This window comes from Poecile atricapillus, chromosome 1 (assembly GCF_030490865.1).
Source record: "Poecile atricapillus isolate bPoeAtr1 chromosome 1, bPoeAtr1.hap1, whole genome shotgun sequence".
Classification (NCBI taxonomy): domain Eukaryota; kingdom Metazoa; phylum Chordata; class Aves; order Passeriformes; family Paridae; genus Poecile; species Poecile atricapillus.
The window spans coordinates 56,050,414-56,194,592 of record NC_081249.1 but is presented as its reverse complement, the minus strand read 5'-3'; the positions used below and the strand labels follow the sequence as shown (position 1 = coordinate 56,194,592).

The 144,179-nt window shown below is 37.2% G+C and overlaps 1 protein-coding gene across 6 annotated transcripts; it reads left to right on the top strand.

The window, feature by feature from the left end:
• Positions 1-24,668: 24,668 nt before the first annotated feature.
• On the top strand, positions 24,669-123,101 carry TDRD3 (tudor domain containing 3). 6 transcript variants are annotated; one of them, XM_058856338.1, is made up of 14 exons: positions 24,669-24,874; positions 71,346-71,430; positions 75,141-75,206; positions 78,458-78,618; positions 80,734-80,875; positions 86,071-86,142; positions 86,605-86,754; positions 87,447-87,587; positions 88,524-88,680; positions 89,303-89,428; positions 97,520-98,358; positions 100,294-100,419; positions 119,330-119,466; positions 122,851-123,101. In XM_058856338.1, the coding sequence occupies exons 1-13, from the start codon at positions 24,834-24,836 to the stop codon at positions 119,447-119,449; spliced, it is 2,226 nt and encodes a 741-aa protein (XP_058712321.1). In that variant the 5' UTR covers positions 24,669-24,833; the 3' UTR covers positions 119,450-119,466; positions 122,851-123,101. The 6 variants fall into 6 exon arrangements, with proteins under 6 accessions (XP_058712321.1, XP_058712405.1, XP_058712583.1 ...); XM_058856422.1 differs by having other exon boundaries at positions 122,837-123,101; XM_058856600.1 differs by having other exon boundaries at positions 119,330-119,477.
• The last annotated feature ends 21,078 nt before the right edge of the window (positions 123,102-144,179 follow it).

Here is a 144,179-nt window from a genome sequence, read left to right as displayed (position 1 = left end):
TTAAACCAAGTTGTATGGAAAACACAGACGTAGAAATGGACTTTTCCCAACAGCTAGTATGAGTTTCCTATTCTTTTTCTCGTTACTATACTTTACTATACTTTACTATACTTTTCTAGTTAATGAGTGTATCATTAACTTAGGCAAGTGAGTATTAATGACAGTTAGGGTACATATTACTGACTGGCAGGGGATATCTCTGAGAAATGTGCCTTTATGTATTGTGTGCAAGCTGTGGCACATGTGTGATTCCTTGCAGTTAGTGCCAGCTGACCAACAGCTCTGTGCATGCTGGGGCCATCAGGAATTATCTCTCATGATCTGGATAATAAAATGGGTTTTACAGAATTGCCCCTAGGCTTCTCAGTGACAGTCCTTATAACTAACAAGTGAACATAACACAAGAGAATCAGCTGTTAGCCAAGCTTTGCCAGTTTGGACAACAATGGGTCTGACAGTGCTGCTCGGTGCTCACTGGCACCTCCCACAGCCCTGCCATCAGTCATGGAGCAGCCCACACAGAAGTCATGGAAATGGTGGAAACATGTTGTAGAGTTGCCACAAGTCCTCATGATGATGGGTTCCCTCCAAAACTAACTCCTGTTTCCTTCAACAATGGCCCTTTGCTTTTATTTTGGGTTTTGTTGTTGTTTTTTGCGTAGTTGGTTCAGTTTTTTTGGTTTTTTTTTGGTGAAGGGGTGGGGGGTGGAGTGGGATGGTTTTTGTACTTTAGGCATTGTTGGACCTAAAAAAATAAAATCCAGCACTGTCCAATATTGGAGAGCATGAAATATATCTCAGCATAGGCTATTTGAGTAGGCTGAAGATTGATTTAAAAAGGAAAATATCTAAGTGAAGGGAAAGTCAGAAGAAGGTTGTTCAAGGAATGACCACAAGGAAACCTCTTACCTTTTCTGAAGATGTGTTTCTAAAACCGGTTTTTCTGGTAGTTGGGTGTTCTCATCTGTTTTCCCTTGGCAGGGCTAAATCATTTGATGATCTCTGCAGAAGCTTTACCTGTCTTCATCTTCCACTAAACCCAGACTATTGAAATAATGTATCTGATAGTAGTTTCTTTGTATACAGAAGTGGTTAGTCAGTTGTTATTACAGACCAAATAAGCATAATTAAAATCAAAGTGAAAACAATGGAAAAGCTGAAAATTGAGTGCTGTGTTAACCCACCTTGCTAGCCCAGATCCTGAATGAAATCTTAAAATTAAAAAGTATCATTTGTCTGGCTGTAATTATATTTGACTAATAGCAGAAATTTATTCTTGGTCTCATTCATTTTGGATTATCCTTATTTGTAAAATGAGCAATTGAAAGGACCTTGATCAAGGAGTGTTTTTAAATTGTTTGCTTTTTAATGAGAGAAGAGAGATCAAACGGTAAGCTAGCTATACCTCAGAGAAATGAATATGTTAAGGGAGTGCAATGATTAGGGAGATTTTTATCTGTGGAGAGGAGAGAAATCTGAAACTGCTCATTCAGATTCCATTCTACTTCACCTGTGCCACTTAGTGAGGAAAAAGCTTGAATTTGTACACAGGAGAAAAACTTAAATTTGTACACAGGAGAAAATCTGCATTAATATAAGCTGACTAAAAGTTCACTGTGAGGAAATTTTCTGTGTTCTTTATTGTATATTATAAATTTTTGATTGGGTTAGATCTAATAAATTGCATCTGTGCAAACAAACAGTACATACATTCAGATAAAAAGTGCAGAATATTCTCAGTGTTTCACTGGTGTGCAGTTAGGTGGCCCATTAACACTTTTATCATGTGAGTGGCTGCCCCATAGGAGCATCAAATGGTGAAATCTGCATTTTGGCCTAACAGGGCTCTGAGTCACTCACCCAAAGAGGGCTGCATATTCCCCTCAACCACTCTTACACATATCTTTAATATCAGTCCTTTCCATAGCACACTCATACTGTATATTTTATGACTAAATCTTCCAGCCACGGGAATTTACAATTAAAATAATCTTCACATTTAGGGCATTTCTGGTACTAACTCTGTCCCTCATTATCTTGGCTCTGTTTATGCCACTTAGATGTGAAACTGAAATGGTTAGTTGTATGTGGTAAAACAAGGAACACCTATTTTTATTTTCAAATGGTGAAACTTTCTGGTGCTTTGGCTGGGACTGAACTTGAGGGTGGTAAATTTTCAGCATGGTATGTAGGGAGTTAGCTACACGACTCATTAACATTAATTCCCATCTGTAAATAATTTTAAAATACTTTAACCAGCAGGGGAGCTATTTCATCTTTTTACTTAGCTGATTGTAAAAATGTATGCTGAAACCATCTGGCCTTAGTGCTTTGTTGGACTTCAGGCTTTTAATAACCAGTCTGATTTCCTTCGCTGAATTGGGGTTTTCTAATCCCTGGCTCAATTCTCCATCCAAACTAGGCAATACCGTGTTGCTATTTGTTTGTCAATCAATCCCTATCTCACCAATTGAGATGAATAACAGAGTTGTTATAAAAACTTAGGAAGGCTTTGGGCCTAATTCTCATTCATGCTAAAGTTACTTTACACTACTCCGGTTGCTCATTTACTGGGTGTAAATGCAATTTACTGCCTGAGCAATATAAAGCGACTGTAACATAAATGAAAATCAGGTCCCCTATGTTCAGAGCAGCTAACAAGTTCAAATTGCTGAGTACTATTTTCCCACAGGAGCTAGTGTACTAGAATTTCAATGCATATAAAGAATGCAACAAGCCAATTAAAAATGAAGATATTAAACGAGAAATTGAATGGTTATTTCTAAGCTCTGTTTAGAGACAGTTGATCCAAACAATGAGACTGGCTTAGGCTGGCTGTTGCAAATATGCCAGCTTCATCTAAAGTTCAGCCCTGTGTGGTGCTTGGAGATTTGCCATGGTACATGGAACAGACTATTCTTATTACTTAAAGAAGGAGGACTACATTTCAGAGGTGCATGCAGGGCTTCCTGTCTTACCTGATAGCATTTCCTTCCAAGGGACTGTCACTGAGATTCAACAGTTTTTAATTACTGATGCACAACAGTGTGTTTTGGTAATGGTTGAATGAGGAGATAATGGCAGAAGTATCTTGAAACTATACCCACCACAGATGCCAAAGCAGACACTGTTACCTCACTGCTTTTCCCATTTCTGAAGTCATGGGTTTTATTGCCTAAAATCTTCTAAAAATGGATCTGAGCCAATGCAGTCTATAGGAAGGAAGATATTTGATGGCAAGTAGAGTGTGGAGCAGGCCATTTCAGTTTAGACAGAGGTTAGTTATTCCCATGCTCTCCTTATACCTCTTACCCCTCTCTTACACCTGCATATGGATATCAGCAACTTCACTTTGATGTGAAGTTCACATTCCTGTCCCTCTCCTCCTTTTCTCTTGTTCTGCTGAAGACACTTCAATAATCCACACAGTAGTAAGGAGTTGTTATATTGCGGAAATCACAGGCACAAGAACACTAATTTGTGGTTTGCTAATACATGAATCCATATATGCCATAATTGTCCTTTTTTTTCTGTTCACTACTTCAGACCTATAAATCTGTGCCTATTCTTCTCCCACCAGCTGCTAATCAGCTGATTTCAATCCCACCTTTGCCTTGCTGAAGAGCACAGGGAATGTATTGATATAACATCTTATACAAAGATTAATAGTGTTCTGGGGTTGCTTAATAACAGCCTGGTTGTCTAATGAGGGACTGTGTTAAGGTGTGCACACCACAGCCCAGACTCTTCCTTTGATTCAGCAGCATTCTCAGATACCACGCTGTCTTTGAAGTACTCCTCATGATGAGCAGCTCCTTCGGCTTGATTCTGTGAAGGAAAACCCATGTGGTTCCTGTCCTGAAGTAGCAGGTGTGTTCCTGTTGCATAAATAAACATCAACAAGCTTTGTCCATTTAAAAGTGACTTTTGTACTTTTCTAAGGAAGACCTGTGCCTAAAATTACTTCACTGATTTTTAAATGAAACGTAAAATTCAGCCTATTGCTCCTATAAGTAGGCAACAGGCTTTGTGCTTATGGTTGCTAATAAACAGAAACCTCTTATTCTTTGACACTGAGCATTGTGACTTACACCACTGTAATCGATAGTGGAACATTTTCCTAGTTCTCAGTTCAGATAAATCTGTAAGTAGTAAAATATTTTTGAGATGTTGTTCCTTCTATTGTAACTACATTTTGCTGTGAGAAAAAAAAAATCTATGTAATGTTTTAGAGCTAAGTTGATCATCATATATTACTTAAGCAGTTATGATTAGTTTCGCAAATGTTAAAATGCTATAACATCATTTAATGTTGTGGTGAACATAGGAATTTGTTGTGCCATCTATTGTTGGAAGATGTAGACTTGTAAAAGTTGATTTGCATATTCTATGGTAAAGAAGCATTAAAAATTTAATGTTTTACTGAGTTTTATTGCAAAATGAAATAGTTTATGTAATTGTGTATTTGGAATGTTTGTACTTTGCATTCTTTGAAATTTGTCAGTCTTCACAAAGAATATCTCTGGGTTTTATTTTCATTACTATCTTGCATTTGAAACAAAACTCTATTTCAGTTTTAGACACTGAGTAAAAGCTTGTAATGATTTACTGTACAATAGGAAAGAAACCAAAGTTTTGCTTGTTGGATACATTTAAATTTTGATTAGAAGGTTCTTCAAAAGTGCACAGTACTTTGAGCCTGAGTGTTGTCATTCCTAAGCAGTGCTGTGACCTCTTCCACTGATCAAGAAACAGAGGTCCACTCTCAGGCTCCTTCCTTCACCTCTTTGTGGTGCTTGAAAAGTAGAGTCCCAGCCTTTACTTACAGCAGAGTGCTGTGAGGTGTGCAAGGTGTCTGTGCTGGAGGGGGTGACGGGCTCCACATAGACCTCAGAACATCTGGATGTCATTCCTACCTTTCACCATTGATGCAAAAGGAAACCTCTGAGCAAAGCTGAAAGAGCAGATATAAAGAGACTGGGATTTTCTCACTCTCAGCATGCTTGGGAGCTGTTGCCTTGGGAGTTGCAGTGGCAATCTTTTTCCTGAGGGAAAGGTAAGAGCTATTTTCTACCACTGTCAGAAGCCCTGAAGAATTGCTACAGCGTATCTAGACTGCTGTGGTCTCTGGCTGCCACAACAGGGGACATTTGTCTTGGTGACATTTGAACGATGATTTCTCAGTGTTATTTTCCTGTATTGCCATTGTTTGCTGTATTGCCACAATCCGTAGGAAAAATCCTTGTCAAAACTGGCCCAGTTTTAATCCAGGAGTGTTAATCTGCCTTGGAAATGCCTCTAAGCCACACACTTCATCACCTGGCTTTTGGGGCCACTCCTGCTTTATAGCTGCTGTTACTGTACAACAAATAGTAAAAAGATTTTATCTGTGGGAAGAAGGCAGTAACAATCTACATCAATAGCTACATTTGCAGGATGCTGATGTGATCAGAAAGAATGCAGTCTAGCTAAACCCTTTTTAAATGAGGCTAAAATTCAGTTATGTTGCCCACAGCCATCCATTCCAACTTGGTCTAATCCCTCATTCACTCTAATTTGATGGTGGTGCACTCCTGCCTGTCAGTTGATCCTCCACTGCAGTCCCCACATAGGCAGGCATTCATTTGACTCAACCCAAATCCCCTCAATATACTCTTGATTTTCATGACTTATGCACCATTGTGTAGCTCAGCATACAAGGACCATGTAGAAAAGCAGAGAAGCAAAGACTAAATAAAGGTTTGTGGATAAAGGATAAAGGAATCACTCAAGAGGGAAAAGTGCACAAATTTCCAGACAAGGCTTCCTGAACAGGAATTATTGAAAGGAATCTTTTACATTAAACTGTATTTGTTTAAAAATACCAGCAACCTTCAGAGCAAGGACCAAAGCTTCCTTCCCATATTCTAGCAGAATTCACAGAACACTTCCTATTTTAGCATAAGGAGATTGGGCAGTTTGTGTTTTTTCTTTTTGAATGTTGTCTTCATAATAGCAGAAATGTAAACTTTGAAAAATTGTTCTATTCCTTTACCACTAGCAGGATTATTTTTAACAGTTAAAAATAATAATGTAAGAAGAAATAGCTATATCACAGAATGATCAAAATAACTCTAACTGAAAAATATTCCATTTCTGTATGGCAAAACAGCTTTCTTATGACAAATCAGCATTGCTGTTTTGCTTGGGTAAGTCACTTCATAAGAAAAATATAACATTTAAATATAGAATGATTTACTATTAAATTACAAACTATATGTTTTAGCTTTAAATGAGTGTGCAATAATCCTTCATTGCCTCACAAATATAGTTCTGTTTTCCCTTCAGTTTGTAACTCACAAACTATAACATTTTGGAAATAACACCCTTCTTTTCTCTTACAGGTCTATAATAAGAAGAATAGCAAGACACAATTCCACAGAGATATAGCTTGAGAAGTTAAGCAGTTTGAGACCTTTCAGATTGTTTTATTCTCCCCTGAAATTGATTTTGCAATCAGAAATGTCTTTGTTGTAATCTTGTTTACTCTTGAAAAATGTACATGGAATCCTATTTTCCTGAATATGGTGGCAAATAAGAAATAGGAGACACATCTTTCATCTGATAACATTTTACTCTAAATTCTCTCGTTTGGGTTGCTCTCTGACTTAATTCTCTTGCTGTTTCCTGTGTTTTCCTTCTGGTGTACACACATGCACTCTTAGTAATTTCAACTCTGGTCATCTATTAACAATCTGGATTTATAACACAAGTCCTGTGAGGAGCAGCTGAGGACTTTGCGTTTGTCTGGTTTGGAGTGAAGGAGGCTGAGAGGTGACTTCATTGCTCTCTGGAGGAGCTTCCTGAGGAGGGGTAGTGGAGAGGGATGTTCTGATTGCTTCTCCCTCCAACCCAGTGATAGGACAGAAAGGACTTTCAACCTGCACCACAGGAGATTCAGACTGGATTAGGAAGCATTTTTTCATGATAGGGTGGTCAAACACTGGAGCAGGCTTCCTAGAGAAGTGGTCAATGTCCCAAACCTGTCAGCATTTAAGAGGCATTAGGACAATGCCCTTAATAGTGTGCTTTAACTTTTGGTCAGTCCTGAACTGGTCAGTCAGCTGGACTGGATGATTGTCTTAGATCCCTTCCAACCAAACTGTCCTATTCTAAGGTTCCATTGCACTCTGCCATTAGTAAAATAGTCAGAAATTGTACTGTGTCCTTGTTTGGCTTAAATGAATAAATGATGTGGCCTTGCTAGCCACATCAGCTTCCTAAAATCAGTGGTCCTATATCAGGTAAAGACCTAAGAATTATAAGCCATTCAGCTTCCTGCATAACAGCTGAATTGTGACAAAACATTAAATTTAAGCTTTTCAATTGAGATATTTGCCTTCCTTACATTTTTATGGCACCTGGGGCAGCTGACAAGATCAAGACTTGAGTGTGTAAAAATGACATTATGTCATGCCAAGTTTCAGAAAGAAAGGACTCTCACAGGCAAAAATGAGTTATTAAACATGAAATAAAAATACATGAGAGCATTCTAACCCCAAATTCAGAACCTCTTTGAAGAAGCTCAGCTACAAACTTTAACTTCATTTTCAGCATTATGTTGAAATTTTTTGCTTTGATTTGTAGCAATAGATGAGCTACTGCCATAAATATAGAAGAATTGTGGTTTTTTAAAAAAAATCTTATAAGCAGCCACAGGCAATTTAAGAAGTATAATTCCCAACTGTTTTGATAAAAAACATCTTAGCAGATTTTCAGTTGCCAAATGTTTTTAATGCTGTTCTGAAATTGGGTAGAAGTTTGGCTGAGTTGATTCTTCACTCAGGATAAAATTACAAATCTATTAAGCACATTTTAGATCTAATAGTTCAAATTATTAGGTGTCACAAGGCAAAACACAAGTCAATGAGGAAGCTGAGTTTTATGGATCAGATGTGTTCATAATCTCTATGAGGACAATCCACTTGACTAAACACTGCATGTACATAAGATCCATTAGAAACACTTCCAGATACTGTAAATATATTTTGGAATGTTTAAAGGTGCATAATATAAATATTGAAATGTCTAATACCACTTGCAGTATTCCTTGCATTACATGGATACAGCTTATATTGGTTCCAAAATTCAACCATACCACCTCTTAGATATTGATTTCCAAATTTAAGAGCGCTGTTTATATTTGTCACTATCTCATGTCTTGAATTGCCAGAATGCCAGCTGAAGCCATGTATGTAATTATGCTTGATTGGAGGAGGTAATGGCAGAGAGCCTGAACTGTAGAAAGCAACTGGAAGGTACAGAAGACTGCCTTGGCTTTGTTTGGCAAGTGTGATGCTCCAGCAGTGTTTATCCAGCAGGGACTCCTGGATAAGACATTAATGTCATTATGGTTATGTTGTCACATCTTGACAAACATTACTTTGTGCATACATCTTACAGATTGAACATGTAGGAAGAATAGGAATTAGTTTTCAAAAGGTATTTGGGGTAATTTGAATTAATTTCCACCCCTTCTCTGTAATTAAAAATGAGAAATGAGGAAAATTACTAAGACTCACTTTTGAGAAATTAAAAAAATTTAAGACCTATATACATGTCTTTTGCTGGAATGTCCACTTTTACCCACAAAGAGGCAAGCAAAATCTTTCATGTGCTTAGTTTCAGAACATGAAGTTACATTCATATATTTTTCTAGAATTGTGACTTTTTGAATATTCTCATTTGATACAGATCAAATTAAAGATGCTACAAAGATGATACATTGGTATGGTAGATTAACTGTGGCTAACAATGTCCTACCCAGCTGTTCTCTCCCTGCATCTCCTCAGTGGGACAGGATGAAAAAAAAGAACCCACAAATAAACAATTATTCAAAGTCTCTGAAGATGACCAAAGTCAGAGGTCTGGAAACATATGTTGTTCATTGGAAGAGGATGTTTCTGTGAGATCAGCAATGGCCATTTGTTCAGTGTGGGATGGTTATGATTATGGTGCTATTTTGTCTATTATCTTAGAAAAAGTCAGTTTGGAAAAGTATTTTAACCTGTAATATGGTGGGACATAAGTGCCTAAGGATCAGAATCAGACTGAGATTTATTTAGCTACAAGGAGAGATTGTCTTTGTTGCTTGTCCATTCATTTATTTTAATATGTGTTAGTGCTTCATGAAATCATGCAATGGCCCTTGTAGAAAATAAGTGTTAGTCTCCCTTTCCTGTTTCAGAGTATGCAGCCATAATGTTGTCCTCACTGGGCACGTGGCAAGGAATATCTGCTGTAGTTATATTCTACAAAAGAGAGGATAAGATGATTTTGTAAGCTGCCAGGTTGTAGAATTTAATTTGCAAGACCAAACTTCCACAATATTGTGTTTATGTTGTAGTGCCATTTTCTGTTTAATAGAAACATTCAGAATGCTCTAGTTCCATCTGTTATAAATAGTGAAAGCTGATAAACACTCTGCAAACACAAGATGCAGCTTTGCGGCAAATTATGTTTAGTACAACCCCCAAACATAAAGCAAGATTTATAATTTTTGCGTCGCTCTTTTTTTTTTTTTTTAATTTACTCTACAGTAATTACTCCAGAGCCTTAAGTAGATACATAAATAACACTCAAAATTTTACATTAAGTTATGGTGTGAGAAGACAGGGACAAGTATATGCACACAGACATACACACATCTCACACGTTCAGCTGTAATGCAGTTACAAGTCTTGTTATGGCTGCAGAATCTTTGCTAAAACTATATGCAAATACATTTTTTACCATATCAATAGATTTGAAAGGCAAGCCCACATACTGTTACGAATTGTATGGAAAAAAAATAAAATCTCAGTTTTCAATTAAGAAAATGGAGACGAACCAGATGAGTAGGAATAGAATTGCAAAGGGCTCTGAGTCAAATAGCCCAAGATGAAACTATTGCTGTTCCTTGCTCTCAGAAGAAAGGGAGAAATTGTGTAGCAACAGAGTGAGTGAGTCACTGAACAAGACTGTTAGAAGGTGTGGGTGAGCTGTCCTAGCAAAAGAAGGTTCTGGTAATGCTATTTGGGTGTGATCACCTTATCACATGCCAAGAATGAAAACCAAACTATTATACACAGTTAAAGAAAAACTAACTTACAGTGTGAAACTCCTCACACAGTCTACAAAGACACTTTACAGAGTTTAAGTAAGTTTATGTCTTCCTTTGCTCAGGCTGGATTCCAGCAGGTGACTGATGCTTCCAAAAGTGGAAGAAAGATTTTTTTTTTGTTTGTTTTATTTTTGAAGCCAATATATTTCAAAGAAGTTAACTGGACAAACTCACTGCAGCCACTACAGGTCATTAAGACCAGTGAATATTTCATCTGTTGCAGAAAATGTTTGTTTTTTTAGTCAAGTTGCCCAACTTTGACTTAGCTCCCCTTTCCAGGACATATTCACACCACTTAAAACTTCTGGCTGTGTGAGCAGATGATCCTACAGACTGGACCTTTTGACAGCTGAGGTGAAACTGTTGCTTTTGGAAAGACCAGTTAGAAGTTCTGAGATTAGTTTTACACATTCATCTCCTCAATTACAATTGATCTTGGAGTAATTAGCAGGAGACATATTCCTTAAGGCAAAAAGTATATTTCAGAAAACAACTTTTTCCCAGGCTGTCATCCTTGTGCAAGACATTTCTTCCATATCTACAGCCTTAGCTGAGCAACCCACACTGCACATACATTCACATATTCTGTTTTCCCCATTGTTTGAAGTATTGACTTTTCCAGTCAATACAGGGACACAGCTTTGATGTGAACCTCAAACTAGAGAGGAAAACAACAAAGAAAATGTGTATTTTTACAACCTACTAGTCAATGTAGCTCTTGTTTAAACCATTAACACATTTGTTGCTCACTTTTTACTGCAATAGAGCATGTTTGGTTTCTGCAATAAAAGTGCAGCATTTCAGGAGTCACATGAAAAGGGGAGATTTTCTTAACCCTTAGTGTTTGATTTGTCTGTCAGAGTCCCAAGAAAGCCAAGACCCTCATGTCCAACCAGTCTGTCAGTGTCCTGTTATAGGGACCCTTCACTGCAGGAGCAATCCTGCTGGGTGGGAGGGTGATTTGACTTATTTAGGGACACACACAGACACCATAACAGAGACTCCTCAGTGAGTTTTCCACTCTATTCCACTATTTCCACTCTGCTGGTGATTGCCAGCGCCCATGAAGGGCTCACACCAAGAGTTTACAGTGTAACACTCTTTGTTAATATAAAATTGTGACAGGTTAAGGTTTGAGGGTTGCCTGTGTTGGTATTTGACTGAAGAAACATATTCAAAGCAATGCACAGGCAAATGCTAATCCCCAGTAAAAGTGCTCAGTACACACAGTGTGGTTCTTACCTGTCCCTATGAGTGAGAGGACAGGTTCAGCCCATCGACTGATCCCAGCAGTTACTATGGAGTCTTCCCTAACTTTTCCCCATCCTTAACATATTTTTAGAGTATTTCTTTCTGTTTTGGTGGAGCTTGAATGACTCCAGTCATACAGATGTTTGTTACTGATTAGTGTAAATATTAAAGGTATAGTCAATAAAATATAGACACTTGCTCAGTGAGAGGTGGTCATACCTTGGGGGCAGTAACTTTGGGATGGAGGTGTGTGCTGTATTATAATTAGGCTGTAGCAAACCAAGTTCATCTGAGGAGAGCGATTTTGCCAGAGTTGCTGGCTGGGCAGCAAGACACCTTCTCCTGCCTCCCCTGAGTGGCAGCTGCTATGGGGTTTATCAGCTGTAAAGTATCATTAAGGTCACTTCTCTGCAAGGCTTTCAATAGAGCCTTGGGTTGGGTTTTCACACAGGGTTTTCACTCTGCTCCATCCTCCTTTCCATCCCCTCAGCAGGTGCTTATGGTTGCAAACTCTGTGTGTGGGGAATCCTCGTGGAATAGGTTTTGGGCATACCAATCACATTCCATCCAAGGAGTACCAGCTGCATTTTATCATATAATTTCTGTACTGTTATAATTTCTGTTAGGATGCAAATGTAACTTCTCTGTTGCCTCTAATTTAACCCCCAGTCATCTTTCCACATAAGGCATATCAAATCAGAACATATAATCAGAAAGTGTCCTTAATCTGGAATACAGCAAAGTGTCAAGGAAAAAGATTTCTTTCAAACAGAGACCTACAAAAAAGGCAGGCCACTTATCCCTCTGGCTATTATTTCTTTAAATTCTGGTTTTAAGTGTGCATTCTTCTTATTCTTTCTTTGTGACCTTTCTCATAAGGACAGGCATTTTCTTATCTTTCTCTTCCTAGAGTCAAGTTAATTTAATTTACTGATCATATCAAAGGCCTTATGTATGTGTATTTCACTGGATTAGTTTAACTGGGTGTAAAAGACTGTTAAGTAAAGATAATAGGATGATTCTTTTGAACACAACAGGTACAAATGAAGTTGTTAACTATATTATATACCTTGCATTGCTTATCATGTCTGATAAGCAAGCTCAATAACATTTAGCTTTGGCACAGCATGTAGCCTCATCAAGAACATAACTCTTAGGACCAATTTTTAGTTTCAATGAAAGCAAAAAAGAAGGCTGCTGATTCAGAAATTGGTTTTGCCCATAGTTCTACTTTTACTTAATCATCTGCTCTCCACCTGCCTTGGGGGAAAGTCAGTGTTTTATTCAGGAGCTACTACTACATTGCTGGAAATTATGGCATAGTCTACCATGAGGAATTAAAACTTGTCTATTGTGTAGAACTGGAATTTATGCTAGTTTATCATATCAGGTTGTGGTGTTAAGTGAAGTAGTTTAGTTCATGCGGGAAAGACAGGGATGGCCAAGACAAACACAAGGGATGGTTGGATAAGGTAGACATTCAGCTGCAGCCTGTTGTTTATATGAACCAGCACCCTGACAAAAAAATCCCTGTTCCTGTCAAATATCATGTAAGGTCTTGTGCAAAGAAAAGTCTGCATTTCAAGCCTTAATTACAGTATAGATTCAGTTATATCACTGAGTTAGGCCAGCAGACCTAATTAATTAGTCATGGTGTAAGAGCCATGTAAACTAGAAAGAACTTTCCTCTGGAACAGGTCTGCTCTGATTCACCCTTCAGAGCAGGTCTGGTAGGCTGATCAGATCACTTAGTTGAGCTTTGAGTATTTCTAAGGGTGGTGGTTCCTAATGGTGGAGATACCTGTGGTTGCCTACCCTCAGTAAAAGTAATATTTCTTTTCCTCTTCATATTTTACCAGAAATTCCTTTGTAGCAGTTAGCTCTCACTCTGCCTCACACTTTCACTCTGTACCCTCAAGGAGAGTTCAGCTTCATCTTCCCTACACCCCTCAATGGGCATTTGTAGACAACTTCCCAAGCCCATTTCAGGCTAAACAAACTCAGTTCTTTTAAGCTTCTCATAAGTCATATACTTCACGTTTTGATTACTCAGAGTAGATAAATGGTTTATCTAAACTTGTGCACTGAACACTGTATAGAGTTCAGCTCTTAGAATTCACATCCTAGACATACAGCAAATTTATCTTTGCATTCAGGAGACAGAGGAGCCAAAACAAATTACAAGATTTATCTTAGATGCATGTAAATTGACAGAATAACCTAATATCCAAAGTGTCTGAATTAATTGCTGTGATCCTTAGATAAATTAACAAAGGCACATTTCTATTCTTATATATGGCATTACTTTAGAGAAAAGTAAGGAATAACATTATTTCCTTCTGTCTAGTCTTTAAAAGTATACACCAAATACTTTTAGTTTCTTTGGAATATTTTTCAATTTGGTAAGGTTTGGCCATGCATACCTTAAAGCCAGAAGAAGTTAATGAGTTTCATTTAATAAGTTTAGGAAACAGGAAAGTCGGGGTTATTTGATTTGTCTGTACAGATCAGAGAATTGTGGAATCAGTACGACAACATAAAAAAGTTCTGTAGTTGGAAGACAAATAAATCAATTCAAGCTAAGATAATTTACATCATTTTAGCATGATGGCAATTTACAATCAAAACAACTCACCATGGGAATTACGGAATTTATCACAATGTGAAACCTTTAAATTATGACTGTGTGTCATTCCAAGAGATATCCTCCAGCCCAGTCAGAAATCATGGGTCAAAAATTACCAGAAGAAGTATTGTGACCTCTTTATGCAAAAGCTCAGAGTAAACTGTCTGCATAGTTATTTCAAGTTTTAAGTCTATGGTCCTATAAAATGGAAAATCAAAATGATGTGTTACAAGGTTAATCTCCAATGGCTTCCTAGACTGGAAGATACACTTTCCTTCTGTGTTAGATACTGCCATCTTCTCACTTCTGCAAATTTCTTATCACTGCATTCTTTATTGCAACATCTGTTCCAAATGGTAATTTGGAAGAAAATCAGTAAATTGGTATTTCAACTTGGGTTGTATCTCCTATTGCAGTTAACTAGATTTATTTTAGGGCAGTTTCTGACCACTAAGCATAATGAAAATGAAACCCATTAAATAATCTAGGCAGATTAGAATCCTTAATAACATTTCACTTTCATATCTTTTGAACTTACATGTTCTTACGTGTTATTTCTTGAATCTACTGTATATGAAAATCTACAAAACAAACAAAAACAATGCATATAACGTCAGAAGAGAACAGTGTTCCAAATCTAGGAAATAATTTGTCTCTCTATTTTTGGAGACTTGTGGAAGCAGAGAAACATTTAAATCACCCATAGAAAGCTCTAAGGGCAATTATGAGTTAAAACTTCGGCACTTCATCTTTCAGTTCATAATCAGAAAAGCATTAGGTTTCAATTTGCCATGGTTTTCTCGAGAAAGCCCTCTCTTCTCCAATGGAACTCCCCTTGTTTTGTAGGCCTGGGCTCTTTGTTCCTGGAGCTGTTCCTTCCCTGCTGGAAGGAACCAGTACCATGTGCATTACACAACAGGTTGCAGTAAATCTCTGATCTATTGTCCTAAACCCCTATTTTTTATGAAGCATAGAAATAAGCTTTCCTTCAGTAAGTGATCCTTCCTCAGCTTTCCAAAAGCCACAACTAAGTTGAGAAACCTAAAATAAATTGTATGCATGTTCTGTAGAAATCCTCTGAACAAATAAAATTGAGAGACACTTTATAGCAGCAATAATTTCTTCCTTGCAAGTGTTTCAGAAGACTCCCACAGCAGCAGGTGTTAAGGAAGTATCCATCTGCTCTTGTTTCTCTGCACAGAAGTACATTGAATAGATAAGAGTTTCTAAATGTTCAGGGTTGTCATTAAAATGGGTTAGCTGTGATCGTCACTTAAGGCATTCCTGATATTGAAATTAAAATGAAGACAATCTCTGGCTCTGTTGCAATTTGAAAATGTGATCAATGGTTCCCTGAAGAAACATCCTGTCAACTGAGTGCTTTTTAAATTATCTTCTGAAAACCACTTCAGTATTCCTGCGACTGAACTGGAAATGCTGTATCAGCAACATTACTGTTCTCTGAAAATATGGATCAAACCCCAGCTGTTGCAGATATGTTAATTGATGAATAAAGTTAAGAGATCTGAAGCCTTTATACTACACTTGAAACTTATGCTTCTATTTAAATATTGAAAGCTTTTCAGCTTTCTCCTCCAAATGCGAAAAATTACTTGAGTCACTTCTAAGGAAGGCTTCAGAAACTCTAAACTTGAATGCTACAGTAAAAAGACCAGAGGACTGGAGCTTCATCAACACAGCAGTGCAATCAGCATGAGAAAGGGGAGATGGCAAACAAGCTGTGAAAAACAACACGTCAGTTTTTTTAGAGGTGAGACAGAAAATATGCTGGGAAATAGTATGAATGAATCTATGAAACAGCTATAAAACTTCTACACACTCCAAGGTACTTTTATACCTTAAGTATTATATAAGCTACTACACTGTCCTATATTGAGATCAGAAAGCGGATCTTGGCAAGCAGTGTGAAAGTGTTAAGAATGAAAACTCTCTCTCTGCTCTTTTAGCCCTGTACCCCACACAACAGAAGGAAACAAAAGGAAGTTTTTGCATGTAGCACATGTAATAATTATAATATCTTTATAATTAAAGCTAAAATCTTTTTAAAATCACACCAACTGAGGTATTAAGGCTTTGTATTAGTTTGCAATTTGCAAAGTCTAGTAGGTTCTGCCTAAGAAAATGCTAGCAGTACCTTGCTTCCCAAAGTTTGATCTGTTCATTCATTTTCACTTTCTATATTTCTCTGATACCTTCTCCTCTCAAGAAGGCACATTGCTTTAAGTCATCTTGCTATTTGTATGTTAATTACTTGGTCTGGATACTTGGTAGGCAAATATTCTCATACCTTGATGAAGCAGTTCTGGTAGTGTCAACTGCAACTGAACTGCTGAATCTACCTCTAATGCTTCTGGATCTCAGCTTTGAAATCAACACTTAAAAAAAAAATAAAAAAAAATACAGACATTTGCATCTCCCAGAGAATCCCCTCAGATAAGTAGTAACTGGCCAGCCTTCAGCTGGTATGGGATCTTTCCAGATTTTTAGTCCAACCCTAAATGTAGTTAAAAACCATAAACTTCACATTGAATTTTTGTGGTTCATGCAATCTTTTTTTATTCCTTGGTTGTTATCTTTACCGAGACTGTTTAATCTACAAAACTGTGAGTAGAGGAATCAGGGTGTTTCTTTTAGAAAACAGTTTGTTTGCAATGTTATAGCTGAAAAGTGGTAAAATTTTGAGAACAGCCTTGTTATCCAGTAAAAAAAAACAAATGGCAAAAAAGAAACAACCCACCCTATCATCATATGGACAACAGAGCATGTGATATACTAATTTGTTTGATGGAAAAGTATAGATTGCATGCTAGGATTGCTTTGGCACTCAGCATTTTGCTAAGCCACCTGCCAGGTTAAGCCACTCTAATCGTGTAACCATGGCAATACTGCTGGCGTCAGCATGAAGAACTGATTTGTGCAGCCAGTAAGGACTGGGCACCTTAATACACTAACTGGAGCTGTTAGGAACTGTTTGGAAATAAATATGTAAAATAGGAATAAAAGGTTCTTTTAGATTGTTTAGTGTTTTGCTTCAGGCAATATTTGTTAACAGCAGGCCACCCTGTTTATCAGGCTAAGAGAACATGGTTGTGAGCACTGAAATAGATAACAAACTGCTGGTAAATAACTGCTGGTGGATTCTCCTCTGCTGCTTTGCTTTTTGTGCTTTGATGGGAAACAACATGTTTCATTTTCAGCAGGAAGTGTTAGCCCATACTTACGCTCTGCTGAGGTAAACTGGCAACTTACAGCAGTAATTGCAGAAAAACTGAAAATAAGAGAAACCAAACAAAATTAGAAAGTTTTAATTAGGTTCTATAAAGATGGTCAGAGAGTTGGTCAAAATGTTGCTACCATATATTATACCTCTTCTTCCTATCCCTCAGTTGTTTTCCAAATGCTTTTCCTACACACACATTTCCTGTCCCTCTCACATTTGCCTTTCATATACCCCTCAGTTACCTTTAATTTGCAGCTACATTGCTCCACAAGTAATGGGTTTGTTTTTTTCCAGAGAGACAATGATCAGATGATATACTGTCTCCAGCATCAGTGCTGACTTAATTAATTTCTACCCCTATGTCAACAAGGTACAAGACTGTAATGTGAGTCAGACCTGAAAAGAGATCCTTTACTTTACCTCAAAGTAAAAACTTCAGCATCCCTTCTCTCCAATTTCCCTTTTTTCAGCCAGGTGCCTGGTTCACACAACAGCCCCACAAGCATAAGCATATGTAAACATCATTAAAGGAATGCCTCAGTGTATTTTATAGAGGGTTGAACAGAGTACTGATTATTTCTGATTTTGTGGCCAGATGAGGGAAAAAGATAAACTCATAAAATCTGTATTCACTCTTCAAGCCAAAAGCCTCATTTGCATGAAAAGAAAAAGGGACCTTTCTATACATTTTTATACTGGGTCTACTTTGGTTTGCTTACTAGCAGCATTACTTGATGTGTTATTTCCATGATAAATTATTTTCATTCATGGCATCTTATTTTACTGGTCTGAACCATAGTTGACACAGGTAGCCCAAATTGTTGCTCTGTGCTGTGGCCCAGTTGTTGCCAATTTTTCTTTATTCTCTCAATTTTTTATGGCTTTCCTCTACAACTTTTTCTTCTAATCTCCCATTCCTCCATTTTTTCCCCTTTTGGTAATTTTTCATGGTGAGTGCCAGTGCCATAACTTGATTGTTAGAAGCACTGATTTTGCTGCTTCTTGAAAGTTCTTAATAAATTTAGTTATTTTTCCAAACAGGACTGCTTTGGGCCTGCAGACTACACAGGAAGAGCAGTGGTAGGCAAAAGCTGCCACACCTGAATAGGAAAGATGCCTAACACAGTATATTTTCACTGCCAGGAAATAACAAAGAAGCATTCTTGCCTGTTTAGTGGGTATTAAATCACGGATAGAAAGTCAACTGCTTATCTGGAGCCTGGCATAGATTTCCAATAACTTGCTTTTCCTCAAGCACAAACATATGACAGCAAGCACTTGAGGAAAACCACAGAGTGAATCTTTCATAATCCAAAAATAATCTTTTTAGATTTCCATGAGAAAACAGCACTTATTTATTCAGTCTTTTTCTCTCACCTTGCAATTAAGTCAAGTGCCGACACAGATTACTTGGTCATTTATGCCCCAAACTGTTCAACAGAGAGGATGTCTTCTAGTATTGTGGATATACAAAATACAACCTTTATGACTTTTAACAGTAATAATAGCAAAAAAAAAAAAAAAAAACCAAACCCAGAATTCCTACACAGCCACATACACGTGGTATATAGGTAATAGGCAGTACGTGTAATAGGTGGTCACTGTAGCCACTGTTTTGCTGCTGCACAGCTGTGCTCTCCAATCTCATCTGTGTTTATAGTTAAGGATGTACCTTGTTTGTGTACTGTGCAGGATGATGGTGGCTGTGCCTGTGTGGCTCTGACAGGCTGATCTACAGTCTTCTATTACCTTGGTGTTTGGGGTGTTGCTGTCCTACCTTAGAGAATTTGGCTTAGCTTTAATAGGGATGTCTATGTGGCTGGACAGGCAACCCTACAATGTTCCATCCATCCCCACCCTGCAGCTTCCTTATATCCCGCTGAAAGCTCCCTGACACTGTGTGAGGTGCCCTCTTGCATGGCACTTGCTCCACAAGGCCTTTAGCCTCCACAGTAAAAGTGATGTCCCTAACTTGTCTGCTCATATACAGGCCACATTTCTCAGCATGCAGCCAGCCCTTCATGAGCTGCTCTGACCAGTAGTGCTCATAAGTATTGACCTTAATTTTACTGAGACACGCTTTCAACTTGAAAGCTGGGGAAGCATGAGCCTGCAGAGAGGACCAGGCATTCCCTACCTGCTCTCCACCTGCTTGAGGGCACTGTTCTGGCCTGTACACTGAGGGACTGAATGGCCAGCAGCTGGCCTCCTGCAGTGTCACCACTGTCACTGAGCTTTGTTCAGTTGCAGCATGTGTACTGATTTCAGACACCAGGTGATAGCCAATGGACCACTAACTTTTTCATGTAACACCAGGTTCATGGCTCTGGGATAGCTCTCAGGAAGCGGCAAGCATGGGCTAACCCACAAGAGAAGGAAGCCAGGAGCTGAGGGCAATAGCAAGGCAGGTAGGGTAATGATCCCCCCCAGGAGGGCACAATCCCACAGTACCTGAGCAGGTGCCATACTGGGGAGCACAGTGAGGCAGTATTCAAGGTTACCAGGCATGTCTGAAGCGATGAATCAGGTGCGGGGTCAAGTCAGCAATCAAACCAGTGGTTCAGGATCAGCAAGGCACATGGACAGGCACAGGCAGACCTAAGACAAGTCTTAAGGATGGAAACCTGAGCTTCAATGCAGCTCCCAAGCAAAGAGCAGGAGGCTCCCATGAGGCTTCCCATAGCTCTTCCTCACACAGCTCTGTCCCCAGCCCCCTGATCCAAGGCTACAGCTGCGCCATATCAGAGCTGCAATGGAGGATGGGCAACCAAGCCCCAGGGAGTGGGGAAGAGGTCCTTGGTGCACTCAAAGCCTTGACAACAACATGCTTATTTCCAGATTTTCATCCAGTCCAGAAGGTACCAGTCTCTTAAAAGTAATCTTGTTAGAGACAAGGCACAGCTGTTCAGGGCTGGGATGTTTACTGCAGCCCAGTAAAGTCTGCAAAGCCATATGCTGTTTGATCCTCTGCTCCCTGGCTATTTACCAAGTCAGCGTCCAGAGGGGCAATAGGTTGAGCTGTGCCAGAATAGCTGACAAACACTAGCCCTTCTGCCAGCCCACGAGGGGCCCTAAAAGCATCATAATTATATGGAATTACATTCTGCAGTACTTTGTGATCCATAGTACCCTAGTGATCATTGCAGTGGTTCATCCGCACTTTCAGGTCTGAACTGCTGAGATTTTGATAAGCAGCCATGCACAGAGATGACAACGGCATCATTGTGCCATATATAAATGCCCTCATCCTGACAGCCACGGTACCTTGCTGAGTGTGATGCTGTCTTTTTGACTAATAGAGTGCCAGTGTGAACTATACCTTTAAGATGCCCGTGGCCTGACATACACATAATGATTTGCAGGGGAAAGTGGGGAGTGTGATCAAACTGAAGGTTCCAGAAGGGGACAGTCAGGTAACACGATCAGTCAGAGCAGCCTGACAAATATGCTAGCTTTGGTGTTAGCTTTGGTCTTTAGTGGAAATTATCTTTCCTTGCAACACCACCTTAACTACAGTCTGTGGCTATAGGTGGTGGTACTATGTCCAAGACTTTAAAATCCTTTACATTCTCATGTAGGATATGTACTTGCTGTTTGTATTTCCTTTATCTTGCTCCTTTCTGAGCCTCTCCCCCATGAAGAAAATCTTTACTTCTGTAATTTTCCCTTCTTCTCTTTAGCCTGTGAAAAGGCAATCCCTTCTCCAGCTGCCATATAAGAAAGACAGAGTGCTGAGTCCTGTCCTTCTCTTTCAGATAAAACATACACAACATTTTGGCTGGCATGCAACAATATATGTAGAAAAGCTAATCCTTCTAACTCCAGTCAAATAATTTCAGGACCTAGTCCACCACAGGACATGAAGAGATAACCATTTTTGTTGAAACTCCAGCACACTCCTAGAAATTAAATGGCCAGAAGGGAAGGACCTTTCCATTCCGTGCCCAGTAACTTTCAGCTGTGGATCCAGGATAAGGATCATCTACTTTTATGTTCAGTAAGCTAGACCTGTTCCCTTCAGATAAATTAATGAAGAAAGCATATTCTATGGAAGACAAAATAAAAATTGAGACCAAAACAGCATTTCTGATGTTGTGAGGACCTCCTATTGGAGCTGGTGTTCAGGGTCTTGTTGTTGCTTTCAGGACATCAGTTTGGGGTGAACAATGCCATAACTATCAGTGTTAAAGGTTTCTGGAAAGTGTGATCAAAAGTCTCAGCTCCCCAGTTTTGTGAGCCTACTGCTAACCAAGAGGATTGGGCCTGGAACTGGCAGGAAATAAAGGGAGTAAGGATGAACCAATCCAATGAATCAAGGAGCCTGCAGGGCTGCTTCAAAAACTGGCTCTTGCTGTCTTGTGCTGTATGTTAGCTCTGTCTGTTAAGCTCTGTCTCACCAGAGATGCTTGAGTAGACCAGCCCTTTCAGGTATTTAAAATTATAGAACATTGTGAAATAACCCCAGGGCACATGGACAGCAGTCAAACAGAACTGCATTTTAGGCAGTTTGGACAGAAGTCCATGTGAATTTTGTGGACAGTGATGCCCAGATTCATCTGGGGCAACAAGCATTTTTCAGAGAAAGCTCTGGAGGCACAGAGCCCCTTATAGGCATGTGGGGGTTTAGGTCAGTCCCTGTACAGCCCCAGGTACTCTGGTGCTCATTACCTTCAGCAGTATCACATATTCTAAAGGTGATCGATACAGAGAATATGCTCTAAGAATGTTTTATCACAAACAGTTGGTACAGAGGGTCTTATCTGCAGGTTTCTGACTGCCTGGCAGGCACTGTATCACCTTCTGTTTTACAGTGGAGCTAATTGTTCACCTCAGTGCAGCACAGCCAACAGCAGCTACAAACTGCAAAGCTCAGGCAGTGCCCTTTGTGAGCAGAGAAACACCCACTAATGGGGACTTCTCCTGTACACATGAATATATATATACACACATCTCAGCTTGCATGTAATGAATTTGTTAGAGCAGATGCCTGCAGACCTTTAAGAAAGATGGCACCTATATTTTCTTTATAATAGATGATGCTTAGTGCCATGAGGTGCAACAGCTAGCCCTCTGCTGGCATAAACTGCTGGTATAATTGCCTGGTGATTTCAATGAAGATGTAAGTAAGCAAAACCTTCCATGTCTTAAACTAACACAAGGCAATGCATAAAGTCTGTAATTCTCATTATCTTCTCATAGGTCATACTCCATCCCTTACTAATTGGCTCTACGGGCATCCCATTTTGAATTACAATGTTTACAACCTTTACTTGATAACGTGCAGACAGGTCAAACTCCAAATACAAGGTGTTTTTATTCCCATTTCTTTTCCATAGTAAGTTCTGAACTGGAACCACACTTCCACCTATCTGCTAGTGCTTTTCCCATGTCAGTGGCTGCTACTGTTGCAACATGGGTGCAACTTGGCCACTGACATTTCAGTGTGACTCTTCTGCTTTACAGTATTTCTCATCACTAATTCAAGAATTTCTTCGGTACAGACATACAGTAGGTCTCTTTCAAGGCTCTTGGGTTAGTTGTCTCTCTTGACATTACTACTTTGGCAGCTCATGTTCACCTGGAGGTCTTGTCGTGACATAGGACCGCACAACCTCTGAAAATCCACTTTCCCAATTAATGCTCCCTCTGCTAATTTTTGGTTGTTTAACGACCACCACAAGGATTAACACTTTCCTATGGCTATAGTCATTATTTTGAGATCTTGTAGGCAGAAATCATGTCAGTCTTCCGTTTTAAAGCTGCCTTTTTTAAAATGTTTTTTTTTTAAGGTTTATGTTAAGGCTCATTAGCAGGAAAACTTCAAGGATATGTGTAGCATTATACATTCTTCAGTTGAACCTGAATAATATAGGTTTTGTTTCCTTCATCTGTGTCAAGCTTTTAATAATTATCAGCTTAAAGATATATGTACCTTCTTAACAGCAGCCATGCAAGACACCATACCTACTTGAGACAAAACCTCTGTCCTAGAGTACATAACCCATAGACACAAAAGAAAATACCATGGATGAGCAGCACAATGTTGTGTGCAAAAATCCTGAGTGATTTGTATCCAGTATAGCAGAGAGGTTTTCAGGTGGATGAAAATAACCAACCAAAAAAAAATCCCACAAAAAACCAAAACCCCCCAAAAAACCCACCTCAACAAAAGCAAAATTGTAAGCTTTGACTTGAAGACGATGCATAAAAACTGAAACATCTTAAAGATAAAAATGACCCATGAAGAAAAGACCATCTTTAATAGACAAACATACCAGGTAGACAAATTTCAAAACCTCAGTGCTGAAAAAAAAGCATTAATTGGTTACAGAAGTAGCTGGACACGATGCACTAATGCAAATGGTCAGTATTTTCTTGCAGAGCAGCTAACCTCACCTGCAAGCAGAAACCCTGAGCCCCAAGGCCTTGATAAGCATTTTCTTAACTCCTAATCTGCTCATGTTCACCTTCTGGCCATTTCTCTGAATACTGGAACAGAGTAAACAGGGGGACAGTGTTCCCACTGCACCCGTGGGCACTTGTAACAGCAATAATGAAATAGTGCTATTCTGTTAAGGTATAAAACATTCCTATCATTGCCCAGCATTTTAGAGAAAATCATTAAAGGAAAAAACCCGAACAACAAACCGCCAAACATAAAAGAAACACAGGAACAATCTTTCACAAAGAATTGTTAATGTTGTGAAAGACCATTAACAATGAACCCAACCATTAACCGAGCACTGCCAAGTCTGTCACTAAACCATGCCCATAAGCACGACATTACAGCTTTTCTGAGCGCTTGCAGGGACAGTGATTCCACCATTTCCCTGGACAGCATATTCCAACGCTCCACCCTTTCTGTGAACAAGTTTTTCCGGGTATCCTATCTAAACCTCCTGTGGCACAACTTGAGGCCGTTTCCTGGCCATTTGCACTTATCCTACCATTTGTTACTTGGGAGATGAGGCGGACCCCCACCCGGCTACGAGCTCCTTACAGGGCGTCGAGGGCGGGAAGGTCCCTCCCGAGCCTCCTCCAGGCTAAACAGCTCCCGCAGCTGCTCCTCATGTGACGTGCGCTCCAGAGCCTTCCAAGAGCCCCTTCTCACCCGCAACACGCGTTTTGAGGGCAGGGAGGAGAGCCTTGCCCAGAACAACGCTACTACTGATAATATTATTTATAGAGGTTCAAACCCGTTTAAGCAAACCCTTCCTGACACTGCACGGCAGCAGGCTCCGAGCCGCAGGAGCAGAGCCGGAGCTCCCCGGCTGCGCTGCCCTCACTCCTGCCCTTCCCCGCCATGGCGGCAGCAGCTTCCAGGCAGCCGCCTGTCGCGGGCTTTGTTCGTCTCTGTCTGCGCCGCCTCCGCCCCTTCCTTCCTCCTTCCTTCCCTCCGCTCCCTCCCTCCCCCCTTCCCTCCCTCCCCCCGGCCGGCCCGAGCGCCCGGAGAGGCCCGCGGGGCAGGGGAACGAGCGGGCCCCGCGTCCCTCTTCCCCCTCCGAGCGAGTGCCGGGGGTCCCCGCAGCGCCCGCCGGCCCCGAGTGCTGCGGGTGAGCGGCGGGGGAGGCGCCATGGCCGACCGGGCGCGGGCGGCGCTCTCCGAGTCGGGCTGGTAAGTGGGGCCGAGCTCGGCCGCACCGCCGCCTCCGCCTCCGGGGTGACTCCGAGCGGCGGGGCGGGGTGGGCAGTGCGCCGTGTTTGAGCGTGCGGTGCGGGGGTCGTCCCCGCCCCAGCTCCGCTCGGAGCCTGTCGGCGGCGGGCAGGGGGTTGTGCCGCCCCCGATGTGCTCGGGGCCTGGCGCTGGCTCGCCCTGGAGAGGAGCTCCCGGCCCGTCCCGCCGGCCCTGCGGGGACGGCCGGCACCCCTATCCCGGGGCCATCTCCCGCCCTCGGGATCGGCGGCGGCCTCCCTCCCTGCCCCGGGACAGGCCTCGCTCGGAGGCCTGGTGCCTGCCCGTGGTGCTGGGGATGTTAATTGCACTGTGCGCCCATTCAGTAAGGAAAGCAAGATGAAAAAAGTGGGGTTAAGGTAGGGTAAATGAGGAACACATGAGGCTTGAACTCGGGTACTTGTGTTTTCTATCTAGTCCCAGTCGCTGGGCTCACAATATCCATTTTGGAACAACGTGTTTTAATGAATTGGGCTTTTTAAATACCTACTTCAAGTGCTTATTTGGTACCCTAGAGGTGAGTTTACATTGTAGAAAGTTTTTGTTTTGGGGCTTGTTTATTTGATTGTTTTGTTGAACTGATTCACTTATTAGTCAACACTGACTTTTTTCCAGAACTAGTTGGAAAGTCTTTCACCAGTAAAGTTCAGTGCTAACTGCTAAAGCACAAAGTGTCACATGCAAAGTTATTTCCAATGGTGTTTTGGGGATATTTCTGTTTTACTGTTTACCTTAGTGGTTGTCCTGGATTGTGGCTTCATGGAAAAGGTTAAAATGGGTGTCATGTGATTTAGAATAAAACAGGATAATTTACTTGGAAGGGACCTATGACAATCATCTAGTCAAGTCACTTGATGACTTCAGGGCTGATCAAATCTTGGTATGTTGTTAAGGGCACTGGCCAAATGCCTCTTAAACACTTGACTGGCTTGAGACATTGCCCACTGCCTTAGGAAACATCTTCAAGTGTTTGACTATGCCCTCAGTAAAGAAATACTTCCTTATGTCCAGTTTGTACCCTCCCTGACACAGCTTTGAACCATCCCTGTTCATCCTATCTCTGGCTCCCTGGTAGAAAAGATGAGCCACCTCCCTCTCCACTTCCCCTACTCAGGAGGCTGTAGAAAGAGAGCAGTGAGGTTTGTCCCTCAGCCTCCTATTCTCCAGTGGAGACAAGCCAAAGTCTTCAGCTGCTCCTCACAGGACATACTATCAGCTTTGTTGCACTCCTCCATATTTAAGGACCTTCTCATAGTTTTCCAGTTGTGTGCAAAGTAGTCCAGGTAAGGCCACGAGAGTGCAGACTAAAGTGGGATAATCACTTCCGTTAACCCCCTGGTGATGCAGGGTTTGGGCCAGCTGTTGCAGGGAGTGCTACATTGTGGTAATAGTAGCCAAGTAGAGTAATTAGGTGTCCTTTGGTATGCTTGTTGGATAACTGTATCAAGATCCATAAAAACTGTTGAGGTGTCTCTAGAGTGCATAATCCTGTGCTTCCTGGCTATTGCTGAATTGAAATAATCGTAGCTATTTTTGCTAGTTTTCATAACGTTAGCTTATTTAACAGGAGTTTTGGACTGTGACTTGACACTTGCCCCTCTTTTCTTCTGTACTTAGACCTCTCTGAAAATGAAAAAGCTCTCCATAAAAGTAGTTCTGTTTTCTTAGTTTGCTTTTCTTGCTTTCAATTGCCTATTTAATTTTTTTTTCACAGTTTTCAGCTCTTGGGTTGTTTTACTGCCTTTTCAGCTGAACGAATGCCATCGGTAAATGGCTTTCAGGTTTTGGCAGTACAAATATGAGGTGCCTCTGAAACAATCTTTCCCTCTGCAGTGTTTGCTGCCCTCCTTGGGAGTGTAGACTCTTGAATAGCTGTATACACTTGTTATTCCTGCAGTCCTGTAGGATGGGAGCCAGAGGCTCAAAGTTGATCGGGCAAGAAATGGGCTGATTATCAGTTCCACTGGAATTATGCCTTGACCTATTTGCATTGAGAAGGGTAGCATAAAAGAGAGAGGAATTAAATGCATATACTTTTGAGGAATGTGAGGTGGAGTGGAAAAAGAAATAATGATTTGGAAATTTTGCTTAGCTGTGTTTATGCACTTTAAAAAAGAAAAGTACCCTGAACATCCATGCTTCTAACTGGTTTGCTGTTGCTCTTACGATTTTTCTCATATTATTAGATCTTAGTGTTATTTAAGACTTCTGTGAGTGAGCCTTCAGTGGTGTTTAATGTAGTATTATGTGTCTGGCTATACTGGTGATTAAATAATGTTTAGTACTAAATTGGTCGTTACTGTTGCTGTCACCTGATGTCAAAATGGTAAGTTTTCTGGTACGAAACCAAAACTGCGTTTATATGTTAAAGTCTGTCCCCACTGCAGAAGCACTGCATGGCATGTCAAATTAAAAAAAAAAAAGTTGTCCTTGCTTAGCTGAAAATCTGCTGGCTAGTAAAATACTGTCTGTACTGATTGGATTTTAGAGTAAGTTTCTTAAATCTTACAAAGTCAGAAGAGTTAAGATAGACACTTGTTTATGTGAGTTTCTGCAACTAGTGTTTACCTTTTATGATTCTGAATGAAAAATAAAGTTATTTTTCAAGTAAGACAGTAATTAAGTGTAGATAATACTGAACAGTAATTATATATCTATTTCCCTCCCCCAACCAGGTATTGTCAGAGTAATCTGTTATAAAATTGTTGGGGAATTTGTCATGTTTGTCTTCAGTATATTGTCATGTTTGTCTTCAGTATATCAATTACATTTTTATCAGCTTCTGAAAGGTAAAGTAGCCCTACCTTAGTAAATGTAATAGTGGTAGGTAAAGCTGGGAGCTTTTTTTTTTTTTTTTTTTTTTGGTGATGCTGGTGTTTTATGACAATGAGTAAAAGGCCCCTGTAGCTTGTGTGCAGAATTGTAGTTTTTCTGAAGACAGATCCCTGCAGCTCTCGTTGAAAGCCTACATTTTTTGGTCCTAGTTCTTTTTGTTACACACTAGACTGTTCCTTGGAATGAGATATTGGCTGCAGCTAGGGGAGAGATAAGGTGTTTGTATTACATGTCAGTGAAAAAGATATTCTATCTTGGAACAGAAGTTTTGTATTTTTATTTAATTATCTAAAAGGAAGAAGGCCAAGTGGCAGAATTAGCTTTTTGTGATGTTACAGTTACATTAATGAATTTCAGAACCAGTTTTCCAGTGTGCTTATTAAAATATGGATCTTAACGGAGCACAGGTTAGTGAATCCAGTTTTGTTACTAGAAGTGAAGTCCAGAAGAGCTGCAGAATACATCCCCTTATGTAAACAATGAGTCGCAAAGCACTTATTACTGGCTTGCAACAGAAATTTTTGTGGTGTGTTTTTTGTTTTCATTTGTTTGTTTTTTAAAATTTCCTGGGTGGCATTTCACAAGAGAATATGACAAGACAGGACCTCTGCATTGTTCCTAGATCTTTGCAGAACTTGGGAATTTATTACATAGGAATGCCAACATGTTGTCATAAATGAACAATATTCCATGGCCTACAGCAGGCCTGTGGTTCTCTGATCTTGGGTCTGGTGATTGATCTCTGTGGGAAAGCAAGAGGTGCTAACTGGATAAGGAAAGATTTTTTTTTTAGTACTGCTAAATGTATTTACGAGTTCTTTGTCAAGTAGTACAGATATTTTTTATTGCAGTATGTGTGGCATAAAAATTAGTAACTCAATGGCAAAAAAAATACAGTCTTGTAAAACATAATGTATTTTGAAGATTATGTTGTGACAATGTTGTGACTATGAAAAGTTACTCCCAATGATGAAGAGGAAATGGAATTTTACTGGTTGTCTGGAAACCAAAGAATACTGCTTAACAGTTCCTGGGAAAACCTTTATATTAAAGTCATCGTGGTTATATATTCTTTGTAAGTGAAAAATATCGTTGATGTACAACAAACTTTTAGACTGAGCTTTTGGTATTTCAGCAAGTGATGTGCTGCATACTGGGTAACTCTGGGTTTAAGATTGGTTTGTTTGCATGTGACCTCTTGTAGGATGAATCATCTGATATGATCCAAACTCTAAAGCAAAAGTAGGTGTATGCCTGGAAACACAAGGAAGTTCTCAAAGGGATGAATCTAACACCACTTTCTAAGAGCACAGCAGGCATTTGGCAAAGCAGTCAGTTTCAGAATTCTGCAAGGTGATCCGGTTTTTCCTAATTTTTTTTTGCTATTCCTATAAAACCTTTTTGGAAATCACAGCTGAAATTGGTTCCTGCATATTCTCAAGCAGGAGAAAAAAAATTCCTTAGACACAAGCATAACACACTTCTTGTGTTTCACAGGAGAGATGCATCTGTTTTGAGATTCTTGACACTTCTTTTGTGATGTGCAAAATCTTGTGAAGTTTGGTTGGTACCGTGAAATCTCAAAATGCCAGTACAAAGCAAAATCTCATATCATCACATCAATCTCATAGCATTTTTCATTTGTTCAGGTGTATCTCTTACTGGCTGATCTGCTCAGTTTGCATTCCTGCTGGGTCACAAGTAATGGGTAGTTAGAACCTGAATTCTTCATGTCATTTTCACTCTGCAAAAGGTCCAGCATTTTTCAGTCTGTTAAGGGAAGCAGTCCCAAGAAACTAATTCATATGCCATTTTTTCCCTTCTTTTAAAAGAAGATATTAGGTGCTTGAAAAAGAACTGTTACTAGCTGGAATTGTTACAACTACAAGAAACAAATTTAGGGCTATAATCAAAGGTGAAAAAAAGGATGGGTAAAATAAGGAGGTGGAAGAAGGTAGCAGACTAACATGTTTGGAACACCTCAGTTTGCAGAAGAGAAAATGGAAGGGGGTGAACTTGGTGAGGTTTATATAATCTGCAGGCAGGACATAAAATGAAAGTAGATGTCTTACTCACCAAATCCTACACAGTTATCACTCACTGAATGCCACAACTCTAGAATTGGAAAGCACTTACTGAAGATAGTAGCAGATTGGTTTAAAAGTGGGTAAATTTTTTCAGTAAAGACCTCAACCAAAGCTTATTTGCTGAAGACAAATGGTTATCCTGTCTGTTAATATGGTTGGTTAAAAGATGAGAGACTAGATAGATAAACGATTGCTTTATGTTGGAACAATGTTAGCAGTAGGTTTCTGCTAGGATTGAAGGGTTCATTATATTAAAAAATATTCTTAAGGAGTGACATTACTGTGGCACCATAGCAGTTGTTGATCTTTGGGGATTGGTAAAATCTGAACTAATTGGGTACTTGCAGCAAACTCTTCCAAAGCTGTTTTCCAGTTCTTTCACATGCAAGTGTAGTTCAGTTCTGGTGAATGCCAAATGATGGTCATACAGGGAAAATCATGCAAACCTATCTACACAGTCATGAGCTCTAAATTTGCTCCTGTTACATACATACACGAGAAGGGCAGTAGTCAGACAGTTGTTGGGAATTGTTCACAAAGAATTTAATCGTTGTTAGGTTGTTATGTTCATCAGCGGTGTGTCAAAATCATTGAAATTGTGCATTAATGTAATCATCTCAGCACAGCAAGGGTTTCATAGACACTGAAAAAGTAGATTAGAGGTGTTGAAGGTAGTCTGTGCTGGGAAGATGAAGATCTTTGCTCTGAGAAACAGAACAATAGGGGGAGAGATGACAGAGATCTATAAAATCCATAGATCATAAAGAAATTATGAATAAAAAGCAAGAGTAGCTGTTTTTCTTAGGACACGAATTAGGCCACATGGTGAATTAAACTTGTTACCTGATGAAAATTAAAGTAGCTTGTCAAGCAATGTGTAATTAAATTGTGGAACTTATTTGCCGCCGCATGATATTGTGGAGCAGAAAAAGTGTGAGCGAGTTAAAATTGTAATTAGGCAAAGCCAGGTAGGGATAGATGCACTGAATACTGAACTCTACAGTTAAGTTGGACTACCAGCTCTAAAATGGCTGATAGCCAGGAATTACTCTGGACACTTACGTCTAGATATTTGCTGTGGTTTGCATTCTTGACATGGATCATCTGCCTCTGGCCACCCTTGTCAAAAATGGAACCGTGTTAGACAGCCTTAGACTGCATAAGTTAGAACACCATTTATGTTCTTATTTTTATATTGTTAGGTAAGTGTCCTCACACCGTAGTTCTGAGGAAAGTATTTTCTCCCCTTGATTGGAGATGAGGGAAGAGGGAGTGAAGATTTGGAGAGAAATGAACCGAACTGTTGAAAACAGAGAGAAAAGGCAAAGCAAGTGTGACAGTCCCCTATGCACTCCAGCTCAGCTGTGATTTCCACTGCCTTGCTGCAGCTCACCCTTCTGGTTTTCATCAGTTGCTGGGAAAGAATCTCCCTGCATCTTTTTATGTGAGAACTCTGATCGATTTATGCACTGTCTTGGGGGATGCAGACTTCACCTACTGGTTTCTCTGCTAGGAAGCTAAAGCATTAATATAGGATGTCCGTGATTTATAGAATTATTGCAACTTAGAACAAAGTTGTTGCTACAGTGAAAAAAAAGAAAAAAAGGAGGAAAGAAAAAAGCTTACTCTACTTGCAGCACATCTAAAGTTAAAGACCTTTAAATCGCTGCAGACCTCTTTCTAACTCCCACCTTTCCAGTGTCCTGACTTTTCTTGGTATAGTATGTCTCATGTTGATTCTTTCCAATCAATGAGTTCCCTGGAAATGTGTAGGTTTCCATAGCTAGTCTCCTTTTCAGAGTTCTTGGAATTTGTAATGTATTGAGTCTTGTCTCAAAAGTTATTTAGTTAGCATTGTAATTCTTAGGCTTAGCCTTCTTTATGGAATGCAAATACTTCATTAGGACAAGTGTTACTTAATGGGTTTGACTCAGTGACGTACTAGTTTCCTTCTTTCTACCTCTTTTTGTGACATTATCTCCTGTCCTCTGAGTTTCATAAAACTTTCTATCAATTTTTCTGTTGTTAAACTAATTTATATCATCACATAAGCAAGGTGATGTGCAACAGTGATGAGGTGGAGCTTGTTACACAATTGAGGTTTGATTTACCTCTTCCATCAGAGAAATTTTGTAGTGTAGTGTAAATGGAATTTTGGTAGGGATTTGAGGGAAGGGTAGAATAGCAGCATGCTTGATTATTATTTCCCTTTTCCAACAAACCCAAATGAACTTCCCAATGGAAGGGTGAAATAATAAAAGCAACAGTGTGTTTAAGAAGTCTAAAGTTGTCTGAAGGTCAGTATCTTACCATTTGAGCAAAAGTAGGTTCTTTTAAACTTACATGTTCCTGTAATTTAAATTACTAGTCAGAAAGCCTGTGTCATCTACAATGTGGAAGTTTGAGGCATTTGGAGTAGATGTTGCATATAGATAAACCAGGTCTCAGGAGAAAGACCTTTGCAAAGACTTTGCATTCTGAAATCATGTTATAGGACTCTTGAGACAGTTCTTTAAAATCTCTTCAATTTCTGTGTACTCACACTCCCCAGGCAGTGAGTACTTGAGCAGCAAGCTGGTGGGAAGGTAGCTGATGATTTTGGAGTAAGGTACTGTTATCATTCATACTGATAACAGAGTGATATTTACTGGGATTTTCTATGTGTATATTTTGTGTGCTACTTCTGGTTAAAATACAACTTTATGTAAGTAATACATGTAGGAGTACATAGGAGTAATAAGCTGTCCTGAAGTTTTAGTTAGAGAGAATTACACTTGGGAACATTGGATATTAAATATCCTATACATTGGGTTGTTTTTTTTTCCCTGTGATTGTCATAGTAATAAAATTAAAATAAATTTAAGACTAATTCTCCAAGCTGTGCAAATTGTTCATACTTTCAGGAATAGTACATTTTCTACTTCTTTAGAGCAAAACCAGCATTTTTAATTCCAGTAAGAGTAATTCTAGTAGAGCAGGCAGGAAGAAGGAAAGGCTCTCTAGGGGATGAATAGTATATGCATGTTCCTAATCACTTTTTATGTACTTAATGTAATGCATAGTCATGAGGTGTCAGATTTTAGGAGGACTGGACAGCTCTTGGACTGATGTGCAACCTTTGAGCTTTTTTGCACATTTAAGGAAAGTGGTTTAAATAATCTTGGTACCACTAGTAAGTAATCAAAGCATGGCAAGGCATTCTTGTGTTGGCATAATTTTGAACCCTTCACTTTGGGAAATGTAGCTTAGGTTTTGGAAATGGGAATGATAGCATTAACTGACAGCAAGCAAAGATTTAGTGGAGTACAGACTGCTGAACTCGCTTCTGTGTGAGGGAGTGCTGTCTGGGGGCAGTGGTCAAGACTGGCTTTTTCTTTCATGTTGTTTGTCTCCTAGTGCTCCAAAAGCAGCTCGAGCTTCTAGTGCTGTGTCATATCCGAAAAAAAGCTGTTGAAGAAAGCCAGAGGAGAAAAAGCCATGTGTGTTAAGACAGCTTCAAGATAGTCTCAGTGGCGTGGCAGCTGTGTCTTTGGCACAGCCCCAGAGTTACTGTATTTGTGTTCAATTTAATGCTTTAGGGTGGCTGCCAGCATTTTCTTGAGAAAGTGAGTGAGAGTGTTCACAGCTTGTATCTGAGAAGACAAAAAAAAGGAAAGAATTTTAAGAATTTTGTTACATGAACAAAGTAAACCCTCCACAGTGTTGTGACTTTCGTATGTCAAATTGCTGTGGCCTGTTGGCCTGTTATGAGTCATAGAGTAGCAAATCTTCTCAAAGAGCAGAAAGCTTGCAAGAGCTCCTGTCCAGCAGTTTCTGACTGCAGGGGCTGTTTCTAGCATCTGCTGTTTTACAACAGTGCTGCTTGCTAGAAGCTTATCTTATCAAGGTTTGGAGTTAGTGAGGTTATCTTGGGCAGTTCTCTGTGTGTTACCTGGAAAAGTTTGACATTTTTGCATCACAGCTATTACTGTTAGATAACAGTGTGTGTCTGTTATCACTAGATCTCTTCTATTAAGTAGTTGTTAGAGATTAATGTTCACTTGTTTATTTCAGTCTGCTGAAGTTTCACTGTGTTATATTCTACTGTTGTAAAATATAATATGTGTGATCTCAGTGTTTAAATACAGATGTAAATCGGGATACAGCATTAAATCATGGGCTAGAAGTGTGCACTATCCAGTACCCTTATGAAAGGCATTAGTAATATTGTTCTCCTATTTAATGAGCTCAGCTTCTGAGCTTGCTAACATAGTTTTCCCAGGACAGTAACTGTAAACATAGATATGTGTACATTCTTTCTGTTACACGTCTTGTGATGGGCATCTCTCATGGCCAGTGCAGTGAGAAAGTGTTATCCTGACCATCCAATCCCTGGCTGTGGTCAGAAGCCTATAAATCCTGGGAGGAAAAATAAACTTTCTCTTCTTTTCACCACACCTCGACCTGTGTCCGTGTGATCTATTCATCCTCAGCGGCAACAAATGAGAATTTGAAATCACTTAGCTCTGATATTGATGGCAATGTACTGAATAGGTAAAATAAATCTTTCAACAGCTGGATCATCTTGTTTCATGGTATTGCTTGTTAGAATGATAGAAATGGAAATTACCATTTATTATGGAAGCAAATTTCCACTTCTTTTGGTTGATGTTGCCATAATTTCTGTTAGGTTCATTGTACAGTGGGAATGCGGAAGACTTTAAAAGGCATCAGGGCAGTTAAGTTTACTCCGAGTTTCCAAGTACATACTGTTCTTTTTACCTTTGTAACTGTGATACCATGTCCAAGCACAGTTTTAAATACAAAGCAGAGGTGAACTTTAAACTACTTTTCAGAATTGTAATGCTAATGAATATTACATTTTTAATCTTAGCACACTTTCTGTTATACAGTTGGAAGTATTACTGAGTGTGAAGTTTTCCATTTAACTGTTATTTGGAGAAAAACATGAGGGGAGAAAACATCAGTGAAGGAGATGGAGAAGGTGGGTGATTTTCAAGGGTCTGGTTCTGACTGTGCAGAGTAGTGATTTCTGAATGAGGCACACTTTGTGTTGAAGTAATGAGCTGCTAAGGAATGCTGAAAGTATCCTTATGTAAAAATATGATCCATCAAGCTGCTTTTCATTGAGAACAGAATATATAATGAGCACAGTCATGATTCTTGGTGTTAAAAACTTATTTAAAGTTGCATTTTTAAATTCAGATGGAAGGTACTATACACAGTTGTGTAGGTTTTGATAGATTAGAGAATTGCAGTTCACCTAGTGTAAGAAAAGGCCTGGAATTCTGCCTTTTGGCAAATACTTGCCAAATACCTCTGCAACTTTTCACTTGAGTGCTAGCTAGAATTTTTGATAAAAAATAACATCAGATTTTGTAACTATGAAAAAAGTGAAGGAAATGGATGCATCATTGCTTATACTTAATATTTTAAGATCAGGATGTTTGGGTTTGTTTAATAGGTAAATCATTCTTGAATATGTAGTGTAAAATTATTTCAATCAATTTTTGTGTCATTAAATAGTAAATAACAGTTTGTGGTAATCTTCTTAATGGCCAAAGAAATCTCTCATTCTGAGTTTGGTCTGAAAAATTTCTGGTATACATTTCAGAATTTCATTTTGAAGAATTGTCTAAAAGAGAGAATTGCTATGGAAGAAGCAAATGAGGAAATAAGAACTTGAAGGTGTTTTTATGCTTGAGGTGTTAAGTTTTGTAAATCTACTGAGTTTTCAGCCTTGATCAAATAACTATTGCAGAAATTTGCAGTTGATGCTCATTTACAATTTTGGACACTTAGGCAAAAAGATTCTCTGTTCATGGTTTTGAGATGGAAAAGATTTCCTTCGAGGATGCTGCTGAGGGTTTACCAGTGTGTAATTTTCTCTAGGTTTGGGAATGGGGAAGAGAGTGTCTTTCTGAACACTACACTAGTCTATGTTTTGTGTTCATAATTTATACTTTAGTTCCTAACTAAACCATGCCACAATATGATAATAACATGATGAAAAGTAAAAAGCCTAATTTAGTCTAGAAGAGTAATTGCTGTTATGCTTTAGCTGTGGTCATATTTTCCTCATGCTGTTGCACTAGAGATGAACTTAGTGCTTTGTAACTGCATAATTCTACTCTTAAATGTCTTCCAGTATTTTTTCTCTGTTCAGAATAATTACTGTGTGTCTATGTTGTTTGATTCTTAAAATAATAACATAATTTTTATCTTTTAATAACAGAACACAAAATAATTATCTGTCAGCTGAAACATTTCTGTGACTGACTTGAGAAGGAAATGAAGTAAAAGCTTGAATTAGAGGTTCATTCAAAAAAAGCAAGAGAATAAAGAACACATGTTGTTCTCTGATTATGTATGATCTGCTGGGAGGTTAGATGAATCTTGAGTGTTAGAACCCTTAATTTAAATAATTTCTCTTCTTGAGCCTGCAGTGCCAAAATACTTAATTGAAATTATTAATTAAACCAAAGAATATGAAAATAAATCTTAACAGTGAGCTACTTCAGCACCTGATTTTTACCTGTTATTTCAAAGAACACTAACGTAAACAGTATCAAAAGGAACATCATTTGGTGTCTTACCATTGCAGATTTTTTTACACTTTATTTATAGCAGTAGTAGTGACGGGTAATGCATATTTTCTCTTGTGCAAAGTGGTCTTTAAATTTTTACTGACTTTGAAAAAATATTTTCTCTGTTACAACTCTGTGGGTATAACTATAAACATTTTAATGAAAGAATACTGCCAGTTAGGAAAAGTATGCTCCTGATAGCATCTTTAGACTGCACTTATGGGTGCTTAATTTGGTTTTGCGGTAGTTTGGATGATCACCTTCACATTTTTTACAGACCTGTACTTGGATTTAGGATGAGAATACTGTTGATAACATGCTGATGTTTTAGTTGTTGCCAAGCAGTGTTTATATTGTCAAGGATTTTTCAGCTTCTCACTCCACCCTACCTGCAAGGAGGCTGGTGGTCACAAGGAGTTGGGATGGGACACAGCCAGGCCAACTCACCCCAATTGTCCCAAGGAATATTCCATACCATATGGCATGATGGTCAATGTATGTACTAGGGGGAAAGCTGATCAGGGTCTGCTGCTTGGTAACTGGCTGGGCTGCAGCCTGTAAGTGTTGAGTAACTGCATTGTGCATCACTTATGTATATATTATTTCATTATGATTGTAATTTCCATTCTTTTCTCTTCCTTTTGTGTCATATTAATCTATCTTTATTTCAACCCACAAATTTTACTTTTTTTTACCTCCAGCTCTTTTTCCCATTCCACTGTGGATGAAGGAATGAGCGAGTGGCTATGTGGTGTTTAGCTACCTGCTAGTCAAATCATGACAGTCCTTTTTTGACACCCAAAAAGGGGACATTAAGTATGGCACATAAAGGTTTGAAATAGTGTAAGATCTGACGGGATCATGTTGAAACAAATGTGTTGTAATTGTAGAGTTATAGAATGGCTTGGGTTGGAAGGGACCTTAATGATTACCTAGTTCCATCCAACCCCCTTACCATGGACAGGGACACAGTCCACTAGACTGGATTGCTCAAAACCACATCCAGCCTGGCCTTGAACACTTCCAAGGATGAAGCATCCACAGCTTCTCTGCATTATCTCTTCCAGTGCCTCACCACAGTAAAATATTTTTTCTAATATTTCATCTTCATCTACCCTCTTTTAGTTTACAGTATTGATTTGTGTGTGCAGAGCTGTATTGTATATCGACAGTACTTGCTTTAAATGTCGAAGTGTATATATATTGTATAAGTAACAATACTTGCTGTATATGTTCCGTGCCGTGCTGTTCATCACCTCTGGGGGCTGGGTTGAGGTTTTCATTGTGTTGAATTTTGTAGCGCTGGCTCCCGGTAACATTGTAGTTGTGAGATTGCTGTGGTGGTTGTGCTCGCACTGCCTCCATCTCCGAGCTTCGGGAGCCATCTACGGGAACCAGTAATAATTGCACTGTGCACCCTTCCTCCCTAGACAGTCTTGGCTGCAGGGGAGACACACCTCCACCTTCCACCTTCCTCCAGGCTAATTGCAGTAGCTCTGGAGGAACTTTCAATATCCTCGGCATGTCCAAACCAGCATGTTCCTATTGCTGTGTCTCCTGAATGTGTTTCAGGTCTTGTTCAGGGTGAAACAACTATTTAAGAATATGGCACACACATTTGCCCCCAGGTCCGGATAGCTATGAGTGGTTGCAGTGTGTGTGGGATGGTACAGCCAGGTGCCTGGTCATGTGGTCACCTCTACGTTTTGCAATTTTGCCCCAAACAAGGGCAGGGAGTGAATGTTTGGTTTTTTGGTGAGCGTGGTGTTTATTCACCTGCTGGATTAAATCACAACACTGATGAACTGCAGCTTGGATATAATCACTGGAAGCCCTTTGGAATGCCACATAGATGCAGTAGTATTTTTTATAGTTTTAGGAATATATGAATCTCTGTTGCTGTAGAGCTTTTCAAATTGATTGCAGACAAGTCTTCGTGTGTGTTCTTTTACATTGCAGGAGTGCATGCCTTCATGCATATTGAGTCATATTTTGTAAATATGCTATAAATCTAGTTTAAAAGGTCTGTAGAAATGGTTACTTTAGCACAAAGTAGAAGAAAAGTAAACAGGACACTTTTGCAGGGTTGAAAGTAACTGTTCTGTATCCAGAAAAATTTTCTGTGCTGAGTTAAAATTATACAGTAATAGTAATAGGGATGTGTGTGTTTTAAGCATTGATGACCACAGCTGTAAAAGAAATTACTTTCTGCCTGCTGTTTCAGTTTTAATGTACTTCATTGTTTCAGTAGAATCCTCATCTTTCATCCCTGTCTTCTGAGCAGATTGTAACTTCTTTTTTTGTTTGTGCCAATTTTGATATGTAGAAGGGATGGATGTGCCTTGGGTGTCTTGAACAGCTAATTTTTTTTACTTACAGCACTTGAATCGATTCTCTAAGACAAGTACCCACTATAGCAGCTATCCTTGGCATCTTTGTGTTGGTCATGAAATTCTGTTTTCAATGTAACAAATAAAACTGAAGGTATTTTCTTAGCATCTTGCTTTTTGAGTCAGCAAACACTGGGCATTTTAAGCTTTTATTATTTTTAAAATTAATATGAAGTGTCTTGAAGCAGAAGTAGTCCAGGTCTTTGACACTGGTATGGAAGACATGCTTTAATAGCAAAATTGCAATTAATAATGTTTCCAAGTTTCATTTTATAGTTTTATGGTTCAGTGCTGCTTTTGTGTGGTAATAAAGTAAGATTTTACAGCTTGAATTGAGAAATATTAATAGCCTCCATCATGAGTACAGTTGATAAGCTAAATAAAGTGATTAAAAATGATCAAATTTATACTTGGTCTATTAATTATTGAGCCTTTTGTTATTTATATGTAAGAATATTATGTTGCTTATTCCAGTCTCAATAAGCCAACTTTTAAGTATCCTTGCTGGGAAAAGATGTCAAAAAGGTTCCTCTGAGTAAGTATTTTTGGGAATTAATTATTATAAAGATGCCAGGTTTTGCTTTTCTTGCTCAACATGTAATTTAAAAAAATAAGTTTACTTGGCCACATTCTGAAGAAGCCATCCTAGTCTCAGCCCTTGCTCAGAGCAGGGCTAACTCAAGCTAGGTCACTTTGCTCAAGGTCTTGACTAATTGAGCTTTGAATATCTCCAAGGTGGCCTGCTCTAGTGCTTAGCCACTTTTTGGGAAGACTTTTCTATGTCCATTTGAGATTTCCGATGTTTCAGCATGTGTTTCTTGCACTTTCTCATTTCACCTCACAGCACTCAGAACTGGCTTTGTCTCCTTAAGCCATGTTCAGATGGTGGGCAGCGCAACAACTTCCTTCTTTCGTCTGCTCTTCTTTGAGATGAACTATGGTGCTCTCAGTGTCTTCTCCTAAGAACATAGGCTGCAGACTCCAAAACACCTCAGTGGCCTGTCTTCAGTTTGGGGATGTTCTCTCATAATGGGCACTTCTGAAACTGAACACAATACATTAGACATGGCTTTGTGCTATGGGGAGAGAAATAATGATATTTTTTGATTTGCTGACTAGAGTCTTGCTATTGCAGCCCAGCATGTTCTTAGGCTTTACCGCTGTACAGGGACACTGGTTTGTGTTCAAATTATTCAATACCATGAACCCACAGAGCTGATTTCTGTTCAGCTACTTCCTAGTCTCAGTGGTTGGAAGGAGGAGCATGGCTTGCCTCTTATTGAGCTCTGTGATGTTCTTTTTGGCCAAGGAATTGCTATGGTGGTACATCTTGCAGTGAAATTTAGTAGCATGTTATCCTCTACATTCTTCCCCCACACCCCCCAAAAAAATAAAAAAATTCTCTTACTTTTTTCTTTTTTTTTGATGAAAAGTTGTGCATCTATTTTAAACTTTAATGTTAATAAAGTTAAAAAAGTTAATAAAATTTTGACATGCGTATACCAGCACAAGCTATGGTGATATGTAGAAAAAAATGTAATGTATGTCTACATTATTGAATATGTATTAAACGGAAAGTAAGTAATTTATAATAACCTTTTATTATAATAGCTAAAATGACTTTTTTTTTTTTTTGTTCTGGCTGCTACCGAAACTTCTGATATCTCTAATTTCTGAACTGGAGTGTGTGGAGACCAGCACAAATGATCTCTTCATTTTAAGTGGAAGTAGTATTTTGAGTTGACTTTGCTACAGGTCCAAGAAGCTTAAATCGTTCTGTTCATGCACATCTTTCCTTGTTTAGTCTCTACAGGTGATGATCTTCAGCTGTCATTTACTGTGTTGATCAAAGTTTCTGTCCCAGAACTGTCTCTGATCAAGTGCAGTAACTTATGTTTGTAGAGAAGCCTGAGAGTGTGACAAATGTGCAGAGATTGTTCTCATTCTCAGAATGTTTCCCCAGCTTTCAACTGTTGGGTTTTTTTCATCAATTTCCTCAGCTAGATGTTTTCTTTCTAGTAAACTTTCTATGAACTTCTTTTGCATGGATCTATGCAGTTCTTTCTTGAACCTGTTTTAAATTTTAGCAGCCACAGAATAGTGAGTATCACCTTCATATGTTGTATGAAACACCCTTTTCCTTAGTTTGCTCAATTTCCCACCTGCTGACTTAGGGATGGTGAGTGGCCAATCCCTTTTTATCTTTGTAATGTCACTTGCAACCATATGGACATGTTAAATACCCTCTTTGGTCTTTTTGATGGTGAAGAAACCTGGTCTTTCTAGTTAGTCTTCAAAAGAAAGATGTTCTGTAATTTTCATCTGCTTTGTTACTGTCAAGTAGAGAAGGGCAGACAGGAGGGAGAGTTTAGGAAAAGCAGAAAAGGAAAAAGAGAAAGAAGAAGATGAAGGGAGATACGTATATATCCTCTTGTCATTATGGAGGACAGCACCACATGACAGAAAATGTGATGTGATACAATTATGGTATTATTCAATTTACTTACTACCCCTCAAAAAAGTTAATTACCAGCTTATTAAGCGAAATATAGTGCATGATAAATTACATGAAAGTTCAAAATTGCAAGTGTGTTGCCTTTGCATGGTGCCTTTTATGTCTTTTATGCCTGTCATGTACTTGTGATTTTGGGTAGAAGAGTTGCGTGTAGGAATGACAACAGTCATTTGCAGTTACAAGAGGTAGGACTTGGCTTGCACAGTTCTGTGAGAATTGGTGGCTGGATGTGGGTATGTTCCTATGCAGAATGAAAAAGTTTAGCATTATCATGCCATCTCTGTGTGATGATATACCTGTTTTACCATTTGACAGATGGAGGGTGTCATCAGTTCCTCCTTCTCAGCTGAGAGGTGGTTATTGCTAGAAATGTCTTGTCTCTTCTGGTTTTTGCTTGCCTGCCTGCTCCCATCATATCCTGGGAATTTATTTTTCTTCAGGATGCAGATGTATATTTCATTATGTACTTTTTTGCTTAATGTTGCTTCCTAAATATTGTGGCATAGATTGAGTTCATTATTTCTTAATCATAATATTAGAGTATAAACTTTACAACTCTTGTATTAAAGAAAGTAAATAGTCCAGTTTTGAGTCATAGCATCATCTTACTTGGCTCCATTGTTGAAATGAAAAACAAGTTGAACATAAGCTTTTCAGAGTTATGGAAATCTGAAAGTGTGGTTGTCTTCAAGCTTCAAATACTTAACTGATTATTGCAAACTTTCCCCATTGACTCCCAAGATGAGGCTGCTGCAGTGCCCTTGGTACTCCCCAGCACCTGTGTATTATCATGCCTTCATTTCCTTCATGCCTATCCTACCCCAGAACACATTTGGCTTCCTCTCACGTCCCTCTGCATTTGGCAAGCACCAGCCTGTGTTATGGCTGGTTTGGAGCTAGGCGAGTGCTTCAATTGACCAGTTGATTGCTCCTGCTTGAGATGGATGACAGCCAAGTTCTGTTTCCTTTTTCCACAATGCAACTGCTAATTTGTATGTCTTACTCCTACCAGGCAGCTGATTTCTGGGAAACTTAGGGGAAACTTAGGTGTCTTTGAGACCTCTGTTTCTTTGTCAAATTTGGCTAAAATTGGCTTGCGTGATTAGAATTCATCTGTATGACATGGCTGCTGGACAAACTGCGTAATATATAATCATTGTTTTTCTAAGACTAATTGAACTGCATTTTAAAAACTTTTGGATTTGGTGACTAAAACAAAAATGAATAAACTAGACTTCATGTGAAATGGTTTATCTATTTAATCTCTGAGATGTTTGCTTTTTCCAAATACTGAATACAAAAGGAGGGGAGAGAAATTTGGCAAAAGTGCCTGTCTCTGCCTTATGCTCATTAGTTTAGCAGCTGGAGTGTTTCAGTCTAGGTAAAATGGATACCAGCTCAGGCCCTGGGGATTTGAGACGTGTATTCTGCCTCCTCTGCTTTGTGGATCTATAATACACACTTTTGTGAATAGTCATTCTTCTTTGATGCCATTCCCCAATTTATATATAATCAAACTTCAGAGTTGCCTCAGGATCTCAGGCAAATTACCCCTTAGGCTTAGTGCATCAGTCTGTGGGTTTGTTTGATTGTTTTGGGGTTTTTTTTCCCATTTGTGTGTTCTTTGCTAGGACACCATGCAGCTGTGGTAAAATGTTTTTTAATCCCTTCATGCATGCTTTCAAAAGCAGAAGCTAAGCTCTTCAAGACAGGTTGAAAGTGACCATTTTTTGAAATATCGAGGTAGATAAAATTTCTGCAGGTGCAGGAAGGATTTTATCAGCATTTGTCCAAAATGAAAATGACTGAGAGGAATGGTGTTCTCTTATGATTTATTTTATAGGATGTATATGATTATTGGCAGATAATTATCCTGCAGAACAGGAGAGAATAGTTTTTGAAGGGGACTGTCTTCATAGATTCAGCTGAACTTATCTTGATTTCTTCAAAATAAGGGAGATGATGGTCCTGAGCATTATTTTTAAAATTTTACTTCTTCCTAACTCTAATGATGAGGTACCATAACTTGTCCTAACTCTAAGTTAGTTGTATTCTGTTCTCCCTGGAAATCAGAATGCAGCAGCTGTGAATTTAACTTCTCTATTTATTCTGATGCATTACTTTTGCTCTCTAATATTTCCCTCAGCTGTCTGAGATCAAGAGCAGGTGTGTACTAAGGTGTTGAGCTCTTAATACTTCAGATGAAAATAGACTGGAATTTAACTACCTGTAAAACTTGTAAGGATAACAGAATCTGAAGTAGTTTAGCAGGGGTGGGTGTGTATTAATGAAAGATGGCAGAATTGCTGGTAATTAGGACTTTTGGTTAATCAGCAGTACACTGAACAGATAACAAGAACATGAGTATCATCTTATAATGTTTTCACATGTGCAAACATATTAGATCCAGTCAAATAACCCTAAAACAAAAAGAGAAAAAGGAAAAGCATTCTAAAAAGGCAGATAGTTATCTGACAAAATGGCTGTCATACTAGTTACCTGTTCGTGACAGTAAAGACATGCCTCATGTTGCTCCATTTTTTCTTCCTATCCTTTCTGAATTCTGCTGGAAGAACATCAGAGTGCAGAAAAAATAATGGTCTTAGTTGAAGTAAGTTGTTAAAAAAAAAAAAAAGCAAAGACAAGTTTACTTATTTTGTCTTTTTCTTCTACCTTTGTTCTTCACTCTTATTCCTCCTCTGTCACAATTTTTTATCAGTGTCCTTTGCATTTCTGTGTACCAAAGCTTGCAGTTTGCAGTTTTGTGAGCTTAAACAGATGTTTTTGGTCAAGGGAAAGTTGGAGTGTGTAAACGCTTTTCATGGCTAGAGGTGAACATCTCAAGCCTTAATGCTTGTAGAACACCACTCTATATCCCAAGGCTTACTCACAAATTACCCCATCTCACCTCGCTGATAAAATAGGTGGAGCTATGAATACACTTGTAGTTATTTACATAAGTTTTGATGATATATTGTCATTTACCTATAGAAGGTGGAGCTGGAGTTAATTCAGACCCATTAAAATTACTGGAATTAGGAGCAGAATGTATTAATTTAATTCATGTCAAGAATACTTGGATGTGTGCTGTTATGCAGTTTTGTGAGGTGGGACTCTTCACGGTGAATTTTGCAATTGCAGTTGTTAGCACAGAGATCAGGAATTATGTCTACCCATTGACCAAACTTCAGAGGAGATACAGGTGTATGTGCAGATATGCAAAATGCATAGCAAAGGCTTGTGAAGAACCACATGGTGTCTGGTTGAGGAAGAAGTCTGTGAGTAAAGAGGGAGTTCTCTGATCAAGTTTGTATGGGCAAAGCAACTTTATGAGATCAGCACTGTGACTCATGACTATTTGACCAGTCTGCATGAAAGCCAAATCTTCGGTTGTCAAACCATTAACTTCTCCTAACTTCTCAGTAGTAAACAGAGTAATAGTCTTGCCAAAGTGTAGGCAGTGACTTGATCTTTGAAAGAGTTATGAGTAATATCAAAGAAAAGGGAACAAATCATGTTTGTGGAGAGGGATATGAAAATGGTCTCATGAGAAGCATTTTTAAAAATTTTATTTTTGAGGAGACAATGTCTAGATCCTTAAATCAGTAAATACAAAATAAATAGTTGGCCATAAAGAGTAAGCCTAGACTGAATGTACAGCAAGACACAAGCACGTACTGAGTTGTTTAGTTAGGCATTCACAATTTGTCAGTGGAATATAGAGAGGGGAGTGTGGGATGCCTTCTCTTGAATCTCTTTGTGAAGTATATTAAAAGTGTTTTCCTGTGTTCAGTGTGAATTAAAGAGCTCTGGTGTATGAAAAATATTTCTGATGTTTTAAGGTCATAAACAAATTTTGTAGCATGCATATCCAACTTCATGCCATTAATAAAATAATTGAATAGTTTTGGTCAGAAGGGATCTTTAAAGAACATCTGGTCAACCCCCCCTGCCCTGGGCAGGGACATCTTTGACTAGATCAGGTTGCTCAGAGCCTCATTCATGACCCTGAATGTTTCCAGGAATGGGGCATCTACCAACCACCTGAGCAACCCGTTCCAGTGTTTCCTCACCCTCATTGTAAAAAAAATTGCTTCCTCATATCTAGTTGTAATCCCACCCTCTTTTTGGTTAAAACCGTTGCCCCTTGTCCTGTCACAATAGGGCCTGCTTAAAAGTTTGTCCCCATCCTTTTTATAAGCCATTTCACAAATTGAAGGGCTGCAACAAGGTGACCCTGGAGCCTTCTCTTCTCCGTTCTGAATAACCCTAGCTCTCTCAGCCTTTCCTCACAGGTGAGGTTCCATCCCTCTGATGATTTTTGTGTCCCTCCTCTGGAATTGCTCCAGCAGGTCCACATCCTTCCAGTGCTTGGGATCGCATAGTTGGATGCAGCTCTCATTGCACTGCTGCACTGGATGCAGCTGGGTGGGGTCTCACCAGAGCAGAGGGACACAATCACCTCCTTCAACCTGCTGGTCCTGCTTCATTTGCTGCAGCCTGGGATACCATTGGCTTTCTGGGCTCTGAACACGTGTTGTCAGCTCACATCCAGCTTTTTACCCAGCGGCATCCCCAAGTCCTTCTCATCAGGGTTGCTCTCGATCCCTTCAACCCCCAGCCTGTATTGATAGTGGGTGTTGTTCCAACCCAGGTGCAGGACCTTTCACTAGGCTTTGTTGAACCTCATGAGGTTCCCACAGGCTCATGTCTTAAGCTGGTCCCTCTGGATGGCATCCTGTCCCTCAGGTGTGCTGACTGCACTGCTCTGTTTGGTGTTGCCAGAAGAGGAAAATGGTAAATCAGATGCCAAGGTGCTTTGCCTGAGCACACTCAGTGAAGTGCAGGTAGTCTGCCTCCCTGTATGTGTTACTAAGTATCTCTGTAACAGTTCACTGTCACTCTCCTCATTTTCATACAGTGTCTGAGAAAAGACTGTTTTCTATCAGATAGGGAAGGTTGAGAAGTGAAAGGGTGGGAATTCTGACTGGGAATTAAAGCAGAGCATTGGAGAAAGCTGGAGTCAGGATTTTCAAAAGCGTGGGTTGCACATTCAGTGCACATCTCTAAATTTTTATCAGAATAACTACTCAGGCCAGAAACACTGAAGTTATTTCAAGCACGGCATTCAAAGTCAAAGCTTGTCTTTTTGATACTTTAAACTAAAATCTGTGTGTAATTCCATTTTGAGAAAGGTAATGCCATCTCAGCTTATGGAAGCCCTTTAAGGCATGTTTAATTATTTCATATTGTTCACTTGGATTCTGTGATCACAATATCCTTACGAAAAAAAGTGAAAAAAAAAAAGAGCAAAAAAAAAAAAAGTCTTAAAGGTGGTATAATATTGTCTCTAGTGTGGACTGAAAATAGTAGGTATTGAAGATGAGAGTTATACCATATTATGGTATTGCCTATACCTGAAGTGGTATGAATAAATACACATTAAAATACTGTTTATGAAACCTGTCTGACATTTAATGTTCATATATTCTCCCTCTTCTGGTATTGTTTGTGTCTTTAATGTAATTTTTGTGTAGTAAAAGACATCGGTTTTGAAAACAACATGTTCTTTTTCAGTCTAACCTGTTAGAGAAATTACTGAGAGCTTTATTTTCCTATTTCTGAATTTTCTATCTCCATGTGAAACTACAGTTATAAAATCAACTTCAGAAACTTCTAGAGGCTGTGCAAGATGGAAGAATTTTTGTGGCGCACATAGGATGAAACAGAGTAGAAATTGTAAGATGTCACATTATTGCTGTTGTGAACTGTCTGCATGCCATTTGTTGTAAGTTGGAGTCACAGGGGTGTCTGTTCAATGAAGAAATTAAAAGCAATTTTTTTTTAAAGCAGATACCTGAATTTGCAGACTTCTAGTGTTTTACAGTTATGTACATTATTTGCTTGTCAGGGGTTTCTTTAATGTTGAGGCAGTAATTTACTTTTTGGTGTAAAAATGTTCTGTGCTGGACTGTGCAAGCAGTTTATGGCTATTGTTGTGCTGTTGGCTTTTGTGGTGCTGCATGTGCTCCGAGATGGTGACTTATAGAAGTGTAGTAATGCATCTGAGCAGCTTGGGCCATGATGCGCTCCAGCCAAACCATATTTAGAGCTTATTATCAGACCCTCTGAAATTTCTCAAGGTTGCAGAGACATAAGCTATTCTAAAAATAAGAAAGAAGAGGCTGAAAAACAAGAAAACAGGACCCCAAGAGCCAGGTAACAGAGGGCAGTTGAACACCTGAACTGCGACCAACTCTGTGCCCCGAGAGATGCGTGCAGAATGCGTGGACAGGACAGGGGCACCAATGAAAAGATGTGTGTTCATGTGAACAGTAGCTTTATAATGTATAAATAAATGTATAATGTAAACAATAAATGGCTTCTGCCAAATCATATTGGTTCGTTGTTCAGAGGTCTTGGGCTCCTGCATAGAAGGACGTAATTTAGTCATCCCAATAAACACTTTCTCCTTTCGGCATATTTCTGCAATCTGTGGCAGCCACTGGTGCTCTAGGCATAAAAGTAATTTAGGGTTGGAACTAGCTGTTTCCCTGAAATCATCCAGATCAATTTGTGTCATATTCCCAAGTCAAGAAATTCAGACATTGGTGAAAGGTGGTAAAATGATGGATTAACTTCTTGGACAAGTCCTCTACACGACTGACTGTAGTAGCTGTTTCTATCCTCCTATTAGGAGAAAGGGGAGGAAGCACAAGTTTAGTTCCTTCTAAGAAGGACTTTGATATTTAGGAAACTAGGGGATTTCTTAGGATTCTCAGAAGAGTTTGAATGTGTTTATACATATTTTTAATTGCTGTTTATAAGGACACAATTTTGTTTTCCCTAATGTTATGATTCTGTCTATTTTGCAGAAGCTTTCTTTTCTGACAATACTGAAAGGTCTTCTTGCAGTTGCATTCAAAAAGTAGGTAAATACGAGCCTGTCAATTTCAAAATGTACCTCTTGTGCTCTTGTCTTGACGCCTGTTGTCAGGAATATGTAGTCTTGGAGTTATGGTCCAACAGCAGACACAAGTTTAATTCTCTGTCCAGATTTAATTGCCTAAAATTTAGATGCCTGTGTTGAGCTGGTTACTCTTATATCTCCATTAAATTTACAGAAATAATTACCTCCAGAAGGCCATTCATCTCTTTCTAAGCTAGGTGTCCAGGATAAGAAAGATAAATTGCTGTGGTGTTTGCAAATGGGGCAGTGACTCATTCAGATTCAAATATCCAGCCTACCCTCTGTAGTGAGGGTCACTGAATCTCATCAGAACTGTTCAGATGGCACTGGTTAGTTGCAGATTGCTTTTTCCTGTTTTTAACTGTGTAGAATTTATTTTTCTCTGTATGTATTTTTTATATATTTACATATTTATGTAATTATGCTGGAGGTGTCCAAAGAAGAGGAATGAGTCTGGTGAAGGATCTGGGGTAAAAGTATTAAGAGTGATTGAGAGAGCTGGGATTATTTAGCCTGAAGAAGGGGAGGCTCAGGGGAGAACTTGTCTCTCTCTACAACTTCCTGAAAGGAGGTTGTAGCAAGGTGGGGGTCAGTCTCTTCTCCCAAATAATGAATTGTCGGACAAGAGGAAAAACCTCAGTTTGTTCCCAGGGGAGGTTTAGGATATTAGGAAAACTTTATTCACGGAAAGTTTGATAAAGACTTGGAGTAGGCTGCCCAGGAAAGAGGTTGAGTCTCCACTTCTGGAGGTTTTTTAAAGATGTGGTACTCAGGGATATGTTTTAGTAGCGAACTTAGCAGTATTTCATTAATAGCGGGACTCAATCTTAAAAGTCTCTTCCAACTGAAATGATTGTATAAATTTTTATTTGTTTTCGGAGTGTAAGGCCCCTGTTTGTATGTTAGAAGCTCTGGAGTTCTGGATGAGTTCCTGTTATGTGCTTCACCTTTAGTTCTAGAGACCCAGTTCAGAAGAGCAGTGGTAGTTCATAAAATGTTCCTTTTCAACTGAACCGTTTTTAAAGTAGTATTTGTTTTCTAGGTTGGTTTGCCATAGTTAAGATGGATGTATGACACAGTCCAGTGATTTAATTTTTTTTTACCATAGTGGACAATATTAATTGGTTTTGCTTTTTAATTATGTTTTTAATTATATCATCACATGCAGTATATCACTGTATATAAAATAAATGTGCTTTTCTGTGTGGCATTTCCTTGGAGGATATGGAAGAAGATAAAAGAGGAAGGACTGTAGTTTTGTGTATGTGATCCTTGCAGTGTTTTTGAATGCAAGGTATAATAACTATGTTGCTTCAAATGTTTAGTTGTTGATTAAAAAGACTCCAAATGTGCTCATAAAAATATCTGCTTTTTGTCTCTGAATGCTTCCCACCTCAAATTCAATTTTCCCTGCAGTACTTTTGTGAGACAGAGGTGTTGTTATCACTGTTTTATGGATGGCAGCTGTGGCAGGGGCTTTGCTTTTCCATTGTGAGTGGAGTGGGCAGCGTGCCCGTGTGAGCCAAGTTGCCAGGTCCTTCTGGCGCGAGGGCTCTGCCGTGCTACCTGACAGGCAGGTGCCTAATGCTGGATGAGGCTGAGGGCTGCCAGATGTCACACAGCACCCTGGCCTGCTGGAAGCTGGTGCTGTCTCATATGCCACTACTAGGTACCTCCATAGACAGCTCTTTAACTTGAGCACATGAGGATTTCAAGGTCCTTGTTCCTGGAGTACCTTACTTGTTGGCATGTTTCTGTAATTTCTGAATACTCCAGTTCCCTGGGGAAGCTAAAATCTTCACTTTGAACTGCAATTTTTTGTGTGACTTGTTGATTACTACGAGCTGGCAAATAAATTTCTTTCTGAAGTAGAAAACTCTGAAAACTACAGCTATTTATAGAAAGAAAACATTTTTTACAAACATAGGCTCTTTTCATTTGTAAAAAGCATGTTAGCATTCTTTTGTGTTTAGACTTAAAGCATGACAGTTTGCTTATGGTGCTTCTGTGGCAAGGTTTTGGTAGCAGGGGGCTACAGGGGTGGCTGTCAGAATATTCCCCCATGTGCCAGAGCCAATGCTAGCTGGCAGCAGGAGACACTGCTGCTGGCCAAGGCCAAGTCCATCAGTGACAGTGGCAGCACCAGCATTATCAGAGTTAAGTAGGGGGGGAAATTACTGTGCCAGAGCAAATACCAACCAGAGAGAGGATTGAGAATGTGTGACAGAAGCAGCTCTCTAGGGTAGATGCACATCAACACAGATGCAATTATTCTTGATCAGCAGCTAAATTTTTAAACTTAATATCTATTGGGTGGGGGAGTGAGAGGTTTTGGGAAAGGGAATTCAGCATCCAGTACGCAAAGGGAGGAAGAGGTAGAAGCAGGGACACGCTTTCCTTGGAGATTGTGACTGAGATTTTTAAGGTGTATTATTTGATATATATAAAAAAGGTTTTTCTTGGTGTCTGGGAGTTTTGCTTATTTATTGTTTGAATTCCTTCTGTACTAGCTTACTTTTGTCTAGGAAGTTTTTCTCTGTATGTTGAGCCTCTCAGATATGACTACTCCTATGCTTAGTGTGGCTTGGCTTTATGGATTGATAAATGAATTCATGAATGCTGCATCTGTGGGTAAAATTGGGATACTCTGCTTTGCCATAACATGATGTTATCTTTTACTCACCAGAAGGAGAAGAATATTGGTGTACAGCTGCATATCTCCAGCAATGCAAAGTTGTTGAAGTATGCTGAAAATGAATTTGTGTTTATTTTATACCCTTGCTGTTTTAGTAGGGGAATCCAAACAGACCTTTGCCCTAACACAGCTTGGACTAACAAGTGAACATTTTTCTTCATGGGTTGCAGTGGGGCGGGTTAGAACTAGCATATTTCATAAATATTGATTAAAAAGTGTGACAAATGTATTTAAGAAGGTTGTGAAGCCCCTGTATTCCAGTTAAAAGCAGTCAATTCCTGGTAGCTTGCAGGGACTAGGATTGGGGAAATGGTACTGAATTGCCTAACAAGTTTAGTGTTTGTACAAGCTAAGTATTTTTATTGCAGAAGTATGTTGCTTTGTTCAATGAAGGAAAGGAATGGATTTACCTTTTGTAGCTAAAGGTGGTTGTAGATGCTTGAACTACCTGCAAGCTGCTCTTTTGATGGCAAAAGCATACCATGTCTCTATAGAAAGGATTGTGACTGCCACTGAGAGGTTCCAGATAATCTTTGCCCTGAATTTCCCTACTACAGATAGACAGTTTCCCTTTTTTTCCCTGGGAAAGATATATTCATTCTTCTCTATTGTACTGTTACAGTCACCTGAATTAGTCATAGCAAAAATTTTGCTGTAAGATGCTGCCAGCAGCTACTTGGCTGCCATCCCACAACAAGAACAGACTGCATCCAAATTCTGATGCCAAATCATGTGTAAGTTAACCTTTGTAACCCATCTCAAATCAACACGTGCTGTCTCTGGGGAATAAATCTGGTCTATTTATAGGAATACTCTGCCTGTATTCGATAGCTTGCATGCAAACTATGTAATTAAGGCCTTTAGCAGTTGTTGCTGAGAGGCTTCCCTACTGTGAGGCAATGTCTGTGAGAAACTACCCTTGTAGAAAGTAAATCCTTTTTTCACCTTAAGATTCCACATGATTGAGTCATTGAATATGGAAGTATCAGTAAGGTGTCTCTTTCTGAAATAGTGTCATGTGTAGGAACAAGTTATGGTTCCTGTCTGTTCACTTCCATCTGGCATGTGACATGAGTGGTAACACGTAAGTGAAAGATGTCCTGACCTGTGATCTGGGACGTCGTGCGAGGAGAGGATTATAAACACTGGCACTGTAAGCTGACATCAGATGCCATACTTGAGTGCCAGCACTTAACACAGAGTAAAGCTCCAGCCGTTAACAATTAGCACAGAGGGAAAGTTTAAATTACTGGTGTTCTTCAAAATCTTGAACAGTAGAACAAATGTTTTGAGGCAAAGCTTGGTGGATGTTTTGTGTTGTGATTTTAGTTTTTTCCTTTCTCTAAACTTATATTAATTGGGGTTAAGAAATATGCTTTTCTTTCCAGAAGATAATTCTTTATGTCCCCTTGTATTAAAGAAGCATGACAGGGAACAGGTTAAGACAAGGGTCTTAGTCTGTGAAGTACTTTTCCTTTCTCATTTTGTGTCTTTGATCTATTCATCTGCATAATCTCCATCCAGGATAAGGTTAAAATTATATGCCTGTAGTTGGGTAACAAGATTACTTCCAAAATGCCTGCTTTTTCCTTCATGTAAAATTGAATGATTCACACTTCACACTTCTGTAAATGTGGCAGCAGAAGAATGCTGTGAGAAAAGATTAGTGGGCTTCCACTATTGTTACTGCTCCTTTAGTTTTTTTTCCCCTGTAAAAATGAGAATCTTAAAACACTCAGACTAACATGGTGTTCTGTAAACAGTTTAATAATTTTCAGTGTTTTCATAGACAAACATAATAGGATGACAAGCAACCCCAAACAGAAATTTAAGAAACAAGGCATGACAAGTTTTGACAAGGAAAAAAGCAGTGCTGTCTTGTTTATTTAATGAAGCTTTGGGGTTTTTTTTAGGTACTTACGAGAAAATGTAGTTTATATACAGCAGACACAGTTGCTTGTGAGATGGGGGATTACTTACAGTATGAGACAATGTCTAACCTGAAGGGTTGCAAGCACTTCAGCAGCAAGTCTTTGGAATATAAAATTAACTTTGAAAAGGATCTAGAATAGAAGAGAAACAAATGTATTTCAGTAGGCTTAATGCAGATTTTTTTGTGGGTGTAGGTCGGAGTAGTCACCAGCATATCATGAGGGTTCATGAGAAGCAGTTCTGCAGGAAAACATTTTGAGGGTTCCTTTTTTATATTTTGATGTATAAGATGTATATAAGAAAGTATGATGCAGTATCCTGCTGTTGAATGGGGTATAAAAAGCAACTATCTTGGTTGTTAATTATGGTGTTTGTAAGGTACCTCAAAAGGTTCTTTAAGCTTGGTCAGTGCTGTAAGGCATTAGCAGGAGAGTTGGTGTCCAATTTGAGTACAGCACTGCATGAAAGCTATGTGGGTGGGGAGAAGGGGAGAAAAAGTCTACGTAGAAAACAGCATGACCTTCTAGGGAAAAGCTAAAAGATATTGGTAGTTTAGTTGAAAAAGAGAAGCCTAAGAAATGCAAGTCTTCTAATATTTAAAACTATAATCTCTTCTCATAGATGTTGTAATATTTGAAGGGCAATAATGCTTGATGTGTGGCCCAGGAATGTACGCCTGATTTCTGCATCTAATTCTGCATCATCATCTACAAAGTACCTTTGGATAATTTTTCTTGTATGATTAATGTGTGTTCAATTCTGAAAATAAGAATAGCATTGAGTAGATCAATTGCTATACGACTTAAAGGCTAGAACATGAGTTCTGTATCTAAGAGTGTAATAATACTGCAGTGACATGGAGAGTGGTCTACTTTCGCGGAAATGCATTTACGTTGTGGATCTTCTCTCTCAGAATATTGTGAACTACCCACTTGAAAGCTGTCAGGTCATATCTTGGTCATAAAGCCCTGGTATCTCGCATGCCTTCTTGCATATTATTACATAAGACCAGCTTCTTTTTTTTCTGCAGTTTAAGGATAAGAACTGTGTAGACCCATGGGGAGGAGGAAGATAGAAAAGGGAAAGAAATAGAAATGAGAAACAGTTATTGATGTGTTTATGTTGGAGCTGCTTTTCCTTTGTCTGAATTTTGATTTGGTTAGTGGAATTTACTCTTTCCTGCCATGCTTTTATGTTTCAAATTTTTAAATGCTTCCTTCTGTTTTGGCAGAGAACTAATTGTTGTCTTATGGTAGACTTTGCTTTTCTATGCACTGGAATGCCAGAAGCATCACAGCCTCACTTTGTACCTTGTAATAATAATTTAGCATAAACACTATAATTGTTGTATTTACCTTCATTTTATAAGCTGGAAAAACATAGCTATAAATTACATGAATTTAGGAGGCAGTAACATCAGCTTGAGTACAGGAGGAAAAGCGAAACATACTAAATCCATTAAAAAATTAAGTCACCAAGGTGGTTCTGGAACTATGTATCGACAAATTTGTGCTTAGGAAGATGCAACCCAGAATCTGACAGTAAGATAATGACTTAATTGTATGGTTTTATGCCCAATCAAGAGGGATTTTTAGTAATTTTTATGTCATCAGGCTGCTGCTGGTAATAATTAATTACTTGATTGCCTTACTACCATGTTTCTCTTCATCCTAATTCTAATATTGCCTTTGTTTCTGTGCCTGTCTTGAGTAAGAAAATGATTTCTGTGGATGACGGGCTTGTATCTGGTCAAGTTTTTCAGTGCTGACATCTAATTTGAGATATCAGAGATGGTGATGTTCAGTGTGCTGTGTGTCATCCAACTGCAGACTGCTATCATTTGGTTAATTAATTGGTAGTGGGAACTTGGGATGACTGATGGTGTTCGTAGACTACAATGAATTGCTGTGTTCCTGCCAGGGACTGAGCAAAGTCACCTTAAAAGATCCAACCAACCAAAATCTCCAAATATCAATTGCAAAATTGCATTCAGATTCTTAAAAGTGGTTTTTATAACACTTAGAACTTGTAATTAGGACTCTTGGAGGAGAAGAGAACAAATCAATATTGGTAACAGAAAGACTCAGTTTCCTGCATTTATCTATGTGATAGTTTCTTACAGATCTGGTTTAGCATTGGAGGCATTACTGATTCTCAACGCCTTCCCAATTCATTCATTAGTTGATCAAAATACATGCTAAGTTGCTGTACAGTAAATCGCCATTGTTTCTGTTGTGTATGCTGAGAGCTGGTCTTAGTTAAATCTCTGGCTTTTTGTAAGAAGCTGAGGACTCTAATCTGTTGTATAATCAGCTTGGTTACACAGAGGCCACACAGGTATCAGTTGTTTGCTGTATGTCTTATAAAGGTTAGTGAGCTGGGACATTACAGTAGAAAAGAATTGTAGCATTTCAAAGCATATGCATTGAACCTATGCTGAAGCAGCAGTGCAAACAATAACACTTCATGCCCTCAGAAGGATGGAAAGCCTACCACACAGAGTGTTAAATGTATTTTAAACTGGGATTTGGTATCTTTCTCTCTCTTTACTGGTATTAGCAACAGACTTTACATTTCTCTTGTAATTAAATGTCGAATGTATATGTTAATTAGGTTATTTGCTAAAGGATCACAATTCAATTTAGAGAAGCTAAAGGTATCTAATATGATCTAAGGTATGAAAAAGCATACAAACAAAACACTGAACGGCCAATAATAATCTATGGAATTGTGCCATAATTCCAGTTAATTTTAAACCAGTGGAAATAAAAATAAATGTACATATATAAAACGAGCATGGAAGTAAGAATAAAGTGTGTTAACCAATGGCAGAGTAACTTAAGGATTTTTAAAACTAAGCCTATTTTTTTTTATCTTAAAATGTAATATGTTAATATGTAATATGTTCAAGAGTTGCAAATTGCATTAAGTTCTTGAAATACCAGAAAAGTTGATTCTCAGAAATCTCTGAAAGTTGTCCTAATTAAAACTTGTGCTCCAAGAAGGACTCTTGATTAGATCAGCTGTAGCTTTGCTTAGTTGTATCTTGGAAGAAGTTTGTGGTTGGAGGTTCTGGAACTAGTCAGGAGAATCTGTGCTACACAGTGTGACCTTTGGTGAAAATCTGCATTAAAAATTAAGCAAATTGAAATTTTATAGTAGAAAGTTACATACACAACAGCAATACTGTTACTTAGAAATTTTTTATTGCTTTGTTTTATAATGTTTCTTGTAATATTCTCAAAACAGATCTTAGTATTTCTGATTTGGACTGCTACTAAGCCACGACTTACTGTCCAGAATGACTACATATTTTTAATTAATGATAACTAAATTAGAGCTCAGGACTGTGCACATTGCATGAGGTTTTTTTTCTTCTGAAGCAATTTTCTTCTGAAGTGCTTTTTGTTTATTAATGTTGAAGTTCACCTGATGGCTTATTCTATGGTCACAGAGACCAATAAGCTATAGATTTTGGTGTCATCTAGAACTGTAAAATTGTGGGAAATAGTAAAGTTAAGAAGACTTTGAGAAGCTATGAAAATAAGCCTCAAGAAAAAGCAGTGAACTTAGTTAGCTGCAGCTGCAAGGCCTGAAGGTAAAGAAGATACAATAATACAATATGCAAAGACGTGGAACAATAGTTGAGATTTTAAGATTGGCCAAAATAGACCTTAAGACTTCAGAAAAATATGCTTACCAAGATAGTAGAAGGTTTTAAGCTTAATAGCAGAGTATTGTGTATTGTTAATAGAAAGCAAACAAGCAAGCATGTTTGAAGAAGGTGTATGTGTGTTTCTAGTGATAGAACAATTGTCTGCAAGCTTTAGCAATATGATATTGGCTGAAAAACTTATAAAATGTTCTGTAACAAAGAGATTTTGAGCTGCTTGTGGTAGACATGAGCTTGTGCCATGTCCCGTGTCTGTACCTGAGACTGCTGCCTGAAATATAAGCTTGTGACGTGTCACCCGGCAGTGCGATCCCATTTGTGAAAAAATAACCTCCAACATCCTTAAATATTTTTTTATTATTATCAAAGTTTCTGATTTGTCCTGGGCTTTTGATGATTTTTTTGAACTTGTTTAACCAACTCATTCACTCAAAGATTCTGTATATGGATATGTGGTGAAGTGAGAGCTATATACCTTTTTAATCTTCACTGCAGAAAGAGTGTAAAGCCACTGAAGCAGCATAGCAATCTGTTTGACTCAGGTGCTTCTGGTCTTACATATATGGTGGTGAAATAAGTAACTCCCTGTGCCTGCATTGTGATGTGATTGATGATTATGGCTGCATTATGCAACTTGGTTGGTTACTTCCAGTAAAGAAAGTTATGCTCTGTGTCTGCTGTGTTAATGCAGGGTTTAAGAAGTGGAAATAAAGTAATGAGTGTGATGGGCACTTCTAGGCTGATGCTAAGCAGCAGTGATTCCGTCTTTTGTTTGGGAGGGAGTTCTATTTGCTCTCTTCCTTTCAATCTCCTTCATTCCCCACTTCCTAACTAGTGCTTTGGATTTTGCCATCTTTAATATGAAAAATTTGTACTTTATTGGATACATTTTGAATGTAAATTACCTGTCAAAGTATTTATGAGTGGCTTTTGCAGTTGTTTTAAGGTGGAAACTTTAATGGCTCTTTACTTATATAGTAGTTACGTTTGCATATACTCACAGTGCTGTTAGTGCAATTTAAAACTATATCACAAATAAGACCTAAATTTGCAGCAGTATAGTTTTTAAAAACCTACCACATGTAGATTTGAGATTTTAATTTGTAGTTTTTTCCCTGATTTTCAGTGATTTCAAGATCAGATTCTAGTAATTAAAAAGAGAAGAGTGGTGTGTGGGTCTAGAGAGGTGTGAGAATGACTGACATGCTAACCCAATAATACTTAGAGTTCTCCTTGCATGTCAAACATATTAAAGATTAATTCTAAAACTATCACTGTTTACTCCAGCTTTTGTATGACAATAATCCTCATCCTTTGGAATGGATAAGAGGCTGGTTTGATAAAGGTGACTAAAACATCATAATAGAAATAAGACTTGGAAGCCCTTGATGGATTGCTGGGGTGCCCTCTGCCTCTGACACCAAGCAGAAACCTCTTTACCATTAAATCCTGTCTCAGGGCTTTCTGATCCAGGGATAAGGCACACTGGAGAAGGTAACTCTCCTGTGTTACTGTAGGAGAAACTGAAAAAGTTTCTTGTACGGAGAGCAGTTCCATCTGGGCTCTTTGTCTCTCTAGTTTTGGTAGGAGGGCAAGGAAGTGATTCCACATCAAGATGGGGTAGGCTGCCCAGGAGCAGGAGGCTCCTGAAGGGGAAGCACAGTGGGTGCTTGCATTGGGCCTCACTTTCAGCTGCTGGACCACTCTTGCTAATACAGTGAAATAATATTTGTAGTGCTTGATACTGCATGTGTTTAGAATTGTAGTGCTCCTAAATTATTTGCCTTTATCCCAAAATTTCAGGTAGAAGTAGGCCAGGAAGAAGCTAATGCATTTGTGTTGTTTAAGTACTGCACTTTTGGGTTTTGTTTTCATTTTGGTTTTTCTCCTTTTCCTTGGCACTGAGCATTTGCCATCCTTAGGTCAGGATTTTACTGTCAAAATTGATCTTTGTGCTAATTAACTTGGATTTGCTTTCTCAGATTAAAAGAAAGGTGGGGGTAGTAATGACAATCATTCTGATTTTATTATGTAATGTAAAAAAACCCCAACCTTCTTTTTTTTGTTCTAAAAATACATTGACTTTCTTATTTCATATTTTTATTGAAAGTCAAGTGTCATAGACATCTGAGGGAGGTTTAGGCCTTAAGTTTTGTCAGCTAAACATCTGAGAACATGAGCTTGCGAATGTATATTTTATGAATTCCTTTCTGGGATTTCAGCTTGGCTTGGGTTGGAGACTGCACTTAAGGAAGTGGTGTATTCCCAGGAGTGAAGAACTAGGTAGCTGAGATGCAAGTTTAACTGCCTGGGGAACCAAGATGGCTGTGCACCAGTTTTAGAAATGTCAGTAATATTTTAAATGTAGACTTAAATACCTTGGTGTCTCTTCATCTAAATGCTTACTAAGCTGTACCCAAAATTCTGTATTTCTCAGTGTGCTTTCTGGATGATTCAAATTGTCTTTTGCTTGCGTAAGTGCACTTAAAACTTAGTGGATTTTTAGTAGTGATACAATAGAGTCCATTCTGTTATTTTAACGTTTTGGGTTTGCATCTTTAAGGAGTAAAATAGAGAAACAGTTTAGATTAAGTTTCTGTAGGGTTATTATAACAGTAGTTTGACTGTGCTAGGAAGAACGGCTACAGACGATTCACTGTCAAAACCTGAGGCTACATGAAAACATCTTCTAGATCATGCTTGATTTGACACTATCATTAAACTACCTGGGAGAAGTACTAAGCACAATCATGAGATAAAGCTCCTTAAAACTGCAAAGCTGTGAGTGCTTAGGTCAGAGTTCAGAGTGTTGTTAACAAATTGAAAAAGTGATAGGAAAAGAGTACAGCTCGTAGCAATAAGCTATATTGTGTACACTGGTATATGTGCAAAATACAGATGAAGATGTACCAAATGTACAAGACAAGAACAAGATGTAGGAAGTAAATCTTTAAATGCAATTGCAAAACGAAAAGGCATTTCTCTCTTGGTTTGAGAGTATTAATAGTGAAATTGCCAAGAGTGCCACTTGAATCTATGTCTGTCATCCCTCGCAGATGTTTGCCTTGTGAATAAAGGAGCAATTGACCCTAATTTTTCCCATTTAGTTCTTTAAACTAAAAGCTCAGAAGCTGAAGAGAAGAACAGTGTCAGTTGCTTCCCGGTAATAGTTATACAGGTTAAAGGATATGGAAAAACTTTCTTGGAAATCTGGTTTTCATATGTGGATAATAACGTCTTAATATGTAGTTTGTTTTTCTTTTTTAAACAGCTGTAGTGGATAGCTCCTCAGTGAAATTTCTAACATTCTTTGTAATTCTTTTACACAACTGAAGTTCAGCAAAACATTTTGAAACCCTATTAAGAGAATCCAAAGTTTTTAAAATAGCTGGCATATAGTTTTTCTGTTATGGAACAACACTGACACCCAGTGGTGGTCTTGTACTGCTGCGGTCTTTTAAGATTACTTAATTGCTTCAAGTGTTTCCTATTGAGATGTTATCAAGTAAGAAAAATTTGGAAGCTTTCTGTAATTTTTTTTTTCCTTTGAAAACCCTACTGTTTTATGCCACGATTGTATTAATCTGCTTCTGTAGCAAAGGTATGTAAGGAACATGTGGATTTTTGCATAAACAGTGAAATTATCTATATAAAATTTACTGTGAAACTCAAATGTTGATTTGTGTGGCTGGCACTGAATTAGAAATGGTAGTACAGTTTGTGTCTGATGCTAATATCACAGCGATTCTGGATGAGTTTGGAATCTGAAATGGATAAATTTTATAGAATGTATTCATTAATATTAATTGTCCTTATTCTTTCCTTAAAGGAAACTTCTACTTAATAAGATATTAATTCTAGAGATCGTAGAAGAAAATTTCAGAGGATTTGTAGCAAATGATTTGATAGAAAAAGGATGGAAGATTACAGATTTGTGTTCGTGCATGAACTGTTAATTACAAAGAGAGAAAACATGCTTTTCAAGAAAGCTGCTCATGAAAAATAAATATTATTAGGAGAGTTGTTTACCTGGTGGATTTAATTATAGAATAAGGCTCTCATTTAAAACCTTTTTGTGTGTGTATACATGTGTGTGTTTGTCTGCAGATGAAGTGTTTGATCTAGTTGTATAGAGCAGACAAAAAATGCCTCTTGCTTTGATACCACCAATTTCTTCACTGTTTCTGACATAGGCAATAGCGTAGCAGTACAGAAATCTGTCTATTCAGGCCACATCAGGTGTAATTTGTTCTTTATGAGGTAAAGCAGAACATAAAGCAAGATAAGTAGAGGCATAGGCAAGATTGGTACCGTGGTTATATCCCATAGCAGTGGGAAATACTGAAAAGGAGAATGCACACCTACAATGTACAAAAGTGGGTTATTAAATTGATGTTATACTTGATATGAAGGAGCAGTGGGAAAACAGCTCTGCCTGTCACTGATGTAATATATTTTCTTGTGTATTACAAAGGAAGAATTACTGAAATCTGTTTTTCATAGAAGCTTGTTGAGAACATTTTGACAGAAAAATTGCAGATTTGTGGATTTATATGTGAATGGTTCATGTAGAAAATGCTGATTCATTACTAATGGTCTTATTTTAATGTCTCATTTGAAGGTGGGAATGCAGGTACTTTCTAGGAGATGTTTTTTCTTACAAAAGCTGTTGCTAAGAGGATTGTACTGCTTCATGTTTCAGATGAATGGAGCTGGAGTAGGAGGTATAGGTGAGATATCCCTCAGGTTGCAGCAAGCGTAATGCAAAAGAATTGCAGTAGACACATTTATTTTCCTTTCTCTTCTGATCTCCTTTCTCTTGAGAATGCTTCACAAATAACCATCTCAACCATTTGAGGAAGCTTTATGCCCATTTGGTTGTAAACTGTGATTTTCTTTTTCTTCTAATTTGTATTAATGTTCCAAGGCCACATAATCCCTGTGTGACTCCTGCAGCACTACTTACTAAAATTCCCTTGAAATCAATGTAATTGTTTTTATAACTTCAATATGTAACTTCTAAGATTGTTTTATAATGTGTGAGAAAGAAGTGTAGTGAGTACTTTATTTCTTGGAAAGTAAAGGTACTTTCAGTGTATCTTAGTCTGGTTGCTAATCCTCATAGTGGGAAGTTATGTTGTGGGTGTGTGTTGTTGGTTTTTTTTTGGTGTCATTGTAAGGTACCAGTGGTCAGCCACTGGCTTGCTCAGGACTCCTTGGAGAGCTTTGTGGAGCTTGGCTGCTGCTCACTCTATGCTTCTCACCCATTTTGCCTTTTATCTATTTGCTGCTTCACATTAAGCAAATTCTAAAATGTTTGTTTACAGAAGGAAAAAAGGGAAGCTTGTTGATTGTGGCAGTGGCATTTCTGTTCCAGGTATTCCCAGTTTCCTTTTTTTATAAAGGAAAATTGGGGTAGACAGTTTGGAATGGAGGTGTGGAGACCAAGAATTGACAGGCACTGCTTGTATAGCAAAGCCAGGTGGATCTTGGGAATTGGGGGACTTATCTGCACTTCCAGCAGCGTGGTCTGGTTCATGGGTGGTTAGGGCTTGCTTCCTACCACTTGGCAATAGGAAATGTGTTGGATTAATGTAATAGGATCACCCTGTAGGTCACCTTTAGTTATCTAACGTCATGGTATTTTGCAAAATGGGCAGAACAGGTAATGCAAATGATGTGAGGTAGAGTGAATATAATAGAGACACAGAGCTGCAGGGCTGTTCTCTTTTACTCCAGAGCAGGTTTTTACTGTCTTTGGTTTTGTTCAGGGTCAGATTTTTTCTTTTCTTCCTTGATCTAATACAGAGAACAAAGACTTGAGTGGCCTTATGCTGTAAAGGTCCTACCTTCTGCATATCCCATGCCCTCATTAAGAACATATAGAAAAAAGGACTCGATTCCTTCAGAATCTGGAAAAAGCTCAGACTTAATAATCCTCATGTTGTGGGAGGAAGGATTATGCCATCTGAAGAAGTAGCTTTGTCTATTGTAACTCCCTTTTCATACTTGGGAAAGGTAGATGTATTTTTTTCTGTATAAATACATTTACTTTAAAATAAATTTAATAAAAATACTTTAAAATTTTTTTTAAAATAATTGTGGGCCAGGCCTGTAGCAGGAAATACTCAAAGCTAAAACTTAGATAGTTCTTATAGGAGACCACAAAAACAGGAAAAATAAAATAATTTATTTAAAATAAGTTTCTGTAAGTTGTCTGTTTAGGGGACTTTTAGATTTGGGTTCTTTTTCCCTTTGAACTGAAGATTGATGAGAGGGAGGCGGTTTTTTTTTCTCTCGTTCGGTCTCAGTTGTTTATTTTTTCTTATCAGCATTACAAGGTACAAGGAGCTATGTGCACTATGATAGAAAAGGGGTAAAATGGCTAACAAAGATCTTCTTCAAGGTCCTTTATATGTCCATTTACCCAATTAACAGATGCCAACTAAGCTATTTTTCTTAGTGACCCAATGACTCAACACCTGTGTGCTGCACTGTGACATTTTCTACCCAATCACTTACTACTACCCAAAAACCCCTAGGAGAGGAACATGAAGGAGAAAGAAGAAGGACAAGAGACAACACCCTAAATCCTCCATCTTGTCTCCTGTTCTCTAAACTACTTTTTCACCCAGTGATTTAAGAAACTTTCTAATCTACACATTTACACATTTCCTATTTAACTTTAACATTTGTTTTCATGTATCACCATGAAAACATGCACATGAATTTCATATTATATGAAATTCAGTGTTTCTTTGAATCCTGGAACTAAATATTAAAAGCAAGGGCACACAGTCTGTATCTCAGACTCCAACATCTGCCCCTCTCTTTTTTAAAAAAAAATTTAAAAAAAATCAACCTAAATCTTTTCTTGGATTACTTTTCAAGAAAGGTTATTTTTCTTTCACTCCTGTTTTAACAAATGAGGCTTTACAATATTAATTTTCCCACTTTTTCACTTGAAACCCAAAGTCTATTGTTCTTGCATGTGGGATCCAAGCCGTTCTGCTGTCAACTGTGGTCTCGATACAGTTCATATCAGCATGCTCGCTCTTCTGCTCTTTGGGCTGTCTGCTTGTCTCTGCAGCTGATGAGTTTCTACGTTCTTTTCTAGGAAGTTACTTCTGCTTTGAACCTGTGAATACACAAACATAGACTTTCCTCCAAATTATTAATTGAAATAGATTTTTAATCTTCTTGCTTCTGAACTTTTGACTAGAATCAAAGAATTCTCTCTTAACTTTGCTTGAGTACTTGTTAGAACAATACCTGGTAATTGATGGAATTGGCTTCGTAAAAGACTTGTCTAAAAAGGACTGTTCAAGAATTATTTGCAATAGATGGAAGATCTTTACGCTTTTTCTAAAAATTTAAGATATATAAGGTTTTTATACTTCCGAGGCATAGCCTTGGTTCCCCCCTTTTTCTTTATATAATTAAGTAAGGTATCTGTGTTTTTTTGTTATGAAAATGAAAAACTATCAAATTAAAACACTTGCACATGTATACACATAGGAAATAACACTTTTACAGAAATCAAAACTTATTAAGAAGATGCATAATTAATATTATGCGAGATTAAATTTATCTAAATAATTTATAGTATGAATTGCTGAATGTACTAAATATATACTCTCATCCCAGAGTCTGCCACAGCTGATAAATCAGTGGAAGATTGGAAAATCATGTCCGGATAACAATTTTCCAAGCTCACTGTAAAATCCAGCTGCTATATTAAGTCACTAATTGCTAAGTCAAATTGACCTGAATATTGTTTTGATGCAGAAAACTTCTGGGTTTATTGGTAAATTCTCCATCCAGGTAAAGTCAAGGCTTGGCCAGAGCCTTAGGCTTCATCTGGAAAGATGTCTCCTAACTCATTTTCAAAGCAAGGGGTTTAAAAATAACAACTATAAGATGCTTAAAACACAGCAAACTTTTAAAAAGCATTTGTATAAAACAATGATCAGATGTCTTAGGCAATTGACTAATTAAACCATTCAGTAGTCAATTCAATCTGAAGTTTCTTTCTTAACCCTTGACTTTCAACCATGATACATTTTCTTAGAATTTTGGAAACTAAAATAATAAAGATACATTGGATTAGGCAAATGCAAATCTTTTTAAACAAGGAAAAGAGTAAAAACCAAGACAAAAAAACTCTGTATAGAGCAGCTGCATAACTTATTTACCAAGATGCATCTGTAGTGAGAAAACAAAAAAATCTCAAATGACACGTGTTTAAAAGGTAATTACACAAAGACACATCAAAATATGCACAACGCCGGCTGCAAACACAATGACACTCCATAGATAATGCTCATCATAGAAATCTATAAATTTACATTATAGAATGAATATGTCATCAGTGAATGTCTGAGGAAATCAGGATAATAAATTAAAAATATTTGTAATTATCTTCATCTTTATAGGAAAATAACTATGTAGTTTAAACAAATGTCTTCAATAAGACATGAAGCAATTTAAATTTAAACCTGTTAGAAATTAATTATGATAAAAGGAAGTAATAAAACCTAAAATTAAAAAGTACTAAAGTTATAACTTAAGTAAAAAACACTTAAACTTAAACATAGTGAAATTTAACTTTGATTAATCTTATTAACACAATCTATATTAGATGAAAATACAACTTAATCTTACTCTGTTACTATAAAAAAAGGCAATTAAAAGTTTGGTATACACTTCTTTGAACACAATATAACGGGAATATTGATTCACTATAGAGATTATAGGGATGCAACAAATTTATCACCATTCTATGCTATCTGGTTTTGAGAATAACTTATAATAACTGTAGATGTTATTAAAAATACCATTTGTAACAAGAATTTGCTTGGTATATGCTTAAATTTGTTAGGATTTTTAGAATGCAGTTTTACTAGAGAAAAAATACAACACTACAGATTTGATAATTTGCAACTTAGCTTTTGCAGTATTTTTCAGAAACATTAACTTTTTTAACTAAAATCTAAATTGGTATATATGCTGTTATACAGGTTTTTTATTATAACAAAAAGACTCACATTAAAATTTCTTTATTAAAACTGTAAAAAAAAAATACCAAGCAAATGGGTATTGTATGGTTAATATGACTTTCAGATTACTGAAAACTGTATTGAACTAAATCTACAATACACTTATTCAAATGAAATGTTAAAAATGAAAGAAACCTGTCATTAAATTCTTTTTCTGTAGGATTAATCATATGATTTTTCAACTTAATTTTAAAGAAATGCATCTTGCAGAAATTAACTGTAATTTCAGTAATACTGCTTGATCACTCTATATCATACAATACTACATTATCAGTAGATATATAGAGAAGATAACATTTTCAAAACCTTCATGTATTGAGAATACTGAATTTGAAGAAAAATCTTTTAAATTTCTTGGGATGCATAAATATCATGTTTTTCTACGTTATTCTGTAAAAACAAAATCAACAGATATCATTAGAAATACAACATCCATATGCATTCTATTATGCAACATTTTTAAACTTTTTGATCCATTTTTGAAGGCACTTTAATAAGGGCTTCTTTCTGAAGCTTGTGACTGCTCTAATTTGCAGACCAGCTAGCAATGCATCTTACAATGCTTTTGATTTTTGCTTTTCGGCTATTTTTCTGAAACCATTCCAGAGATGCTGGACTTTGTATTGACATGTCCTGTAACCCTGTGTCCATGTCTGTGGGAGGATTTGTAGATTGACAGAACTGTGCATTACCACGGCTATGCTCAAAAGACTCTTGGCTTTGTGTGGTGTCCAGTAAATCTATCTGCGGTGGTGAAGCCGTTGTTTTTTCAGGCTGTTGTTGCTCTGCCGCAGCTTTATTGTAAAGCGGATTCAATTTTAAAAGTGCCGCCGCAGTGCTCGGTGCAGGCCAAGGCTCGGTTTCTCCCCCCGCCTGTCCCCTGGCTCCGGGCTGGGCATGGAGGGACGGGACCACGCCTCCCTGTGACGTCACGGGCGCCCCTGATGAGGGCTGGCCTGGGGGCGGTGCCGCAGGCGGGGTCTGGAGCTGCGGCTGTGGTTGCGTCACTGCTGACGTCACGTTGACTGACAGCTGTGGCTCCAAGCCCACCCCTGGAAGGCGGGGCGCAGGGACCGCCGTGCCCGTGGAGGTCCCGGACCGCTCTGGGTCGGGCTGAACCCCCCCGTACCCTCCCAGGGGGGACAGGGCTGTTCCCTCCACCCCCCTAGGGCCGGAAAGGGACTCGGCTGCCGGCACGCAGGCGGCCAAGGAAGTTTCCCCTCCCTCTTCTGCCGGCACCAGCATACCGGCTGCTGGAACAGCTTCAGGAGAACCCAGACACTCTTGCGAAAGCTCTAAGACCCCTTTTTGCAAATTCTGCCCGCATTTTTGAATCTCCTCCTCGTCTCTGTATAGTTGTTTCTCTGGGCTTTCAACAGGCTTAGACATTCCTGAGGTAGATTTCAGGAAGTCTAATACAGACTTTTCAGCGTGCAGTAATAAGCATTCCGGATCTGGCTGAAACAAACCCTTCTGTTTTTCTGGACCCATAGTGTCCTTTGCCTGAGTTTCAAACTCCCATTTACAGGCGATGACTTCATAAGTCACTGCAGAAGCTGTTAGAAGTTCAGCTGCTACCTTGTCTCCAAGAGTGGTTTTTTCATATACTGTTACGTTTATCTTCTCCCACAGGCTTGGGGTAAAAATATTCTCTGAATTCACATTAGGGAATTCTACTCGTACCCAGGATATAAGGCTTTTAAACTCATCCGTGGATACAGAGAGTGGGTGCTCTTTTACCATAGCTTCCAAGGTAGCCAAAACCTCCCCCTCAGGTTTGGACATGTTTTTCATATTTTTGCTCCCTTTTGACGGCTTACCTGACCTCAGGGTCAGCTTTGTCTCAGCTCCTCTATCCGTGATCCGTTCCACAGCTCACAGACGTCTGGCTTGGCTTGTCCGCTCTCACCAGCACCGGGATTACTGAGATCTTCTTTTTCCCCTTTCCAGGGAGTTTTCCAGCTTTCCGCTGTCTTCTCCTTTTTTCCAGCTTTTCGCTGTCTTCTCTTCTTCTCTCTTTTTTTTTCTTTTTTTACTGGAGCCTTCAGTTCAAAGAGCCCCAAGTTTGGGAGCCATTTGTCTGTTTAGGGGACTTTTAGATTTGGGTTCTTTTTCCCTTTGAACTGAAGATTGATGAGAGGGAGGCGGTTTTTTTTTCTCTCGTTCGGTCTCAGTTGTTTATTTTTTCTTATCAGCATTACAAGGTACAAGGAGCTATGTGCACTATGATAGAAAAGGGGTAAAATGGCTAACAAAGATCTTCTTCAAGGTCCTTTATATGTCCATTTACCCAATTAACAGATGCCAACTAAGCTATTTTTCTTAGTGACCCAATGACTCAACACCTGTGTGCTGCACTGTGACATTTTCTACCCAATCACTTACTACTACCCAAAAACCCCTAGGAGAGGAACATGAAGGAGAAAGAAGAAGGACAAGAGACAACACCCTAAATCCTCCATCTTGTCTCCTGTTCTCTAAACTACTTTTTCACCCAGTGATTTAAGAAACTTTCTAATCTACACATTTACACATTTCCTATTTAACTTTAACATTTGTTTTCATGTATCACCATGAAAACATGCACATGAATTTCATATTATATGAAATTCAGTGTTTCTTTGAATCCTGGAACTAAATATTAAAAGCAAGGGCACACAGTCTGTATCTCAGACTCCAACAGTAAGTTTGTTAAGAAAATATAAACATGTTTGGAGTACTCATTGCTGTATGAAGTAGTCTGTATAACAAGATTATTGTGGTAAAATGGAAAAGACTAACTTGATACACACTGGATTCAAGTTTCTGTTAAAGCAGGAGAAATCTGTGCTTTGGCTAAGTCTTGTGTACAATGTCTCCTGGCTGCAATTTGCTTTCTGGTCAATTTCTGACCATTTTTTACTAAATCTATTGTTGTGTATCCTGTTGCACAGAAGCAGCACCTGGCACATTACTGGAAAGCTCTTTTTTTCTCTGTTGAACTTCTTTAGCAAAAATTCTGCTGACGGAATTGTTGATTTGATCTTTTTTCTTAAAAGTAGCTTTGATCCTGATCTTTTGCATTTACCTAATTTGTGCTTTCATGTAATAAGGATCTATAAAAACCAAACCAACCAACCCTAAACTATAAAATATCCCCCCTACATTGATATTCACAGATTCTGGGTTTTTGAAAACTATTGAAATAACCAAGTCAATCAGGTTTTTGCTAAAAAGCTTTGATGTTTGCTTAAATCAACTTAACAGATGTCCCCAGTGATATTTCATGATTGGTGTCTCTGTGAAGTTGGCAGATATTTTGGTCAGATAGGCAATGTTTTTGCTAAATGCTGTTGCTTAAATTAGCCCAAGTCAAAAATTTGTGGTCTTCTCCAGTGAGTTTCTCTTTATCCTTCTATCTCAAAATATTTACTAAATAACGAGAGAAACGAAACTGAAAATTCATATATATATTTATATGTAAAAAGTTATAAACTAAAAATTTTGACTAAACCAGAGTGCTATTATGAGAGCTGTGATTCAGTCTCCACTTTGAGGTGTGAAAGTAAAACATGACTCAGCAGTGAATTTTGTAATAGCAGAGTTAATCTTGTCCTGTATAAAGTTTAACAGTAGGTCAGATTCTTGTTTACTCTTTAAAAATGTTTTTTTCTTGCTGGAAAATGGTAGTGCTTATGGTGAAGTACTCAGCTTAAATAACTCTGTAAGAGAACTGCAGTCCCTCTAGCTTTAGTAGAATGAAGAATGACTTCATTTGCATTTGTAGCAGAAAATGAAGATTCTTTCCATGACTTAGCCAACAGTCTAAAACTCAGCTTATGGATTTTGTACTCCCCCAGCCCCTGCTGTTCAACTTATGTTCGGTTTTATGCTGAAGACAGCAGAAGGTAAACTTGTAGAGTTTTTGATATTGCTCTTTCTAGGAAGTCTGTTGGTGTAATTAAGCCACAGTTGAAGCCTCAAGAGCAGGATAGTCTGTTGGATGTATCTGTTTCCCCTGGCACAGAGTGGGAATGCTGTTCTGCTTTACCTTCTGACTCCAGCTAATGAGATCTGGTAATGCACAGGAGTTGCATAAATCTTCACATATCATAGTACTGAAGCTTAGAGTTACTCAGCTGGGAAATCCTGTATTCCCATGCAAGCCAGCATGTCTTGCTACCTTCATCTTCTCAAGCATCTGTCTTTTGTTAAAAACATAGGATTGTTTCTTCATATGCTTCTACATATATATATATATATATATACGCATTTTTTTGCTGTCTAAATTGTTTCATTATTGGCTTTTCTTCTTTTTTGGTGATGGTGGGCTAGAGACTTGGGATTTGCTAGATCCCAGTGTCTGACATGAACATATAAATCCCATCAATGTCTGGGTTAGAGCACAGCTGGGACCAGTAATTAGTCTGGGAGCACTGGTGGGACTGGAAAAGGCAATGTTAAAATTACCAGGACTGGAATCAAAAAGGTCTGTCAAATGTACTTCCCTTCAGGTATTTAGCCTTTTTTTGTATGTTACACTGTGCGTGTTATTTTCTTCAAAAGGAAGTATTTCTTGAAGCACCCAAGAATATTTATTTTTAGTATTATTTAGTGTATATTACTCTTTGTTTCTTAAATCATTCTTTCATTATTTGGGAAATGGTTTCTTGGTGGGTAGTTATTTAAATGTTGAGGAAGAACTGTGTTTCAGACGGGGTGTCTATCAATTATTTAATGGTTGCTATGATGTATTTAAATAAAATGAAGAGCTGTGCAGAAGAAGGCAGGTTGCCAGCTACGTAAAATTGAAAACAAACTGCAAATGGGTTAGAGTATGCAAAATGAGCAACAAATGTCACAATTTCTGATCACTCAAGTTAAAATTGTCCCTTTTTAAAGTGTTTTTTGAAGGTTAGGATAGGGCAGCCCTTTAAAATGGATTCAGATATTCAATTAAAAACTTAGTGTTCACACTAACAAATTTATTGTATACAAACAGAATTTTTGCGGCAATATACTGATCTTGCACTACGACCATCAGTGTCAAATACTTTTTCCAAATGTGGTTGTGGAGGAGAATTTTTATTCTTATTTAAGACTTCACCAGATCTGACTATTCCTACTTTGTAGAACCAGTTTCTTTGTAGCCCAGGCAACCAAAATACATTTTATAGGATGGGAGTGTTGTGTGCCCCAGCCCTTGAGGGAGTAACTGTACAGACTTGCTCTTTACAAATAGATGTGGTTGTGCTTTGAGCAGGGTGGGAGTTGGTTGTTTTGGTTTGATTTGGTCTTTTCCTTGCAAATGCATGAGTGAAGATGTGCTTCTTCCATCAAGTAAAAGTCAAGGGTTGATTTTGAAATCAGGTTCCTGTAATTTGGGGGGGTGGGCACGAGGAGCACAGTGTTACCCTGTTTGTGATGGCTCTGATTACTTTGTAAGTGCAACGTTTTCCTTGTTTGCATTTTTAAAAGTTTTCTTCTGTTTAGAAATTATGAAAGAAATATTTTTCTTAACCTCATCTCAGTGTAAGGAATCTGATTACATTAAATAATTTTTCAAGTATTTTTGCACCTGTGCTTCACTGCTACAAAAGATAGGAACTAAAGACAATCTCATTGACAGAAGAAATGTTTGTCTCATTGATACATCATGTGATATTCTAATTTATTTTTTTTTCTTTAACAGGTATCTTTCAGATGAAGGGATTGAAGCTTGCTTAACTTCATCTGAAAAAGTTAATACGAATGATATTATCCTAGTTGCCCTTAATGTAAGTTATGGTAGTGAAAATGTTTTTTCTGAGAAATCATGCTAAAAATGATAGATCTAATGGCTCAAGTATCGGTTTGTGTGTGTAATTCAGTGTACTATTGTCTGTGTGTTTTATGTAAAGGACAGATTATTTACCTCCATCCTTGCCTGTATGAATTGTGAGTTTTATTTGGAAAAAACGTCTGTTCCAAACTACTAAACCTGTAGGAGAAAAAATGAACAGAGTTAGAAGTAGGAAAATATGTTTTTGTTTTTGAAATGTAAAACTAAAGTCAAACTACAAGCAGTAATACAATCAGAAGTGCTGTGTAATGACATGAGTGAAGTTTTAGTACAAGTTTGTACGGATGAATAAAACACCCTTACTTTGACTTCTGGTCGTGATACGCCTTAAAGCATACTCAGACTACATATCCATTGTTGTTTACGTATTTATGTAACTAAAACCTCTTTTTTTCTTTACTCTAGAAATCTGGATTAATAGTCATAATTTTGACAAAAAATTAACAAGGAATATACAAGATGGAGCAACATCTTTGAAGCAATAAACCATAATATTTTTAAGGATATGAGAAAAGTGTGCATGTGAATCCCTGTATTTTAGAATTCTAGTGTATACATTGTTGGTAAACATTAATAAGTCTGCTGCCTTTCTTAATTCATGTATTAGTTATTTTTTTTAACATATTTTATCAAATTCATACTCAGATGTTTAAAATGATTTAATATAATAGTTTGTAATAACTATATGTAGTTTGAAAGGAAAAAACAATGTAGTCAAGTGCTTAAGAGAAAAGTATTCTTCCATGATGAAATTAGAAATAATAAAATAATGAAATTATGTGAGAATTGTTGGGGATTATTTTGTCCACCCTCAGGATTCAACCACTAGAGGTTTTTGATGATACCCTGGAAGAGTGTCCCCTCTGCTCCTTTCACTTATTCTTTAAAGCATGTGTTCAATCACTCATGTATGCAGGTGTCAGTTCATGTACGGAATATGAAAAAAATTAAATTGTGATGCAAAAAATGTAATACAAAACACTCAGAAGTCAGGCATTGGATTTCTGGACCAGAGAAGCAAGTCCATATATTTGAGAATGCATTGCTGCTTTATACAAAGCCCAAATAAAATACTTGTGAGTTGCTGGGTATTACCCTGCATGTAATCATGTGCTGGAAGAAGTACTGACATGATCATTTGTGCCTGTGTTGTTGTTTCAGGTTTGTTTGATAGATAATAAAAATAAACCAGAAATATTGCACAAGTACTCCAAAGCCAGAATTAATGGCTTATCACTTTTTATTATTAAGTCAGTTGTTTTTGTGCCCAGAAGATTAACTTGTCTGTTGGGTAAGTAGAGAGTTGCAGTGGTAAGATAACAGTGAATTTATATTCCACTTCTTAAAAATTCTTTCTTGACTGCTAGAGGCACGTTTCAGGCAGAAGAAATCAAGGAATCAGCTGACCCTTTTTACCTTTTGTGTGTGTGCGTGTGTGTGAATTGCTTAAATAAGTATAAAGTACGCATAAATAGATCTTCAGTCCTTCATAAAAAAATAAATGTTTTTATTTTGTCTGAGAACTTAAAAAGAATTTGTAAAAGTTATGTCCCATTCCTGCTGCTCTGATTGCAAAGCTGGAGACTTCAGCAAGGGCAAGTCCTGCCTGACCAATGCAGTGACCTCCTGTGATGGGGTGGCTGCATTGGTGGATGAGTGAAAGGCTACAGATGCCATTTATCTGGTCTTCTGTAAAGCATTTGACACAGTCCCTGAGAATATCCTTCTTTCTGAACTGGAGAAAGATGGATATAATGAATGGACTGTTAGAGGCATGAGAAAGTAGTTGGGCAGTCCCATCCAGAGGGTAATGGTCAATGGCTGAGTCCCAGTGGACATCAGTAGGGAGTGGTGTCCCTCAGGGATATGTACTGGGACCAGTGTCACTAAATATCTTCATTAATGACACAGATGAAGGGACCAAGTGCACCCTCCGCAGATTTTCAGATAACAGCAAGCTGTGCAGAGATGTTGACACCCGAAGGACAGGATGCCATCCAAAGGGGCCTGGACAAGCTCAAGATGTGGGTGCACAGGAATCTTGTGAGGTTTAACAAGACCAAGTGTAATGTGCTGCACCTTGGTTGGGGATATCAGCACAGGCTGGGGAATGAACAAATGCAGAACAGCAGTGCTGAGGACTTCGTGGTGCTGCTGGATGAGGGGCTGGACATGACCCAGCCATGGACATTCAGCCCAGAAAGCCAAACCTGTCCTGGACTGCATCCAGAGCACTGTGGGCAGCAGGGTCAGGGAGGGGATTCTGTTCCTCTGCTCTGCTCTGGTGAGACCCAACCTGGAACACTGCATCCAGCTCTGGGGTCCCCAGTGCAGGAAGGACATGGACCTGTTGAAGCAAGTCCAGAGGAGGGACACCAAGATGATCAGAGAGATAGAGCAGCTCTCCTGTGAGGAAAGGCTGGGAGAATTGGGATGGTTAAGCTTGGAAAAGAGAAGGTTTAGGGGTGACCTAATTGTGGCCTTTCAGTGCCTGAAGGAAGCTCATGAAAAAGATAGAGAAACTTTTTACAAGGATCTGTAGTGAAAGGACAAGGGGGAATGACTTCAATCTGAGAGTAGATTTAAGCTAGATATTAGGAGGAAATTCTTTGCTGTGTGGGTGGTGAGGCACTGGAACAGATTGCTCAGAGAAGTCTCCAAGAGTGGATGCCCCATCCTTGGAAATGTTTAAGGCTGAATTGGATTGGCTCTGAGCAATATGTCTTGGTGGAATGTGTACGCTGCCCATAGGAGGGGAGTTGGAACTAGATGTTCTTTAAGGTCCCTTTCAACCCAAAACATTCTATGATGATTCTATGATATGGGTATGGAACACACAGGAACAGTTTATAGGAGTCTGTGTGCTATTCAGAGACACACAACCAACAGATGAGTTTCCTCTGATATGCTTAGGTTGAAAAACTGAATGTGCTTCTGTATCATTACCTGGCTATCTTGTGCAATAGAGGGAAGATTGGGCATTTATTCCCTCTAGATACTCAGTAAATATACTAAAAGTACATTCTTATGATTGTTCTTTTATTTATATTGTATCAGTGTTTCTCACTCAAAACCAGAATAAATCAATTGTTTACAATATTTCAGATACTAAAATACAGTCCTGCTCAATTCTAGATCTGGGTGCCAGAACAGTAGGCCCTTGACATATATTAATGGCAAAATATTGTTTAAGTTCTTGTAGTAATTACATTTAACACAATTTTCTTTTGAAAGAGTTATTTATGATCATAATAAGTAAGGATTTGTGCATGTAAAAAGACAAAAACTAAAAATACTTTTCTCTTAAGTGCCAGATGGAGAGCAAAGAAAGGTGTTTCACCTCTATTAAACCTCACAGTTATGTTTAACCATTAAACACTGCATAGTCATTTGGTTTTGTTTATTTTAAAGCATTTTAATCAATGTTGAAAATGCACTTAAAACAAGAATATAATTTAAAAAGCAAAAGGAATTCTTTTGTAAACTCTTGAGTAGAATTTTTTATCACACACAGGAGTGGATTTCTTTTATAAATAGTTGTCATTACGGAAAAAAAAGCTACTCTTTTTTCCTATTTTATGTTTTGGGTTTTTTTTAAGTGCATATTTTAAGTTAATATTTTCTTGTCTTCTGTAATAATTTCAGACAGATTTAAGAACGATTGGCAAGAAATTCCTCCCCAGTGACATCAATGGTGGAAAGGTGGAAAAGGTAGACAATATTTTTCTTCATTTTTCTGTATTCTCTGATTTCTGTGTGATGCAGCCTTCTGTGGCACATTAGTCTGGTTTTGTCATTACTTCATATACAAGAACCCCCAACATTTGAATATATTACAGTGTAAATATATGAACATAGGCTCCATAAAAGAGGGCTTTTTGGTTTTTATTTCACAACTTTGAAATGCTTAAATAAAAATCTGAACAATCCTGGCATCTTCATTTTTTTCTGAAAAGTTGTTTAACTTATTTGGGCTTGACATTTTATCAGAACTTCATTTTTTTCCCCCCTCATTAACCTGAGAGAGCAACAAAGCAGGTCAGAAATAAATGGAAGTAGCTCTTTGATTCTGATACACAGTGATACATGTTAATGCTGTGTTACTTACCTACTGACATCCATGGCTATAGCTGTGCACTTTATGTAATTTTCCTATGGCTGTGTATCCTACAGGTTATGTGAAAAAAATATGTTAGATGATGTGACACTTTATGTGCTGGAGAAGAGTACTATTATACTAACTTGGTGTGCTAGATTTTAATGTGTGTTGTGTGTTTAGGTAAAAATTAAGTTTGTTCCCTTCTATATACCCTTCCTGTTTTTTTCCTTACATGCAATTCAGAGAGTGCATAAATGAAATAATTTTATTTTAAACCTAGCAGTGGTTCTCACTTCCATTCTTTATCTCTTATTTCAAATATTGACAATCTATCACTGATGTGAAAGTTCTGGGGGAAACATATTTCTTTATTGTTCAAATTCAGATAGTGCTAAGTTAAGGTGGGTTTATTATAAGAAGGTGAGATTGATGAGAGAGGCTGTTAAGAACTGTTTGAATTTGTTTATTCTGTTGTCTAAATGGAGTTGTCGCTGCTGCAAGCACAGACTTCTAGAAGAAAAAAAGCACAAACATTATTGCCATTTATGCAAAGTACACTTCCTAGAGAGTCCATTTCAGGATCATAGATTTTAGCTAGGCAGCAGTCTATGCATGCAGCATATTACCCCATAAACTAACATTATGGGAAGAATTTTATTAACTTTATCTATATTCATAGATCTTCAGAAAATTACTCTAAAACACCCAAACCTGACGCTTGCAAATAATTTCCTGGAGGATAATCCTTCAGGATTTGGAAAGAATTGCACAGAAAAAAATCTGCTTGAGAAGGACTCCTATTTATAATTTTTAGCTCAAGGTATTGGATACTATGCTGAATCCTTGCTTTCTTAACTGTAATTTCTTTTTTTTTTGAGTAACATAAGGCAAATCTGACTCCTTAATTAGTGCTGCTGTTTAGCTTTTAATGTCTGCAAATACATTGTGTTATAGAGCTATGTGTTTATAAAAAAAAAGAATATTTGCTTTATGGGAGAGGAACAACTTACTAGTCTTAATCTCTCAGTAGAAAGTAGTAATATGTTGTTCAAAAATGTTTCAGTGAAAAATAGAAAATATCTGCTACTATTGTTCCTCTCAGCCAAGACTAATATCAGTATTATTTATCTATATCTTAAGAACCTATGATGTATTTCCACCTTGCATAGAAAATAACTTTATTTATTTAAAAAATAACTTTTTATTTAACTATTTGCCAGTTATAATAGGCAAATAGTTGCATAAAAGCTGTGAGAGTCCTAGTATGAAGTGTGGGTATTTGACCATTATAGATGGTTATCAACTTCAGTCAATACAAAGAGCTGTCTCACTCATTTAATATCTGTGTTTTGTAGGGGTTTAAAAAAAAAAAAATCAATATTACCAGTATTAACCACAAGATGGCCACATTTGAATAGCATTTGGGAGAACTGAATCCTCCCATTTCTATCTAGAGGACTATATACCATAAAGATACTTTAAGTATTTATGAAGGAATTAAAGCACAAAAACAACTATAAAATTAAAATGTATAATTTTAAAGTTGTTACATTTAAGGTGTTACTGGTTTTCTTTTGAGAACTTGTGTCATTACAATGGAAACATTAACTGCAGAAATAGCATTCAGAAAGGATTTATGTTGTTATCTGAGAGTCCCTTTCTGAGTACTGGCAAATTGATGGTAAGCAGTTGAAAACATAAGGTGCCAGCAATTTAATTCCTGTTAAAGGTTAATCATATGCTTCCCAATTTCTATTTCGTTGGTTTTTAGATTGTGGATTTTTGTTTCCTACAGCCTATTTTATTTTTTGGTCAAAATGATGATCAGATTTGTTGTTCCAGTTAAAATTGATCTGCATTTAAAAAAGCCTCTGTCAGTGAGAATGATTGCCACATCAGATCATTTACTGCCATCACAGCAAAGCTACTGTGCTCCTGTTCTCTTATTTATTAATTTCTTTTTATATATACTCACCTACTGGTTATCTGCTCTCATTTTGTATTCTTCTGGCTACCTGTTCTTCAAGGTTAGAAGCTGGTGAACTGTGCACTTTTTCCTCATTTTGCTGTCATTTAGGAGTTAGAGATCAGTTGAACAGCCGCAGACAACTTTTTTTTCAGAGAAATTAAAATGACTTAGCCATAGCTGAAATGTGATATATTATTCAGATGGTTGATTGGGGCTTGTATTTTTCAGGTGGGTTTGTTTTGCTTTATTGTGGTGTTTTTTGTTTATGATGGGTTTTTTTTGGTGCTTCTTTTTGTGTGTTTTTTTGTTTGTTTTTTGGTTTTTTTTCAGTTATTTTATTTTTTCTAACACAGATTGTGGTGTGTTTAGGGTACCAATTTTTACATAATCAATATAGACAAGTGATGTCCCTTCAGTTTGTTATATTTTGATTGTACCGTTGTTCAAAGAAGCTATGTTGATAGTTGATGTTTACAAAGCAGTTGTACTTGAAATTTCCTCTTGATCCAAACAGGTAGTCTTATCAGCTACTTTTTCTGCTCTTTAGAAGACTTTGTCAGTGATACCCTGCAGTGAAATCTTATCTGGACTCCATGCTATGTTCAAAGTGACAGTATCTGTATTTTTGTTTGTTTGCCTCCTCAACTGTTCTCATTCACTTTTATTTTGTAATTGGTATCTCAGAGATGTGTGAAGCATCACAACTGTTTCTCTGAAAAAGCCATTTTTATCATGCTTTAGAACATAGACTACATGAGTGATATAAATTCAACATGACTGCCTGATCAAATTACACTTTTCTTTGCCTGGGGGCATCTGTTGGTGTGTCTAGATATTACAGTGTGTTTGCTTAACAGTGCTAACAATTTTGTCTTTTCTGTTTGACTTATCTAGCTGGAAGGGCCATGTGTCCTGCAAATACAGAAAATTCGCAATGTTGCTGCACCAAAGGATAATGAAGAATCTCAGGCTGCTCCCAGAATGTTACGTTTACAGATGACTGATGGACACACAAGCTGCACAGCTATAGAATACAGTAGCATGTCAAAAATAAGGTGAACAACTTTATTTTCCATGTTTTCCTTTGATACTTAAATGTCCTTGAAATAATGGAAGTGTCCTTAGTAATTCATGAAAAAAAAATTGCTTGACAAAAAAGGCTTTCATCTTGGATTGTATATAAAGGAGAAATTTAAATATAGCATGCAAAGGTATACATGAATGTAATTTACAGTTCTGTTTATGCTGAACTACATAATGGAAGAAAGTGGATTTTTGGAGCCATCTACTGAGTTGTTGTTTCACAACACACAGCATTTTGAGGGTGATTTTAAAATTGGGCAAAATTCCCAGTTTTTAGTAGTAGCAGATCTTTTGCCTTACCTTTGTAGCAGGAATGCCACAGGCTTGACACTCCTAAGCCAGTGCAACTAATGCTACTTAACCATGGGCAGGCCTTTAACTTGGATATTTCTTCAGTTAAAAGTGAAGGGTAAGAGTGCTGATTACTGCTGAACATGGAGATGTTTTGTGTGTTTGATTATGGAGGTGCTAAAAACAATCTCTGGTGTTTAGTGTGCAGAGTCATGGTGTGCTCTGCACTCTACTAGTTCAGATAACTTTGGTTTAAAAAAAACCTTTCTTCTTTCTCAGCTAGCTGCAACTGTTAGATATAGATAGATACTTAATTTTTGAATGTCATCTTTTACTGTTAAATTGTTCCTTCTGAGCAGGAGCCAGCTTGCAGTTTAGAGTGATGCTGTCAGAACATTTAATGATATTTTAATTTTAGCTTGAGCCAGCAGAACTTGGAATATCATATTCCAATAGGAATAAAAAGAGAGCAATAAAGGAAGGCAAACAGACTCCTGTGTTAGTAGATTCTAGATCACAAAATGTTTAACGATGAACACCCAGTACAAGACATAATTTGAGAGCTTTTTGATAAAATCTCAAAAATGTTAGAGAACTCACCACTCTAGTAATGTTGTGAGCTATTCTTTTTACGTAACATTTAAAGATTTAATTTGTGTAATATGTAATTGTTTCAGGTTTGATGCTGGACTATTAAACTGCAATAATTTGCTGTTTCTGTACATAGTGTTATTTTAAATAAATAAAAATCACAATTTTCTTTTAAATTATAGGTTTTTCATTACTATGGTTTCCATTTACCCCTTTCCTCTTGCCTAATTTTAATTCTTTTTTTTCTGTATTTCTTTCATGTCTATTTTTTGATCTCATTTTCTTTGCCTTTATCAGAATAATCCAAAAATCCATAACATTGCTAAGGTTAAATGCCACTGTATGGTGGTACTGTAATTGGATGACTCTACTATGAATGTTCCTCACCATGTGGTACGGGCATGTGATTGCAACAGTAGCTTTAGTATATTTTAAAGAGATTGTCTCTCAGTTGAAAGGTTTTAACTGGCTGTGTCCTGCTTCTCACAAGAAGCAGCAGTTTCCAAATTGCACTGTTTGTCATATCTTTCAATTACGTGTTGGAAATATGTGATTCTTTTATGCTTCTGCTGTTGCTTTTCCTAGGGTAGATTCATGTGAGAAGAAGATAAGCTGGCTCCTTGTTAGAGCTGATGACAGAAAGTATTTATATGTTCTTAAATTACAGAGTACTAAGAGAAGAAGCACTACGAGTTGCATGATTTTTTATATTTATTTATGCAGTCCTGCCTCTTAGCAATGTTCCTGTCTAACCATTCTATGTGTCTACTATGTTTAACGTCAAAAACAAAAGAGATGATTAACTATTTGGAAATCCACTATTAACTGTAAATATGAGGAAACTGCCTCAAAATCAGTTGTCTAAGAATATCATGTGATGGTCAAACCAAATAATTTCTTTAGTTTGGTTTTATGAAATTGGGTATTAACCAAACAGACAATTTGCCAATATTCATCTCTGTTAGAATCAAATTTGAAGTATAGCATTTTTGTATAATGGGTGGGAAGTGTTCTGATAAAGCTATTGAAAAGTACTGTGCTTTTTGATGCTATTTTTTTATTATGGCATATGATAATTATAATAATTATGGAATAATTATATTGTATAAAAATATAATGGAATTAAGAATGTTTTTTTATATGTTTCTTTGTGGCAGAATATCAATAAATGTATTTGAATTTTTTGACTTTGTTTCTACCTCTAGCCTGAACACTCCACCTGGAACAAAAATTAAGCTTTCAGGAACTGTTGAAGTGAGAAATGGATTCTTGCTGTTGGATGACAGTAACACAGCAGTTCTTGGAGGTGAAGTGGAGCATCTTATAGAAAAGTGGGAATTACAAAGGGTGAGGTAACACCACTGGCAATGCTTGTCTTACAAGTTGCATATTACATTTAAAAATGTCAAGCTTATTCTGTTGACTGTGAACTTTGGTATGATAAGCTTTTAGAACTGTACTGTCCAAATAGTTTTAGGGCTGCAGCCAAATGTATGGCAGTAAGTGATCTTTTCATGGGAACCGATTCCTTTCTGCAGGGATTGAAAACATTAATCAAAATAGTAAATTTATTTTGGTAGTCATGGGTGGTTGCTTTCTTAAACAGTGTGTTTGGTACCAAAATACTATGGAGTTCTGCCTTTTACCGTTATTGCCTGCAGACTGTGTCTTTTTGAGGCAAAAATAATTGAATAAATATACAGAAAGCATTGAAGTTGGTAACCTTTGGTATGAGCCCTGTATTCCACATTTCATCAGTAGTTTAGATAAATTGTTGTTATAAAGTCAAACTGGAAATTTAAAATTCTTCCAGCAAGGCATAAATACATGTAAGCTCCTTTACTTTGGTTTCTGTCCCATTAAAACAAAAGTGGCTGCAGGAATATTTTTCCATACATTTTCTCACAAACAGGTGGAATTTCCTAAGGCAGGAGCTGTGACCCTACTGCCAATATTTTCAAATACTTGCCAGATTAACTATTGCTACTACAACCACACATCTTTGTATATTTGCATCCACTTATCTGAAACAGAGTAGCTGCTTACGAACATGATGGTTAGTTCTGTATGAAGTACTCATTTTATTGCTGCTCCTGCTAAGTTGGGCTCAGTAATTTTTATAAGAACTGGACTTCTTTGGTGTTTGGTTGCACTTAGTAGATTTTGGCAAACTGGACCAAGATTAATTTGAATTTTAGAGTTATGCATTCTAGTAGATTCTGTTCGGCATCCTTCAGCTTTTACAGCTGAAAATAAAGGTTTTTTAGAACATAAAAGCATTCCTGGTTTTAAGTGAAGCTTTTAAATAAAAAGGTTCTGAGGCCAACAGCAGAAACATCCCATTTTATGATTTTTATTCTTACTTAGTATTAAGTCTTGTGAGTTCTCTCTTCAGTTAAAAAACGCTGAGTTTTAAGGTAGATAGGGCAGAAGAGAGAACATAGAGCTAACACAATCTTAAGAATGTCGTGCAACTCACAAGACAAGAACAGAACTAGTTTGCTTTCTTAGTGATATTTTGGACAGTTTGTTTTCATATTTCTTCTAGGACTTCAACAGATAAGTTTTGCTTTATAAATAATAAATAATAATTGTTTTTTAAAATCACTATCAAGAAATAACTTGCAACAGGCTCTATTTACATAAATAAAAAAAGCAAAGCATTTAATAACCAAAGGCATGCTGCTGACTGTAACTTTCAGCACTTGTTAGCCAGTTCTCTTGGCTATATGCAATACATTTAACAGAGTGGTAGCTGTCACTGATTTGCTCTGGTAAGGTACAGAAAGTTAACTATTGCCTGCTGCTATACCCTCAGTGCACTGGTTCTCAAACTTTTGGAGTTTGCCAGAGTATTGTTTTCTTTTTCTTGTTGACCAGCTAACAGCACATTAATGTGACCATGTCAGAAAAGCTGTGGGTGACAAGGAATCATTTTGGACAGATGAACCATGGCCACTGGAAATTGTAGTTCCAGTTCTGTATCCACACTGACAGGTAGACAGATAGGGCTCAAACAGGTCTGTAGAAGCCAGATGCTACATGGTAGCAGTTTCCCTAAGAACTTGATGGTTCTATTCTGCTCAGAAGGGTTTGTAGAAGAGTACAGCTGACAAATAAGCATAATTGCTAAAATATCTGAGAGGTGATAAGGACATGGCCACTCCTTGTCTAATCTTGCCATGAAGGCGTAAATAAAATGCTGAATTGTGTTTGCATAAAAAGACATAAAACTTTCATTTGCGTAATTATTTCAAATTAATTGTTCTGAAGCTAGTTTTTTATTTTTAAAGGCATTTTTATATTTTCTCTCCACTAGAAAGTCTGAGATGTGTTAGTCTGTAGATCATCCTGTGTAGATGATGAAATAAGGGGTGTTATACTTAATATAAAGTTAGTGTTATTAAGCCAAATGATATTATGAAACTTCAGAATAAAAGTTGTTTTTCCTGTCTTAAAGTATTGCTCTTGCACCTGCTTGTCAACTTCTACTTGTTCAGTTGTATTACTGTTTGTTCCATTCAGAACAGTTTTTGAAATTGCTCTCAGGAAGAATCAAGTTTTAGTAATAAAAGACTCATACTACAATGTAGCATATGTGGAATGAATTATCACAGCACTGAACATCATTAAACAAATATCACAGCAATGTGACCAGCATAATCACACGGCATGAAGAGTAAATTTGCTCTTCCTTGTAGCATTCAATTTTATCATAAGGTAAATTCTTGCCTGGAAATTTCAGGTCTTATTAAGTGTCCCTATTTAAGCAATAGTAAGTAAATAAGGAAGGAGTAAATGAGACTGTTGCTGTGAGATTTTTTTTTCTAGATTATTTGGAAATACAAGGTAAAGTGTCTTGGACATCTTTAGGAAAAAATGCAATTACAAATAATTATTGCTTTGTGGTGTTCCTCATGTTCTGATGGTGACTGATGTTCCAAACATGAAGGATCAGTATCTGTAAGATATTGCTGGTACCCCTCTTATGAGGGAAGAGTACTTTTATTGCTATTAAGCAAAACACCAGACAATATGTAAATGAAGTCTGAAGCAAATCTACTGAGATGATTGGTGAGACTGGTAGGTTCTTAAATTTTTAACACTCAGGATTACAGATCATCTAAAAGTAAAACGCCTAGTATACTTAAAGATTTTTCTCTTTTGGTGAAGACGAGGCTAAATGTTGAGATTACTTAATGGGGAAAGGGAGTAGTTTTATGTATACTTCAAAATACATGTGTAAAGAAGGATGAGGGTACAACAGTACATAATGCCTAGCAATCTCATATTGTAAACCATAGTTCCTTAAAAGATGCTCTAGGAAATACAGTTTTAGTGTCATGATGCAAATAGAGCAAAAAGGGTAAAAGAAGTACACTAAATGTATTTAAAGCAAAGTTTATTGTAAATGATAGTTACTGCTGGGTTATGAGGAAATTTACTTGCAAGTTAAAAAATGATTGTGTATGTTGGCAGTTTGCTTTTTATTTAGTGCAATGTGAAACTTGGTTTCTAAAGCAGTTGCTCTCATTTCTCAGTAGAGGGTGTTCCTTGAGAAGAAGGTTTCAGGGCTCTTATTTACCACTAGATCATTAGAATTCTTTCATTATGGATAACAGTTTTATGCAATAATTTGTTATGATTCAAAATTTATGTAGGTAAATGTTAGTAATTAGGCAGTCAGTTTTTAAGGGCTTTTTTTGCCATTTGCCCAACTGCACATTTGAGCAGTAGATTGGAAAAATTTTTTTCTTCTATGTGGTTTCTTGGTTCTGATTTGAAAAAGAAAGAAAAAGTATAAATTCAGCATGCTCTTCCTGATAATAGGACATGAAGAATTAATCTGATGCTTGAGTTCTTGTGTAGCGTATAATTTTTTTTTTAAATTATAATTTGATTCAGTGTAGGAGTTCATTCCAAAATTGCCTGCATTTCTCTAGGTACAAACAAACAAGCAAACAGATAGAAATACCAGAATAAGTGTGGGGTTATTGCACCTGGAGTGCATGCTCTGGGGAAGTGAAGTGGCCTGGCCATGAAATCACTGTTGTACTGTGCTGCTCCAGTTAATAGGTACAGGGGGGGGTGTGAGCATGCTGCAGTGATCAGCCCTTGGTTAGCTCATATTTCTAAGTGAACTGATTGAAACAAAAGCAGAAAAATTTCATGATTTCTGCACTTCTAAGTGTTTTTTTTTTGAATAATTTATTGAATACTTTATCAGTGTTTTTTGCTCCAAGGCATGAGAAAAAGGATTATTCTTTTTTTTTTCAACCTTGAAAGGAATTAATAACTATAAATGATTTAGAAAACAGTTTTTGGCTCCTGAATAAAAGTAGTTAACTTGAAAGGAGTGGACCAAAAGTTTTAATTTGGGTATGTATTGACTAAATTAATCTATTACTTAGTTTAAGAAATTCTCTGACAACATGGGGGCTTAAAGCTTATTCATGTTTATACTCCATTTCTAACATGATGGATTTAAATCAATTCTACATCAGGGTAATAAATAGATAGGTAAATGTTATATGTAACCTTAAGTAATTAAGGCTGTCTCTGACAACAGAGAGTGTATGTAGTTATGCATGAATATCCATTGGGTGAAAAGGACAGTAAGAAATGAAGATGATAAAAAAATACATTATAGGAAATGCAGTTTTGATGCATTTTTGCTGCATTAAGGATCTGTTCTTTTTTTTTTCTAGTAGCACAGCATTTTGTTTCTAGCAGTGGCAAAAGGAGATTATTTTTAGGGAGAGATCACAGTCTGAGCACTTATACAGCCTTGGCATACAGAATTGCTATATATCAGAGGATACAATTCTGATTCATCCTTTCTGTGTTTGCTTATGCATGGGATCATGAATTTCACAGAATGGTTGAGGATGGAGGTCATCTGGCTCAGTCAAGGCCACCTAGAGCCAATTGTCCAGGACAGTGCCCTGGCAGCTTTTGAGTATCGCTAAGGATGGGGACTCTCCAGTCTTCCTGTCTCAGTCACTCTCACAGTCAAAAAAGTGTTTCAGGATGGAGGGAATCTCCTGTATTTCAGTTTCTGTCCACCGTCTTTGTCATTTTATTGGGTACCACTGAAAAGAGCCTGTCTCCATCATACAGATCAGTAAGGTCTCCCGAACCTTCCCTTCTCTAGGCTGAATTGGCCCAATCCCTTTTTAAAGGTGCTGTGTGCCTTTACAATCTCTACTGGCAGCGGGTTCATTGGACATTATACGAAGAAACATCTGCTGCCTATTTTTGTGCTTTGTTCTATTAGTGTAGATTTTGGTATATAATTGAGTTTTCTGCATTCATTCTATGTATTGCCTTAGTGATTATGCAAAATGCCATACTTTTCTTTGTTTCTCTGCCTCTCCTCCAACTCTTTTCGTACCTTAGGTCACCCAAGATTTAAAAATAAAGATTTCTTTTCTGTTTAAAATATTCATCTTGCAAATTTCATATACTTCCTGAAATAGAGACATTTATCATACAATCTGGTTTCTGTTTGCAATTTATTAATTATCTTTTTTTTTTTACAGAGTTTGGCAAAACACAATAGGAGTAACATTGGAACAGAAGGTGGCCCTCCTCCTTTTGTACCTTTTGGGCAGGTATAGTGTACTTCTCTTTATCACTTCATGAAAGTACCTGTATTATGATATCTAGGTATCTTGTTCCAGTTAAGTAAAGGCTATCAAAACACCTTAGATCTTGATAACTTGGATATAAAAAATGCCTGTTAAGAAAAACCCCAAAACTGTGTTAATCCTGTGACAGTTTCCACTAACATTTTTCTTCTCGATTTCAAACTTAACTTTTTTTAGTGTGTGGAGCCTTTGATTTTGTTAGTCAGATCATGTAGGCATTAATTCAGTCCCTTCTTAAATGCCAGGGAATTTGGCAAGGATCAGCAAATTTCCAAGAATCATCATGATTAAATCATGATGTCTTAGCTACATTATCATATTTTTTATCAATGAGTCTGCTACTCTAATGGAATAAAACTTGTGTGGGTCTTTTTTCAAAGGAGAGCAGGCAGAAGAGTTAATTAAAAATTTCTTTTGCATTTTCAGAAATGTGCATCTTATGTGCAAGTGGATAGCAGAGACCTTGATCGCAGAAAGACTCTGCAAATGACAAATACTGTAAAAACTGTTGCGGACAATGATGAGTTTGAAAAGCAGAGAACAGCTGCTATTGCAGAAGTAGCAAAGAGCAAAGAGGTTAGAATGCATGTGTTGCAGCATTTTACTTACTGTGATTGATTTTTTTCTTGTTAAGTATTTCTCTCCTAAATGACAAATGCTTTCTGATATTTGCCTGCTTATTATTCTGCTCCTGTATCTTTAAAAAGATTAATCAGAGTCCTTTTGAATTGATGGCTATGTTCTTATTTTAATAAAGCTAATAAATGTATCATAATGTTTTATTGTAGATATGATTTTGCTATCACTAATAAAAAATGAGGAGTTTACAATTTTGCTAATAAGATTTAAGTAATAAATGCAGGTTATCAATTTTAATCTGCTCTTTTTAATTATCAAAGCCTCCGTGATTCCCTGAACTTATTCTGAAAAAGTAGCTAGGAAATTTAGTTCTAATGTGTCAGGTTTATATGTTCTCCTTTGCTCTTCTTTTTAGTTTCTTTCTCAAATTGCTTAGTACGTTGCAACAGCTGGAATTATATACCCTTTTTACAGCCTCATTTGGGCACAGGGAAAAAAATCCTAGCTAATAAATTCATCTTCTTCTGTGTGTGTGTAAATTAGTGGTTTATTGACCCAGAGCATAATAAAAAAAAACAAACCAACAAACCCGCGACAACAAAAGAACTGCACTTTTTCTACCAGCTAAATATTCAGATTTATTTTCATTATTTCTGTTTACTGAAATGTTATTTTGTGCTTATCTAAAGACCAAGACATTTGGAGGAGGTGGTGGTAGTAGCAGAAGCAATCTCAGTGTGAGTGCTGGAGCGAATCGAAACAGGGAACTGTTCCAGAAAGAGAAGATAGCAAAACCAGAGGGGAAGAATGAAGGTGTCTACCGAGAATTGGTAAGATGGAAGACTTTAATGGAGTCTTAAATGTGTAATGTTAAAAACAAAACCCCAAATATAACAAGAATAAAATCAAAATACCTTGAGGAATTACGACTTTCCTTTCAATTAATTTTGAGGTCTGCTTAGAATACTGATGGTGCTTTTGTACCTTACTGAAATAGTTACGAGTTTCATTGTGATTCTGGGCTAAACATTTATTTAGGAAAAGTTAAATATTTATCTCAGAGGTTAGATTCCATTAGGCTTGGGCTTTCGTGGGTTTTTTGTAGGGTCTTGATATGACGATATTTGAACTTGTAGACAGAATGTTATATTCATGGGGTTCCAGTTAAGAATGTTTTTGATTGCAGCTATTGAAGTAGATGGGTAAATGGTATGACTTAGATGCATGTGCAATGTTATTTTCTGTACTTAATGCTTTGTGATTCCTGTTTTGGCTTTTTATCATCATGCTCTATACAGTTTGGAGTAACAGAGCCTGCATTTCTGCAGAAGTAAATTGTTTGCATTTCTTTGCTTTCTTCTGCAGAACCTCTAGCTACAATTATATTTACTCTGTATTTTAAGAAGTAACTGGGTTTTGCATTGTTTGCAAAAGTTGTGAAAGGGTTCATACTGGAACAGATGGCTAGTTTTAATATCCATGTTTTTTTGAAATATTTCTTTTAGTTTTCATAGAAATGAGGAGTATTTGTGCTTGAAAGCCTGTAATAGTAGAACTGTAAACTAATGAATGAAAAACCATACTACTAATAAAAATATCTGTTGATTAGCTGGTTCTGTTGAAATTGTATGCAAAGATTTTATATAAAACAGGAATATTTAAAATCAATTAAACAAGAACTATTGTTTCAATTAATAATTAATGTAAAATCTGATGGGTTTATAGAGTGCTGTATTTATTACTTTTGTGTGTACTTTTTATTTCAGGTTGATGAAAAGGCTCTAAAACACATAACAGAGATGGGTTTTAGCAAAGAAGCAGCAAGACAGGCACTTATGGATAACAGTAACAGCCTAGAGGCAGCATTAAATTTTCTTCTGAACAACAGTAAACAGAAACCCATTCAGGGACCACCACCTAGAGGTAAAACTTGCAAAGAGATGCTTTAAAACTGTTTACAAGTCAAAGAATTTGTGTATGTTGGATTATCAATGTAGTTATAGAAGGGTATATTTGCATGTTTTTTTCCTGTAAGTTAGAATGCATTGCAGACCTGAAAGCAAATCCCTGAGAAAGGTTTCTGCGTATTATGTTCTTGTCAAAACTTTTGAATTGGAAGTCAGATACTTAATTAGCCTTAAATGGGAAATGTGTATTCCAGAATCACAGAAGAACGTGGGTTGGAAGGGACCATAAAGATCATCTTGTTCCACCTCCCAGACAGAGAGGCTACCCATTAGATCAGGTTGCTCAGGACCCCATCCAGTCTGGCCTTGAACACTTCCAAGGATAGAGCATCCACAGCTTCTATGGACAACCTGTTCCAGTGCTTCATTACCCTCATAGTAAAGAATTTCTTCCTCACATCTAATCTAAATCTCTCCAGTTTTTAGTTTAAAATTGTTCTCCCTTGTCCTGTCAGTGCCTTTCTGTGACAGAATTTTTTAAAGACAGAAAATACAAACATTTTCTAAATCAAATGAAAACGTGTGTGCTTTTTTATTTGTTTATTACTCATTCACAAAAAAGGGTTTAATGCTTACAGGTAAGGGGAAAGGCCGAGGCCGAATAAGACCAGAAGATGAAGAAGAGCTAGGAAACGCCAGACCATCTGCACCAAGTACACTGTTTGATTTCTTGGAATCCAAAATGGGTACTCTAACAGTAGAGGGTGAGTTACTGAAACTAATGTGTCTGGAACAAATGTTGGATAATGTAGGTAGAATTCTTTTTTTCTAGTTCTCATCTAAAAGTTAATTCTTAGAATTTCCTCCACAGCCAGTCATTTAAAAAGAAAAGAGTGCTTGGAGAATTATTCCTCTCAGGAAAGGTCACATAAGTTGCTCTGTGGTGGTTAGATGTCTAAAAGTCTGTAATTTGAAATAAGATGACATAAATCACAATTTGTTAATGATTGGATTATTCCTGAATTAGAATTTTTCATTCATGATATCATAACTCTTCACTGTATTTATCAAAAATCTAAATATTCAAAGAAAATAACTTTTAAATACACCAGCATTCTGCATTAGCTGATAAAATTTTGTAAACTGGTCAGATAATGAGTATAACCACATTTTCAGAAAGCAGATATAGGGAATGATGTTTGAAATATTTCTTGGCAACTCATTTTACTTACCAAAGATGCATTAGGTTTTTTACAGTGAACAGAAATGAAAACAGTGGTAGTGTTTTTGGCTTACACTGATGACATTGATTTTTCTTTGGATCCATTTTCTGTTTATATTGAGATATTACAGAAGGCTTTTATGTTTGACTGAAAGACATTTAAAGGAAAATAAAAGAAATAATCCCTGCAGGTCATATAAATTTCTTATTGTCAGTGATTTTGAAGTAAGTTGGTAATAGTAGTTTATCAAGACTTCTGAAATGAATTGCTTTTTTAAAATGATACTACTGATTGCTTAGGGGGACTTATATGATCCTTTGGATTTAGTACATGTATGCAGACAATAAACCATAGTGTTATGTGAGCAAAAAAATAGATATATTTATTACTTCAGATATATTATTTACTTCAGTTTATAATCTTGAATATTGCGTTTTAAAGATAAATACGTATAGCTTTTATGAGGTTTTTTCCTCTTAAATAAAAATAAAAAGATTCCATTAATATCATAAGAAGGAAAACATAATTCTATTAAAACTTTTTAAAGCTTTTATACTCCTTCAGTTACTAAAGGTTCTGGCATATTTCGTAGCATGACACACAGGCTTTTTGTTTTTATGTTTTTTATCACTATGTTGGTTTTTCTCGCTTTATCTGAGTAATCAATATGTAATCTAGCGTACTATTCCTGAACCATACTTTCCTGAAAAGAACCCAAACCCAACTTGTTAGCATTTTTAAGGAGTTCAGAAAGTTTTCTGATTATTTTGTGAAATTCTTTTCAATCTTTCTGCCTTTTTTTTTTCTGAAAAAAGGAAATGTTGTGCTTTGCAAAGCTTTGAAGTGGTTGCTTAGTTTCATGTTCTTAGCTTTTATTTTCCTTACTGAGAGTTTATAGCCCATAGGATTACATCTCTGTTTCTATGCCAGGTTTTACTTTTTCTTGCAGAGACTTTTTAAGGGATATTTCAAGAAATACATAGGCGTATTTATTTTTTACTTTCAAAACTGATTTTTTCCTTGCCAAATTTGAGAAAAACTCTGCAGTCTGATGAATTCAAACACATCCTTAAAATCATATATGGAAAGTTAATTTTCTGCCATTTTATTGCCTCAGCCTTTGAAAATAATTTCAGTTAAATTCTTAATTATTACTTGTCTTAAGTTCCTTTCAAACTGAGATGACAGGAGTTTTAAAAGTATTTGCTGAATGATCTATCTGCAGTAACCATACTTAGCACTGTGAACTCTTCAGTCACAAAGTCTGCATCCAAATGTCTGCAGACAACAGGATATATGTATTACTAGTACCTCTTAATTTTAATTTGTTCCTGTCATCTGTGAGCAGTAGAGACATGTAGTTTCACTTAGAATTAGAAACGTATTGGTCAGAAATGAAAGGCATGTTGGACAAACTGATGGAAACAACTCAAATATGTTATGTTACAAAACCAAAAATGTCTCTTCATTGATTTTCCTGCACAGGAATACACTAAGGAGCTCCCAGGCTGGCAGGTTTTTCTCCATTTTTATTCACCAAACACTGTGTTATACTAAATAAAAAAGAAGATAAATTGTTCTCCAGTATTTCTGGCACTTTGCTGTCCTGTGTGGTCTCTAAAATCTCATACTGTTTTTTAGGTATTCAGAAAGAAAGGGGTTTGTGCAGGGACAGTGGTTTTGAATAAATGAGCACGCCCCTATTGTTATATGTTAGTATATGACTGGGAGCAGATAATTACCTGGAATGGCCATATTTATCATTATTGCAAACATTAAAGTCCTGTACATTTCAGATAGAGTGTAATTCCTTCTAAATGACCAAGAGTTGATGTGATATTCAGAAAACAAAAGGAAATTTTGCTGAACTGAGCTAAATATTTTTTAATGCTGTACTATTCCAAATTTTCTTCAAAATCTTAAGTGATCCTTATGTGGGGAGAGAAAGTGTCTGAAAAAAAGAATTATTTCTCTTTTCAAGTACACAGAAGATTGATTTGCTTTGTGCATCCCTCCTTGTTTTTCTTATCTACTGTTTCTAATTGTACCTTAAACCTTAGTAGTGTGGAGAATTTCTAAATTCACTTCTGGCTGGGTGGTTCTATTGCTGAACAGGAACTGCAGAACTGTTGAATTTTTTTCTTTGACTTGGTGCCTTTTCATACTTGTGTTTGGAACAAGTAGAAAAACATTTAAATACCTTTGTATTTTTTAGGAGGTACTTATATTCCTTTTAAAAGTTAAGACAGCACATTAAGTTTCTTGTTTGATTTTTTTATTAAAGAAGTACATATTAGTTATAAGAAAGTTACAGTGTTTTGCCCCGTAAGTGTTATCTTGTGATTGGTTTTTATGTTTTATCTTCCTTTTCAGTTAAGGAAATACTGTTTTAAATAATTACAGCTATCAAAAGTATTAAATATCTGACTCCATGATCTGCTAGCTCTTTAACTGTAAACCACAGCATACTTTAAACATGCTTTATTCAAATGAAATGCAAAGAATTAAAACAAACATATCCTTAGCTTTAAACCACTTATTTATTTATTTGTTTGTTTGTTTGTTTATTTATGTGAATGGTTGGTGGCACCTACAAAAGTATTTCTGTATTGGAATTAAGTAGTTTGAATTTTGGCAAGAGAAACCTGACTGCAAGAGATAACACAAATAGTAGACAAAATTGCTTTCAATTAGCTGCCTATGCTTGCACTTGGTTAATTTCTGCTTCTGAACCCAAAAGATTTTTTCCATTAATCTCCTTATTGTTATCTTTTGTTTTGAGAAACAACTATCTATCTTTGCCAGCTTAAATAAGTAAACACAAGGATTATTAGAGAGAATAAGATGATACCGAGAGCTCTGGCTATTGTATTAAGGAATGGTGAACATTATAATTTATCTAATCCCAAATAAATTAAAGGTTTGAAATGGTAATACAATACAATGTAATTAAAGAATATTTGTTTCATTTTGTAGTCACAAAATTTGTTTGAATGTCTTGGAGCAAGGCTGCTTGGAGGGGAAAAAAAGTCTGACTCTTCGGAGTTAAAAGAAATTTGTAACATTTGAATTTTGCCATGAAGTAGCCATGTTTTCAGCAAGTATGGATACTGACAAGAGATCCAAGTTGAATAATAGTCATATTTCTCATTCAGCCTTAATTCTAAAAATTCAACTTCAGTCAGAGCTAATTGCAACTATCAAGAAAATGGCTTATATTTGTTGTATTGGTATGTTGGCATTGATGATATATGTTACAAAGCTTGTACTTTCATTTTATCTTTAAATATAAAGGAGACAAATATAATAAATTTCATACATTTTAAAGAATAATAAAAAACTATCAGGTTTTGTTCAAGTCCTTTAATCCATTCAGTTAAAATTTGTAGTGAATACAATGCAGAATGTTTTAGATTTTTTGTCCACTTGTTTATTATCACTCTTCTCAGCTTGTGTTTGTTTTGTTTCAACAGAAACATGCACTCACATCCCTGTTCCTCAGTGTTGCTACATTTTAGAAAGAATTATATTGATATTTATTTAACTTGACAAAGCTATTGAGTAATGGGAATTTTGCTTCATGACACACAGTATTTGCAAATGTATTACTAATTCTCTTCTAGTTTTTTAATCTTTTGGCCAGTACCAGATAGAACATGCCCTGGAGGTAGCTGTCTCAAAGATGTACTTCCATACAGTTACATAAAAGTATTATTCAGTTTGAGAGGAGAAACCCAAAACATTGTGGTTCCCACCAGTGTGGGAAGGGCCACGGTCATTGAATTTAGCCACATTATTAAATATGATAAAATCCACAGGAGAGGACCACGGGAAACCATACTCTTTAAATTCTATTGTGTGTTGAGCAGTGCTTTATAAATTGTGTCGGCTGGAATTTCCAAGTGCAGCAGGTCCTGCTGGTTTCTTGTAATCAGGGGAATGTGATTTGTCCTGTATGGTTCTCTTGCGTCATCACATACAAAAGCCAAAATGGGTAACATGAGTGAGTGAGCGAGTGTGTGTGTGTTTTCTGACAAAATGCTACTCATCATCTCAAAACCTCCAAGTAGATGACAAGAACCTTATCATTAATTTTTAAGTGTATTTTTTTCCGGACTATCTTTCCAAACCTCTGGTTACAACGATCATGACTGGGTTAACCATGCTCTTTGAGAGTAACTTACTAAATCTTCTTGTTAAATTCCAAATTAATATTTGTTATAGCCCTGTAGGGAGCATTACTTTTCTGGGGACAGTTGCTAATGGTTTCTTGGAGTTGGGGCAGGAAGTAGAAGCAGTTGTGGTAGACAACCTGTGAATGGGATCCCATGATGCTTTTTTTGATCCCTATTTCTCATAAAGAAACTTTAGAATCCCTTCATTTTTGTGGTGATCAGGCCAGACGGCACAAATACATGAAGAACCAGTACTATTCTCATCTCCTGGCTTTTTTTGTTGACTACTGTTTACAAAGTAACAGTTGCTGTTACTTGGCAGTTTCCATTTGTGGGTGATTTGTGCTTGAATGTCAGCCAATCAGTTAATGTGTCCTGCTCATTCAAGGCTGCTCTTATGATGTGGTCCCTAGGGAAGCTTTCAACACAAGAACTGCACCTCTGTAGAAAACATAAGTTTATTGGATTTTGCCTACCTTAAGGTTAAACTAAAATAAGTGAGGTGTTTTGTGTCAGCCTTTGTATGTTGCAGTAAAGAAGCATAGAAAAAAATAACCGTGTTCACTGTTTTGAAATTCTCTAGTCACTTCACCTGTTGTCTAACATGTAGTATTATTATAACTTTCCACTAATATTTAAAAAAAATCTGTAATCAAAGGATGCAACACACTTCTAAATCAGCTTGCTGCTTTTATGTTATGATCACACTATATTGTGTAGACAATAACTAAAATTACTTGTTACATGCTAAGAAATTGAACAGAAATTTCAGTAAACTTTATTTGAATTATAGAACAATATGTCTATGTTTTGCTTTTTCCTTGAGGCTTTAACTAAACTTTAACTGCTTTGGATGCATTTGTGTTGTATAGAGTCCTTGTACCTTGCATGTACCAAGTGCTGTCACTATCCATCTCAGCTCAGGAAAAGTTTGTTCATTTATAAAAAGGGCAAAGGACAGCCCTTAAGAGGAAATGTTTGGAGCCAAACTAATATCCTGACACCTAGGAGAGTGTTGCCATGTCCAATCTAGTCATGAACCCATTCCTGTTTTTTTTCTGTTGGAGCAGTGACTTTTTAAAAATTTAATTTAATGGATTTAATGTTACAGAATATTAAATAAGATGAGGTTTATAGTGAATTAAGTTAGAGTTTTATATGCATTTTTCTGTAATGGTATGTACAAGGGAGAAAACATTCAAGGGTCATTGAACTGTTAAGTCATTTAGTGTGTAATTAACATTAGGAATAGACCTAAGAGATTAGGTTGGGCATAGGAAGAGTGGAAGCCTGAGCATTTTACTACCAGAAGAGGTATAAATTAAGAATGTTGTGAACAAAGACTGTTAATTAATTAATTAGGAAGTTAAATCTTTCTAGATGATAGGAAGTCTGTAAAATTGGTATTATACAGAAGTGGAAAAGTGTAATGAAGATATTTAGTAAAAAGTTACAGATATAAAGTAATGAAAAACCGTATTTTCATGTCTCATTTGTAAAGAAGAAATAAGGAGGTACTTCTAACTTTAAAGCTTTTACTCTAACAACAAAACGTGAATTATACAAGATTTAAAGTCATCTTTGCATTTTTAAAAAGAAAATGCATATTTATGACACTCTTGTATCTTTCTGAGTAGTATATATTTACATATTAATGCATTAAAAATGTGATGGGTTTCAAAGTAATAAATTATAGAGTAAGATGTATTTTTACCAAGATCATGTTCAAGCTAAGCCTTTTGTATGCTTGTGTCATGTTAAAAACCAAAACCAGATCATTTTTGTAAAACAAATGTGACATCTAAAAGTTATGCTATGTCAAATATATGTAAAAATTGAGCTAGATTCTTATTGAGCAATTTAGTAAATTAAATTGATAAAAATTCTGTGAACGACTAGAAGTAATGCGATGCTTGAAAGTGTTTTTCTTTAAAAAAAAAGCAGGTAAAATTTACATTTTAATTTTAACTTGTCATCTAGTGTGTAATTGTGAAAGTTGATACATTTGCTGTCAGGTGTCAGCATTCATTGTTTCTAGTGGTAACATTCCTTTCCATGGGAGTGTAAAAGAGCCTGAGTGCACAGTCCCACCAGGCCCATGCAGGCTCAGGCTCATGGACACAAGCAAGAGAATGACACCTTTGCAGCTGCCCACATGTCACAAAATTGCTCATGTAGACATGAATCCCTTTAATGGGTTTATGTTTTCCTTTCCCATCAGGAAAGTCTGCTAGCAGATACCATACCCAGCTTCCAGCACGTTTGAGTCTCTCCTGGCCAATGAGACCCCTGACCTCTCCTACCCACCTCAGACATCCCTGGTCCAGCTTGTTGGCTGGTGCAGGCCGGTACATAATGTCCTTTATACAGATCTGGTCACTAAGTGAGCCCAGACCTGGGACCTCCCTGGTAGATGGCCTTTAAGACCCATGGTCTCTCCAGTATTTAGCTGCCAGGTCTTCTTCGTCCCAGTTACCAGTTTATCCTACCTCAAATTTGCTGGTAGGTTTAAAAACATGTCCCCTCACATACATGACAGAGAACTGAGAGAGAGAATTTAATAAGGAGGTGAGACAGGTTACAGTGACCACATGCAGGACTGTATTGACCAGGAATCTACTTTCTTGCAGCTCTCCTGTTTAATCTCATTTATTCTTTATTTTCCCCTGGGTTCATCTTCATTTCTGCCCTTCTTTTGCTCTTCATCTAAACAACCCATTAAAAATTCCATGCTTGCCTGAAAAGCTCATAATTCCATAAAAAGTTTCACAGATACCCACAGCTCCTTTCCTCTCCAGCAGGCCATAGCATGTTTCCTCTTTTTAGTGATATTCATGAAAATCTTGTCTTTATTCTTATCAGTTAAGAGCTGAAGCTCTTAAAGGTGACGTGTGAGCAGGTGCTGTTATGGCTCACTGATCAGAGTCTCCAGAGTCCTGGGTTTTGCTACTATTCTTGTTATCTACATTATGCCAGCAGTGTTAATTTTATTGCTTCTGTTTCTTGCCTTTTCTCTTTCATCCTGAATAGCTGTTAGCAGGGTACTTTTAGAGAAAGTTTCAATTCAGATTAGAAGTATTCCCTTTTCCTCCTCATTTTCCTCTCTTCTCCGTTCTCCATCTTGGAATTCTATTTTTCTGTCTTAAATGGTTCTTACTCAAGTGGGTTATTCATGTCCATGGGGAGAAACGAGTAATCTCCTGGAAATTTATGCCTGGCTTTTCTCTTGCTCATTGGTGGTTTGGTTCTAAGTACAGCCTAGAGTACTGTATATTTTCCAATAACTAGGAATTGCATTTCAAATGTGTCTGCTAAATTCTGTGTGTACCATTCCATTTCATGTCACAAAGATGCATACATTTTTAAAGAATACTGTTGCTTTATCAGAGTGTGAAACAGTATTTCTTAAATGTATTTGTGTGAAATATGTTAATTGAAATAATTTTTTTCTTTGTAGAACCAAAATTGCAGTTTCAGCCAACACATCAAGTACAGCACAAAGTTATGAATACAGAACAGAATGGCATCAAAGAGAATCATTCAAGACACGTTTCTCGCAATGACATGAGACAACCAAGGAATGAGAAACCCCCTCGTTTTCAAAAGGATTTTCAGAATTCCAGGCAGGCTTTGGAAAGTGGTGGGTTACCAAGAAACAGAGGTCCTGAAAGGCATAGCTCTTTAGAACACTGGACAGATGAAAAAAATAAAAGTGACAGACATTATCCTAGAAATGATAGGTCAAAGGATTTGGGTTATCCCATAACCACTCACCAGAGTGATATTACTTTCAAAAAAAGGGATAACAACATGCAAAACAGAGTAGGAAAAGGAGTGTCTTTCACAGAATTCAAGGAAAATTCTGCTGCTCAAGATGTGACAGACAACAATAACCAGAAACGTGGGAAAAGGGAAAACCAAACACACAATTCTGAAAATTTTTGTGATAGGAGGGCACGAACAATAAGTAGTGAAGCCTTTATGGTAAAAAGTGAGCAACATTTTGGTGTTAATAATGATTACCAAAATCCCAGTAGGACTGATAATTTTAGTGCTGTACCAAATGGAGATACTGAGCATCATCAGAAGGGAAGACGAGTAGGACCTATCAAATCATCAGGACCCACTGCGATCCCATCTTTTGATGACAAAATGTTGTATTACAACACCGGTCCCAAAAGGAGAACTGGGCCCATTAAACCAGAGAAAGTAGTGGAACCATCGATTCACATGGAGTATGGAAAAAGTTGGAGACCAGGGGATGAATGTTTTGCTCTTTATTGGGAAGACAATAAGGTATGCCTTTGCCAAATGAGAATTATCTCAAATTGTACCTCTAATGTTCCCTTATGCACATGTGGGAGATATTTAGCACACTGCTACAAAGACATGGCCTTTGTTCATAGGTTTGTAGTGTCCTTCTTGCCTAGCTTCATGCTCTGTTTTTTATATTTATGACACATCACTTATATTCATTGCACGAAAGTTTTTGAGTGCTTAAATCCAGTCCTTGTTTCTCTCGTGTAGGTGGAGTTCAGGGTGACTTAAGCTCCTCACTGAAGCATTTGACTTAGGTGCCAAAAATTTGAAGGGATGAATATGAGTCTAGGTGCCCATATTCTTTGCTGAGGAACAAAACCAGGATGCTGTTCTGTCTAGAATATCTATAATGGTAAATGTGTAATACCTTTTTCTGGAACAAGTCAGTGCACAACCTTTAGCAGCACAAAGGAAGAATAAAGTTTGCAGGAATGGGGCTGTAAAAACCTGCCGGTTTTCTTTCAATCATTACAGAACAGAAACAGCAAAAGGCTTAAATTTGATTAGCACTTGTATGCTATTAGCTAAAGAATTTGTGGACAAATTAATTATGCTGCATGACAGTTTTATATTACTGATTTTTTAAAAGTTTAAATACTTTATATTCAGCTCTTTTTCCCATTAATAAGATTTCTCCTGCATCAGGACATTTTGCTTTCTGTTCCTTTACTAAGGAAGTTTTAGACTGTTTTCTTTGATTTGTTGTCATCTGTTCAAGAGTTCTCTGCCACTCTTCTTTGGGTTTTGACCCTTTCTGATAAACTGAGAACTACCTTAAATATTGTTATTCTTTAAGTATGTTTTATTCACACATTTTTTTGCTTTTTGATATTTTTTGTTTACTTTGTCATTTATTAGAAGCATTTTCCTCTTTTTTTTAAATTTTTTTGTCTATTAGCTCAGCAGCATAACTTTATTTTTCTCTTTTTTGCTGTTATGACTAAAACCAATGATAGGCCATGCAGGATTTTTGGTAGTGGCAGCATATAGTCAGTTGACTTTCTTAAATAGGAATATGTAGCTTGAGTGGATGGATTAGTGTGAAGTATAATGGCATACTACTGAATTGTTTCCTATTTTGAGAAGCATACTTGCATTACTGTGAAATGAAATCTTGAAATTTTGGAAAGTACAAATCTTGCAAGATAAATACATATGAGATAATCCCAGACTCTTACGTATTCAGCAAATTAGAAGATATGCTTTGGGAAGTAACTGGTTTCTTGGTAGTTAAAGTAAATGCTGCTGCTCACTTTGAACAATTTTGAAATGTGATGATAAAATGCAGTACTGAGCTTAACCATGTTAGGACGCAGTGATTTCTTTGTGTTCAGTCAGATAGAAATGATTGCATACCTTCAAGAAAACTATATTTGCATAAATGTAAAAAAACCAAGTTTTGTGTTTAGAAAAAGGACTTTATGAATGGACAGTTTTATCATATTTTCATCACATTTTTGGCATGTTTTATTATATGATAAGGTAGGTATACAAGTACATACATACAAGCCATATCAGTATATGACTGATAAGCACTTATAGATGTATATTTTGAGTAAGCATCTTAAAATACCATTTCTCTGTATACAGCAGCATTCGTGTTAGTGATTAATTTGTTCTGCTTTTAGAGAGATGAAGACAGGTTTTTTAAATGCACGGTCTACTTACATAAGCTGTGTATTTTCTCATTGAGTATTCTAAATACATTCTGCCATGTCCTTGGAGTCTGCCATGAGAATTTTAAGATATCTGGTTCCATATCTGGTACAAGTTTAAAACAAAATATAATACTAAGACTAATTATACACACACACACACACACACACACAGACATATAAGAAAAGGAAATCGTTAAGTATTTGTGGTATTTCTGGTTTTTATTTTGTGACCTTTGAAAATTTCTCTTTTAAGTTCTACCGGGCAGAAATTGAAGCGCTCCATTCTTCTGGGACAACTGCAGTGGTTAAATTCAGTGATTATGGAAATTATGAGGAGGTGCTTCTCAGCAACATCAGGCCTGTTCATGCAGACACATGGGTATGTGATAACAAATTGTATTAAAAAGTATAAACTACATAGTCTGTACAAAATATGTAACTCTAAAGCAATTAATGCCTACTCATGCAGAGAATGCTACCTACATGTGTAGAAAAATAGTTGCGCAAATACATGAACAAAATCTCAGATTTTAGTTGTCTATATGAAACCTGATAGACATGTATTACGATGTGGTATTCTTCCTGTATAATAAATTTCAATTGTATTGTTTGAAAATGAATAATTGATCTGTCAGCCAAACAGTTTTATGCATGTTTTCTCTCTTAAAAGTTGTTACTTACTCTATTCAACCCAATTTTTTGTTTTATTTCATGTACATTGTATGTTGTTCTGTAAGGATTAGGAAACAGTCATTTAAAACATGTTCTGAAGCTTTTCACTACATGTGTATGTATGACTGAAAATAGACATCTGTATCCCTTTATTTTGTATCATGATTTTATTCTTGTTTCAATGATTCTTTGCCAAATATTGTAGTGGTCATGTATGCATCAAAATCTGTTTTATGAAGTTTAGAATGTATTAGCCTTATGGAAGTTGGACATTTCAAAAGGCTGTACCAGTGAATATCATGGAAGCAGAGATACATTTTGATTAAAAGAAATATATCAGGAATGCACAATTCTTTGCTGTTTGCTCCTACTATAAAAGGCTGCACAAAAAAATATACATCTGCATATTGACTCCTTAATGATGAGTTGACTGTGCTTTATTTTAACTTCTAGCTTTCGGGTCATAGAACCATGTTGCTTCTGCTGCAGAGGCTGAACAGTCAACTCCTGTTTTTTCCCAGTGGTCTTTTAACATGTATTGTTGCCTGTAGCTCTCAGATGTCTCTAAGATGGCCTTTTTGTACTTAAAAAGATACCTGAAACTCTTCCCAGCTGATGCATTTTTGCGTCATTGTTTGTATGAAAATTTACCTTTCCCCTTTTTTTTTTTCTTACTAGCTGACCTGTAAGGTGCTAGTTACTTACTGTATGACTGTAATTTTTAAACCCTTTTTCTGGGTTACTAATCATACTTTTCTTCATTTGATTACAGTTTTGAGGAGTGGCTTTTATTTTACTTTAAACCACTGAGTGTTAGCTCTCACAGTCTAAGAACTTGGCCTAGTATTAAGACTAAGTTGACCCTTGTAGTGAGGTGTCATTTCCTACTTGATCTTAGTAGCAAGGTAGTCATTCTCCCTGCCTCTCCTGCCTATGTTTAATCATGTGTTCCTCCTCATCCCTCTCCTGTCATGTTGGATTGTCAGTCACGTAGCCACAGGATGAGTTGAATGAAATGGATCACATTTTTGTTCACCTAGGTTGGCTTATTTTATTTCAGAGTTAGTTTGTTAAAGCTGACACAAGGGTGGGACAAACTATGGAGAGGTGATTCTGACAGTAAGTACCATAGTCCTGACATCATGCTGCATCCTGATCGAGTCATTGAGGCTTCCTCTGTTGTTACTGGAGACAAAAGAGGAATCTCCAAGGACTTTCAGTCCATTCAGAAGTGAAAAATACTTTTCTCAAGGTTCTTTTTTTCTCTCATGGTAGCCTGATTGAATTATATAGATTCAAACAAAGAAATTTCAGATCATTACAGTTACACAAAATAAATGCCAAACAACATTTTCATAGTGAACATCATTTTAATGGGTTGTTCTCTGACAAATTACTCTTTTGTTGCTAGAAGGTCCTTGCAGCTATAGGATTTTTGGAGAAGAAAGTTGATTAGGACCTACCTCTTTGCTTCTTCGTGTTTGGGTGCTAAGCATAATCCTCATTATGCATTTGCAGTTCTTTATCACTTACTGATACACAGGTTTGTCTTTTAATCTGAACACTGTTGGTCAATTTTCTTTGTCTCAGTGTTCTTATTAGTATATAAATCTAGATAGCATGCATGAATGTAAAATGTAAAATCATGCTGCTTAGTTCGTTGACTTAAGATTCAAGTAACTTGGTTTTATTTTCTCTTTACAAGAGAAGTAAAAAGATTTTAAACTGACTTCAGTCATTACTTTTCTTTCACTGATCAATGCTATTGGCTCCAAGGAACATGTATTACTGGAAATAGTATGCTGATTTTTATTTCAATTGTTCCAGATAATTTCCAGAAGTGAAAGCTAAGTAAAGTCCCTTTTGCAAGTGTTTGGGTTCATCAGTGCTGGTCACTTTTTAAACATCACCTCCTCCTAAGAGCACAGGAGCAAGCAATTCCCAAAAGTCCAAAGTCAAGCAGGCTGGCTTGGCTGAACAGCAATCTTCTCTTGGAAATAAGCAAAAAAGGAAGGTGTATGTGCAGTGGAAGCAGGATCAGGTGGCATGGGAAGAATACAGAGATGCTGCTTGCCACTGTAGGGAGAAAATTTGTGTGGCTGAAACTCAGTTGGAGTTGAAGCTGCCAGAAATGTGCAATAAAAAAAAAGAAGGTTTTTTTAAAATATATTAATGGAAATAGGCAGTGTAAAAATGACATCAGCCCATTACAGGATGAGGGTGGTCATCTCACAAACAGGGACAGGGATGAGGCACAGGGGTTTAGCACATTCTTTGCCTCCATCTTCAACATGGATGACGGACCAAGGGAGTCTCAGTGCCCTGAACTGGAGAACCATGGCGGTAAGAATCATCAACCCCAGCTGACACTGGAATTGTGTGGGATCTGCTGGTCCAGCTGGATCCCTACAAATCTATGGAGCCTGATGGGATTCATCCAAGAATCCTCAAAGAACTGGCTGATGGAATCGCAGAACCTCTCTCAATGATTTTTGAGTGGTCTTGGGAATCTAGAGAGGTCTCAGCTGACTGGAAGCTGGCCAATGCTGTCCGAGTGTTCGAGAAGGGCAAGGAGGACCCTGGAAACTACAGATCTTTCAGTCTCACTTCAGTGCCTTGTAAAAGCCTGGAAAAGATTATTCTGGGAGGTGTTGAAAAACACCTGGAGGACAATGCACTTATCAGTCACAGCACAGCTTTGTGTGAGGAAAGTCCTGCTTGTCAAACCTGATTTCCATCTATGAGAGGGTAACCTATCTAGCTGACCTAGGAAAGCCAGTTGATGTAATTTTTTGGATTTCAGTAAACCTTTTGATGCTGTCTTTCATAGTATCCTCCTGGACAAAATGTCCAGCCCACAGCTGGATAAACACATCATGTGCTGGGTGAACAGCCAGCTCTCAGGTCCAGTGCAAAGGGTTGTAGTGAATAGGGTGACATCAGAATTTTGGTGACCTGTCACTAGTGGGGTTCTGCAGGCTTCATACTCAGCCCTGTGTTCATTAACAACTTAGACATAAGTCTCAAAGGAATAAGTTTCCAACGACACCAAATAGGGAGGAGCTGTCAACTCCCTCAAGGGTAGAGACAGTATTCAGAGAGACCCAGACAAATCAGATTGCTGGGCCCTCACCAAATGTATGAGGTTTAACAAGGACAAGTGCTGAATTTTCCACCTGGGATGGGGCAATCCTGATTGAGTGTATACACTAGGTAAAGAGAGGCTGGAAGGCAGTGCTGCAGAAAGGGACCTGGGGTTCCTGGTCAATGGCAAGTTGAGTCATCACTGTTCCCTGGCAGCCAGGAGGGCCAACCATGTCCTGGGGAGGCATCAGGCATCATCAGCCACTCAGAGGAGGTGATTGTCTTACTCTGCTCTGCACTGGTGTGGCCTCACCTCGAGGTGTTTTGGCCTCACCTGTCTGCAGTTTTGGACACCACAGTATAGGAAAGACATTAAGCTATTAGAGAGCATGCAGAGGAGGGCAACAATACATAGTGAAGGGCCTTGAGGGGAAGCCTTGTGGAGAATGGCTGAGGTAGTTTGGTTTGTTCAGCCTGGAGGAAACTGACGACAGACCTTGTTGGGGTCTTCAACATCTTTGTGAGGGGAGGAGAAGGGGCAAGTACCTATCTCTTCACTCGTGACCAGTGACAGGACCCAAGGAAGTGGCATGAAATGGCATGAGTCAGGGGAGGATATCAGGAAAAGATTTTACACTGAGAGGATAGTTGAACACTAGAACGGGCTCCCAAGGGAAGTGTCACAGCGCCAAGCCTGACAGAATTCAAAGAACATTTGCACAATGCTATCATGCACATGGTATGATTCTTGGGATGTCCTGTACAGGGCCAGGAGTTGGACTCAATGATCATTGTCCCTTCCATTCATCATATTCTGTGATTACATGATTCTTAATCTTTCTTCTCTATCTGTACTGAAAACTTGTAGAAATATGCTGTATGTGAGTTCTGATGTCCTAATGCACACTCCTTTTTGAAAGAGATGCCGATATTGAGAGAAGATTTAGTGAACTCTATTAAGGCGTAAATTTAGCCTTAATACTTAGTACTGTTTATTTAGTACTCATGTTGAATTTAATTTTTTGCCCAACAAATAGAAACAGATGAAAGTATACCACTGGGAGGAAAAAAAAAAGCAAAGCAAAACATTGCTTGGCTACTCACTTGAAAGAACAGCCAAAGTACCACAGTGACCTTATTTTGGTCTTTAATGACATTACATATTATTTAAGCATCTCAGCTTCTGGTCTGCTTTTGGCAACCTTTTTAAGTGATTTTTGGTTTTCAGTCTGTCTGACATGCAGCAATTTATCTTTCTGATGGCTAGAAGATAAAGCTGAGTTTTACATTAGGTAAACCAAAAGGTAGTGGGGAATTTTTTTCAATAATCACATACAATACCAATATAAATGCATTTAAGAACACTAGAACTGTTTATTGTTTTTCTTAGTGCCTGAAAAATATGTGCTAGGTATGCAAATCATAAATATTTTTAATAATAAAACTGCATTTGGATTCCACTATTCTAGAGTTCTTATAAATGTCCTGTATGTAACACTACAATACTGTATTCCACTAGTTCCCTCAATGTAGCAGGGGTCACTTAATTAAAGTATTTTAATCCAAATTAAAAAAAAAGTCACTGAAATACCATTGTAGAAATAAGAACTGCTTGTTTTTTCTTGTAAACAATGTAAAATCATACTAACAACTGAAAAGCATTGAAAGGACCTTCCTGAATCACTTAATAATTTGTTCTGTGGAGAAAAAAAAAAAATAAAGTCAAGATAATACTTTAAACTCTAAGTCTTAATTTTATTCTCTAATTTGTAGGATATTTTTACCTTAATAAATTATGAAAATGTGTAGTCTAAGTGTTTATCTTGTGACATTTTCCCCCAAAGCCAAGTAAGTCTTCGGTTTGTTTTCCATTCTCTATTTCCTTAGTAATGTCATAGGCCTTTTTCCACCCGAGTTACACTACAGTTACCTTTCTTGGTTTTCTGCTGCTGTATGAAGGAAATAAAGATTCTAGTGTTCCCTATGTATGTATGTAGTTTCACTTATATATGTTATGGCCTTAACTGATTGTTCTCTAAACAAGCTGGAATTCTTACAGATTCTTTGCTTACAATTATTCTAATTCCTTAAGAATTCAAATTATGAAGTGAAGCCTATAGTTTAGCTTAGTTTCCTCTTTCTACAGTATCTTGTGCTGTATTTCTGCATAAAGATATAAGAAGGCAAAAATTATTACTAAGGCATAAATATACATATTCCTGGTTTTTGTATAGTTTGTTTTGTTCTGTGGAGACTGAAAATCCACTTTGCAGGTTTTCTCAACTCATTTCTCCAGTAAGGAGTGAGCTGAGGAAAGAAAATAACAGGATCTTGGACTATAGTTAATTCTTGCTGGCAGACAATTCAGAGTTCAAGTTTGATAACACTGTGTCTTGTCACAGAGCTTTAAGAGCTTCTGTGTGTGTTGAATTAGCTTAAACTGTAATTCAGGGCTTGATCATACCTGTCCCATTTCAGGTAAGAGAAGAGGTAAACTCCTGTTAGTTTTCTGAAGGTGTTTGAACCTCTCCCCAGCAGTGCAAAGAGCAGTGCTGAAAACCACTAAGTGGTAAAGGGTTACAGCTGCTTCTTTAAGCTGGAGAAGACTTTTGCCTACCTGTTTTATGGAGGTTTTAAACCCATTCAAATGTCTTTATGACAGGCTAATAACTGCTTGAAGGATTGGATGCTATTTCTTCATGGCTCTTAGGCCTGGATGCCCTTGGCATCACACTGTGGTCTTTCAGTGTTGTATGTCAAGCAGGAAATCTTTCCCACTGAATAACTAAGTAGGTGCAGTAAATAAATGTCTCCTGGTTGGATCTCTTATCTAGCTTCTGTCCTCATTGACTACACAAAAACCAAGGCTGGTGAAAGAGAATGGTACAGTTTACTTAATCAGATCTAAGATTCCTGTAGAAAAAGTATCCCTGAGTGTTGCATCAGAGAAGGCTTCAATGTCTTTAATTCTTTGGCTTCTGTACCGTTAGGAAGATCTCTAGAATAATTTTACAGTTCAAAATAATTCAGTGACTCAATTCATTAAATTAAGGCTGAGTGTTTTGGACTACTTATGTTCCAGAGTGGTGGTAGGCATCTGTTGAAATTGATCTAAAACATTACTAGTGTGAATTTAGTTTCCACAAAAGGCTACTTTTTGGCTTTATGAAAGCACTTGAGATGTAGGCAGTAATTTTGTTGGGATGTGCCTTATTTTCTGTCTTGTCAAGATGTGGTGATTTTAGTCCCCCCCTGTCCTCTTAGGCTGAAAAATTGCTTTTCATTATCTGTCTTAAACTTTTTTTTTTTTTTTTTTTACTTGAGACTTTTTGTACTGACTGTAAATATTGTCTTAAATTCCATTACATCTTTTACAGTACGGCACCATACATGCCCTACACACAGTTAACCTTCAGATTCTCTCAGAATAATTTTTTATGTAATTATTTATTTCCCTAGCCTTCTATTAAGCTGAGTTCTTTAGAGACAAACTTTTTGGAAATTACTTACTCTGATCAACTTCTAGTAAATGTTTTTCTTTAGCACCTTTATTCTCTGAGAAGCTACATATTTTTTGAGACTTTAACTTGTATCCATGTAGGAATATAGACAGATGTTCACAATTTAGCTATTCCTCTGAAAGTTACTAGCCCTTAGCTGAAACATGGTAACTGACATTAAGAGGTGGTTAAAGCATTTTACTTCTTAATGAACTAAAAGCAGTCAAATTTCAATTGAGGAGGTCATTTCTACCAATTGTGCATAAACTAGGAGCTTTCAATTTTCTGCTTGTATCATTAGGCATTATAAAATATATTTGAGTCTTCACCTTGAGCATTTCATATTAATCAGACTATGAAATATTGTTAGAAATTATTACCAGCTGTACAAATCAGATTAAGAACATATTCTTGCGGTTTACAATTATTGAAAATAGTCATGACAGAGCAGCACACTTGGAACATTATGCTGTTTTTCTCCTTCTCCCCTTGTTATCAGTTGTAATTGCTTATAATGGCAATTCTTTATTTGGAGGCTGCAATGGGCTTGTTCCTTGGGTTATTTATTTTCAGACTGTTCCTTTGTCATAAGATACTTATGTATCTTCCTTTCAACTCAGTTGCAATTTTGTTTTAAGATAGCATAGCTTTACCTGGTAAAAGTATTGTTTTTGATTGTGCTCAGGTGTGATTAAAATTCTTCAGAATTTCATTTTGAGAATTAGGGTTGAATGAAAGATTTTATGCTTGGATTTTTCTATATTGCCTGTGTTGATATTGAATATGTTGAGTAAAAGAAGATATTTGTGTAAAAATATCTGGACTGTTCTTGCATCACTGTTTCTCTCCTGATTTCCCTGTCTTCTTCACTTTCCTGTGTTCTGAGTTTGTCCATATTTCATAGATTAATTCAAAGGATTTTAATTAAAGAGGAGATTAGAGGAATTGGTGTAGTATTCCTGACTGGTTGCTTTCTAAGGAAGGGAGACATGATACTGTTGGTTTAGTATTGCAGAGTAGAAGTGATAATGAAATCTGTGGAGTATGTGAGGTATGTGTGTGTGATCCCAGATCTCACTCATTCTTACGTACACAGCACGTGTTCAATAGATATGTTATTTGATGTACTGAAGTTTCCTTGTACAGGGATAGTTAATATCTGGACTGCTTGAGCATTTTTCTTCCTTGTTTGATGACCTGCAGGTATTATAAGTAATAATATGTAAAAAAGAAGTGTTTCATAACATAATAGCTAAAAATAGTTTACCATGAAGGCAGGTTTTTTTTAGCAAGGTGATTTGTTTTTCTTAATAAATGTTAGAACATAGGAAATTACTCTTTTGAGCTGATTTTTTGAAGGATAAGGGGAGAAGGAGGGAGGCTGGGGGAGTTGGGTTGTTGTATGTTTTTGTGGGTTCTATTTTTTAGTGTTGAAGAGATCTTTGTCAAAGGGAAATATATGTTTCTCTAATGAGAGTGAGAGTTGGTTAATAAGAAAGCAATAAATATATGATGGCTATACAGAGGGACTTTTTATCCATGTTTTGTGTATTTAATGTGTATGTCACATGTATCGAATATCCAACATGATAGAATCTTCTAACTTTCCAACTTGGAAAATTTAGTTATGCAGGTGGATATCAGGGACTATCTCATTGCTCAGTTCAGATTTTCCTATGCTTATGAAGCCCTTTTATAATTGTCTTTTCTTTTTGTGGGGCTTTTTTGTTTTTGGTGTTTTGTTTTGTTTGTTTTTTTTCCTTTGGTACCTAATTAGGAGTGTTGCTTCTGACTACTTAGTGAAAATCCTGAGAGCTTATTTCATGCAGGCTCAAGGTGATAGAATCTTTTGCAGAAAAGGTTTGCATAGTTATGTAATAGTTTCATATTTGAATTCATTCCTTCTCTTCATATCTTTTCTAATGTGGTCATTTTTGTTCTTCCTCTAGACTATTCGTTCTCATCCCCTGTGGCTCACAAGGCATACAGGAGCAAATGAAAGCAGTGGTGTTTAGTTATTGCCATACTCTTTGTTCCTTTCTTGACAGAGGTCCCCCAGTGGCCCATTTCAATGTAGGACACTGCTGATGAATGTTTGAATGTTTTTGAATGTTCTACAACTGACAGTAAAATTTTACAAGATGTTGGATGCAGACTTGTGAGGTTTCTCTTGTTTGCATTCATTCCTGGCCCATTCCACTCTTGCTTCTTTTCCTTGTATGGATAATCAGCCTGTTTTTGGTGATGTCAGACACACGTTAGGTTACATCAGCAATCCTCACAGCTGGGCATTTTGAGGCCCAGCTGGTGGAAATCACACCATAAATCACAGAGTTTCATCAGTGTCCAGGGAGAGGAGTGAAGCTGAGTCCCCATTGAGAGCTCAATCTTCCACAAGTTCAGGCCAGCTGAAGGAGGGAGCTACTCAACAAAAGTTCATCACTCTACCTGGAAGTGGACTTCCTTCCATTTCAAAGTGGGAAGAGAAATACTTGTGAATGTGAGTAAATTGGTGCTACAGGGTTATTTTGCATTGGTTTTACACATAGAAAAATTTGTAGATTTGTTGTTTTGGTTTTATTTTTTTTTGTTTGTTTTTTTACTTTGTTCCTAACTTTTCCTGTTGATGTAAAAATTATTGAAGATCGGATATTACAGTTTTAGGATAATAGAATTGCTTAGGTTGGAAAAGACCTTGAAGATCATTGAGTAAAATCATTAGTCTAGCACTGTCAAGTCCACCACTAAACCATATCCCTAAATTCCACATCTACAGATCTTTTAAATAATTGTAGAGATGGCTCAACCACTTACTTCCCTGGACAGCCCGCTCCAAGGCCTAACCAAGGCTTCTGTGATGGCATTTTTCCTTATATCCAATCTAAACCTCCCTTGGCACAACTTGAGGTGATTTCCTCTTGTCTTGTTCCTCATTACTTGGGAGAGGAGCCTGGCCCCCACCTTTCTACAACCTCCTTCAGAGTAACTGTGGATGGGATAAGGTCTCCCCTCAGCCTCGTTTTTTTCAGGCTAAGCACAACCCCAGCTTCCTCAGCTGCTCCTCATAGGATTAGTGCTCTAGAGCTTTCACCAGCCCTTTTGCCCTTCTCTGAACATGCTCTAGCACTATGTCTTTCTTGGACACAGCACTCAATGTGTGGCTTCACCAGTGCTTAGTGCAGAGGGACAATCCCTGCCTTGGTCCTGCTGGCCACACCATTGCTGATACAGGCCAGGATGCCATTGGCCCTCTTGGCCACCTGGGCACATGCTGGATCATGTTCAGCCACTGTCAACCAGCACCCCCAGGGCATCTTCCACTGGGCAGCTTTCCAGCCACTCCGCCCCAAGTCTGTGGAGCTGCCTAGGGCTGTTGTAACCCAAGTGCAGGACATGGCACTCAGCCTTGTTGAACCTCTTACAATTAGCCTCACCCCATTGATCTGGCCTGTCCAGATCCTTTGTAGAGTCTTCCTGTCCTCCAGCAGATCAACAATCCCACCTAACTTGGTGTCATCTGCAGATTTATTGAGGGTGCACTTGATCCCCTTGTCCAGATCACTGAAAAATATATAAAAGCAGAACTGGTCCCAGTACTGAGCCCTGGGGAACACCATTTGTGACCAGACACCAACTTTTCTATCCTGTAGCAGTATAAAAAGATCCTAATGTTTTAAAGCGTATTTTGCCCATCATTTTCTTTTGAACCTGTTGCAGAAATTGCAGGATGACATGGTCTTATTTTCTTTAAGTCATGGTTATTAGATAAAATATAGGTGCAATTAGGCAAATTTTATTTTAAAATATAAAGCATACAACGTATAAGTAATGTAGGGGTCTTGACTTTCAAATTAAGATAACTCTTTTTTTATGGAACTGTTCTGTGTTCTCTCATGGGCAGAATCTGTTTCAAGACTCTTTTAAGTGACTGTGTCCCTGCACTACCTATGTGTTGTGTTTTGGTTTAATGAATTAATATTTCTTTAGAATTTTTGTGTATATTTATGGAAATAAATTTTGCTATGTTTTACTTAATTTTTTTGTGTGCGGTCAGTCATTCACAAATAAATTCACATAGGTGTTTGTTTACTAAATATACACCTCTGTGTGGGACTTGGGGAATTCATATGTCAAATTCTGTCGTGGGTGAGGTTGTGCACACAGCCTTCTTTTTCGTGTCCTAACAGGAAAGCATTAGATAAATTCTCATGGTATCACTGAATGTTTTCTTTCTGAAATTTATGTTGTCAGGATTTTCTGTTTACGTGCTAAAACAGACTCAGCAATGCAGCAAATACTTACCCTCTCCCCCACCCTTCTATGGACTTGTAAGGTTTTTCTCACCAGTGCACTTCATTCAGAGAAACTGAATGCTGATTTTTTTTTTTCCCCAGTCCGCAAGTATTCTTTTTTGCTGTAGTTTAGGACTGTCATATTACCAGCCAGGCAAAAACACTTCCAGTTTGTGGTTTTTTTTCTGAATGAATGGAGAAAACCTGATGTGTCCATTGGTTCTGTGTTAATTTGTATAGAATATCTCACTTTAGTGCATCAACTTTTCTTTTAGAAATTGAAAATAAACCTTTAAATATTTATTGTTTGATATTGATACTGCTCAGTGAAGAAGCTTTTCACAGGTGAAAGGGGTATGGTCTGAATGGCTTAAAGATGTACTTATAAGGAATTTTTTTAATTCATTCCTTTTTGCTGTATTGAGAACACAGTGACAAATTTGCAGGAAAGTATGTCTATTTCAACACAAACGGCAAAGTAAGAGTTACATGTTTATTTCCACATGTGCCAGAGGGAATGACTGCAAGTATGAATAAACTGAATTTCCCTTAAGGGAAACCAATAAACCAGCAATGTCTGTGGGATAATCATGCCCCAGGCTTACATTATCCTAGTTTTATGGAAATGTAATAGAAATATTGTCTATTTAGAAAATGAATGACTGCTGTGTTTCCACAGTTGAAACAATGAAATACAAAGAATGTCTGATTCCAAGTTAACTGTTGTGTTGCTTTTAGTTGTCTCAGAGTAAGTATGTAATTCTTTTCCTTGCCCATCCATTTATTTTCCATTTCTTGACTTTTTTTTTTTTTTTTCTGAAAAATCTACTAATTTTCTGCTGCCTTCTTCAATGTTTATTGCTTCACTTGAAACTCAGGATGTGTATGATTCTAGCAGAATCATTTAAAAATTAGCTGGTTTTGAAGTGCAGGTTCTTTATATTTTCAGCAGAGGGAAAATGAGATAATTCTAGTTAAAATTGACAGTGTATACTACATTTTTCAGGGTTACGAAATAATTTTATTATAAATCTAGTATCTTTAAGTGATGTGTAATAAGGCATTAGTTGAAAAATTTCTGGTCCTGAGAGTACTTTATAAAATTTTTACAAAAACGTGCCAAGAATATATAAATTTTTCTGAGGTTTGGTTAATTAAAGTCAACAGAAAATATTTATTACTATTAATTTATTTCAGATGCTATAGAGAAGACTACTCAAGGAAGGGTCATCTTGAAGTTGGAACATGGGAAAGCAACAGTTATTATGGGATAGTTCCATGCCACTTAGCCTTACATACCATAGTTAGGAGCATATTTGCTTGTGGCCCATCTGTGTTCAATGGAGAAAAATTATCTTTATCCTCATAAAGATAATTTTCTTTTTCTAAGTGTAAATAAGGGAAACAATGGGTATATGTTTTATTGTTTTTCTATTTTTCTTTTGTAATGCTGTTACAGTAAGTTTGTTGTAACATGTGGCTGTTGAAATTGACTGCTTCTACATTAGGAAAATATTAACTGATTTTCTCTCTTGGATAAAAGGCTTTGTACAGAGCTTGAAAGTAGAATGTAGAGTTTTATTTGTATAGTGCATCAAAATCTCATAGAATTTGAGAAACAGTGAAGGAGAAAGATACCACAAGTATAGCAGATTAAAATATTTTGTTAATGGGTAGGGGTTATTCTGGCTGCGTATGGAATGGCAACAAACAATATTTGCATTGTTACATTTCAAAATCACAGGGTTTTTTTAGTAAATCATACAGTGTCATACAGCAAATCATTTTTATCCCTTTGAGGACAATCAAATTTTCTAATAGTTGCCATAATACATTTGACATTTCAATTTCTGTCACACTGTTTTACCTAATAAACTCTTAGAAGAGTGAAGCTAGGTCTAAAAACTTCAGCAAAACTATTGATGGTTTAGACATAAAAGTCAAAGCAGAATTACCAATGGAGGAGTACACATGCAGCATATATGGGTTTATACTCATGTATCTGTACTAATTACCTAATGCTTGCCAAGTCCTATATGCAGTGAGGTTCTTACTGGGTCATGAAGTTCAAATAGAACTTGTATACCCTATAGGTACTTTACAATTGCTTATCCTGCATATTCTTTACAGATTAGAAGATAAGACATTAATAGGGCTAAGAGTTTATATTAATGATCTGATATCAGTGAGAGGTCAGCCATATGCAGATTTTGCAGTATAACCTCAAATTCCACTTGCTTCTCTCATCATAATTTAACACAGGAATTTGAATGCCCATAGACCCAGTCTACTATAGATGTGTTGTGCACTGTGGAAAAAAAAAAAAAGTGAGCATCTGCAGGCTTACAGAGCTTACTCTGGGAGAAGATTACTCTGTGAAAGGAACTGGTATTTTAGGTAAGAAGCCTATCTTGCAAAGAAAATTTATGAAGAACAAATATGTTGAATTCTTCTGTAATAGACACTTCAAAAAAAATCAGTACTTGGTTAAGATCCTTGAAAAATCTACATCAACCATATTTCCTCTTTTATTTAAAATTTTTACACCTAATTTGATAATAATTTTTGAAATTGTGGCCTAAAGCCACTCTGAAGTTGTATAACAAACCTGTTTTTACCCCACATCCCCCACAAAATCCTGCTTCATTCTTAATTTTTATGGAGTTCAAAGAATCCATTTAAGTATTCAGATAAAGGAGAAGTTCCAGAGAATTCTGTAGACAGTTCAGCAAATTATTTTTCCCTTGCAAATATTGGCTATATAATATATTGCATATAAAGTAGTTTAAAAATAATTGCATTTAGCTATTTCTAGAATACTTGTGAATTTCTAAGTGTGGACACAGTTTGAGTTTTCTTTGCTTTCTTTTTTTGATTCATCTGGATAATCTTGCAGTCTGTTTTTGATTGATCCAAGCACTGGTAAGTAGAAAATGCAAAAACCGAAACAAGTACTCAAGGAGCTCAACACTGGATGATTAGGCAAATGAAGCAAAATCTGAGAGAGGAATTTAACCAGGAAAAAAGAGATCACTTGGTGTTTTAAAAGCAGGAGACAGCTGTTGCCTGCAGAGTGGGCAATGCAAGGAGGCATTAAATCTGGATCAGGAAATAGAATTTGAAATGCACATGAAAGAAAACATCATTTTGCAAGCCAACGGTCTCTTTGTACTGAAACCAGCAAGTTCAGTGTGTGGGTGAAGTTAAAACTGCAGCTTAACTGAAACAGAGGTTTGACACTACCTAAATGGAAAATATCTTCTGCTTTCTTTGCCTTCTGTCTCATCTTTGTCCCACGGTCCCTGGCCCCACACTGCTTCTACATGCTGCTTCTTTATGCCTCTCTGCACAGGCTTGGGTGTTCATCCCTTAATAGCCCACAGAGAGCTATAATTGAAAAGCTTCAGCAGAAGGGCCCAGTGAATGGAGCAGAATTTTCTGTCTGTAAGCAGTAATAGACAGAGGTAACTACTTTGTAAGTGGCAAAAGTGCAGGAGCTGATCAGCTGTGACTTGCAACTGCTTCTTAAATTTATGTGAGCACATCATTCAGCAAAGCTTTTGTGTCAATGCATACATTCTGTCTGGTTCTTTACTGTAATCCACCTGTTCATTCTCAGAAGTTATGCTGTAAGTATTCACTTCAAATGATTGTGTTTTTAAAAAAAAGTCTCTAAACAGTTCTTTTGAATACAATGATAGAAATCTTGCAGTTGAAATTCAGAATGAAGAATAAATTTAATCTTTTTTAATTTAAGCTTTTAATGAAGAACAAATTTATTCTAATTGTGTTCATTTGAAGAATAAATTGGTTGGTGACATGTTTAAAATGCTGGATTTATAAATGTATTCTGCAGCTATGAAATCCATTGAATTTTTTATTGTAAAGCAGGCTGGTAGTCACCTGTCTGGACTGAAATTACTTGCTAATTCATTAAGCTAAGCTGGTCAAATATGGTGGTGGTACAACCTCTTCAGAGTATGGGTCCAACCATTTTATCTTTGCTTAGTTCTCACTTTTCTTATGAGTGAAAAAAAGCCATCAAAGATAACAGCAGATTTTTACAGCAAAACTTTGAATGGAAGATGAATTTTCAAAATTACTTATCCTTCCCTGTTTGTCCTCTTTTTTTAAATACCTAAGGAATGCTGGCATTTTCCACCCTCTCTCTCTTCTTTCTAATCTGTTGGTGCAGAAATTTCTTTGTGCATTTCATTGTTTGAATTGTGAATTTTCCTTGCTTTTTCCTATGTATTTGCCAGTTTTTTCTTGTCTTTTGAAGTTGTGCTTAGTGCTGTCATTTAATCTCAGTGTTCATAGTCTGAGGTTGTCATTGTGTAAGTACTAATGGAGTCCTGGATCCTGGAATTTTAGATAAATAATGAAAAATAAGCTGAAGTATGGAGGTAATAAAATACATAAGTTTTTAGAACAGTGTAGTAATATAAAGCCTCTACCGACAATAGAAGGAGAATGAAGACGTTCTAAGAGAGATTTTTGGTCACCTTTGCTTTATAAAATCTAATCTAGATCTTATATGGATAAGAATAATTTAGAATGAGTCACAAGCAACTGAAAAATTGAAAGTAAGCAGTGAGAAAGATTGGAAAAGTAGAATTGATGGCAAGATGTGTGACCTAACTGACTGCAGTTATAATGGAAGAAGTATAGACAGATAAAGTTTTTTGGTTGAAGAACAGGAAAAACAAGGAAGTGAACATAAGATACACATAGTTTTGCCTACAAAGAGTGCATGCTGTTCCAGAAAATGGCAGTTTTTAGTGTAGGGTGGAGAAATTTTAAAATAAATTGAGATGAAAGTCCATCAAATTTAATTGTTTCTTTAAGGTAGTGAGAAATTTCCTTAAAATAGAAATAAGGATAAAGAAGTTGTGCCTGTTTTGCTTGAAGAAGACTGAGAGTGAAATCTTAACATCATAGGGAGGGTGTCCAGAAGGTGGAGCCAGGCTATTCTCGGTGGTCCAGCCAATAGAACAAGAGGCAATGGGCAGAAATTGATGCACAGGAAGTTCCACTTGAATATGAGAAAGTACTTCATTATTGTGCAGGTGACCACACACTGGTCACTGGACTCTCCCTCACTGGAGATATTCAAGAACTGTGTGGACACAATCCTGTGCCATGTGTGCTGGGATGACCCTGCCTGAGCAGGAGGCTGGACCAGATGACCACTAGTGAGTGGTCCCTTCCAACCTTTATGTGTTCTGTGATTCTGTGGAAATAAAATGGCAATAAATAGTGAAAGATCAGCAGTAGTGAATTGAGGGTCAATGATTACTAAATGATGACGGAAAAGAAATTCACTTACTTGTAATGTAAGACTTTTTAATAAAGATATGACTTGGCAAATTGGTATTTTGGAGAACATTAGATCCACTTAGGATCAAATGTGAATAGGTAAGACCCAAGAAATTACAATGTGTCATCTGACAAGAAGATGGCAGAATTCAACAGGACAGTCAGTAACTGTGTGTGGAGCCACTGTGCATAAAAAGGAATGAGGGAATGCTTGAAAGGTGTTCTGTTAATCATTTGTTATTACTTGCTGCATTGCTCACATCCACATTATTCAGAGCCTCAAGAAAGTGAATGTGATTTCACTCTTGCCTATTGCAGTAAAATTTCTTAATTTGGAATGCATGCATGTGAAGCTTTTCATTCACTGTGTAAGGACAATTACACCAAAATAGAAATGCGTAGGACAAATTCTGGTTTTAATTTGGCTTTACTGAGTTCAAACATTAACTTTGAGATTTGATGAAGATTTGCTGCTGTAGAAACTTACTCTGACGTGGTTACCCTCAGAAAGAGGTTGGCTATTATAGTTGAGATGCTATACACTGAACTATTTAATTTCTGTGCTGTTTTCAACTATTCATGTTGCTTAGAGTATACTGAAAGAGCTAAATGTATTTAGACCACTTCAGGCATTTAACTTACTTTTTAACATTTGCTGCTAGTGCAGCTAGCGTTGTCAGTGATGGGAGATGATCTCATATACTGAGTGTTTATTCTAGGACTAGCAATATTACAAACTGTGTGGATTTTTGTGTTAGACATCTAATGCTCTATTGCTTTTTCTTTTGGATAATCAGTGTCTCTGAACCTCTTTATATGACGGAATATATAGTACTACAAGTAGTAAAAAGAAGTACATTGAGAAAAGTTTTATGGCAGAACTCTGTTTCTCAGCCTTCAGCTACAGTGAAACTAAGAGATATAAATCAATTATCCTGTATGCAGTACTGAAAAATCTGTTCTCTTCCACAGTTGTTTCAGGCTCTCTGTAGTAATGCTTAATCTGGAAACATAGCTGTAACCACAGATGTGCCCTGTAAATAGGAAACCTTACCATGAGGAATGTGTTTGTTTGTAACTGTTGCTTTAAAAATGCATGTTTATTGATATTCATGCTAATTCAGAAAGAGAGGTTTCTTGAGTAAGATCTCACTTTTCACAACAGAAAGAAACTTAAACTGTAGGTTTTCCTTTCTGTTGTTTAAAGTGAAATATTCTACTGCTTTGACTTGCTTAATCTGTTATGTGCATGCTGCACTCTGACAGTTCCTGGGTGTTGGAATTGTTGATGAACTTCTAATGAATGATTCAATGCTCTTGCTTTGTGTTGCTTTATATTCCTATGTTGTGAATAAAAGGGATTGAGAGTTACTTTTTTCCAAAAGTGATTTTCTTCCAGCAAGTTCCCACTAGACCTGGTGTCTGCTACAGTATAAAGATATTAAAGAAATGAGATCAAACCTGTTTTTCTGAGACAGTGTTTGACAATCATACTCATTCTCAGGAGCTTTTTTTTTTTTCAGCCTATAAATTTTTCTTTGATTTAAAGTCTTACACTCTTACAATTTTTCTCTCTTCAATGTGTAGTACCTCCAAATGTTCCACTAGATTAATGTTTTTCCATTAGATATTTCTTGACCAAAATAAATACATAGTTATTTTAATCTTTGTAAGTCATGCTCCAGTATCTTGATTATTTTAAAATGTATTCTTTTTTCACCTTCGAATTCTATATATTTTGTGAATATCTTTCTGGTATGAAGATGCCTAGGAGTGACTGAATATTACAAATACATTTACTTCCCCTCTCATTATTCAGAGCATATATTTGTTACTGCTGCACATAGAAAATACATCTCTAAATTGTTCACTCTACTTTTAGGCTTTTTTCATTATTACTGCATCACAGATTTTTATCTAGTGTTTCAGATGTATGTATTTAGCATGCATATTTCCAGATGCGATTCCTTGTAATTCTATTTCCAAGTTCTTTTATTTCATTCCACACATGTTTGTGAACTCCTGAAAGCTGATATTTCTCTTCCTCTGGCAGGTTATCGAGGTTATCTTGTTTCTTGAGTTTGTTGCCTGTATGACTCTTGGAAAATAATTTTTATTTAAAACATATGATTTTTTTTCTTCCCTGCAAATATTTAAAAACTTCTGTTGCCCTGGGGATTGAGTTTTGAGATTTGCCAGTTTGATTTTGTTAGCTTTCCTAGGTTTGAAAATGCCAACCCCCATACCTCATTTTATTAAATGGTCATCAGCACAGAAGCAGCAGTTGCTATGTGTGCATGGATTCACCCTTTCATGTATATGTCTGTATGTGGTGTGTGTGTGTATGTATGTGTGCATATACCAACTCATGCATAATGTATTTTCCACCTCTTTTGTTTAAAACAATGCTATTTACCCGCAGGAGGAGGAAGAAGAAACCTATGAGCAAACTCTAGAATTCCGCAGAGGAGGTGATGGTCAGCCACGGCGGTCCACACGACCCACTCAACAATTTTATCAACCCCCCCGAGCTAGAAACTGATTAATAAGAAAAGAAAGGTAAATATAAGGTATTGGTGCTTTATGTATTGGTTTAAATTTCAAGATAAACAAATCTGTATCGTTCTATACTTTTCTTAGGAATATTGATATATTGCTGATAGAAGTTGGATTTCTCTGTTTCTCTGAATTTTGTGGCTTAGAAGGACTTAATATATTTGTGGGAAGAGAGAAAGCAATAAAAGCACTTCAAAAAATAGCTTTTGACTTTTGCTTTATGTCAAGACTCATGCCATCTCTGCAAGCTTTTTCCTGGTGCTTTTCCACCTGGGAGCAGCATCAAGATTCTCTGGTTCACATACATTAGACCCGTTTATTTGAAACATACAGTTTCAGTCCCTGCTGAATGCAGGACTGTCTAGCTCTGTCCAAGGTCCCATGTTCTACTTTTTGTAAGCCATTTATGTGAGTAAATATCCTTTCTGTTGTTTTTTCTTGCACGAAAAGGAGAAATATAAAATTTGTGAGTTCATCATTAAATAGGGAGGTGCCAAGACAAAGAATAATTATGAGTCTCGAGGATATACTTGCACCTATACTTTATTAATTACCAGAAATTAAGGGATTATATATCATCCTTAGAAAGGACACCTGCTACATACATTCAGAAATTTTAAAAGGCCAACCAGATAAAACAGTTATAGTGATTTCACTGAACAAATCTCATAAGCTCTTCTGCTTTCATTTCACTGGTTGATCTTCTAAATCCTTCATTTACAAAAGATGGTCAAAAGTCTGTCCTAGCTAAAGAAAGCTTTGGTAAGTCATATTTGATGTACACTTGAAGTGTGTCTTTATCTTGAATCTGATTTTGTTTTTTACTAGCCAGTTTATTTTTACCAATTTCTTTTTTTGTTCTTTTCGTTACTCCAGTCCTTCACATTTTGTTGGCTTAACATGTGCTGCTGATCTCTGTACCTTTTGATATTTCTGACATACAATAACATATGATTCTACTTTTTAAAGTATATGTTAAAAAGTATTTTTCATTTATGGCAGTACTGGCAATGTAAGAAAGGTGACAATTGCTCTGTTTTTGCCAATATAATTTCAATTTCTATTTTAAGTACATGTATCAATCACTATTAGTAAACATGTCCTAAGATTGTTCATGCAGAAATTATTCTGGAATATGCACTGAGCAGAGTTTTAACCAGCACAGTTGCCCTCAACGGTGTCAGGGTGATCAGTTGTATGAGAGATGTGAAGTGTACACAGCAGTCAAAGCCAGGGAATTTTTTTGTATCTTAGGTAATATTTTTGGTATTTCTCTAATTTTACAACATAAATCGGGAAAAACCTACTTAGCTTTGGTCAGCTATGAGGTACCAGGAAGAGTGGTAGTAACTCCTGTATCTCAAGAGCAGGTTACTTGGTGGATAAGGAACAACCTTTCTAAGGCACAAGTGATTTTTCCTTGAAGGTGTTCCTATACTTTAGTTTAAAGATTATAATGGGATCCTGATTTAAATTGTCAGCAGATCTGCTATCAAAACTTATCTGGCAGAGAAAATAAGCCTTCACAGCTTTTCCTTTCTATTGGGCTTTGCCAGAAATAAGTGGTTGGTGTAATCAATTCTTAACTGATTTTAAAAGGAAGCAGAGAATCAAACAGTCCTTTTCTAAATTGTTTTCAGCTTACCTGGACTTGTACAACAACATAGCTTTAATGTCTTGACATGTAAAAGTTCAGGAATATTAAATGTCAGTTCCTAGAAGTGGATTTCTATATAGATCCTGCCTCCTTTTCATTTCTTGGATCTTTTGAGAGCATGGCATACTGTTCTTATTTAAAGTTTTTAATAAGCTGTTAAATGAAAACAAGATTTATCGGGGATGTTTTAAGGGATCCAGTGAGATATAATTTTACCACAACTTTCTGCTGCAGGATGCTTTACTTTTTCAACAGATCATTTATTAGTGACACCTTTACTTACTGAAAGGGAGTATCTCTCTATTATGTTAAGTAACTTAATGTCTTTTTCCTAAAGAGATGGAAAACCATTGATAATGATTATTTTATATTATAAATGTGTAAATTCCATAGAATTTTAATGTTGTAGTTTGTAACATTTAAAATTCCAAGGTATCTTGTTCTCAATTTAAACAATACTAAAACTGGAGTTTGCTGGCCATGTTTGTATTGGGTATGGTAGGGATGTATTAAAGATGAAGCATGAGGTCCATACAGTCAAAGTATCAACTCATACCCAAAACCTTTTAGATCTATCTGTATAATCTTATATCGCTTGACAAAGAGGACATTGTAATGCAGTGGTGCAGCAATGCAGAAATGAGTCTGTACTGGTTCCTGGATTAGTGTTCAGCACACTCAGTCAGGTGCTGAATTTAAGCATGCACAGCTGGAATTAGTATTACCAAGTAATCATTTCAAAATCTTTGTCTGTACTGCAAGGGCTCTTAAATGGGAGGAGGTTCAAGATTTTAAAATTCCAAGTTTGTTTTTAAAAGTGGAATTTGGGTCAATGGAGCTGTTCAGTCTGGGTAAGAGAAGTCTCTAAAGGGATCTTATTGCAGTATTTCAGTATTTGAAAAGGGGACTTCTAAAAAAGATGGAGAGTGACAAACACTGCAGACTTGCAGGAAGTCTTGACCTGGTGATTTTTATGAAGACAGATAAAGTGGAAGTATGGGATAGTCAGTACCTCACTGTGGTTGCAGTTGACATAGAAATTATGTATTGTTATCCAGCAATGTGAGGTGGACATTTTATCAGAGGGAATTTTATGTGGATATGTGTCAAATACTAGGTTTAGCAGGTCTGTAAGATAAGATACTCCTCCTAGAGAGTCATGATACAAGAATTAGAATCTAACAGTAATAAAAATACATCCTCAGGTTACATTTTCTGTATAGAATGTCTTAAAAGTCTGAAATCAAAGGGGAGCTAATAATCAGAAATGAGTATTTTGAAGAGTCAGGCCTTTTGGAGGAGGGTGAAAGAACCTATGAGTATGAATCTGTTAGTGCTTGTCCTTATATGCTTTTTGGGCCTTCCTTTGCTCTGTGGCAGAACTAATGTACACCTTGTCACGTTTGCTGTAAAATCTGTATTGAAATCCTTAACAATGGAGAAATTGTGGTTTTGTGAGAGAGAAGTCTTTACCAGAAAGTGTTCTTTGTATTAGACTGATCATATTTATTGCACTGAAGTGCAGCCTCCTGATTTATTCTTTTAAAGAATTGTGTCTCCATAAGTACTGAAAAGCAGATACCCACTCTGTTGGAGGAAGAAAATGAAGTGACAGTGATGCCTATGTTGCACAAAAAGCCCAGGGATGAGGTGGGGGGGCAGTACTTATGGTTTCTTGAGTGCCAATATTTTTTGTTCTTATTTGTTCTATTTTAGTTTTTTTCATTTAGAAACCTTCTTGGAGTCGGGGGGAATTCACTGGCAGCTCCCAACTTGCTGAACACTTCTTCTAGAAGAAATTCTGGGGTTTTCCGAGCAGCAGGATGGAACAAAGAAAGCTCATGTGAGCAGAAGGAATTTGGACCTGACACCACAAAAGACTTTTTTAAAGTTCTTAGTTAAATGAAGCTGAATACTTTTTACATATGAAAGAGGCAAATTGTCATTGCTGCCATCAATAAAACCACAGTGCACTATTCTATTCTTTGCCTTGTATTCTTTTTACTGAGCCTCTGTTGTTAGTTAACATAATAATGTATTGTGATTTTTTCTTAATTTTGAACTGATTTTACTTCTAATATTGCTTCTAGTAAAGTAAAACTAAAACATATTTTCTCAAAAGCTGACAGGGTTGGGCATTTAATTTAGATTTTTGGTTAGAATTAGCAAAACATTTTAAAAAAATTTCAACTTATTGTACAGTAAAATTCTGAATAGGTTTTTGACTATGTTTTCTCTGTTTATTTTCCAGAGTTGCTGGAAGATAAATTACAGATTTGCTTATTATGTTTTTCATGATCTGTGACCAGAGGGTCAAAGGGGAGAATGAAAGAAAAATCATCAGTTGCAATAGTCATTTTCTAGATAATTTTAGGCAAATATTTTCTTTATAGGAATATTTATATTAAAGAAATAGAAACATTTCTAAAAGGTAGAGAAAAGTTGTTTAAACAAAAAATACTGAAATATACACATTGGTATTTTAAGAATAAATATGTGTATACATGCACACGTGTAAGCTGTTGGATAGTCGGTATTAACTTTCTTGTAGTTTTAAACTATGCTTTTATTGCTTCATATAACTAAAATTTTTTCAATTGTCATTGATGTTTGAAAGAATCTATGTCAATCTGCTTTTCGTTCTGAGCTGTATCTTTGAGTCTTATGTGATTATGACAAATAGTTGAAATTTCACTATTTCTTTGGCTGAGAAGCACTCAAAATCTAGGTAACATGCAAATCCCTTCTAAGCTTTATGCTGATCATTTAAGACTGAAATAGCACACATGTTTTGAGGTAGTTTTGTAAAGATAGGATTATACCTGAGAGATGTATTGATAGTATAAATTGTACAGTTAATTCTGCTGAATTTCTCTCTGAGTGCTCATACAAAGCTGTTTGAATAGAACCTTGTTTATTTGGATGATAAGAATTTTTATATTGAGGATGTAAGTGAATGTATCTGCAGTACAGAATGTGGATTATTGTCTGAATGCAGTCAAATCTTACCAATCACATAATATTCTGCAGAATAGTAAGGAGCCAAATGTTTTGCTGTTTTGCTGTCTTAATGGATCCTAAGCAGCTACTTCATAATTGCAATGAACCTTACTAATAATTCTAAAGAATTTTGGAAGTTTTAAACATGAGCTGTACAATGTTGAAGTTCTTCACGATCAATTCATACACAACCAATTTTATGAAGTTTATTAGATTTACATTAGAAACCAGTTTCCAAATAGTATGAAACATCCTGGTCAGTTCTACTAAATTGTACCAGCAAATAAATAAACTTTAGCTCTAATACATTGCATGTTGGATGCTTTACTTCCAGAATTATTGCTAAGATCGCTGACAGCAGCTATTCAGCTTCATTAAGAGATGCAGCCATAGCATCATTTTAAAAAGCCGTTTTGACTTTTCTTTGCATTAAATGGGGTGTGCATTAAACAAGCCCTGCAGTCAGTGTACCAAAGCAACTACTGAAATTAAAATAACTTTTATGTTCTTTTGAGCTTTCATTCTTGCTGTGAACTAAATCATAAAATAAAGAAAACTACAGTCTGATTTAGTGAACTTCAAAAAATAATGCCAAGTTGTGAAATTTTAAGACTCTACAAATACAAAGCAGTATTCCTCTGTAGTGGCTGCTGCATTCTGAGAATTCAACATGTATGTGCAGCTGTAGGCAAATGAAATATCCTAGACAATGTTGTTTTTCTTTGTGAAACAGTAAAGACCATTTTCTGGTCTTTTCACTGGGGCTGTAGATCTAGAAAGCCAGAGTAAGCAAACAGCTCCAGAGTCTTCTTAAAAAGTCATGTAGTCTTAGTATGTTTTATGATTATTTTCTGCTTTGGCTTCAATTGAAATAATATATGCTGAAAGTTCTGCCTTTCAGTATCTGAAGAACTGTTGTTGGAATAGTTAAAAACTTGCATCAACCTGTTTTGAAAAGCAAGAATTCATATATTCATGCTTATTGATTTCTTTATCTGGAAACTCCAAACATGACAATAAACTAGGTACGTATATAAATTATATTCTTGACTAGCATAGTCCATCAAAACCAAAAATACAATAATTTGCCAGTCATACTGTAGTGAAGTTTGCATGCACAAGAACAACATTAATTTATTTAGCTTTTGTGTTCAGAAGAAATTACTGTGTCTAGATGGGTCATCAAAACTGATGTGGAAGTTAACTTCTAGTTCATCAAAAGCAACAGCAAAAGCAAGCTCCTAAACTTGGTGTAGCCACATCTGTATGGTTAAAGGGAAAAAGCTGATCAGGAGCATTGGATCCTGGTCATGCACACTATTTATTTACTAACTTGATTTGTGACTCTGTATTGGAATGTTCTTGGCTAGCTGTTGCTGAGACAAACCTGTCACAGAGGAAGCTTGCCCTTTGCAAGGTGGACATGAGCCAACCTGTGCTTCCTGACCTATGTACCAGTACGTCCCTGGTTCATGGCTTTCCTTTGCTAGGATTATAGATAGAGCTTTTGAGAATTTCTGTGTTGAAATTAGGAGTGCAATTCAAATGAGTTGTTTTTCTTGCCTTGGACTCATGTAAAATATTTTTACCAAATGAAAAATAAAATCAGAATTTCTTGTTTAAATTATTCCGAAAGTTATATACCAAGTTGGTAATACTATAATTGACTAGGATTTTTTTCCCTCCTTTATATCCTTGAGAGATAAAATAATTTTCAAACAAAAAGTTGAAATGGAAATGTTGTGGTTTTATCTTACAGGTTTTCAGAATTTTGTATTAAAATCTGTTTGAAATTGTCATGTTTGCATTTAAAATTTTCCTTGGTCTAACATCTTCTGATAGATACTTACATGTATATTTTAATATAGCTTTTCTTTTTGTCACTAGCAGGTACTTTATTTTTAAGTCTCTGGCAACAACTGTGCAAAGCATTTTGAGGATTACTTGTCAAGGTCACTTTTCCTAGAAACACTGCTGGAATTTTCTCTGCAGAATCTCTTGGCTTGAGCCTTATACAGGTGAAACTTGTTGGGAATATGACTTTCCAAGGCAGCATTAGCAAAGCATATTTTCATTAGGATGCAAAATGTTGGTGTCACAGGAAAGACAGATCTTATCCATAAGATGTACGTGGCATTAGATGAATTTAAAACATGAAGATTTGGCTTGAGGTAAATCTGAAAGGATAGCCAAGGTAGCTAATGAAGGTTGGTAGCTGAAATAAACTAGTACTGTAGTGTGTACAGTCACTTTTTAGCATTATGGTTGGAAGGAGCTTCATGCAGGAGAAATCTCCAGTGCTTTTATGCAAACACAGGAGTATATAATTTGGAGTGATTCTCTATAGATGCTTTCTTGAAGAACAATTCTATTTCACCTGCCTTTTCATCACATGACTTGATCCAACTCTGTAAAATGCTGCAGCTTTCTTGAGAGGAATGTAAGCCTGAAGAATGACCAATTGCACTATTAAGTTCAGTTTAGCTTTCTGCTTGCTATACAACTCTTGGGGTATTATCTTGTTTGTTTTTTTTCTTTATGTAATGTTTTTGAGCAGCTTACTGTAGTAGAGCAGCTAAACTAGGGAAGATACTCCAAACTTGTAGGCACTGACCTTCTTATAACATGGTATGCATGTGGAAAGCTTTTCGGTGCTATCCTTACAAACAATGGTAAAGTCTCGTAATTACTCTTAATTTCAGTTTTTACTTCACATCAGTTGCTTATGTTGGCCTGTTCTTGCTTTAAATTGCAGTTTTGTTCTGAGAATGATTAAAAATAATGTAAAGGGATAGAAATGATATCAATACTTATTTTTCCCACAAGAGAGGCCATAAAAAGTCAGTTACCATTCAAGCACATGGGCCTGTTGATGGACATAATTGTATACTGGATATTATGATGTTATGAGTGAAACAAAAATCTAGTATATATTGAAGAAATCTTACATGTATTCAAATAAACAGGAACTGTGGGGAGGCAAATGATTAGGTGTATAAGATCAACAGTAGCTATAGAATGTCTAAAAGAATTTGGCAGCTGCTTCTATGGAAAATGCTCATAGTCATTTCATAGTGCCTTGTAATTTTTCATGCAACTTGACTATTTCTATCATAAAATGAGTGCATAGGTAAGTTTTGTGCATAAGATATTAATGTAATTTTCAGACAGTTTAGTTTGTCATGGGATCTTGAATGCTTTGCATTTATATAATGTGCTTCTAAACTACAAAGGTTAAAGAAAATAAATAATATTTTATATTTGTTTCATAGTCAAAATAATCCCAGGCATATTTTGTTAGTCACTTGATGAATGGCTGTGCCTCTGCTTAAACAGCTATAATCTAAATTGACTGTGCACAGATTTAAGTCTCAGTCTAACTATATTTGTGCTGAATATTTTTCTGTAGCTATGTAGCAAAGGAACTTGTTTACAATAATAATAAAAGTGAAAAGCAGAATAAAGAAGGAATGCTAATCATTTTGAAAGGCCATGAAGGAAACCATGGGGGTTTTTTCATTGGGGTACTAGAGTAGCATATACAAAGTCCATTTTCCATGTGCTATCTGAATGCAAAACAGCTTTCTTCAAAATTGATATTTTAAGGTATTTTTCGCCAGTCTGCTAATTAAAAAAAAATTTAGGGTAGTGTAATTCATGGGATAAGACAGGTGATCTACTCTGACATTTCACCGCTCTTGCCATATAAGTCTTGTGATCAAATGTTTGTAATAATAGATATTCTTGATGGCCAGGTACGAAGTATGGTTTTTATTCCAATTTATTGCATTAAAATGTTTATCAAAACTTGAATTAACTTTGTACATGGCAAAGATGAGACGTTATACTGACTTTCATCACAAGTAGAAGCTACAACTCAGTTGTAGTGTACTTCAGCTGCAGAAATGTCAATAGAATGCACTTGTGCTGCTCCATTTTGCTTCGTTGCTTTAACTTTGATCTCTCATTTTCAAAAAGAAAAGAAATTCTTACAGCTGTACATAAACTACTGAAAATGGACTGAATTTAAAACAAGAAGCTGATGTCTATTACTTCTTTAGAAAGAAACGGAAAATTTTAAGAGTTGTGAAATGTGAAAACTTGCCACGCATATCAGCCAAAAACCTTTATGCTTTGTGTATGTGGAATTGGGCAGTTTTTTCCCAAAATAATGAAGATCTGGACAATTCCTATATAGAATACTTGTATTTGCAAACAGTTTATTCCTGTATTTCATTCAGTCCCTGTACCCTGTGAGGAACCTGGCTTTCACTGCTCCTGGCACTGGCACACTTTGCAAGAAGCCAGACAATGATCATGAGTATCAGATTGATAGAGAAGTTAAGATACTGATGTTGGTGTGTGAGTTCCTCCAAACTGAATGTGAGAAGTTGTACTCTGGAAGATGTGAAAGAAGCTGTGAAACTCTGGTTAAATAGCTGTAGAAGGTGAATGTTGTATCTTTAATGCATCATTAATGTGTTGCAAAGTGCAGTTGTGCATACTGGAACAAGGACAAGACAGGTGGAAAAAGAACTTTAATTGATGATATGGTACCAATTTTTTCCAAATAGAATTTGCTATCTAAAAAGTACTTGGCATCTTGAAATGCAGATAGTAATGGGAAGAATGTACAGTATTTATAGAAAGAACCTCAGATTTAACATTGAATTTGTCATCCATATCAGCACCATTTTTTTGCAGCAATGTGATTCTTTCGAGGCAGGTGTTAAAACTGTTTGCCTGAGATGTAGGTGAGTTGCTGTTGCTTTCTAGAAGGCCAATAAAACCAGTCTGCCACTAGATTATTTATTTTCCCTTTTCATTGGTGGTTAGAGGTAACAGTAGCTATATATTTTTGTTCCCTTGATACAATTGGAGACCACTCTTCCCACTCTAGTAAGGGCAGACCATGTAGTCTCTTTTGGAGGAAGTGTGGGTCTTATGTTGAAGGCCAGCCAATCTGAATTTATGTGCTCGTCTGACCAAAACCTTGACGTCTCCTGTAATTTTTGCACCACCTGCAGTGGAGAAAACATTTATGAGTGATGAGTCACACTGTGTCTTTGTTATGTACAATTATGGTCTGTTTAGGCAACAAGTTCCCATGGAGTCCATGTATCTCTCAAGAAAATGTGTGTCTGAAGTGTTTGGACCACAATGTTACTTGGGCCATTTCTGCTCTGCAATCTGTAAGCTGTTAACCACCGCATTTAGTAATTTTTTTAAACTTTTCCCTAAGGGACATAACGCCTATAACTTTAATCCAATGTAGTACAGAATATGAATGATATTTGGTTTAGATTTGGTATGTTGTTCTTTTTCTTGACAAAAAAATCTACTGTTTCACAGGGAAGATATTCTGATTTGGGATGGACTGTGCAGAAGCAATACTACTGTGTACTTTTGTCTCAGATCCTTTCATCAAAGGCTGATTATCACTGCTACTTTGCATTTTAATTTCATAATTTTAAAGCAAATTTGACTTTGATCACATAGGATGTAGACGTTTATCCAGATATTTTTTCAGCATAGCAAACAGCACTCTCCTGAGTCCTCTGCATATAAGGTCTTTGTTAATTTTTTTTTTTTTTTATGGACATTGATTAACTTAGCCCTTTGATAAAGCTCCTTAGCTCTTGAAAGCACTTAGCTCTACTTCTCTATTACTTCTATTACCAGATTGTTCCAGAATTTAATTCCCCAGAAGGCTAAGAATATTCTAATTACGACCTAAAAATATTCAATTATACACACTTGTGCTTGTGTCACTGTTGACCTTCACATGATGAGAGCTCTCATCTGACCCTTGAGGTGTTTTTCTGAACTGTGCTGAATAATGGTGTGGAAGAACAATATTCTGTGAATCATGCTCAGTAGCCATTTGCAATGTGGTACCATGCTGTTGCAGGAGATATTGTGATTCACGTAGTTCTTCATGCTTATAATGTGTGCAACAATTTCTATTCATGTGTGTATATCTTCACTGAATTGATTAATTCTTTGAACTTACAGTCTTGTGTGCCCTTCTTCTAGTGGGCAGGGGAAAAACCTCTGTGGTGTTACATCAGATTAGATGGGATCTCAGGAAGTGACTGTCTAGGTCAAACTCCTACTCCATGTCAGCTATAAGATCAAATAGGGCTCACTGCTCAGGGCTTCATCCAGTCAGTCCTCAGAAACATTCAGGCGTGTGGAGGCACAGCTTTCTGTGCAATCTGCTCCAATGCTTGACTCGCTGTCCTCAGGGGAAAGTCTTCACATATGAGTCTGTCCTACTTCAGTATGTGGTGGTTGTCTTTTGTCCTCCTGCTGTGCACCACTGTGGAGAGCCTGGCTCTAGCCTGATAAATCTCCCTATGGGAATATGTCTCCCAACAGCTGTCTTCTGTAGGCTGCACAGGCCCCTGCTCTGATCACTGCAGTAGCCCTCCACTAAACTCTTTCCAAGTTATTGATGTCTTCCTTGTACTTGGCTCATGTTCAACTTAGTGTCTACCGAGATCCACAGGTCTTCTTTTTCACAGAGTCCTCCCCCAGCCTGTACAATTGAAAGAGGTTCCTCCTTGCCAGGTATTGGACCTTTCATTTGTCCTTTGTTTAGTGAGATACCTATCAGTCTGTTCCTCCAGCCCATCTAGGTCCATCCAAATGGTAGCTTTGTCCTTGAGCATATTATTTTGTTCTCCTCTCAGCCTGCCTTCAGTTTGGTATTTTGGAAACTTAAACCACCACTCCACTGCCTCTTTCAGGTCACTGGCAAAGTTGTTGAATGGGACATATTCCAGGGCAGTCCCCTGTGGTACTGCTGTTGTTAGTGGCATCCAGGCCAGCAGGTTTGTTGTCCTTCTGCAGACACATAGCATATCAGCACTTGGTGACCAGAGATCACAAAGGAGCATTGGTAGGACAAAGCTTAGCTGATGTACTAACGAGGTAATCAAGTAGTTGGGGTCTCAGTCTGTAATAATCTGTGCTACAAAATGCAAGTGAAACCTTTGCTCAATATAACAGATCTGCAGTAAGACTCTGTGGCAGGGACTACGTGCTAGTACAGCAAACTATATGCTATTTTCCATTCCAATTACAGTTTCTATGAGGTTTTTGTCCTATCTTAAAATATCTTGTCTTCTTGTAAAATATTAGGAGTATCCAAACCCAGGCTATTTTAAAAATTATTCAAAGTAAGGTAAGATTAATTGTGTAATGGTGATGGAAAGAATTACTTGGATTGCCAGTCTCTAAGCCTGGCTGATCTTGCTGCTACTGTGAATTTGTTCTGACATGTTTCTAAAGTACTTTGACTCATACTGCATGTATTCCAGGTGACTGTCACTCAACAGAACAAAACCGTTCTCTCCTGGCAAATATCGGAGTTCTGTGTCAATCTGCTGATGTTTCTTGATGAGGTGTTGACCTGAGTGGTGGTTAAACTCCACCTTGAAAGAGTGAGCACACCTGACACAAAAACTCAGACAGTAGCAGCTGAGCCTACGGTAGAAGAGGTTACTTATTCTGTTGTTGATGTTGTCAGTATGAAGCAACTTATAAAATCCTAAATATACTCTTAGGTATGGTTTGGAATGGTTTGAAGGAGGACAAGGAAGACATTCACTGACGGGGATATGTAATGTGATATGGTAGGACCCAGAAGCAAAGTACTCTAATGTTGTCAGAATAAAATCTCTCAGCTAGCCAATTTTGTTTCCAATGTGGAATAGAAACGAGTGTCTTGGACAATGTCAGGATCAGGGGTAGCCTTGGGCACAAGTTTAACAAAGTCTGATGAGCATTGACTTGGCAGCAGAGAAGCTGGGCTAATGTGTCTATTCCCAACAGTGGGACCTGAGGAACAGGGAGCTCCAAACAGCCTCCAAAGAGAGTTGTACAAATCATAAGGGTAGGCATATCCTGAAGTACCCATTTAATGAAAAATAAATGCTTGATTCCTCCAGGATTTGCTCTCAATGGGTATGTTTTATTGCCAGCAGTTACTAGCAGGCACTGTAACGTATATATCTGTTTATCCCTTAAAACTTGGAATAGACTGTGCTGGTCACAGGGTAACCTCAAAGATTGGAATATATAATTTTTTATGAGTTTACCACATCACTTTATGTACATCTCTTACTCTATATTTGCCTGTGGCCTGCAGAATTAAAGCATTACCTGAGGATTTATGTGAAAATAAATTTTTAAGAGCCTACATTTATTGAACCTTTTTTAGTCCATTTCCTCCAGCAGCTTGAGTGTTCCAAATATGAAAGTTGTTAGCATATTTAAAACTTTACTTTGCATGGTGGTTTATACTGTGTGTTCATTTATTGTGAGCTGTGATATGCTATGAAGATAAATAACCCAAAATACTATCTGAAAGTCAACATCTATATGTGTTTAATTATGGAAAGAATTATGGAGGAGAGACCTCAGCTGCGCTTGGCAAGTTCAAAAATTACTTCCAGTTTATCTAATGGCACATAATATGATATGAACAAGATCAAATTCTAATGCTATGGTTCATTGGACACATTTGATTAAGATCATTGTTCATTCACCTAAGAGTTGTTTAATACTTAAATTGTTGGAGAAATGCACAACTTGGAGCCTAGTGATGCTTACCTTTTCAAAGAAGAGCTATTTCTAGATCATAGTTCCTTATGAATATCTTAGCACAGGTAAACATGAACCTGGACTACAATGAAATATGTTATCTGCCTAATAACCTTCTCCTTCCTGAGTAGTTACATTGGTAGAAATCCTCCTACTGCAAAGTCTTATCATAATTTCAAAAGTAATTATCTTTCCCTTATGGAAACAGATTACAGTAGTATAAACACTATGACTCTACCAGTGTAGCCGAAGCAGAGTGATTTTTATTTGTGTCCTTGTGACATGTGTCCGTGTCCTCTGTCATATGAGCACCTGGGTCTCTTGAGAGTGTGTTGGGTGATGTTTGAAACAGGCTGGCTCACCAGCTTCAGGAAGTGTTAGAAGATACCCAGTCCCAGGTGGTGGGTGCCTCTGCCTGTGGAAAGACAAGGCTTTGTGCTACTCTGCAGTACAGACAATTCCTTTTGCATCCCTCTAAGTCCTAAAGACTGTTTTTCATAGTGCAGGAAAACTCCTGGATTAGGCTACATGGTGTGATAGAAAAAACATACCAAAAAAAGAATGCCACAATTGCAAATAAACATCTGTCTCAAAAATGGTTTATGAACTCTGCAAGTACATTGTTGAAATCATCACTTCTTACATGACAATAAAACTTTTCCTTTCAGAAATAGCATTTATTTGGGATTTTAGATTCTAGCATCAGTTTTAACACTGGTTATAGTCCAGTTTCATACCTTTGGTTTTGAATTGTGGCTTCTCTGATACTTTGTTTTGGTAATTCTGATGTTCACTATGATTTATAGGATAATTTTCCTCTTATGAGATTTCTCTTCCTGCTAATATCCCTAAGTTTCAGACTTGGATCTGTTAAAGGTAGCTGAAATTTAGGTTTGTCGAGGCTATACAGAAATATGGATTAGAAAGTTTCTAATCTATATGGTAAAAAATTCTGAAAGGAGATCTGAATGGCTTTTGTACTCCTCAGCTTAAGAGGTCAACTTGAATGACAGGAAACTCATGGAATTTATATGTTGATCTCGATTAGTGCAAAACCCACATTTCTGTGGTGCAAGCTAGAAAAGTAAATAAAAGGTAAGCAACTTTTTTTTTCCTAAAGCAAACAAAGAAACAAATCAATCCCCAAAAACCCACAATGAAACCGCTCCAATTTCCTGTAATGTCATTTTGTGGCTTCTTCTTGATTTTATGACTTTTGGAATATATATTCTAATAAAACATTTGAAATTACCTTTCTGTTTGTGCTGTGCTCAAAACACAGTAAAAAGGTGTCACTGATAATGAATATTGATAGATTCACTATATAAACTTATAAAACCAGAAGTATTTTTCCTCTGATCTTTTACTTGCAAAATGACTGTGCGTATGAGAAGCAATGTATGAGAATATTTTTAAATGTTTAAATTAGGAAGTGCTTAATCTAAACCTACAAAATTCCTTTCTTTTTCTCCCAAGATACATGGAATATTGACATAATGTTTCTCATGATAATGAGATATTTCTCTGTGTTTTGAGGGGTAGAAGAAAGGGGTAGTCATGTTCATTTGGACAGAAAGAACTTATAGTCAGGCAAATACATAGATTCCGCCTCAAACTTCTCAACACAGTACGCTTCATTTTTCCATCTTTAAGGGAAGGGGAATTAATGGACTTTCTGAAGTCAGTAAAAAATTGATCCTTTTCTTCAGTGGTATTCGTGTTAAGAATATCTAAGCTGCTGTCTCTGATGTGTGTTCTTCAAAGTGCTTACGTTGATTACTTGAATTTTCAGCACCTCTTTACAGTTTTGTTATTCCCTGGTAATTACTTTGAGAAACATTCAGGCAATCTTTCAAACTGAGTCCCTCCAGTTCTAAGTGAAAAATGTCTAAACCAAAGTGTCTCAGATTGTGCAGAAATTTAAGAATACAGCTTGTTCATTAGGGATAATTTCAAGCAGATGCTACTTAAAGCGATGGAGAGGAATATGTCTGGCAACTGCAATTTCCTTTTTGCCTCAGATGATTTGTTTCTGTAATGGTTTTGTAAAGGCATCTCACTTCCAGAAAAAACTTCTTTGAAATAGAAGGTGAAAACAAAGAAACAAAAACATGATAAAAATTAAATTTGATTTATTTCAAATTTCAGTTATATTTACCTTTTTAAATAAATGCAGTACATTATGCCACTGTCCATACTGGCTAAAATTGCATTGTGTTATGTTTCAACCAGGGGTGCCCATGATTCAGTCTGTAGACTTGGTATGTTTGTTGCTGTGTTAGAAAGCTCCTCCCAAATCCTTGTGTATTCTATGGTTTATGCCTCATCTAAAAATAGTCATTGTTGTCATTGTATCAGTTAAAATACAGTAGCTGCCTTTTTTAATTGGCTTATATTTCAAGGACATTTTGTGTCCTTTGCCATCATTGATAACAGATTGTTGTTGATTAACAGACCTGGATTTAGGTAGCAAATTTAACAGTTTCTTTGGAAACATGAGTTGGAAATATATAATATATAACATATAACAGAGTATAACCACAAGGCTACCTTGAGGGCCATCCCTCCTTCTATCCTGCCTCCTATCCCAGGGATAGAAAATTAATAGTGCAAAGCCAGCATTTTGGATAGTCTGACAACAAAGAAACAATCCTCAAATCCACCTGGAGCTTATTTGTTGTAGGGTGTGCAGTTTTGGGGAGAAGACATTGACTTTTCTCAGGGAAGTTTTAGCGTAAGTTGGTGCTGACTGAGCGAAGCGCTTGAACTTCTGGAACAGAGTTCTATGAATTGCCAGGTGGAAGCAGCTCTGGCAATGTGGTTGGCATTGGCTGCCCGGCCAGGGACCATACAAGTGCAAGGCGGTTTGTGACTCCTGCTGTTAGTACAGCCCCTACCATGGGAACTCAGCAGTGGCTTGTGTTTGGGGGGTGTACATTCCCTGGCTGTTCCTGCTGTGGGGCAGAAGGTCCTGGTGGATGGCCCCAAGGCAGGTCTTACAAGAGATTTCTGTGAAGTTTCTGCTTTGCACTCTCCATGTTTGTGTTACTGGACATGTTAGCCTGAAAGCCCAGAGGAAGCAGGGGAGGCTGACTGGCTTTGCAGAGTGGTTTACCCTCCTAAAGTGAGGTAGCTTACTGTGAAAGGCAAGACTGTAGCAGTGGGCAGTAATGTACAAAATGTCATCACATGAATAAATACACATGATAAATGTCTTTATGTCCAGCTGAGGTGTATATTACTGTATTACTGCCTTGGGGTGTCAGTTTGGTCAGTATTTTCATAGAATATTTTCTTTTCCTTGCTGTGGTTTTTTTTTTTTTGGAACACTGATTCTATTTGTGAAGTGATTTGAAGAAAGTTTAATAGAATGTAATTGCTAGTTGCTTTTTCAATTCTGTATTTAAGATTGTTGTCTTTTTTAGTAATAGAGCAGTAAGTCTTACTGTGAGTGTGTTTATTTTGCTTTGATATTATTAGTTCCAGGAACCAGATATAGTTTGGATAATTTGCAGGTTTTCTGTTACACAGAATTTTGTCTTTCTCTATATCCCTTCTCTTTCTGTTCTTAGAGAGAAGGTACTTCTTGCACAACATTGCAGAAGTTTCTGGCTAAATGGATTGCAAGGATGAAATCTATTTGTCCTATTTCCATTTTTATTGCACAAGGAATCTATTAATTTCTATTTTTATTGGTTTATAAAATAGAGAGAAATTCAAATACAAAGGACTACTTTTCCCATTGTCTCTCTTGTTTTCATCTAAAAATTGTTTCTCTGTTCCAATTTTCTTTTATATTGCAGGGAAAACCTTGCCTGTTTATTTAATATTCCTTTTCTTGTCTGCATTTGAAGGGAGATAATTTAATAAATTTTAGACTTAGGATCAATTCACGCAAATGGAATTGAGTAATCCTAAGAGAAGATTTGCTAAGTTGATTGTATTAATGTGACTATCCAAGTTGCTATGAGTTTCCATACATTTGATTAGTACCTCTGGCAGCATACTCTTCAGCTTTAGGTATTGTTTTCTGGTCTTCAAAATATCCATAGCGACTTCAATGCTTAAGAGGTGAAGCTCAACTCCAGCTCCTCTCTTTCTCACCAGGGTTCTGCCTTTGCAGATAATTTGATTTCTTTTTGGAAACACAGCCCTTTGGGGAGCAGGGCAACCAGCAGGTATATAAATCTGCACATGGCAGTGCTTGTTAGTCTGGGGAACACAGGATACAGAGTTCTGTGATTAGAACAGAAAATTGAGATGTACAGTTTCATTTGGATCATCGTGCTGCCAAATGTACAATTGTATTTCCTCCATGCAGCAATGCTGGTTAGAAACTACGTGGATTCATCCTGTGCTGGTGGCTTCAGCAGTATCTTGTTGTAGGGCTTTTGTGTGTAAGGGTTATGTGTACACAGAGAGAGTGAAAAAAATACATTGATTGTGGAGCTTAGTTTGAACGGTACATAAACATTGATATCTATGAGGTTTAGGGTGGCAAATGTGGAGGTCAAGATCCAATTCCTAAAGTGACACACACAGAGATCACATTATTAATAAATTTGGAGTTTAATTTGACCGAAAATAAAATACAGTAACATTAGTGTACAAAGAATTTCATCAGATAGGAGTAAAATTCCCAGGAATTCCTGTGAACAAAAAGTCCCCCAGAACTGGTAGATTATGCCATTACAATTTAAAGAGCCTTATAGCAAGGATTACTACTAAAGGTGGAAGTTTCTAAGAGCGTTAGGAAGAAAGAAATAGGGTGAAGCCTGTGTGAGAGGCAGGTTCACTTCCTCATATGAATAAAGTGAGGAATACCCCTGTCCTTAATGTCTGTTTGTGAGTGGGGTCAAGGTCCCTGGTACTGGGCTTGGACTGCCTGCTTTCCATCTTTTTGTCTGCTTCTCTCTCTCCCTCTCCAGACCCTTTTGCTATGTGCAGACTTCATATTTATGTGAAACCCCCCTGATTTGTATGGAGCCTTGTCAGATTTAACTGTGCTAAAAAGGGCTCTTTACCTGAAAGCTGTGTTTGGGGCAGTACCAGAAGAGTGAAAAAGACAATTCTGGGTTGAATCAAGAGAGTGGCATATAGCTTCTTCCCCTGGGGGGGGAAAAAAATAAATAAAGGAAATAGGGAGGTTTTCCCATTATCTGGGAATTTTTTTCCAGGGCTGGATCATCAAGAGCTACTAGCTCTTGCTATCTCCTTCTATGTTCTGGCAGTTGTCCACAGAGTGAGGCTTACAGCATCATGCCTTGAAAGAGAATTGCATGATCATGCCTTCTCATTCCAGGTCCATCTCTGGTATTGCCATTCCTGAGCTGATAACAGACAGCATCCCTTTGATACAGAAGGTGATGAGATTGACCTCTGATCAAATCCATCTACTCTTTGTTATTGTTAACAGCTGCTGGCTGAGCATGCCCTTAGACATGGCTGGGCAGAACCTAACCTGGTGTGTAACCCACGGATCTGACCTTCAGTTTCAGCCAATGTGCCTGTGAGTCAGCAAACTAGGTGCAAGCCAGGAGCTCTGTGCCGCTGCTGGTTTTTTTTGGGTTTTTGTTTGTTTGTTTGTTTGTTTGTTTTCCTTTGGGTGTGCAGCAGGACTTAGCTCTCTTCCAGCTATAATTTTCCAGTTTGACAAGTTTTCCAATTCTAATGGAGAAATGAGGACAGATTGAATGTAATTATGGCAAATAGTAATGAGTGGAACAGCCTATTGAAGAGGAAAATGCATTCTTGTCAAATCACTCAGAAATTTATTAAGAATGGGATGATGATGGGTAGGAAATGGTTATAGGTCTGTTCCTATCAGGGATGACAGAAAGAAATTAGGGTTATGGAACAGAGTGTATGAATCCATTGTGTGAGTCTCAGAAAGGGGAATGGCTCTGTTGACTAACAAATAGGTACAGCTGACAGAAGTTAGCCCAGGAGTTCAGTTTAGAGGTTTCAGACTTCTCCACATTAGGTGAGGAAAGCTTTGGATAGAATAATCCTTGAGTTAAAGGGTGTTATTAGTCAAGAAAGGGGATCTGCATTTATCATTTAAAGCGGAGCAGTGTCCCCTTGTTGCAGAGGTGGCTGGGGGTATCCTGGGCTGCCAGCACGTCAAGGGAGGTGATCCTGCCCCTGTGCTCAGCACAGAAGAGGCCACATCTCCATCCTCCTGTGGGCTCCCAGGTAGAAGACCAGCGTGGATGCACTGCGGAGATGGCAGGCAAGGGCAAAGAAGCTGGTGAAGGGACTGGGATAACTCACATATGAGGAAAGGCTGAGAGAGCTGTGACTGTTGAGCCTGGAACAGAGAAGGCTCAGGATGATCTTGCCACTGTGTACAAAATACCTGCAGAGAAGAGGCAAAGAGAATGTTGCCAGGCTCTTTTCAGTGAAGTCCAGTGGCAGAACCAGAGGCAATGGGCACAAAATGAAGCACAGGAGGCTTCCCCTGAACATCTGGAAATATGAGGATGACTGATCACTAGCACAGGTTGTTCAGGGAGTTGTGGAGTCTCCATTCTTGGAGATATTCAAAAGCTTCCTGGACCATGTCCTGGGCAACCAGCTCTAGGTGGCCCTGATTGAGTAGGGATGTTGGGCCAGATGACTTCCCTTCAAGAGGTCCCTTTCAACCTCAACTACTCTGTAATTCTGTGATTTTCTTTGAAGATGTAATTGGTAGAAATGCCCTTTTTTTTTTCCCTTCTCTCCCCCCTTCCTTTGTTAGAGTGGAAAAAAACCAACAAACCCTTGAATTTTTTCTTACTCTGGTGGTTAATAGGAAATAGAAGCCATTTATACAGACTAAAATGCAATCACAGTGGCCAGAGTAATAAATAATGAGTGTGTGATGACAGGAATAGCAGCAGCCCTTGACCTATGTAACAATTATAGCAGCAGTTCTTGTTCTGCCTAACAGCTCCTGGGAAAGGGAGCCCTTAAATGGGTGCAAGGACAGGAATCTGCAATATACAGGAGAGTGTTCACAGCAGTGGATAAATTAAAATATTCTTGCCGTGATATCTATAACTAGCCCTGAAATTGATTATCCATTTAGGGATACATCATTAACTAATGAGATTCCTAAAACGATATAACTATTCTAGTTTGGTTTGAATTAAGATAAGAAGCCTTTGTGAAAGCTGGAGATGATTAAGCACAAGGTAACTATGTCTTGGATTTTAGCCCTGCAGGAGTGACTAAGGAGTTACTAAGGAGAGCTCCTGAGCCCTGTGTCTGAAGATAGAGGAGAATTTTCTCTGAAAGAGATACAAGTGGCCTTAGAACAACTGACCTTAGAAAATCCCTCTGGGTGTTCCCAAAGGGAGTCTGGAAATGAGATTGTTTCAGTTGGATGCTGGATCTAAGGATGGCAGCAGTAGTGGTAGAAATTCAGCTGAAACTACACAACAGTGCACCAGAAGTCTCTAAGGTGATTCACTTGTAGGAAGGGAAATTTTTACATATTTGAGACTGAATCATAGAAATCCTTTAAATATCAAAGAAAATGTCTGAAATTGCTGAGTAACACAAAAAGGCTTAATTGACAATAGATTGAGAGTATGGATGTCTAAATACTTATTTGACAAATTTCAATCATCCATTTAGGAAAGAAAAAAAGAGTTTTCAACAAGGAATCAGTCTCATATACAGGCTCAAATTCAGCCTCTAGTGTTTGGGCAAAAACTGCATTTATCTTCCAGCTGTTCTGGTCTTTGTTCTGTATTCCATTTCTCAGAGAGGGCTTCATTTTCCATGAACTATCCCTGAAGCTGTTCTTGCTTATGGGTACTCACCCCTATATTTTTTATTTCTTGTGTTGGAATTTAGAAGAACTGAAGAACTGCTTTTTGTGGGTTTTTGTTTTGTTTATTTTTAAGAAAGATCCACTTTTCTGAATGATGCCTAAGGGGTTCTCTTCTGTGCTAGGAGAAATACACAGTTGCTGAATCTGAGCGCTCTTTTCTCTTTGCTGATGATCTGAAAGTGAAGGGAAATTCATTACTCTTCACCTGTCTCTTCAGAGTCAGGTCTTTTCATCTTCTGTGTTACCTATGGAATGAAGACAGCCAGAGAAGGCAAAGCAGAAGCTGTGCTGCTGGCCATGGGCTGTTGCCTGCAGCCCTTGGAAGTGACAGAGCTGTTCTCTGGTGCAGGGCTCTCTGGCTCAGCTGCAAAATAACCCTCCCAGGCTGTAAGGCCCGCTCAGACCCTCCATCTGATTTGAAGAGTTCAGCAGGGTTTGTGTGAGAAGCTGATTTTAATTGCATAATAATTTGAACATGGACATAATGATTCCTTTGTCATTGGATCATTAGCTGAATGCAACAACAAATTAATATAAATTGGTTATGAATACATGTAGGTGGAAAATCAGGAGTTACCTAAATTATTTGAAACAGCCCAGCAAAATACTCTTCTCAAGTTCATTCTGAACCCTGCGAAATTTGCCAAGGGCTACCACAGACCCGTAAATGTCTTGAAGGTTATGGATACACTTAATCGTGATTCTACAACTTTACAGTCTATTGTGCCTTTCCTATCTCAGGAGTTTTCTAGTCAGTCTCCCTTCCTGGCAGTAGATTTCAGCCTCAAGATCTGCAGTATAACCCCTGCTGGCTATTCAGTCTCCATCCCTTGTCTTGATTCAGCTGAAGCCCTGGATATCAGATGAGGACATGGTAACCATAGCCTTGTTTCTGCCAGAACGTTCTTTAATCCTAGCCATGTTGGTCTTGGAGGATCTAACATTTTTGTACTTCCCAGGTGTCCAATTCCTAGCCCAAATTTTATTTAATTGTAGGTAGACTGCTGGCTAGACCACCTGTCTTATTACACAGACCCCTGATTGCTCCCTGACCCAGATTAACAATGTGTTGGAAGTTTAGGTTTCCCCTTGTTCTTTCAAACACAAATCCTAGTCACAACTCTGACCATAATTTGAATATCCTGATTTTGTAAATCAGGTCCTTGAGTACAATTGCTATGACTGGAGAGACTGATCTGTCCCAGAGTTACTCATCCCTGTTGCTGTTGTAAGTCATTTTAGCTCTGTGTGCTGTGAATGATTGATTAGGAAATGGATTTCTTTCATTCCAGTCTTATAAAAATCCAAGCTCTCAGGCAAACAATCTCATGTTTTCTTGGCAAGGATCAGGGTAAAAACTGTTATTTTCAAAAGTAAGGTATTCTCTATTCTCTCTGATGCGTATATCTTGCAAATCCATAACAGATCTCCAGTTCCTCCTGTCCCAAGCTGTTAAGAGTGTCTGTGTAAGGCTAGAGTTTGAATTATGAGGTAGCCATGAGGGCATAGAAACATACAATTGTTTGGGGTGGAAAGGACCTTAAAGATCCTCCAGATCCAACCCCCCTGCCATGAGTCAGGACACTTTCCACTAGGTCAGGTTGGTCAAAGCGCGATCTAGCCTGGCCTTGAACACTTCCAGGAATGGGGCAGGGAGAAGGAAAATGTACATGGCCTCCTTGGCTGCACTGAAGATGTGAGGCTTTGGACTTCAGAGTTTCAGATCAGCACCCAGACCTTTCTTCACAGCAACGTAGGCTTCACCTTTGTATGTATGTTTAGATGTGCACCCAGATTCCATCTTCTTCAGAATATAGAAGCATACGCTTCCTTTTCTTTTTGTAAAAAGGGAAAGGTGTGAATCTTTGTAGGGTGAAGGAAGGAGGAAACACACCTATTGCATGAGGAGTAGGAAAGGACCTATCCAACTGAGGCACTCACACTTGGGACCATGGTGGACTGGAATTTTGATCTATGCAGAGTGCCAGAATAGGGGACATACAACCTCTCTAGTTATACCTGGGATGGACCAGTGTACTTGTTTAACAGTCAGGGTTGGGATTAAGTTTAAGGATACCAGGATCTGAAGTGATTGATTTATTGGCGGATTTTGCAAGTTTTGCAGGGGTAAGGTGGAATTGTGTTCTGGTAAGGCAGAGTTAACTCTGGGATGTTATAAAACGAAGGTTATTTTTGGGTTGGAAACAACATGGCATAAAACCTCATGTCAGCTGAAATACTGAGGTATCCTGAGGGAGAGTGGGACATTAAAGAGAGGTGAGCTGAAATCAGATAGGAAAATGTTATTAAATTATTTTAGATTTGTATGTGTCACTTCAGCTCAATTTACATATTTCCTTAAAAATGAATTACCACCATAAGTTAAGGGTATTTTCCAATTAACAGTCCTTGTGCACTTAACCAACCATCTGTAAATGGATGCAGAGGTCATATGCAAGCCACACAAAACATAATGAAGCTCTCCACTCTTGGTGTGGCAGAAGCTTTAGAATAATGCTTGTTTTGAACTAAAACATAATTTGAGTTTTTCCTGCATCCTTTATGCAAGAGAAAAACAAAGACAAGTTTGAAAGAATGAAATAGAAGGCTTAATAAAATCCATGTGGAGACTGAGAAAAAGCTCAGGTAGCTTGCTCCAGGGATGGATTTTGCCTGTTCTACAATGAATGATGACTTTTATACCTCTGCTTTGCTTCTTCTGAGATGAAGAACTGTTCAATTTTTTTCTTCCCATGCTGTGTAGTGTATGTAGTATGATTACATTTCACCATACAATGCGATTCCACATTGTTATAATTTCATTCTGATGAAGTTTGTTTTTTAATCACATCCCTTTACCTTTTCTAAATCAATATCCAATCACTGTTGCTTCAGGGGAAAAATTTGCAATTCATTAAGGCTTGCCTGAAAGCAGAGTATAAGCTTTATCTCAATAATTTGCATGACAAAATTTAATGAATCATTTAAACATTTTTCATTATTTTCCACTTCTTATGCAATGGAAATATCATTTTGGAGTTGACAGAAAACAAGGCAGCAGGACTAAACCAGAAAACCCATTTATAAAAATCTTTTTTACAGGGGTTCCTATTTCAACAGGTCATTTTCCCATTCTTGAGAAGGTCAATCTTACTGATGTTAATTTAGCAACTACTGACACACATTTTTTTCATGGGTTGAAACAGTCTTTTTCAGTTCTTGTGTAACAGAATCTCTCGGTATTCTGAACTATTGCAACTGTTGAAATAGTGGTGTTTGCCTTTATCCCCATCTGTTTTCTGTGCATAAATGGACATTTTCAGCTATCCAATGGGAGAAGGATTTTTTCCTTCTATGGTCAAGGTGGAGCCAGTATTGTTCAAGTGGTACACAGCTAAGGGATGGGGGCAAGTGACACAAGCTGCATCAAGAAAAATCTTAATTGACATTAGGGAAAGAAATCAGGCAATCAGATATTGGAAGATGTTGCCTTAGGAAGGTGTGGAAGATTTTTGAAAACACTCTGAACTCAATTGGATAAGGCCCTGAGCTACTTTATCTAATGGCAAAGATTCCCCTGTTGCACGGTCAGACCAGATGACCTCCTTAGGTCCCTTTCAAGTTAAATTA

What these genes read in the sequence shown, in the direction of transcription:
- TDRD3 (XM_058856338.1), top strand. Translation starts at nt 24,834, where the DNA reads ATGGCCGACCGGGCGCGGGCGGCGCTCTCCGAGTCGGGCTG. An exon ending in ATGGTGGAAAGGTGGAAAAG is followed by an intron (nt 75,207 to 78,457) that starts GTAGACAATATT and finishes TGACTTATCTAG; the next exon opens with CTGGAAGGGCCATGTGTCCT. An exon ending in GGGTACTCTAACAGTAGAGG is followed by an intron (nt 89,429 to 97,519) that starts GTGAGTTACTGA and finishes TTTTCTTTGTAG; the next exon opens with AACCAAAATTGCAGTTTCAG.